This window comes from Falco cherrug, chromosome 1, assembly GCF_023634085.1.
Source record: "Falco cherrug isolate bFalChe1 chromosome 1, bFalChe1.pri, whole genome shotgun sequence".
NCBI classification, from domain to species: domain Eukaryota; kingdom Metazoa; phylum Chordata; class Aves; order Falconiformes; family Falconidae; genus Falco; species Falco cherrug.
In genome coordinates, this window is record NC_073697.1 from 120,248,572 (window position 1) to 120,376,940 (window position 128,369).

General features: G+C 51.4%; 8 protein-coding genes and 5 non-coding genes across 19 annotated transcripts; 7 read left to right on the forward strand and 6 right to left on the reverse strand.

Annotated features, from left to right (window-relative positions):
* Window positions 1-1,961: 1,961 nt before the first annotated feature.
* KCTD2 (potassium channel tetramerization domain containing 2) lies at window positions 1,962-12,268 on the reverse strand. The gene is made up of 6 exons (XM_055724974.1): window positions 11,899-12,268; window positions 10,418-10,526; window positions 9,666-9,757; window positions 8,874-8,969; window positions 5,982-6,107; window positions 1,962-5,395 (listed from the first exon to the last, which is right to left on the reverse strand). The coding sequence occupies exons 1-6, from the start codon at window positions 12,187-12,189 to the stop codon at window positions 5,366-5,368; spliced, it is 744 nt and encodes a 247-aa protein (XP_055580949.1). The 5' UTR covers window positions 12,190-12,268; the 3' UTR covers window positions 1,962-5,365.
* A 44-nt stretch (window positions 12,269-12,312) lies between these two features.
* ATP5PD (ATP synthase peripheral stalk subunit d) lies at window positions 12,313-15,397 on the forward strand. Of its 2 annotated transcripts, none has more exons than XM_055724979.1 (6): window positions 12,313-12,405; window positions 12,831-12,961; window positions 13,644-13,740; window positions 14,600-14,671; window positions 14,996-15,058; window positions 15,194-15,397. In XM_055724979.1, the coding sequence occupies exons 2-6, from the start codon at window positions 12,840-12,842 to the stop codon at window positions 15,323-15,325; spliced, it is 486 nt and encodes a 161-aa protein (XP_055580954.1). In that variant the 5' UTR covers window positions 12,313-12,405; window positions 12,831-12,839; the 3' UTR covers window positions 15,326-15,397. The 2 variants fall into 2 exon arrangements, with proteins under 2 accessions (XP_055580954.1, XP_055580961.1); XM_055724986.1 differs by having other exon boundaries at window positions 12,345-12,405; window positions 12,825-12,961.
* A 6,577-nt stretch (window positions 15,398-21,974) lies between these two features.
* Window positions 21,975-22,047, forward strand: TRNAR-UCG (transfer RNA arginine (anticodon UCG)). Its single transcript has one exon. It is a non-coding gene; the product is annotated as a tRNA-Arg (tRNA).
* A 186-nt stretch (window positions 22,048-22,233) lies between these two features.
* Window positions 22,234-22,306, forward strand: TRNAR-CCU (transfer RNA arginine (anticodon CCU)). Its single transcript has one exon. It is a non-coding gene; the product is annotated as a tRNA-Arg (tRNA).
* Window positions 22,307-26,040: 3,734 nt separating this feature from the next.
* TRNAR-UCG (transfer RNA arginine (anticodon UCG)) lies at window positions 26,041-26,113 on the forward strand. Its single transcript has one exon. It is a non-coding gene; the product is annotated as a tRNA-Arg (tRNA).
* An 854-nt stretch (window positions 26,114-26,967) lies between these two features.
* TRNAR-CCU (transfer RNA arginine (anticodon CCU)) lies at window positions 26,968-27,040 on the forward strand. Its single transcript has one exon. It is a non-coding gene; the product is annotated as a tRNA-Arg (tRNA).
* A 946-nt stretch (window positions 27,041-27,986) lies between these two features.
* Window positions 27,987-28,059, reverse strand: TRNAR-UCU (transfer RNA arginine (anticodon UCU)). The gene has a single exon. It is a non-coding gene; the product is annotated as a tRNA-Arg (tRNA).
* Window positions 28,060-28,645: 586 nt separating this feature from the next.
* On the reverse strand, window positions 28,646-31,240 carry MRPL58 (mitochondrial ribosomal protein L58). The gene is made up of 6 exons (XM_055700925.1): window positions 31,045-31,240; window positions 30,521-30,554; window positions 30,045-30,104; window positions 29,305-29,387; window positions 29,028-29,197; window positions 28,646-28,842 (listed from the first exon to the last, which is right to left on the reverse strand). The coding sequence occupies exons 1-6, from the start codon at window positions 31,201-31,203 to the stop codon at window positions 28,758-28,760; spliced, it is 591 nt and encodes a 196-aa protein (XP_055556900.1). The 5' UTR covers window positions 31,204-31,240; the 3' UTR covers window positions 28,646-28,757.
* Window positions 31,241-32,664: 1,424 nt separating this feature from the next.
* Window positions 32,665-55,349, reverse strand: CDR2L (cerebellar degeneration related protein 2 like). The gene is made up of 5 exons (XM_005447287.4): window positions 54,889-55,349; window positions 42,288-42,400; window positions 40,788-40,936; window positions 39,695-39,859; window positions 32,665-37,862 (listed from the first exon to the last, which is right to left on the reverse strand). The coding sequence occupies exons 1-5, from the start codon at window positions 54,965-54,967 to the stop codon at window positions 36,977-36,979; spliced, it is 1,392 nt and encodes a 463-aa protein (XP_005447344.2). The 5' UTR covers window positions 54,968-55,349; the 3' UTR covers window positions 32,665-36,976.
* Window positions 55,350-58,192: 2,843 nt separating this feature from the next.
* HID1 (HID1 domain containing) lies at window positions 58,193-89,966 on the forward strand. 3 transcript variants are annotated; one of them, XM_055724995.1, is made up of 20 exons: window positions 58,193-58,446; window positions 66,502-66,651; window positions 69,025-69,195; window positions 71,902-72,015; window positions 74,792-74,898; window positions 75,380-75,496; window positions 76,197-76,419; window positions 76,840-76,896; window positions 76,998-77,138; window positions 77,556-77,646; window positions 78,882-79,033; window positions 80,323-80,401; window positions 81,065-81,229; window positions 82,383-82,610; window positions 83,117-83,250; window positions 85,000-85,047; window positions 86,292-86,372; window positions 86,751-86,842; window positions 87,171-87,329; window positions 87,797-89,966. In XM_055724995.1, the coding sequence occupies exons 1-20, from the start codon at window positions 58,381-58,383 to the stop codon at window positions 87,858-87,860; spliced, it is 2,439 nt and encodes an 812-aa protein (XP_055580970.1). In that variant the 5' UTR covers window positions 58,193-58,380; the 3' UTR covers window positions 87,861-89,966. The 3 variants fall into 3 exon arrangements, with proteins under 3 accessions (XP_055580970.1, XP_055580976.1, XP_027672604.2); XM_027816803.2 differs by lacking the exon at window positions 58,193-58,446 and adding an exon at window positions 63,055-63,157; XM_055725001.1 differs by lacking the exon at window positions 85,000-85,047.
* A 2,515-nt stretch (window positions 89,967-92,481) lies between these two features.
* On the reverse strand, window positions 92,482-98,128 carry OTOP3 (otopetrin 3). Its single transcript, XM_005447286.3, has 6 exons — window positions 97,723-98,128; window positions 96,501-96,637; window positions 95,717-95,775; window positions 95,009-95,127; window positions 93,694-94,625; window positions 92,482-92,976 (listed from the first exon to the last, which is right to left on the reverse strand). Exons 1-6 carry the CDS (start codon window positions 98,111-98,113, stop codon window positions 92,806-92,808), a joined length of 1,809 nt encoding a protein of 602 aa, XP_005447343.1. The 5' UTR covers window positions 98,114-98,128; the 3' UTR covers window positions 92,482-92,805.
* Window positions 98,129-105,161: 7,033 nt separating this feature from the next.
* OTOP2 (otopetrin 2) lies at window positions 105,162-111,850 on the reverse strand. 2 transcript variants are annotated; one of them, XM_005447285.3, is made up of 7 exons: window positions 111,683-111,850; window positions 110,635-111,072; window positions 110,017-110,153; window positions 109,265-109,323; window positions 108,497-108,630; window positions 107,175-108,064; window positions 105,162-106,069 (listed from the first exon to the last, which is right to left on the reverse strand). In XM_005447285.3, exons 2-7 carry the CDS (start codon window positions 111,038-111,040, stop codon window positions 105,899-105,901), a joined length of 1,797 nt encoding a protein of 598 aa, XP_005447342.2. In that variant the 5' UTR covers window positions 111,041-111,072; window positions 111,683-111,850; the 3' UTR covers window positions 105,162-105,898. The 2 variants fall into 2 exon arrangements, with proteins under 2 accessions (XP_005447342.2, XP_027672660.2); XM_027816859.2 differs by having other exon boundaries at window positions 110,635-111,189.
* Window positions 111,851-114,592: 2,742 nt separating this feature from the next.
* USH1G (USH1 protein network component sans) lies at window positions 114,593-124,954 on the forward strand. 3 transcript variants are annotated; one of them, XM_027816863.2, is made up of 3 exons: window positions 114,593-115,054; window positions 122,607-123,848; window positions 124,548-124,954. In XM_027816863.2, the coding sequence occupies exons 1-3, from the start codon at window positions 114,891-114,893 to the stop codon at window positions 124,549-124,551; spliced, it is 1,410 nt and encodes a 469-aa protein (XP_027672664.1). In that variant the 5' UTR covers window positions 114,593-114,890; the 3' UTR covers window positions 124,552-124,954. The 3 variants fall into 3 exon arrangements, with proteins under 3 accessions (XP_027672664.1, XP_005447341.1, XP_027672665.1); XM_005447284.3 differs by having other exon boundaries at window positions 122,607-124,954; XM_027816864.2 differs by lacking the exon at window positions 114,593-115,054 and adding an exon at window positions 118,360-118,479 and having other exon boundaries at window positions 122,607-124,954.
* The last annotated feature ends 3,415 nt before the right edge of the window (window positions 124,955-128,369 follow it).

Sequence of the window (128,369 nt, forward strand, 5' to 3'; positions counted from 1 at the left end):
CCCGCCCCTGGCAACAGCAGGATCTGCTTAGGAAGAAGTGGTTTATAGGGTTCATTTTTGTTCTGGGTAAGTTAACACCTGCAGTGCTGCTGCCTATCCTGCACAGCCTCTTGCTGCTTGGTAATGCTGGGGCATCACTTGTGTTTCGCGCAGCGAGTAAAGCAATCCTTTTTAAAAGGTGTTAAGTGGGTTGTGTAGCCTGGAATGGGAAAGTGAGGGCTGGTGCAAAGGCTTGAAAGCTCCAGCTTGTGATTTCTGCAAACCACTGAATGACACTTGTGTCTTCTGCATGGTGATGTAGTGTTTTGGTAGAGGAACCTCCTGCCTGGCAGACCTGGAGCTGCTTAAAGGCTTTTCCAGCCTATGTGGCCTTATAGGACAGCCCCAAAATGGGAGAGCAGGGAGGTGATGGCTGCAGGCCTGAAATGCTGGCTGTAATTTGAATTTCTGCTGACAAGTCCTATCTTGTGAACGTGAACAAATACGTGTGTGGCGTCAGCAGCGCCAGCCCTGCAGTTTCCATCTCTGCCCAAGATGCTGCTGGCACTGGAGCATGGCTTGGCTTTGGGCAAGTTGACTGCAGGTCTGGGCTGCCAGTGAGGTTTGGCATGGAAATATGGGGAGGGGTCAAGGAGGTTTGCAAAGTACCATCTTAAATCGACCTGTGGTACGTGGTGACTTGGCTGAGCCGTGGTTTCTGCCCTCCATGCTGGTGAGCTGCCTCTAAGGGGACAGTCTCATCTCTTTCCACCATGTTGGCATCAAACCCTGGTCTGGGGATGCATCGACCCCCTCCCTGCTCCGTGGCTTGAGGCTGCTGTCGTGGGGGGATGGAGGCAGGTAGCGTGCCTGCAGGGCAGCCTTCAGAGTAGCTACAGTGGGCAACAGCCACTTGTAGTCAAAAGTAAGACTAAATTCAAGTTTTTCCATTCTTCACTTACGGCTTTGCTGCTCCTCCTTTTCCGTGTGTTGGCCTGAACTGTTGATGTTATCCCACTTCTGGCATCACCAAAGCTTGGCTATCTGGTGTGCCTCTTCGCTGCTCCGCTGCTCATCCATCCATCGGTACCTGTATTTCAAGCATTTCTGAGTTGCAATGCTTTGTAAACAGGAAAGAATCTAAATCTCGGCTAATCCACCCGTCTTGCTAAAGACACGGAGGCAGGGAAGGCTGGCAGCCTTGGCGGGAGTAGCGCAACTATTTAAAACAGCCCACAGGGTTTCTGGGCTGATGCCCGTGCCCAGGGCACTCCCACCCCACATCAGCTGCAGGCTCAGAACACCAGGGGAAGCCAGCTTTAAGAAACTGTAGTTACTTTTCCCATGTTCATTCCCTTTTGTCATGGTTCTGGCAAGAACCTTGTGTCTCTATCTTGCAGGGGAGGTGAAGAGCTGTTTGCAAGCTCCTGCAGAGGTTCAGCGTGGGTCTGTTGTGGCAGAGGAAGGGGCAAAGCTGTCTGAAAGAGTCTGACCTTTCTGCCACAATGTGCTGTTCCACAGTCGAGCAGGGGTTTAGCAAAGGCAAGTTGACAAAAAAAATCCTCTTTCCTTCTTAGCTACTCACACTTAACGCTTGTATTGCTGTTCTGCTTGCTTGTGGTTGTCAGTGGAAATGGTAAAGATAAGTGTGGAAGTTTGATTTTCTGTTCTACAAAAAGAATTTAGAAACAGGCTTCGGTTTGCCTCTTTCTCTGAAAGTAACATTAGAAGGACTCCAAAATCTAATTAAGAGTCTCCTCTTGGCAAATCATTTCTCTAACTGAACTTCGGGCCCATTTCTCTAACGGGCCCGAAGCAGGTACCCATTTTGCAGGTTCCTTTCCCCACAGTGCAGTGTTTGTGTGGGAAGGCTGGACATGGATGCCGAGAAAGCAGCAGGCTGTAGACCGTTTGTTCAAACTTGTCAAACCCATTTCAGAATCTTTATTGGAAAAAAAAATAATTAATCACAGAATCTCAACTGTTATTCAAACACATTTAATAAACAAAGAGAAACGGTAGCAAAGGGCACTGACATGTGACAAACTGTACAAAACCTCCAGGTTTGCAGGCAAACGCGAGGGGAGGAGCCCACAGCCCAGCTGCAGGACTGGGGAGCTGCTCCGTCCCATTGCCCTGCAGCAAAACATGCCCCCTTTGCCTCAGCCCACTCAGTCACCCCTGAGAAAAATCGATTTTTTTAAAAAAATGTGCAGAAACAAAGACACTTTTAAGAGGTTATTTCCAGTCATGCCACAATGGAACAATTTAGGCCACTGGGAAAGTTTAAAAAAAAAACCCAAAGTGTCATACTCTCCATTCCCAGGATTAATGCTTTAAAGTGAACCTTCCCAAGAGGCACAAACGCTCTTGGATATTCCAGTAGTTCTACCCCTGCTCACCTACCCTACTCACCACACCATGCTACCTTTTTGAGAGTGAATGGGATAAATTTCATCTTAATTCAGCACTAGTTTTGATATAGTTGTGACTGAGTGAAAGGCAATGGAAGGACAAGCCCTGTCTTGAGCACAGAAGGGATGCAACTGGTGCATGATGCCGAGACCTGCCTTGGTCTCAGGGTAAAGGTGACCTAGCAGTCAGGAAAGGAGAAATCCTCCACTGGGAATGTACCTGCTCGGGATGGACTTCATGCCTGGTCCTAAATATCACCCAAGAACTTGAGTGTCCAGTACCAATGATGGGTTTTCTACCATAAATTTGTTCTGTTGAACTTAGAAGACCCTGCAATTGAACCCAAATTGTCTTCGATCCCTTGGCGCGTCCTCGCTGCAGAAAGCAGCATGGAGGGGAAAACCAAGATGCAACTTTGATAGCCTTTTTAATGCATTTGAGTTAAACAGCTGTTCCGTTCAGACGGTAATTACTAGGCTCTCTGTGGCTCAGAGGGGAAAGTGATAGCATCACTCTCGCATCTGGCAGTCCTCCGGTGGGCTTCACCACGTACGGCATTTGTGGTGATACAAAAGAGCAAGGAGGTATCGCTTTTACCTACTTGAGCTGTACTGGACAGAAAGTCTCCCTTTGCAACTAGTGATGCTTTGAGCTTGATGGTTTGAACAGCAGGGTGCTCAGCTGGCATGGATGTGACAAAAACTGCTCGACCGGTTCCTGTTGCCTTTAGTTTGATATTTCTTGACCAGTTCCCAGAAACTCCCTTGTCTGAGGAAGGGAAAGAAGACAGATGAGAGTGTTAAAGGGCTTTTTAGCCTGCTAACTTGCATACACATGCTGCTTGATTTCTTAGCAGTGAGCACAGATGGACAATGACTGAGGCTACAAGATACCGACAGAGGAGATCTGTACACATCACAGTGTTATTTAGGCCCAGCCAAGGCGTACGGTCTAATCACACCAGTACCACCTCACCACGTTATCAGCAGGGAAGATGGAGGGAAGAAGAGCTGGGTTCTTCAGCGTGATGGCAAGCCGGCTGCATTTCAGCAGCCTGTAACTGACACAACGTGAATTCAAAGACATTTGGCACAGTCTGTTGTTACCGGGATTAAACTAGCACAGGTAATTAACCAGCTTTTCTTGAGAATGAGGCAAAGCTTCCACCGGAGGAGGTACGTTGGCAAAGCAAGATGGGAGAGGGCAGGCAAGAGTATGTACAGAACTGAAGAGAGGCAGACAGTGCAGCGGTGACAGCGTCTTTGCTGCGCGTCTTGCTGAACTGCTTGTTGGACTGTTGGTAATGGGGCTGCAAGGCCCTGCCAGCAACAAGCAAGAAGATGGGAAACCTGCCTAATTCTATCTCAAAACTATGAGATCACAGGTAGCTGAAGTCCTCCAGAAAGGAGCCCAACTCCTCAGCCCAGGTGAGGAATTTTCTGATACCTTCTTGAGAAGCATCTGCTCTGAGCTTAATGTCTGTGAATTCCGGCATCTCTGAAGCTTTGCGTTTAATGTCAGTTTGGGACTTGACTCAAAAAGACCCAAATGCCTGGACGCTTGGGCTACAAAGAACAAAGCCTGGATGAAAGGGGAAAAACATGCAGCAAATTCCTAAGAAATTCCATTTACCAGACTAGGAGGGACATGCCCTTGGTTAGGGATGGCACAGAGGGAACCAGTGACTGCAGTTTGGCTTAGATCAGAATTCAAGAGAGGCACAAACGAACATTTTGCACATCCATCCAAGGCATTCCAGAAAAATAAAACCCAAAGGAAAGAAAAGTCACAGAAGTCGACACTGAACCACTTTGGACAAGAAACGTTACAACAGTTTGGCAACTTTCCACCACCCCCCTGCCCCCTCCCCCCAATTCTGTGATGCCCCTCTGCAATTTGAGGTGATCTCTTAAAGGTGGGGATGTGAGGGGGCTGCAGATAAATCACTGCATGTAAATAGGGGATCTCCTCCGCAAAGGATCTCGTGGGTTAAAACTAAACCTACCTGCTTGCTACAGTACAAAAGAAATCCTGCCTGAAGTCCTCCCTGGGCGAGAAGAGAGGAGACGGGCAGCCCGTGCTGCTGGAGACAAACAAGGCAAAGCTGAACTTGGCAGCAACGAGTCCCTAACCTTGTGACTTTGCACCAGGCTGAGATATGGCCGTGGCAGGGTATGGGAGAGGAAGATGTCACCACTCTTCTGCCGTAGACAAGGGCTAAGGACAGAACTGTCACTATCCTGGGTGAACACAGGTCTCTTTGTTTATGCATGCGAAGTAATGGGCTTTGGAAAATGCCAGGAGCCCATACGTAATAGTGTTAACAGTGAGACCTGTGTCAGATGTACACACAGCTTCCCCTCCCCTTAGTATCTAAACTCAGCTCTTAGGAATTGAACAAGGAACAAATACAAAGCTAGAATGGAAAAGTCTGTGTGGGTTTTTTACGAGTGGTTGTTTCGTTTCTCCTTTTAAAGCCCCATTCTTCTGATTTGGGGGGGCTGGCTGATTAGGAGGGGAGCATTGCAAGGTCCCTGCACTTTTCTGGTGGCAGACCTGGGTGCAAGAAATGGCACAGCTCAAACACAGATCCGCCCACCTACACCAGCCTGTGGAAGGTGGGACCGGTTACAAGGGCATGTGGACCTGAGCAACCTTCACAAAGGCTCTGACTGGGAATCCGGCCCAGCCATTGTGGGAAAAATTCAATACAGCGCTGGCCAAGAAAATAAAACTAATACTTGTGGAAAGGATTATCCAACTGGAAGAGTCCTTTCCTTCCTTGGTTTCCAGGGTAAGAGGGGAGCCTTTGGTTATGACCAGAATTATTCGCCATTGGCAGGACAGGCTCGGCTTTGCTTTGCATTAGCTCGGTTACTGTACAAGGGCAAGGTTGCACTGCGGAGAGATGCTCTGCTCAGCTAGGCTGCCCTTTTGACATCTGGGAGTTTTAACGGGGTGGACTCTTGAATTACATCCGGGATCCTCGCTCTTGAAGAATCTGAAAAAGAAAAGAGTTTCTGTAAATACCTTGCACAAGTTTAGATGCAAAAGTTCATGTGCAGAGTCCTTGTTTTTGCAGAGAAAGGAAAGATGGACTAACGTGGGTAGTAGCTTGCTGGTTTTTAGGCTACGATAACAAATGACAGGCTGGTTAAAGCTGACTGAGCCCCTTTTCTAGAAATCCTGCTTAGCTGCCTGCCAGGAGTTAAGAATGTCGCCTTTTGTTGCTATCCTGGCTGGGGGAAGAGTGGACTGAAAGGGAAAAAACAACCTTATCTATCCCTGCACCATCCATCAACCACAAAATGTTACCGATCTCAAAGGTCCTTGCTATGGTGCCTTCGTCTTTCAATTCTATCTCTTTCCTCTAATTTTTTTGTCTTGATTTAAAATGTACAAAGAGCCTTAGCTCTTGTCCTACAGTAAAACATGAAATCTTCCAAGAGGGGAAGATCACACATACAGGAGGAAATGGGAAAGCTGGTACTGCAGAACTACTGCTACGAATTGTGGACCTGCTAGTGTAAGGAGCTTTTTCTTTGTACAGAGGAATGCAGGTCCATGCATGCGAGCAGATGCCTTACCTTTGCCTTCTCGCTCGGCTCCTTGACAATGCCATTGGTAGAATTGTTGAGCTCCCTGGACACAACACAGAGGAATTCTGCCTGGTCTTCATTTCCATAGTTATAGGAAGATCCAATGCTGATCAGCTGTGCAAAAGGAGAGAGCCAAGGTAACTATCAACAAGTCTTGACTTTTGTTTTATTCATACAACTGCTTTGTGAGATATGACTGGCCAGTGAGACCCATTTGGGACCCCAAGTGTCTCCCTGCAGCCTCCTGTGTCAGACACAGCTGAGCTCCAGAGCCCTCTTGTGGCACCTGGAGCCCCGGGAAGAAATTCCAGCCTGAAACTGCCGTGCTGAACATAACAGGACATTTGCCAATTACTGAGGGCGGAAAAAGGAAAAACACGTTAGATTTTGCAATATATAATATCCAGCTAATTCAGGTGTGGGGCAGGCAACACAGACTTTCTAGCCCAGACCATGCTGAACTTGGCTTCAACTTGCCTTGTGACTTTGATGTGTAAAAACTGGAAAGGAAACTCTACCAGAGACAGATGTTAGATTAACTGGGAAACATGTGGCAAACCGGCACCATTCCTTATGTAGATGCTGTCAAGATGGAGTTCGGTAGCTGCATAAATGGGATTATATTCTATTACTGTTGTGATGAGGGGTCTGGACTCGATCCAAGAAATCCCATCTGTCTCATTTATCTTTATTATATTAAAAGAACATCCTGGAGTGCAGAGCTGATTTGTCATTTACAACTCTGTTCTGCTTTCCAGACAATAAATCTAAGTAATCTGAAGAAAGCAATGTGAATCTTATCAACTGAGTATATCTAGGAAACCTTATTATGCAGCATGCACCCTAACTTCCATGTCCTAATGGATTTTAGAAGAGACACCTCTGTATTTATATATTAGACAGATGCAGTCCACAGCCCTCCTGGACTGATGACCACCTATGTGGTCACAGTGCAGCTGCAGGAAGACCTGGGGGGCTGTCACACTGACTGACCTCCAGTACTGTTTTAAATAGATTCTGATGTTTGTGCTGAGGGCAAAAGCTACACAGGATTAAAAAAAAAAAAAATTTCTTTTCCTTCCCTGCTCCCCATCTTGACTGTTTAAGCTTCTTAAAATAGCACATTTCTATTCCATCCTTGATTTAAGCAGGACTGAATGCTACAAAGCAGAGAACGTGAAAGGCTGTATGGTCCTCCAAGAACCCAAACCTGACAGACAATAAGGCTGCAACAGCTTTTACGCTTCTGGCTCCCCTGCAGGTTTCTGAGCCAGCCTTTTTGATGTTATGAAGTGACTGGATCAATTGATCCAGTGAAAGGATTGCCTGCTCTCTTCAGTCACTGGCATCCAGGCTAAGGTTTAGTAATAGGCTCTCTTTGTCCCCAGTATGGAGATCTGTCACCCTCTTTCCTAACATGCCTCAGCATGCCAAGCGGCACGATTTGGTGGAGGGTAGAAGCTGTGCCGGGCTGCACATCTGGGGAAAGACCTTGGCGATAGGCTGCAGCTACAATGTGCCTCCCAGCAGGGCCCGTCTCAGCATGGGACACATCCTGTGCTGCACCACTGCCACATTCCGGCCCTGTGACCCCGTCCGGACCATCTCACAGATGGAGAGAGGCTGTACTGCTGTGTGAGGTCTAGCCCTGACCAAAGCATTGTGTCAGTCTGCTCTGTTTAGGCTTGCTGCCCCCGGGGGTGTTTGAGCCTGAATGCAAGTCCTGGGGAGGGCAAGAACAGCTCCTGATGGTGGGAGTGTGCTGGAGTGGGGCGTGCAGGACATTCTGCTGCTGCCTGCAGTGCACAGGAAGGAAGCTGGTAGTGGTCTCAGTGGTTTGTGCAAAGGTGGTGGGTGGCAGAAGGACCATTTGCTTGGAACTAGTATCTTGATCCTGTCATTGTAGATTTGAAAAGCAAGACTGGGAAAGATGTAAGGGGTAGATTCCCATGCAGGGCATTGCAGATAGCCTTTTGATTTTGGGGGTGTATACATGCATGTGTGAAAGGCAAATTCTGTTAAGTAGATTTCTGAACAGCAAAACCTGTATGTTGCAGAACTGCCTTTCCATAAAGCTGCTGTGGCTCTTGGTTGCAAGATTTCACTACTGGCTCACAGGGGTGAGTTTTTGGCTGCCTCTCCACTATGCAACAGGAGTTTCCAGGCTTTACAGAACAGATACATATGAACAAGCGAAGTGCTGTTGCTTATCTTATGCCTCGCTTTGTATCAGCACATTTCCCACAACATCCACTTGTACTGAAGCTGGCCAAACTGGGAAGACAGCAGAGCTGTAATGCAGAGCCTATTCTGCACTTTCTTAATACAGCATTAGCACGTATGCTAGCTGGTTTCCAGTTCTCTGTCCTCCTAAGTAAGAGGACTGTATTTGATTCCAGAAACCAAATCTGGAACTAATGCCACGTGCAATTTCGGTGACATCTGGCCCCGAAACCAGCTGTGTTACAAAGGCATCTGCAGGCAGTGTACTTATGTCACTCAGTGAATCTTTAACAAATGCCAGAGTCACGGCTTTGAGCTTCCAGTAAAGCTGCGCCATGTTTTTTCTTGGTTCTATTAATCTTCCTGGATAAAGCTGTTGTACTGGGGCCTGGTATATGCAATGAAATGTGGGAAAAGGGCAGAATTGCTCTGGGATTTGACAAGGATACAAGAAGTCCTGACAGAAAATGAAATCTCTCTTGGCAGTTTGAGTGAATTCTGCCTTTTCCTGTCAGTTATTTCATGTCATTGGACTGCTGCTCAGCTCAGACTGCTTATTCAGAAGAAGACAGCAGTGTGAAGTGCAATTCAATAGCAAACTCTGCTTATTCCATATGCAGCTTTCAGAGGGATTCTGCCGTTCTTTGGTAATGGTACCTGTTCAAATTTCCACCCGTCAGACATGGTGGACACCATCTGTGTGAGCTCTTCCTCTTGGCACTGCAGGACTCTGTACACATGCTTGACAGGTCCCTAAAGCGTGGAGAATAAAAATAAGTGTGAGTTTAGTAATTGTTATACTAGTATAAAGCTAGAAAATTAATAAGCCTCTCCTGCTCTGCTCTTGTTATTTGAGGAAGCCTGAGCCCCACAGGCTTTATTTTCTTCATCCTTCTGACCATCCAACTGATTCTCAAACAGGTACATACAGCTGGCATACCTCTCAAAAGCCTTCTAGGCATCTAAAGGCCAGTGCAAGCAAAACTTCTTTGCCTTTCAAAGCCATTTACTGCTCATTTCTCTTCTGAAATTGTATCTACTGGGTATGTCAATATCAACTGAGCAGCAATGGGGAAAACTGCTAGAGAGAGACGGATATAAAGGGCAGAAAGTGGTTTAGCGAAGGAAGAGTTTGAGCTATTCTTTACCTACCAGAGCAGTGCATTTTGCTTTATAAGAACCCATCTTTGCTCCTGGCCCCTCTTGTCTAACTGTTCACTGCCCTTCTCTACAACGTTAACCAGATGACTTGGTGGTCTGTGCTTGCAAAACCATAAAGGATACTCTCTCCTAGCTGTGCCCTGGCTCTACCTAAAAGCACTTATTCCCCCTGTTAAAGATGACTGCTAAACCCAAGAGTGCTACTAGAAGTGTCTGCAGCCACACTCGTCCTCCTGCTGCACTACAGAAAATGACTGACTTCATACAACAAACGTTCCTGTGCATTACTTGAGAGGTTCTGTTCTCGTTATCCCGTATCCGCTCCTTCACCAGCCGCACAAGGGATGCAATATTGTAAAACTCCGCTTCTTCCAGTACCCCTAAGAAAGGAACCAAAAGCAGAGACACGTTCAGTTACTTTGAACAAGGTAGAATGAAGATGATTCCGCTACAAGGGTGCCACACCTGCTCCTGACTCCAAATCTAACCTAGATATAAGAAAATCCCCAGATGCTGAACAGACTGCCACCGATCGCGTGCTCTCAAGCTGGAAGAAGATGACCAGCTATCTGTCACCTCCTTTTGTGACTTAGAAGATCTTTAAGCAAGACTGTTCCCCTTTACCTGGGATTATCAGAAGCCTTGTGGTACAATCTCAATTTTGTTTGCACAGCCCCATCAGGGAGAAGTCACCAAAGCTGCCTGCTTGTAGAGACCTGCTGTCTGTGGAGGGAGAGGAGATGTGCTAATAGACCTTCTGCTCTGCTAACAGAAGCCTTTGAGCTAAGCAGAACTGTGACGGGTTGCAGGCCTCTGCTTTCAGGAAGATAGAGAATTATTTAATCCTGTTAATGAGCATCCTTCTGAGAAACTAATGGTACCAACTAACAGCACTACTGGGAAATGTGGCTTGCTCACACCCTTACGCATTGCCACGTCAGGAACCCCATGCACTCAGGCCCATTTCTGATGTGGGCTTTCGGATCCTGCTATCAAAAATCAAAAGCATTTGCAGTTCTTCCCCCGTATTCTTCTCTTACCTTCTTCTGCCAGCTCCTTGTTTATGATGAGCTTCCCATGTCGGAGGTAGTTCAGTATTGGACCAAAATATGTGGGGTCTCTATCGATGAGATACGCCCCTGTCTCATCCTGTGGAGTGTGTATAGGAATGAAGCAGGGATGGTTCAGTGGCACCAGGTAAAAAATAATTTCAGTTGAAAACAATAAATTGAACAGTTTCTCCTTGAGAACCTGGATTCATTTGCCTGTGAAAGGTGTTAGAATGACCCCATGTTTAAACCAACATATTTTTTTTTTCAGTATCTGAACTCAGCTACGAATGTTGCAGCTCAATAACGCTAGCAGATGCTTCAAATCAAGGACTTCTACAAACAGAGTTTATATACCTGGAGAGAAAAGCAGGGCTTAGCAGTTCTATTTCACTGCAATAGTAAGAGCCAAAAGCTGGCAGTTGTGTTCTGTCTACATTTGTTTTCCAGGCTAGTTTAACTAGGAGACTCTGGAGGAAAGCGGGATCTCCAGTTCTGGCTAACAGCCTAGGATATTTTCTCCCTTCTACTACTGAAAATGCACATGGCAATGCCCCAGCCACGTCTCTCGCAATACAGTAACTGTTGTCATTAAATAACAAACAATTCACAACCAAAAGCATCTCTTGAGCCAGCTTTGAAGCGCTGACAACTCCTGTGCAGAACTCTTTTCATATCACTCCCTTAAACTGCTTTAAAGCAACGTTTCTCCTGCCAATCAATCTGCTCTAAAGCAATAAAAACCTGCAAAAACATTCTGAAATGTCATCTCTGCTCACTGATATTTTGATTGCAACCAGGATTTATCTTTTGATCAAACTGGAGTTTAATCAAAACAGTGAGTGGCAAGAGACCTGACATTCTCAGTCTGACCTACCCACAAAACATTTACAAAACCCTGCGCAGCAGATCCTGCAGGAAACCTGCAGCTACAAGAACAACAGTTTGCAAAATCCTTACGGTAAACTGCAGTGCCTGCAAAAGTACACCCACGTAAAGAACATGCATGTAATGTTTTGGGGGAGTAAAGTGAAATGTATTAAAAAAAAAACCCAACGCAACCATGTCGGGGTGAGAAATTATTAAAATAACTGGTTCCAGGGGAAGTTTCCTTCCAGCTGCCTCCCTGCGGCTGGGGGAGCCGTGCCACCGCGGGCGGCGGGGCGCTGCAGGCCCGGGGTGGGCTCCAGGCCCCGCTCACGGAGGTGCGGCCACCCCTGGGACCGTGTCCTTAAGGAGACCCGAGGGATGCGGGGCCGGCGCCTGTCAGAGCGACACGGGGCCCGGGCACCGAGGGGCTGCCCTGCGGCTCGGCCCTGCCCGGCTGGGGGTGCCGGCCCTGGGGGCAGCGGCAGCTGTGGCTGTCACCCTGCCCCTGCAGCGAGTCGGGGCGCTGCCCCACGGTGCCACCGGCCGCCCGGGCCCCCGCCATCCCGGGGTTGTGGTGGGGGCCGGCCCCACCGCGGCCTCACCTTGTCGGAGCCGAGCTCGGGCCCGTCCTGGCAGCAGAGGCGGCACAGGAACGACTTGGGCTCCCGGCACAGCGTCTGCCGGGTGCTCACGAAGTACGTGCCGCCCACGTTCAGGCGCACCCACTTGGAGGCGGCGGGCGGCCGGGCCGCGCCGGGCGGAGACAGCGGCCCACCGGAGCCCGCCGCCGCTCCGGCCGCGCGGGGGCTGGGCGGTCCCGGCGCTCCCCCGGGGCCCGGACTGGGCGTGCGGCCCCGCGGCGGCCCCTCCGCTGCCGCCGCCAGCTCGGCCATGGCGGTGCCGCTCAGCGCCCCCGCGTCGCCATCACCGCCCGCTGCGCCGCCCGCCGCCGCTGCCCCGGAAGCGCTTTGCGCGCCGGAAGCGGCGGCCGTCACCGGGACGGATGGGGGCGGCGATCTCCGGTGAGGCTGCGCTCTGATTGGGCGGCGGGGGGGACTTCCGGCGCTGCTGGCGTCTGCGCCTGGGCACGGCGGTGGCGGTCAGTGAAGGTGAGCGCGGGGCGGCGGGGCCGCGGGGCTGGGGCGGCCGGAGCTGGGGGATTGGGGGGCTGGGCCGTCCGGGGGGCTGGGGCGTCCAGGGATCCAGGGGGCTGGGGACTCCGGGGGGCTGGGGGCTCTGGGGTTCCTGAGGTTCCTGAGGCTGGGGGCTCCAGGGTTCCCGGGGCTGAGGCAGGGAGCAGGCCGGGGCGGGCCTGGGTTACGGGGGGGGGGGTCGATGGAGCAGGTGGGAAGCCGCGGCGGGGTGGGGCTGGGCTGAGGAGGGGTCCCCCTGTCCAGGTCCCTCTTCGGCCCTACCCTGTGCCCCTCGGTGCTGGTGTTCCTGGGCCGGAGCCATCCTCCCAGCCCCGCTGTTGCTGGGCCCTGCCGCTCCCCACTCTGTGTGACCCACGCGGTCTCGTCTCTCCCAGGCACAGCCCGGAACCATGGCGGGCCGCAGAGCTGCCATCAAGGCCATTGACTGGGCGGCCTTCGCTGAGAGGGTGCCTCCCAACCAGAAGGCCATGTTCAACGCCCTGAAGACCCGCAGCGATGCACTGTCAGCCCGGTGAGTGTCTGCCCAGCTCCTGCACGTGGGGCAGCTCAGCACCACAGCTGAACTGTTCAGCCTCTGGTTGAACTGGCTGAGCCTGATGTCAGTAACTGGTCTCGCAGAAGTGCACATACAGGCATTAAAACAGGTCACCTTCAGCACAGCTGCTGGCTCTTTTTTTTGGCAAATCTTCTTTACTTAACCCTTCCCAGAGTAAAACAACAGCTGCAATGTAAAAAAGCAGTTTTGTGAAAACAGTTCGCTTTGGCACATTCAAAACATTTTGCAAACTTTGTTATTCTGTTCAATGCTGTACACATTCATCAGCCTTCTCAAATCCTCCAGCAGCTGCTGCTTGATACAAACATTGGCTATTGCAGGTAATAGCCTCTAGCTCAACAGTGTGAAGACTGCTTAATCCCTTCTTACAGGGCTGCACCCAGAGATGCTGTGTAGTAGTTTGAAGTGGAGCAGGACTGCAGGCTGAACTCTTCTTTTCTGTACAGAGAAGTCTGTTCCAAGGGCAGAAGGATTTGCAGAAAATGGTTCATCACTGCTTGTTTAATGATGGACCTGAAAATATTTAAACTCAACTTAGCAGACTGTTGACAGTCTGGAAAGTGACTGTGCATGGAGCAAATGATAGTGTGAGGTTAGTTCTGGTGCTGGTTGTGACTGCTCTGCTCCGTCTCTTTAGGTTGGCCACCCTGCCGGAGAAACCCCCGACCATCGACTGGGCTTACTACAAGGCTACTGTTGCTAAAGCTGGCATGGTGGACGAGTTTCAGAAGAAGGTCAGACTCTTTGTCAGCTGGGCATTGCTCTTTGGAGGTTTAAATGGGGGGTGTTTCTGGTGTTGAGAGGAAAATGCCAGAATTGGCAGAGGAGGTTGGTTTTAGTGAGCAGGTGCCCCAGCTTTACATCCTGCAGATCTGTGTCACTAACCTCGAGGAGGTCAGTTCAATGCCATCTTTCAGGAGGAAAGTGAGAAAGCTGGTGAAAGAAAACTTGCTAAATATTTTGGCTGCAGGAGTGTTTTCTGGTAGTGCCTCTCCTGAAGCAAATGTTCAAATATTTCTCTAACTTAAGAATAGAAGCAGGTGGCGAGCACGGCTCTGCATGCTGTGGAACATGTAAAACTAGTGGGTGCCTGCAGGATTGCCATCCTCTCTAAGTGGGAACTGAAAAGCCTGAGGGAGGCTTTTGCTGAAGGACACGTGGTGTCAGTGGCACTGTGAAATCTGGCTTCCAAGGACAGGGAGGACCCACTGACCTCAGGTGGATCTGGGAACTTTGTCTTACGGGGAATTAAGTCTGTGATATGATATGTCTTTGGTATTAGATGTTCTTGCTTGCTTACAGTGCAATGCTTTGCTCTTTACAGTGCTGTGATGAACGTGTGTGGTATTATTTGTCCTGGTAGTGCTATGCAGTACAGAGTAGATCGCTTTAAGCTCACAGGTGAGCAGTGCTGCTGGTGAAGGGCACAGTCAAGCAGCAATGATCGATTTTAGAAAGCTCATTAACTTAGATGGTTGTGAGCATATCCTAGGAAGAAAGGAGGGAATGCTCCCCTGCTGCTGGGGAGAATGACCTTGGTGTGAGGGATTATTTCAGTCAAACTATAAAGCAGTTTTCTGTTTTGATTTGCAGTTCAGTGCACTACAGGTTCCTGAGCCAAAGGATACACAAACTGCCAAAATTGATGCCCAAGAGCAGGAAGCTGTAAGTGTTTAAACTGTTCCCTAATGCCAGGGGTTTCTCTGACTTCTTTGGGGATGGGAGAGAGTGAGAGGGAAAGAATGTTCTGTGTGTGCTGCACGGGCAGGGCAGCCTGAGCTAGAGCATGGCTCTGGTCTTCATACGTGGCTTTTGGCTAAGGAAGAGGATCTCTGCACGTGGAAGGGTTTGGCTGATGGGTTTTGATCAAGATTCTATCCACTTGTCTGATGTGATGGTGCCAACTTAAAGCCAGCATGGGGTTGCAGGTTCACTCATCGTCACTGCCTTTTCCTGACCATATTTATCATGTTCTCTGCTTTCCTGCAGGCAAAGAGCACTGCTGAATACGTCCAGGCTTCCAAAGCTCGTGTTGTCCAGTATGAGCAGCAAGTAAGTCTGGACTTTGCTTGGTGAATATTCTTTTTAAGCCAGCCTGGCACACACCTTGTCTTTACTTGTATGTGTTTTGCTTTTTTCTTGCTGACGAGTGACTTGTAACGTGTTTGTCTCTGCTCCCACTTCAAGCTTCAGAAGCTCAGGAACATGATTCCCTTTGAACAGATGACGCTTGAAGACTTGCACGAAGCCTTCCCTGAAACGAAACTGGACAAGGAGAAATACCCGTACTGGCCCCACAAACCCATTGCTGATCTGTAAACTTGTCAGGAAGCAGTTTGTCTAACGACTGTCAGATGCTGTGATCTTCTAAATAAAGTAGTTTCCCTCCTGTCTGTGGCTTAGACCTTAGACGTGACGTTGCAAGGCTTTGAGAACATGGAACAATACACAGACCTGCAAACAGCCCACTTTTTCTGGATTTTCTTTTCTACCTGTGAGCTCGGTTTTGTAGAAAGGACCGAGATCCCAGCTAGACCTGCTGATCAAACTGAGCCCTATTGCATCTTCTGTAATGCGAATAAACCGCCTGTCCATCTGGGGTGTAGGGGATGTAGTTCTGCTGTGTCAGGCCAATAGAGAAGTTGAAGGTATGAAACCTGTTGAGATGCTGGAATGTATATTTAGTGGTGATGTGCGCTGTGGTGGGAGACACGTCTCGCCAGTTCTACAGGCAGAGGTCTAGGGCTGTTTTCTAGGTTGGCTGTGATGGTTTAGGTGCAGCCAACTGAAAAAAGTTGAAGGAGTGTAGATGTGCTGAGATGCATTTAAAAGAATTATTTTTTTTAAAGCATTCCAATGCTTTAAAATATATCACCCCTTTAATCCTGGTGATCCTGTTCTCTGTCCTGGGTTTCTGAATGATGTGGATCTCGCTGAAACTCAGAGAAACAAATGCTTCAGCCTTGCATTGTTTTATTTAATTATCTGAGATGGAATTCTTAAACACCTTTTCTCAAAACGGAAACAGCTACATAAGAGAAGAGCATCAGTTCCCTTTTCTGTTCGTCATGTTTGCGGTAAGAATTATAGACAGACAGAATGGAGGTATTATCCCCCGATTTCACAATTACTCTATTCGGATACCTTGCTAGCCCACAGAGTAAGAACATGCACAGTTCTACTGAACTAGAGGAGAAAGCACTAAGCATGCAGATCTCGGGGCCCTGCGGGTTTGCTTATTTTTATTTGGGCAACAGAAACAACTTTTATGAATCAAGCAGGAAAAAAATTACAGTGGAGAGGTTAGAAGCCATACAGTGGAGAGCAGCTGAACCAGTGCTGTGCAGAACTGGTCTCTAGCTGCTCCATTTCATAGAAATAATAGCAAAAAAAACCAAGGACAGGAAGAAGTGACTGTAGAGAAGCAGCTTCTCCAGAACTGGCAGAAATGGGTCCTGCTCCTGGAGTTGCCAGTGGGGCTGGGCTACCTGCCCTTTTCCCTGGGCCACCTTGGGAAGGCTCAGCAGCAGGGTGGCTCCCTCGCCGAGGTGTTTCGTGGTCGGCTTGTTTGTGGCTCTCATTGCTGGCTTGGTGTGTGCGTCTGCAAAGAGCAAATAGCATGTGTCAGTGTGAGGGGTCAGTGGGTGACTACCACACTGGTACTGCCAGAGGCGTTGGTTACCCTGAGGAAACCCAACCTCGCCCAAACAAACCTGCAGTAAAATGCAGCAAACCCAGCTTGTTTAAGAGGTTATGGGTGGTTTTACCTTGCTGGAAGCTTCCGAGAGCCTTGCCTGAGCATAGGGATTGGTGCTGCTGGTGTAAGAGGAAGAGGGTGTCTAACAGAGCCATGATCATGAGCAGGAAGGTGCCCAAGAAGAATACCACTGCAGAACAGAAAACCAAGCGAGCTTGTGATACTGGCATCATTTTCTTGAATGTAATCCTGCCTGCCTTCTCCTGCCTGGTGGGGAAGGGGGGAAATTTCCAACCCCAGCAAGCTGGTGCAGCTAAGCTGTTCGTGACTTCATTGTTCACAAGCGTGTCCTTAAATACCCAAAGACCTTCCCAAGGGCTGGTACCTGTGTGAAAATCGGTTAGTTTTTATTCGATAAAGATGGGTACCTATCACAGGTGGTCTGTTAGAGGAAGTTGGGAGGATGTTGTTGAGAATCACAGCTAACATGGAGCTGCCGAGGATGATGGCAATCTGGAAGCTGATTTTCTCCTCAAGAGAGCTGGGTCCAAACAACACTGCCATGTCCAGCAGATACAGCGCACACGTTGGGAGGATCAGGTTCAGGATATACAGAGTGGGTTGTCTCTCCATGGAAATCTGTTGAAGAAGATGGACAAAATTTAGGTGAGTGGGAGATAATGTGTTGGGTGAATGCTTGTTCCCTAGTGTAGAAAATTATCTTATTTCATACTTTTTTTTTTTTTTGGTGGCAAATCAGTGCAATATAATAGGAAAGTAGTGCTGTACCACATAGGTGAGCACAGAATATTCTTCATTATCCACCTCTTCCACGTATTCAATGATGCTGAGGTTGGTGAACTTCCATTCTCCATCAGTTAGGAGGTAACTCTGGCTTTCTTTCATCATCTCAGCTGGTGTCTGTCTTGTCTTCATGACAACGTCTGTTACTGTTTGGGCAGGAGGCAGAGCAGGAGGCAAATTGCAGAATTTAGGTATTTATTAGAGGTCAGTTATTTCCTCTCCCCTTCCCTCCCAACCAAGGGTGTGTGCAGATGGGGAAAGGCAACATTTCTTGCACTGCTGCGTTTTCTTAGCTCATCAGGGAGAAATTAAAAAGGACTCTGGTGAAGAGACTTGGCTGGACCTCTGGGAATGTGGATCAGAGGGAAAATCTCTGGTGAATCCCATTCTTTGCGGATGGGAGCTGGAGGATTGCATGTCACCTCTGCTTATTCTTCAAGCCTTCCTATTGGGATGAACTCTGGCTGCAGTTTGGCTCCCTGAAACTGTCCTGAATTTCCTCCTATTTTGATGACTTTCAGGTATGTTTAAAGATCAGTCCTGCAAAATTGAACGTGAACAAGTAGCCTTGTTGCAGGAAGCCTCCTAATCTCCTGGTTTGTCCCAAGGGCACTTACCACAGAACATCCAAATGCTTCCAGAGATGTTGCTGGGAAATGTGCCAAAACAGAATGGCAGTGGTTTAGCTCATTTTCCCTGGTGTTACACAGCCACAATCCCACTAACCCAGTGTGAGCACATGGTGCTGCTAAGGGAACCCAGGAGTTCGCCAGGGTCCTTCTCATCTGTTCCTCCTGAAAATTTAGCCCAGCTGTAGCAAAACTCCGCTTGCTGCTCTACCTGGGTAAAGGAATAAAGTGATGCTCAAGTTGCACATCTGGGTGTCAAAGGGAAACTTGAGGATCATCAGGCTGCACGTTAAGGTAACCTGGAAGGGCTGGGTGGAGGTGAAGCTGCCGTTGTGCTCGATGACCGTATAATCCAGGTTCAAGTTTTGTCCGTTCACTCTGGAGTAAACAAAAGTGGAGAGTGACCGAGCTCCACGGCGCTGTGGTGCCCCGCGGTCCCCCAGAGCCTGGGCTGTCAGCATCCCCTCCCGGGCAGCTCCGGCTGTGCCCAGCCTGGGGGAGACCTGGGGCTGGAAGGGCTGGTGAGTGCCTCTCACCAAGGGCTGTAGCAGCTCTGCACCTCCTAAGGAAGCTCTACTTCTCCCCCCTCCACGTTCCGCTCTCCCTGGGGACTCACTTCCGGCTCTGCTGCCTCCCCCTCACCGAAGAGCGGTGCCCACCCCTCTGTCAGACCCCCGGTGCTCCATCCCCTAACAGCAAACTGCGAAGGGTCATGCCATTCCAGGGCATTGCTGGTCTCTGCTGCTTCCCCAGCTCAAGCTACAGCCCAGGCATCTCTGGAGATGTCACAGTATTACAGAGCCACAAAGTGCTTTGTATAAACCGTGGTCACCGTTAATCTAAATGATGAGGTTCTTGGTTACAGAGAGTTCATGGGAATAACTTAACCAGAGGAGTTTACCCCATTTCCTACACCACCACCACCAGTTTACATTCGTTGTGTTTCGCTTAAGCCAGTGGATGAGTGGAAGGGGAACCTACTGCTCTAAAATGAAGATGCGGGGAGACCAGTACGTATCCGTGGGCAGAATGACTCTGGAAATGTTACAGAAATCCTGCGGGTCCCAGGTTACAAAAGTGTTTTCCCACTCCTGGGGGAAGAAATGGCAGGGGAGAAATGAGCATGGGGCTCGGCAGCAGCCGTCGCGCCAGGCATCACAGGAGAGGAACGCTCCCGAGGGACCTACCAGGTTCAACATGAAGTAAAATGTGACCGTCTGGAGCTTTTCTACCTGGAGGAACAAAAGGGAAGATACTGAGCTGATTTTCTTAGGTACATCCAATGCAGAACCCAGAAGCTCTCCTCGTTGCTTTTGTAGCATACAGGTTGTAGAAACTCAGGAAAAGAGCTCAAGGATCCTGATCCTGTGGCCGAAGAGAGGGAGCACACGGTCTAATGGTTTGCAGAAAAAAAAAAAATAAAGTTATTGCTAATATTTACACACCAGTGCCCTGCAAATGTGTTGCTCAGTTCGGGCACCCCACAGGTTGGTTGCAGAGCTTGCTGTAAAGCAGGCTGCTTGTCTGACCCTGCCTCTGAACTTTTTCCTGGAAGTAGGATGCTCTAGAAGATGACGGAGAAGATGCTCCAGATCTTCCAAAAATGCTTTCCAACAGCAGAAAGCCGAAGAAGTGGAAGGGACTGATGCTCATCCCCGTGGCTTTGCTGGCCCAGCCCTGCCTGGCAGAAGACTCAGACCCCAGCCCAGCCATCGCCCAGTTTTCTGCTCTAAAGCCCCAAATGGGAGTTTTGGGTCCTTACCACAGAGAGAATCGCCACCAGCATAAGATCCACCTTCACTTCCAAAGGCTCCTCCAAGCTTGTCTTGGGCAGGATGTGTGTGTGCAGCTTGCTGTGAGAGGAAACGTTCAGGTATTCAACCACATCGTAGTAGGTGCAGACGTACCTCGGAACAGCCCCTGCTAGAAAAAAAAAATATCCACTGGAATCAGAAAAGGATCAGGCAGGATCTCAGCCTGCGAGGGGTGTGCCAGAAGAGAAAGGGTACGGAGTTGGGGATGTGAAAAACATCGGTAACACGGGCAAATCCCTTCTCACATAGATGGGAACAGAATTCCTCAAAGCTTTTCCATGCCTCTTGTACTTACCTGTCCCAAGAGAAAAGGTGAGGATAGCTATAAAAGCTCGCTGCATCGTCTCCTGCTTCCAAATAAAGAGGAAAATAGCCCTGTGTGCCTTATGAACAGTTCCAGGACACGTCATTTGTTATGTAGAAGTTGATTTGATATTTATTAATGAGGGGTGGCTGTTTTGTAAACAGAAGCTAGACTTTTGATGTATCTATTTGCACTGGAAGGAAGACTTTGCTAATGGTGTGATGCACTCAAAGCTGCTCCCAAGAGCCAGTTTAGTTGTGGTAAAGGAAGAATAAGGTCATTAAAAAAAAAAAATCCAACAATTTGAGGGCAAGGAACACAACGAAAAGGCAAGGAGCCAGAGCTACTCAGAACCAAATCTTGTCTCATTTACAGGGCTGAGAGTTTACTGCAATGCCATTGAAATGGAATAGAAATTAAAATTAGTGCTTGTGTGATGTGAGGGGTGCCGGGGAGGCTGCTCTCCCTCGAGCCCAGCCCTGCTCCGTAGCAGCCCAGCCTGTGGGTGTTCGAGGATGTCCTCATTTCCCAAAGCACTGAGCCTCTCATGTGCCCACTGATTTTGTTTCTGCCTCCTTGCTGCTCTCCCGCGCTCTCGAGGTTCTTCTCCAAGCCCTCACAGCTAAGGTGAAAGGCTCAGAGACTTTTTTTTTTTTTTTTTCTCTACATCTCTGCCTGCCTTTCCCTCAGCCGCCCTCCTCTCCATCACTGCCTATTTTTTCCGTGGTGATTCCAGCGATGGTTCCCTTGCAGGGGAGCAGCTCCAATTCTTGTGTGCTTGGGAAGTCCCATCCTGCTGGGGCATTGCAGGTGGCACCTTATTTATTTGCCCTTTGGTTGTGTGGGAGGTAGGAAGTGTATGGGCCATAGGGCAGGGTTTGAACTGGAGGTAACTGGTGTGAAGAGAAGTAGAGGTGACCGCTGTGCTGGCCGTAGGAGTTTACGCTGGTGGGACGGTGTCGCTAGAGGTGGGACAATGTTGAGCCCCCAGAATGGAGCTAGAGGTGACCTGACCTCCAGCAATCCCTCACATCTGCCAGCAGCTGGTGTGATGTGAGCTGCTCCTCTGCCTCTGCCAACTTTTGGTACCCGCTGCGTCCTGTTGCAGTGAGGTCCTTGGCCCCACCGCACGCCCCGCGCAGCATCCCTCCCTCGGCAGCTCGTGGGGGGGCAGAGGAGGGAGGAAAGCCGGACCCGTGTGGCACTTCCAAGGCTGGGCGAGGCGATGGGATGACTTGGCTGCGCAGCGGGGGCCCATCCTGCGCAGCACCCTGCTTCTGCCTCTCCCAGCCACGTACCCAAGCCCTGGCTGCAGGGGTGTCCCCTGGCTCCAGCGCAGCGAGCGCAGCCGCCCTGTGCCATGCTCGACTTCCCCACAGCCTGGCCATGGTGACACAGTCCTACTCCCACCGTGTCTTCTGGTGGCCCACCATGACTTCTGGTGGCCCGCCATGTCTTCTGGTGGTCTGCCACATCTGCTGGCAGCCTGCTGTGTCTGCTGGTGGTCCGCCACATCTTCTGGTGGCCTGCCACGTCTGCTGGTGGCCCGCCGTGCACCCAGGGGCTCCAGGAATCTTGGGAGGGCCTGGGGGGCTTGGGGAGCTCAGGGGGCTCCAGGGGCTCAGGGAGGACTTGGGGGGTCTTGAGGGGTGGGGGTGGGCGTGATGCTGGGGGTTGGCAGGATCGCTGGGACGGGGGGGGGAGGGGCTGCACTATCAGTGACCGCGTGGCCTAATGGATAAGGCGTCTGACTTCGGATCAGAAGATTGAGGGTTCGAGTCCCTTCGTGGTCGGCCCCTTTTCCCCGCACTTTTAAACCCGCTCCAGTTTTTCCCGCTCCCCCCTTCGCGCCCCCTCCCCTCGGGGCTAGGGCCCGCCCGCGCGCCCCCCGCCCCGCCCCCCCGCCCCGCCCCCACACCGCCTGCTGGGCCCGCAGGGGTCGGGGCCGTTCTCCCGGGCCGGGGCGCGCGCCCTGCGCAGCCCCAGTGGCCTAATGGATAAGGCACTGGCCTCCTAAGCCAGGGATTGTGGGTTCGAGTCCCATCTGGGGTGAGCCGCCTTTTGCCGGTGCCAACCCCGGTTCCGTGCTCCTTCCCCCCGGGTCGGTGCCGCCAGCCCCGCGCAGCGCTGCCGGGCCGCCTCCCCCGCCTCCCGCTGCTGCCCGCAGGGTGCTGGCTGTGGCGGCTCGGTGGGAAGATGTTCCCCATCCCCAGTGGCAGATGTCAGTTGAGGAGGGTGATGCACCGGGAGGGTCCAGATGTGCGAAGGAAGCAGCGCTGCTGGGTTCATGTGTCTGGATGGCTTCTGCAGGCAGAGCTTGCGGAGGGGATGGCTGAAGAGGGAGGTCGAAGTGGTCCATGACATGTTTTGGGGCAGCCAGACCCCCATGGCAGCCCCAGGCTCACTCACCGGGACGATGCGGTGATCAGTTCCACGGCAGCCGCCCCAGCCTGCCTATCACAAGGGAACCCAGGAGGAGCAGCTACAAACTGCCCCGGATTTCCGTGCAGAGATGGATGCTCCATGGTCCCACACGCCCAGGTGAGGCTGTCACCGAGGGAAGAACCAGCAGCTTTTCCCTGGGTCCTGCTGATGAAAGGATGGGATTTGGAGAGTTGTGTCGTGGTTTAACCCCGGCCGGCAACCTAGCACCTCGCAGCCACCAGCTCACTGCCCCTCACCCAGAGGGATGGGGAGGAGGATCAGAAAGGAATGTAAAACTCAAGGGTTGAGATAAGAACAATTTAACAGGCAAAGCAAAAGCTGCACACGCAAGCAAAGCAAAGCAAGGAATTCATTCACCACTGCCCATGGGCAGGCAGGTGTCCGGCCATCCCCAGGGAAGCAGGGCTCCATCACCAAAAGGGTTACTTGGGATGACAAACGCCATAATGTCGGATGTTTACCCCCTTTCCTTCTTCTTCCCCCAGTTTATATACTCAGCGGGATGTTATATAGTATGGAATACCCCTTTGGCCAGTTTGGGTCACCTGTCCTGGCCGTGTCCCCTCCCAGCTTCCAGTGCCCCTCCAGCCCTCTCGCTGGCAGGGCCCAGGAAACTGAGAAGTCCTTGATTTAGTATAAACATCACCCAGCAACAACTAAAAACGTCAGTGTGCTATCAATGTTGTTCTCACATCATGGCCAAAACACAGCACTGCCCCAGCTACTCAGAATAAAATTAACTCTATCCCAGCTGAACCGAGAACAGGTGTTAATGAAAGGGTGTTTTTTGGAGAGCTGTTAATGCAAGAGCGGTTCTTTGGGGCATGGGCACCTCCCCAGGTGTCCCCAGCAGTGCAGAAGCAGGGTATTAAAGCTGTTTAATGAGCCTTGTCTGGGCAGAGCTGGGTCAGGGCTGAGTCAGGAATTTCTGCTGTATTTTGACCCCTTCCAGGTGCTCCCTGTATCATCAGCTACATCTGACTCCCAACAAAAAGGCTGGGGGATGACCACCTTGCAGTTGTCATGTAAAGCTCTTCCCGGAGCATGGCAAGCTTTAGTGGGAAGGAAGCTTTACTCTGCTGGATAACACATCTCTGCAAGGGCTGTTTGCTGGGACCACGCAGTCTGGCTGTGCTGCCCTGGGACCCTAGCCCTCCACGTACGTGCCTTTGGGATAACGCCCTCTCAGGTTCGTTGCATTAAAAAGCTGCTTGGAGGGTCTTTTCCTGTGGAGTTAATGGATTTTAAAAGGCAGCTGTGGTCAGGGTGATATCACACTAGTAAAACCTAAAGTCAAGTTTCTTTTTGAGTAATTTTTCTCTCTTAGGGGTGGGGGGAAATGACTCCACCGCCTGAAAGGCAGCAAACCTGGCAAAGCCCTGGGTGTTGGGCCACCGGCAGCCCCAGGCAGCCGAGCTGCAGGTCCCTGGGCTGCTCAGCAAACCCTGCCTGCTCTGGGGGATGGGGATGGGGCGAAAGGGGTGTCTCCAGGCTGGTGTTACCTGGGACCACTTGGCTTCCACCTCTTTGGTTGACCAGCTTCAAGGCTGTGATCGAAAGTGCAGCCAGAGAACGATTTTTGCATCCTTCTTACAAGACTGGATAGCATCAGGTGGCTCTTGGGGGTGTTTGATCGCTTGGGTTCCTCTGGGCAGCGTTTTCTCTGCATCCGCTGGAGATGCTGTACCCACAGTCCCACTGCGATGTCCTGGTGGCAGCACCACCAGGGGCCTGGGCTGGGTCACCGTGTGCTCAGAGGGACTTCCATCAGTCATGGCCTCGCTTGGGCAGTACCAAGTTTTGTTCCTGCTGGTTTTTGCTGCTCCTGGCTCCAGAGCGCTAAGGCTCAGGCAGCAGGAGGCTGGACCTGTGCTGCTCCTCATGAGCTGGAGTGACTGTGCCGGCTGATGGGTGAGGACCAGGGTGCAGAGCGGGGAGAAAACAGCCCTGGGGGAAATGCTGCAGGGACACGTGGCATTCCAAGGGCTTCGAATTCCCTGGTGCTGGGCAAAAGCGGGCAACTGCTGCCAGCACCAAGGAGCTTCCTGCACCCTGGGGCCAAGGGACACTCGGCCATGGGGGGCTCAGACCCTTGGCCCCCCAGTCTGCAGTCAGGCACCAGATCCACTTGACCGGGCTGTCACCACCACACATCTGGCTTAGTGCTGCCCCACCCCCTTGCATCTGACACGATCGGGATTTGCACCCTACACCCCTCTGTGCCCCCCACACCTTGGTGAGCTCTTGGGGGCACCAGGGGTGGATGGAGCTGGGGCAGCTGCTACGTGCTCTGGTCTGGCTGCTGCCACCCGCCGTACTGGGGGGGTCTGCACAGCCGCAGGGCACGAGAGCTCATCTCGCCCAGTCCTTCCTCTCCAGCACGTCTCTACTCAGCTTTCGTCCGATGGATGCATTGGAAAAGACACACAGCTGGAAGCTGAGCTGGACATACCCCGGGAACCAACATGTCCCCCAAACCACCCGTGGCAGTGGAAGAGGCTAAAATACCTTCCTGCCCTGTGGTGGGCTTTGGGAAGTTTTTCTAGGATTAGATGAGAAGCGCAGGTTTTTGGGGAGAAGCCAAGCCGTGCTGTGGAGGGTGCAGGAGGTGCGGTGGGTAAGGAGCAGGAGCCTGAGCCCCGCGGTGCTTCCTGCAGCGCACCGTCACGCTGTAGCGGTGCTGTGTTACTGCAGGTGCCATCACTGGTGGCTCGTAGACACTGTGGCCACCACACTGAATGCATGACTTGGCTCCAAGGTCCCAGCTGTCCCTGTCCTCCCTCCTTCCCCAGTGATGCCCGACCCTGGGAGTCAAATGGAAGGAATGTACAGCCTCGGCTGGGTGTGATGGTCTTGGCTTTGCCTTTCCATGGGGATGTGGCAGGGAAGGCCTGGACTCATGTACCCCTGGCAGCTGTAGGGTGAGGGTGGCAGTGACCCCAGCTGCTCTGTGTTGGGGGTGTCCCTGGCTGGTGTCTGCTCTTATTTGTGGGTTGTATTTGTGTTCGGAGTTGTTGGCATCCTCAGCAGCACGGCTGGAGCAGCGGGCAGCAGAGCCGGTGGCAGGAGGGGAACGTCGCTGCTCCAGCCCACAGGATTCCTGCACGGCACAGCCTCCATCAGCACGTATGGGGGAGGCTGTGGGGGTTCATGGTGACCTACGGGGTCCCATGGGAGGAGGGGCCCCCTGCCCGCTCACCCCACCACGGGGAGGAACAGCCACAATCCCAGGAGGGATGGGAGCGTGGGTGATGCACAAGGGGTGGCAGGAGACCCCCCCCCCACCCCCCCCCGGACCCCCCCCCGGTGTGTGTTGCTGTCCCCAAAGCAGAGTTATGGGGGACCACGTGGCCTAATGGATAAGGCGTCTGACTTCGGATCAGAAGATTGAGGGTTCGAGTCCCTTCGTGGTTGTTTTAAAGCCACGAGTCGTTTAATTTCCCCACACCCCTGGAAGGTGGGGGGGGCGGCGGTCGGTGGTCGGTCCCTGCCCCGTGGGGTGAGAGCAGCCGTGGGTGTCGGTGCTGGGGGGTGCCTTAGGGCCGGCTCTGCCCCGCAAGGCCCCGGGGCTCTGCCCCACGGCGGGGCCGCAGCGCGGGGGTGGGGGCGAAGCGGAGCCCGGCCCCTGCGGCCGGTTTTTGGGAGGTGGGAATAAAAGGGTGGGGGCAGCCGGGGCTGGGGCTTGGCGCCGCTGCGGGGAGCGCCCGGTGAGGCACGGGGGCCGGGGTGGGGGTGTGTGTCTGGGGGGGGTGTCTGTGTGTTCTGGGGGGGTGTCCCCCCGACCTCGCCCCTCCCTGCGGGGTAGGGCTGGGGGGGTAAAAAAAAAAAAAAAATAGTGGCTGCCACCCCAGGTGGGAACTCGAACCCTCAGGCCCTGGCTTAAGCGGCCGGTGCCTCATCCATTAGGCCGCTGGGGCCGCGCAGGGGCCGCCACTTCCGGGGGGTCCGGGGCAAACTGGGGGGGCTCGGGGGGGAGCCCGGGTGAGCGGGCTCGGGCGGGGCGGAGCGGGCTGGGCTCCTCGCAGGGGTCTCCAGCCCCCCGCGCCGGCAGCGCCCTGCACAGAGCCGGACCGAGCTGGGCGGTTTTACCGGGGGGGGGAGTGGGCTGCGTGGCTTGGCGGGCACGGGGCTGCCCTGCGCTGGGGGACGTTCAGTCCCGGGGGGGCCTCCCGGGGCTGTGCGGGACCCCCCTGCCCACTCGCCGTGGCCACGTTCCCCTCCGGCCACCAGAGAGTTAAGTGAAGGCGCCAAAATAGACTCCGTAGGCGGCCCCAGTGGCCTAATGGATAAGGCACTGGCCTCCTAAGCCAGGGATTGTGGGTTCGAGTCCCACCTGGGGTGACTCTTTTCCCCCTGCGGGGTGACCAGGCTTGGTGGGGGGCGATGCTCCCCCAGCAGCCCCGGGTGTGGGCTCACGGCCCACACAGCAGCCACACGCGTGGGGCGTGTTTTTAATGACGTGTCCAGCCGCCACGGGCCGGCTCCAAGGCTTAAGACAAAATTTTTTCAATCTTCCTGTAAAATCTGGGGCAGGAGAGCTGGGCGGCAGGTGATGGTGGCGGTGGGGTCATGGGAGGTCCCGACTGATGGTCCTGTGACAACTTTCAGTGTCACAAACACCCCTGAAGCAGTGACACCTGCCTTGGGTACCGACACCTGAAGCAATGACACCTGCTTTGGGTACCGCACGGGGCTGCAGGCTCCTTTGCCAGTGAGGGGGGGCCGGCAGCCTCCCCCCCACCCCACCCCTGCATAAAAGCTTCAGGCAGGAGAAAAATTGAAATCTTTGCTGCCCTTGCTGGCGAACAGAGGGGTGAGGGCGGCCGGGCCATGGCAGGGTTTCCTGGCAGGGATGGTGGGATGCACCCGTGTTTGGGGGAGGATGGGGGGGGTAAATGCTGATGCAGGTGGTGCAAGGGCAAAGCTGAAGAGCCCCTCTTCCAAAGGGGACTGGGCACTGGCTGGCGTGGAGCCATGAGTGTCCAGAGGGGACCCCACACATCCCTCGCCGTGGCCCCCCAGTTAGGGACCCCACACCCCTTTGCCATGCCCCAGTTAGGGACCCCACACCCCCTCACCACGCCCCCCCAGTTAGGGATCCCGCACCCCTCACCATGCCCCAGTCCATGCCCCAGTTAGGGACCCTGCACCCCTCGCCATGCCCCAGTTAGGGACCCCGCACACCCAGTTAGGGACCCCCGCACCTCGCGGTGCCCCAGTTAAGCTCCCACAACCAGCACTTTCCCCTCTTCTTTGGGTTGTTGCCTAAAACAGAACCCCCTCTGCTCACCCCAGGTGGGACTCGAACCCACAATCCCTGACTTAGAAGGCCAGTGCCTTGTCCATTAGGCCACTGGGGCCTGCGGAAACATGAAAAAAAGGGTCATTTCAGGATCTTGGAGCCCCCCACTGTACCCCAGGCTGGCGGGGCTGAAATCCATCCTGCACCACAGAACCTGGTGCTGTTCAAACAGGGCTGGGTGCTGAGTGACTCCTGAGGGAGCTCAGCCCGAGGTCTTGGCATTCCACAGGGTGGTTCCTACCTTGTAGCATCGATGGAGAGCAATCACCTCCTGCCAAATCCCTGCCGTGGCTTTCAGTTCTTTCAATGCAGTGACAGGCGTGGTTTTTGGTTAGGAAAAAAAAACCAACAACTAAAGTGGAAGGAAAGCGCTTGAAGCAGTGAATAGTCCTATTTGCTACTTGGATACGCGGTTAAGACTGCTCTTACTCCCCTTTCTTCTCCCCCAAATCTACCTTTGCTTTTATGTTCAGCAGCAGAGGGTGTTCCCACAGAGCAGAGGGCTGGACAAAGGGCATAAAGGATTCAAAAAACCCCAAAAAGTACCTGTCAAAAATACGGCATTTTAGTTTCTCTCAAACATGGACAATATTTTCTCTGCAAAATGATTGACAGGCTATCACAGCGTTTCACTAGGTTCAAAATGAGGTGTTCAATATTTTTATTTACACTTTTAGACCATTTTTATTTCATACAGCTCACGCGTTTAGCATCACCTACACCTGCCAACGGCATTTATTTAAGAAGACTGAGGATCTAGTCAAAGTCTGCCCTCCTGCTCTGTTTTATGTTTGAGTGTATCTTTTTCTGACGTAGTCGTTCACGGTTCATTTTTTCCACCCTAAAACAAAATGGGAAGATCCTTTAGCGTACAAAGCAAGCATTGAAACATCCACCTTTGAGCACAGTTATAATGTAGAGCTGAAAATGTTATAACGAGCTGAAAAACATCCACAGGGAGAAAAAACCACTCTCTGTTCTTGGGATGCTACCCAGGAAAGTCATTAAAACCTTCAATTAAGGTACCTCTCTATGAGTTTCTGTGTGGTCTCCTTAGACACCACCTTGGGCACCTCGGTAGCCTCCGTGACCATGGTCCTGATCTTTTCTAAACAGATCGCCAGATTCCTCATTTGGTAGCGACTCTCGTCAGAGTTCACGATCAGCTCACCGGCTCGGTTTATCTTATTCCTGTGCTAGAGAGGGGAAAAGGGGATGTGACCATGGAAACCTCCTCAGAGTGGTCCCGTTCGGGCTGGAAGTATGATGCTTCAGCCCTGGCTGGCGGAGGGGGAATAGTTACCATCGATGCCATTTTTTGTCTCACAGCTTCTGGAATCCAGTCTGCTGATGCCAGGTGGAACCGAACTTCTGCCTTGCTATTCACTGCGAGGAAAAAAACAATTATTTTTTTCCATGGAACAGCTCGCCTGCCTAAGCTTTGTGAGATAATTCAGTCTGTTCACTGCTGGCTTTGAACACACAGCGATTCCAGTATTAATTTCCTGAAAAATCACAACTTCTTTCTTGCTGTATTTTTGCATATCACTCTACAAGGCAAACTCTGATTTTTTATGGAGGGTCTGTCACACTATCTGCCTTTACACACACTACAAGTTTTATCATTATCACCAGTCACTATCTTATTTTCAATGGCAATGGCAGAACAGGAAGGGTTACAAGTTTATTTGAATTAGCTGAGAATTTATTGTGCTGTGATGTTTCCAACATGTTTGATCAATGATGAATTGATCATCTGATCAATGAGACCAGATGAGGTGGAGGCGGAGGTGGTGTTTGCCCCGGCGCGTGTAGCAGCAATGACCCCAGTAAGAGCGTTTGTGGGAGAATCGCATGTAACGACTGGTCTCGAGCACTATGAAGACTCAGAAGTTGCGTTAATAGGGTGACGATAATGAGAAATTAGCATCGGCTGGCACAAAGATGCTGTTTAACTTCAAGTTGTCAATATTTTACCGCAACGGACAGAGAACCACCTGCAGGCTGTGGTTGTTCCCTCGGAGCGGGAGAACCTCTCCTCACCTTTGTTGACGTGCTGCCCACCGGGGCCGCAGCTGCGGCAGTAGGACACGGTCAGGCGAGCTGGAAGGGAAGAGCAGCAGGCGGTGACCCGCAGCCATGGTCCCGCTCTGACCACGGGCAGCAGGGCATGGGGACGGTCCCAGTGGGAGGACGGCTGGGACTTGGTGGTGCTGGCACCCCCAGTTCAGCTCCAGGCCTGGAGCTCAGCCCCCAGCCCACTGCTGGGCATGCAGCCCGGGAACAGCCCGGCTCCATCCGCGGGGACAGTCGCCCAGGGGAAGGGGGACGCTCGCCCTGGTGGACAGGGATGCTTCCTCAGGGGAACACTCGCCCCAGGGGGAGGGGGATGCTCACCTGGGGGGAGGGGAACGCTTGCCCGGAGGGTAGGGGATGCTTGCCCCGGGGGGGGGTGTGGGTGGGTGGGATGCGGACGCTCGCCCAAGGGGACACACACACAGGGGGAGGGGGACACTCACCCATGGGGATGTCGAGAGCAGGCGGCTGTGTCTCCTGGAACACACGGCAGGGTGCCCGCATCAGCCCCCCACACCCCGTGGTGGCACCGCCCCTTCCATAAGCCCCGCCCACCCACCGATAACCTTATAAGCCCCGCCCACCCTCATTGGCACCACCCCTTCGGCTAAGTCCCGCCCCTGAGACGGCTCCGCCCCTCCTGCTAAGCCCCCGTTAATCTTCCGACAATTTACTGTGCTAAACCCCATCCACTAGCGGAGGCACCGCCCCTTCGTTAAGCCCCGCCCACCCATCCTCAATCCCTCGGGCTAAGCCCCACTCATCCATAGTCAACGTTGTGCTAAGCCCCGCCCACCCGCAGTGGCACCGCCCCTTGCGGTCAGCCCCGCCCACCCACAGTCAACACTTGCTAAGCCCCGCCCACCCTCGGTGGCACCGGCCCCACATAAACCCCGCCCACCCGCCTTCGTCACTCAGACGCTAAGCCCCGCCCCTTGCCGCCCCCCCCCCGCCCCTGGGCACTCACCGGGGCGCTGGCGGCGGCGCCGTCCTGCCGCGGCGGGTACAGCTTGTCCAGGCTGTACGCGCTCCGGTACTCGGCCCCGGCGGCAGCCCGCTGCGAGAACCGAGCGGCGAGAAGCCTCAGCCGCGGCCGGCCCAGGCCCCGCAGCGTGTGCGCCGCCATCTTGGCTCTCGCGGTGCGGCTGCGCCACGGCGTCCCCACGGAAACGGCGGCCGCACGCCGCGTTCCGGGGTGGGACCTGCGCGGGGAGGGGGGGTCTCTGGGATGGGTGAGGTGGGGGCGTGTGAGTGGGGGTGTACGTGGGGTGTGTGGGGATGCATGGGATCCCTGAGGAGTGTCCTGTCCGTCAGGCCTGGGGTGGTGTGTGTCGGAGGAGGTCTGGGGGACACCTTGGGGGCCATGTGGGGGGTCTGGGAGGGTATATGAGGCCTGTAGGCCACTGGGGTGGGGGGAATGTAGGAGGTCCGTAGTGGTGGTGGTGTTTTGGGGTCTGTGGGGCAACATGAGGGGTGTAGGAGGTCTGTGGGGTGTTACAGGGTCTGTAGAAGGGGGTGTAGGTCTGTGAGGAGTTATGGGGTCTGTGGGAGGGGGTGTAGGAGGTCTGTGGGGTGTTATGGGGTCTGTGGGAGGGGGTGTAGGAGGTCTGTGGGGTGTTATGGGGTCTGTGGGAGGGGGTGTAGGAGGTCTGTGGGGTGTTATGGGGTCTGTGGGGCACCGTGGGGGGTCTGAGAGGGGTGTTATGGGGTCTGTGGGGCACTATGGTGAGGTGTAGGAGGTCTGGGTGGGTTATGGAGTCTGGGGGGGGGGGATGTAGGAGGTTGTGGGGGGTTGTGGGGTCTGGGGAGGGGTCTGAGAGGGGGGTTATGGGGTCTCTGGGGCCCCATGGGAAGGTGTAGGAGGTCTGTGGGAGGTTATGGGGTCTATGGGGCACTGTAGAGGAGGATGTAGGAGGTCTTTGGGGTGTTATGGGGTCTGTGGGGGGGATATAGGAGGTCTGGGGGAGGTTATGGGATCTGTGACAGGGGATGTCGGAGGTCTGGGGGGGGTTATGGGGTCTGGGGGGGCACTGAGGCAGGCCCTGCTGCAGCAGGTGGTGGGGTAGCTGGGGACATGGATGCTGGGGTGAGGTGGGTGTGCAGTGCCCCGGTGTGACCAGGGTGGGGGGCACAGCATGGGGTGTGGGCGGCCCTGGGGTGGGTACTGGGGGTGGGTTTGGGCAGGTGGTTTCCAGCTCCGTGGGGCAGAGGTAGTGGTGGGGCGCAGTGTGCTCTCGCCTGCACCCCACACCTTGGCAAGCATTGACAGCCAGCAGTGAAAGTGAAAATACATCCAGCATTTTTTATATACTGCCTAGTTTTTGCACCTGGGATGCTTCAGCTTTCAGATTTTTATCTGCTCAAGTGTGCTAAAAAGTTGTAGGTACGTGTATATATATATATAAAAAATTATTTTTTTTTTGAAAGCCGATACAGCAGCACGTACGTGTTTCCAGGTCTGTCTGTAAGAGAGACGCAGAGGTGGATGGGGGATGCAGGGGCCTGAAGCACTTGTGGAAATCCTTCAGCTCTTGGTCCTGTTGGAGCTCTCAGGTTGGCTTGACGAGAAGGGTGTGCATGTGAGAGCGGCAAGGATTGCTATTTCTGGCAGCAGGAAAACGCACAGGCAGGGACAGGGCTGTCATTTGCTCTGGTGTTTTGACAGGAGCTGACAATCTTTTGTTTAAAACTGTGGGTGAAGTCAAAATGGGTGTTTTGAAGCTGGTAGAAAGGCAGCATGTGATTTGAGTATCTGAGCTGGGTCCCATCAGCACAAAATCAGGAAACTCTGTCCTCGGGAACGGAGCAAGTCCTGAACATCGATGGTCAGTCTGCCCTGCCTGCGGCTGAGCAGAGCTGGGGGGCCAAGGGGGGCTCCACGCTTTGTTTTAATCAGATCTCTGTGTCCTGGGGTTCTTCTGCTCTGCTTCCCCCATCCAAACTTGGCTGAAAGCAGAATGCTTTAAGGAAAAAACCCAGAACTGTCAAAGACAAACCGTGCCATCTGGTGACCTTAATTTCTTACAGGGAACAGGTAAATGTTTGTGGTTTGTAGCCAGAGGGATGGGTAAAATATCCAAAGCAGGATGACTCATTTTACCAACTGTTGTCAAATATGTCGGCATTGTTACTGCGCTGGTCACCCACACCAAGGACGGTGTTGTCATGTGGTGCACAGAGGGGCTGGGATTGAACCTTGAAGGTCACGCGGTTGAAGCCAGGCCCATCTAAAAGGACATTTCTCTGGTTTTGCTTCGTTCCCACACTGCGCTGCTGGGTGCAGGTGTCCAGACAGTCTTGGTAAAAAGCAGAATGGTCTCTGCTGGGGTGGTTGGAAGCAGCTCTCCCTGGCAGCAGGGCTTGGCGTGACAAGGACTTGCTTTGGTGTGTCCCAAGAGAGCCAAGCTTTTGACATTTAAGCTGGAGAAATGAAAAGCCTCGGGAGCGATGCTGGCAAGCTCACCCCCTTGGGTGATGGTGGTCACTGGTGAGCAAGAGCTGTAAAGAGCCATCCCTGAACCATGATGCACAAGCTGATGTGTCCAAGGAGCTGGTCACTCCTCGTGGGAATGAGGGCACAAGCCATGAACGTAGGAGCAAGCTGGGACTTTGAGGGGACCTTGCAGAAGGTCTCAGCTCCTGTAAGAGAGAGAAGACTGCTGAATCGGGAAGTCTTCCCCATGAGAATTCTGTAAACCCCTTGAATCTGTGCTTCAAGTGGTCCATCCCTATTTGTAATGGGCACTTTCCTGAAGGGTTATTCAAACTGGTGGTAAAGTAAGAAACCAGACTGGATCTGGTGGAATTGCACTTGTCTAAATGTCATCTTTCAAATCCAGCATAAAACTGAACTCTGGACAAGCTGTGCCCTTACTGATCTTGATGCTGTGAGCTGAACAGGGTCACTGGTTTTGCCAAATTCTGAAATGAATCACTGTTTCCTATTACATTGTACTTTTTCTCGTCCATTTTAATTGCATGCAGTATTTTTCTTCCTGTCTTGAATCACGGGGGTGTGCTATTAAATAACTGCTGCCACCTATTTGACCAGTTTCTGTGGTGTGGTTGCTTAATACTCTCTTCTTACCTCATAGTGGAGTTGTGTAGTTTTCCTTCGTGTTTTCAAAGCAAATTTGAAAAGTTTAGATCGAGGGTGGGATAAAAGGCCAGAAGATACTTATTTTTTCCTCCTTTGATTGCTGGAAGCCTCACTTAAGAAAAAATCAAGTGACTCTGACTCGCACAGTCATCAGGACATATATATATGGCCACTAATATTTTTGGATGCAGAAAAAAATGCTGTCAGCACTTTGGTGAACAAACTGCTGATATACGGCAGCTGTTCCTTTGTTAAGCCAAATACTAACATTGTGTTACTTACATCAGTCATTTTTGGATATGTGGTTTTCAAGAAAGACCGAAATGAAAATAGCATTTGAATTGCAAGCTTGGAAATTGTACGGTTTTACAGAGACTTTGGAGTGGACAGAAGAAGGGGGTTTATCATGTGGCAAATGTTCGTAGTCCAAGTGCATAAAATGTACGTTATATAAATAATGCAGCAGTATAGTTCAGCATATTCTCTCTGCTTTCTTCAGAGAAGCCTGAAGCATTTTCTTGACCCAAATTGAACATGAAAATCAAAGAAATTACTTTTAAGAATAGCAGAAAAGTTAAAAGAGCTGTAAAGAAAGTCTCGGCTTTGAGAATAGTGGTGTTTCTTTTTATTTGAGAAAAGAATAAAGTATTTGAAAATATATTTAATCTGCTGTACACTTAACTGTGATGCTGATTCACATGGGATTGTTTAAAATGGAAAGTGAAGGCGATCCTCTTCCCACACCTCTGCAGCAGCCAGATGACTCCAGGGTAAACACTGGCTGACTTAAACCAACATCGCTTCAGCTATCCCCTGCTACACATGTTGAATTAACAGGGTGGCGAATGCTCTGAGAAAATCAACAAGGCTGCTTTTTTTGCTGCTGTTGTTCATTTTTATTTAATTTTATTAGACAACTGCTTTCCATTATAAATAAATAAGGCATGAAGGTTCTCCATACTGTTACAGAGCTGGTAGCCACAGTCGTGCGTATGGCTCCTAATATTTCTTGAGTTTGGGGCCATAGGGCACCTGAAGATGCAGCGCGTGGAAGAGCGGAGTGGTTGGTGGTGGGTGGCTTGAGGAGGAGACCTCTGGAGCAGGTGGGGTTTGGGCATCGCACTCCTGCCAACTTACCGCCGTGGTACTCAGCTTAACAAAAGAAGGTATTTTGGGGGGTATTTTTTGGATTAATCCCATGTAGAGTGAAAGAAAGGTGGCTCCTCGTAACATCGAGGACCAAGACTCAGAGCATAATTACCTTTTAAACAGTCTTCCCCCTCCAACGCCACCTTCTCATTTATTTTCTCGATGTTGCAAAAATCCCAACCGTTTACCCAAGATTTTGGGATGTAAGCTGGTGAAAATAGAATCCAAATCTGGCCTAAAGTTTCTCCAGGCAGGTACAGGATAGGTAGCTTACACTGAACTGCTTGATTTTTGTGGCTCAATGCTCAGGGTGTTGCCTAAGCTGTAATGAAATGCTGCTTCTCTGCCTAAAACAAGTGTCTGACCATTCAAGGTCAACATCTAGTCTGCAAAAAATGGAAACTGGTGATTCCTGAGACTGCAGTGGCCTTTTGGCTGTGTGTTCGCATGTCTGTGGAAGCAAAAGTGAGGAGATTGCAGTGCTGGCAAGTGAACTGGAACGTGAGAGGTGACAACCTTTGGAGACAGTGTCTCAGCCAAGAAAGCTTATTTTCAGCAGAAATCTGAAATCTGTCCTCTCGACTGGGGAGATGTTCAGAGCAAAAGTGTGGGGCAATGTGTGATCAGTGCTACTGCCGGCACCAAAGCTCCTGGCGCCGTAAGATGCTTTATCCCGCTTGCATGCGAGTCACTGGGAGTCAGTTTTGCAAGCCCATGCAAGCTGCATTTGAGGAGTTTGCTACAATGGGGCAATGACAACCTCTGGAAGAGCACAGCCCGGCGGGCTGGTACCCAGACTGTGAGATGAAAGCATGTCTCTGACACTGTAAAAGCACTTCTTCCCTAGCTTATGGGAAAGCCTTGGTCATTAAATTCCTACCAGGCACAATGCTTCACCTGGGCTGAAATACTGGGGCAGCTTTGAAGTGAGGAAATCCCAGATGCCTACGAAGTCTGGAGAGCATGGACTGGAATACTAAGTGATGCTGATGAAGACAGAACAATCAGTTTTATGTTTCTCTTCAAGTTTTTCCAGTTGCAATGAGCTTGCATTGTAAATAGCTGAAAAACCTGACTCATAAGAGAATGGCTTAAATAGCAAGAACGTACTGCCCTTTGGGGAAGGGGAAGGCGTAGACAGAAGTCTTTTGGGTACAAGCGTAGGTTCTTAGCCATAAAACCGAGGTGGAGGGCTGGACTGGTGTGCTGGAGCAGCCCCTGAAGTTCCGATGGCTTTTTGTTCTACTCTGAAACACTGCGCTCCAGCTGTGGCAGGATGCTGGAGGACATCCAGGCTTTTGCTTGCAGATAATCGGGCTGTAACACAAGCTGAAAAGGGTGGAGGAGGTGATCGCTTTTCTCTTTTTTTTTCTTTGTGCTGTGGTTTACGTTGCTGTTGTGATGTCTGGCAGCGGCAGTAACTCATGCAGAGATCCGTCATACAGTTTCTGAAATCCTCTAACTACAATGTACAATTGTCCCAACGAGTTGTCCAGAGCCCAAGCTTAAAAAAGTGAATTGAGTCTCTGTGACGTTTTCTTGCTCGTAGACCTCTCAAACCTTCAAAGCAGAGGGGCCACGTGGCGTTTTTGGGGCTGAAGAGAAGACTGGGCTTTCGGAATTGCACGCGGGAGTTGCGGAGAGGCAGGGCTCATTTGCTGCTCTTGTTTTTCACCTTTGTGGCATTGATGTCTGCTTTTGTTTTCTGGATGCGGGAGAAGATCTCTTTAAAAAGAGCCTTGTACTCGGGCTGGCTCTGCTCCAGCCGCTTGTCCACGGCCTCCACGTGTTTGCTGATGGTCTTCTCCATGGTTTTCCGCTCTTCCAACTCGTGTCCCTCACCTCGGAAGTCTCTGAAGGAGCTGTCACGAGAGATGGGCCGGGACGTTTGGACCCCTGTGTGGCGCACACTGTCCTTGTGCTGCCGGCATTTGCTCAGGAGTTCTTCGTACTTCTCCAGCAAGGCATGATACTGCTCGTCCACCTCCCTCAGGATGGACATGCCCCGTTTGCGCACGTTGTTAGCGTGCAGCGTGTAATTGCCCTCGTGCCGGCTCACAGCATCCTTGGTCACGATGGCATTGAGGGCTGTGTCACTGCAACTTTTCCGGACAGGGTGGTTTGGGGAAGGTGTCATGGATGGCCCGTGACTTTTTCCTCCCTCCTCCTCGGAGAGGTCAATGTAGTCTGCTTCTGGGGCGTTATTCAGTGGCTCAAGGAGGGCCTCAGACAGGTTGTCTTCCCTGCTGAGCAAATACTTCTTGACCTGTTTCATCTGTTGTAGCTCTAGGAGCTCTGCTTCCAGTTCCTTGATGCGCAGTTTGCAGTTCTCCATCTCACACACCCGCTGCTCGAGGTCTGAGTACTCCTGAATAACAGAGGTATACTCCCGCTCAACCCTCTCCTTCCGCTGCTTCTCCTGGTTGACTTGGGACCTCAGGGAGTTCACCATGGCTTGGAGGCGCTCATTTTCCCTCTCCAGTGGCTTCTGGTTGAACTCTGTGGAAGAGCTGTGGACCTGGAATGCATCCTCATACCTGAAAGAGAAGAAAGACCCTTGAGAGAGTCTGACCAAGTGACAGTCCGTGAGGGACCTGTGTCGTCTTGGCATGTAAGTAATTCCACTGATGCCCAGAAAGGAGGAAACATGAGCTCATGGAGTGAGATACATCTGCTCCTGTGTGCCAGGAGACCACAAGGTGTGGCTGGGGCTCTTCTGGACCCTGTTCCAGAGAACCTGCACCCTCATTTGGTAACAGTGGTGAAAGACAGGAGGGAAATGAAACCCTAACAGGTAAAAGACTCATCTGGTTAATGACAAGCCATCAACATCGCTGTGAAGCAAGGATGAACGGTCAAGTGCTAGCAGTCTGAGCTGAAAGTAGAAGGCTTCGAGTTTTTCTTGCTAGAGGTCATAAGCTACTCACTGCATCACAGACTTCACCAGCTACTCACTGCATCTGCCAGCAACCCCAAACCCCATCCAGCCAAAAACCAGAAGCACAGGCTCTGCTGTCCTGTGTCTGGGAGATGCTCCAGAGAGGGTGGGGGAAGATTTATACAGCAAAGGAGGCACACAGAGACTTTTGACAGCGTTGTCTCTTCTTCGCTGCCTGGGAAGTGATAATAAGCACTTCCCCCTTCCCTGACGTTGCTGTCAGGGAAATCAGATTTTCCTCCTCCTCAATGAAGTGCCCATGGCATCCTATCTGGGTAGAACAGATTGGAAGAGAGCAAGCACCGTGGCCTCCCCTGGAAGGCATGGCTGCTGGTGGTGGGTATTGAACAGATTTCCAAGTTACTGAAGGGCAGCCTGACCTTCAGAGCCAACTGCAGAGCTGCAAGCTGAACGGAGGTCCCGAGGCACCAGGGGGAGAGTGGGGCTGGGGGGAAAAGAACCACAGAGACATTAAGTGGATTTTGCTGGGGGTTAGATTATGGCCTCATAAACATCCCCGTTGCTGCTGCAGTAAAAGTGTCTTTTGTTCGTATCCTCTGGTAGAGGATGCTTTCAGTGACAAAGTTTATCGACCGCTTATCTATTTAAAGAAGCCTCTATTATGGACAAAGCTGAGCAAGAAATGCCCTCGCGAGGTCAGTGAATTAACACAGTGGCTGGGTTTTAAGGAGGATCAAGTGTGCAATAGTGCTGAAGGTGTTTGTACAGCATTCGGCAGCACGTGGCATACCTCAGTGTGTGACTGGTGCTCTGGGGGGGGGGAGGGGTGGTGGTACTGGAGTCATACAGGACAAAATGCACCATCTCAACTGGTTTCAGGAAGCCGGAGATGCTGGGAGGGAGCTGCAAAGGGAAAATGGGCTGTGCTGGATCAGGAAGGGAAGCTGCGTGGGCAGCTTGAGGTAAGGGTCCTCTTCACATGATGTGTTACTGGGTGGGCTGTACTGGGAGAGGCTGGTTTGAACTATCTAGAGCTCAAGCAATGCGTCCTGTCTGGCATGTGTTCCTGCACAGCTCCCTGCCAACGTGCCAGGAGAGTCCCAGCCCCTCCAGACAGCATCTCTCCCCTGCAGCCTGGTGCAGTGCAGCTGCGTGAGGCGCCCACGTTCTCCTGGGGGGCTATTCTTGCCCTCTGAAAAAAGAGCTTATGCCTCCCCATTCGAGGGGGGAGGCTCTGCCCCGTGAAGGCTCTGCTTTGCCAACGCCACCTGATTAGGCAGGCGGGCAGGAGGTCCTCCCTCCACCTCCAGCACCGAGTTTCAGGCTCTGATGCAGAGCCTAGATCCCTATGGGGGTGGGGGTGGGGCTTTTGCGCACACCCAGAGGGCATCACCCCCCCGCATCCCCTGTTCACGGGCAGAGGAGGCGGCGGCGAAGGTTGGAGGGGTTGCTGAAGGCAAGGCTGTGTACCTGGGGCTGGAGCAGAGCTCCTTAAGGCAGGGGAAGGTGTGGATGGTTCGGCGCCGTTCCCTCTTCTCCCGCCGAATGCGGAGCTGCTCCAAGCTCCGCATTTCCTCCACCTGCTTCTGCAGCTCTTCCACTTGGTTCTGCAGCCCCTCGATCGTTTCCGTCAAGCTGCAGAGAGAGGAGGGAGCACGGATGGGGAGTCAGGCACTACAAGGCCTTTAAAGGTGCTTTTTCCCTACAGAGAAAGCCAGTCTACGGGATGTGCTTCCACTTCCTAGCACGTGCCCTGGGAGTATGACAGTGCTTTTCAGGGCAGCGGTGGCTCTTTCTCTGCGTGGTTGCTCTTGAATGGGGGCGTTTGTAGAAAAGGGTGGGGGATTGAAACAGTGGCGAGGGATCGTACTAATTTGAGACCCTCTGTCCTCAAATTGGTTGGCTGAAACAGTCACCTCTGGGACATAAGCACTACCCTGGAATATTTCTGCACTAAAGGCAAGCAGGTGAGCTATTTACTCTCTTGTTTCTCCCGTAGAGATAAACACAGAGAGACCAGGCAGAGATTTTGTTTTGTTCTAGCTGTGAATGCAGTTTGTAAAACTTTCTGCTCTGAAACTCCACTGCACGGTCATTTGCAGAAGGTGCTGCATTGCAAGGTCTGTTGTTTCCAGACATGACCTTAATCATAGGCTTGTTTTAGGAAAGAAATACTATGGATAAACTGGTGTTTCAGTGTGGACTAGCCAGGGTTTCATTAGATGCTGGATCTGTGCCTAGTGTTGCTGCTGGGCTGCGTGCTGGGGGCCTCCCTGATATGATTATGTGTCTCTTCTTCAAGGAAACACATCCGAGGAGAGGCTGCCATGCCTCTCTCCTGGCAGCTTCAGACATTCTTTTATCCAGCCCTCGTCCCAGGGGTGTCTGTGCTGTGGCTGACCTCTGCTAACCAGCATCGGTGCAAAACGCTCGTGTTGTAAGTAGCTGCAAAACCCGACTGATAAGAGAATGGCTTAAATAGCAAGGACATGCTGCGCTTTGGGGCAGGGGAAAGGTGAGATGAAGATCTCTTTATCTGCAGTGGGAGGAGGGGAGGCCGTACCATTGGATCTTCTGTTGAGATGTTTTGCTTTCAAGCACAAGCTTCTGGTTAGCTAGCTCCAGGTCCCGTGCTGTCAGGTCCAGCTGCTCGTAGACTTTTGCGTGCTGCTCGTTCATCTGCCGCAACATCTCTAGTTGCTTGGTCAGGTACTGCAAGAACAAGTGAAACAGAAACACTCCACATCCAACATCCAGGTTGTTTCACAGGTTGTTTCTACAGCTTTTGCTTCCTCTGAGAACATGTTTTGTGGCTGATTTATCCTCTGCCCGGTTGAAGCTTCTTCCACAGTTGAAATATTCATACCCCTGCCCACTCTATATAGGTTTGTGTCTAAAATATGATTGAGCTTCCCCTGCCCTCTGTGAAGGGCAGTAACCTCAGTCTCTCTCTATTCAGCTGGTTTTTTATCCCCAGTACCCAAAGAAAGTTGATATCCCTGGGACTGCAACCCTTCACCAAAGCTGACTGAAATTGGCCAGTTGGTTACTGGATCGGCTGACAGATCGATTGCAGAAGCTGCGTTTCCTTGGGAATTCAGGCTAAAACTCTGAGTCTGTGAAATGTGAGGAGACCTGCCATTTCTGTGTGTTCACAGACCCCTTTCTGTGAGCCTGTCATCACAAGATTTTATCCTGCAAAGACTGGGAGAGGGGCATCTACCCAGATGATCACTCTTAGCTGGGACCAGACCCAAATCCTATAGCAGCCTTGCTTCTGAAGGGCTGCTGTAGGGGGTGGCTAAATCCATCCACCAGATTCCTTGGACATCTGCTGTCAGATCCCTGCAGCCATCACATCTCGCTCTTGTGAACTTGCAGCCCTCCTCTGCCCTGCATCCTTTTAAATCAGGGGGGGTCCAATCTTTTTTAATTCACAGATCTCTAGAAGTTTTCCAGTGGATGAAAACCCTCCTGGCACAGCAGGTTTAAGCTTTTAAGATCAGTTCTGTGGGCTCTTAGAAATAACTGCCCTGATCCCAAAGGGTGCCTGAAACAGTGGTTTAGATTGCAGCCCTTGGAGAAAGAGCTATTTGATGCCTCTAACAAAGGGGGCTGTGTTATGGGGGTGCCGAGGGGCCAGCTGGGAACAAACGCGATTATAAATAACTGGAATCAAGGGAAAGCAGAGCAGAGCAATGAGCGTGAAGGCTGGCGGATGGGCAGGGAAAGTCCAAATGTGACCCAGATGCAACCTGGTGCCAAAATCTGGTGTGCACAGCTGAGTGGAGTGCAGGGATGTGAGAAGAGGGGAAAATACCAGTTAGTGGGGGAAAGGGACCCTCTCCGGGGCTGGTATGATCTTGACCAGACCTTACCCCATCCCGCTTCAGGCACATCCAGAAGATACTGTAACTCCTGTGCCCCATGGCACATCCCTTCCTCTCTGCTGGCATCTGAGCTGTTGGCACTGGTGGAAGCGCCCCTTCCCCATCATTGCCCTTAGGTGACAGTGGTGGCCGAGCAGCTCCCATCCCCACCCCTGGCCCCGCCGTGTCCCTACCTCGATTTCCTGCACTTGCTCCTCGTTGGTGGCGTACATCTGCTGCAGGGAGTCCTCCAGCTCTTTGTTGCGCTCCAGCAGCGTCTTCCCCAGCTCTGCGGCCAAATGCAAGTCTGAAAAGCAGACGGGAAAAAGCTGCTGCAGTTCCCGCAGCCCCACGGGTGGGTGCGGTGGGGTCCCCAAATGCCACCGTGCCACACAGCAGCACATTTTGCATGGCACTGGTTGTATTGACAAGCTTTGACATGGATGTACGCTTATGGGATATACAGGATCTGGCCTCTTTTCTTTTGCCAGGCTGCAGGAGCCAGGGGAGGCCAGGCTTGGGTTATCTGCAGCTCCTCCACGCAATGAGGATTTGGTGCCTACCTGACTGCATAACCCTTCTGCACCGCACTGCACACTGCATAGCCAGAATCAGGCCCATGAGGTTTGGCTGTGGCAGGTGCTCAGCATCTCCATCCCCTATCACCAAGACCTGTTGGGCTGAAAGGGGCTCAGCATCCATCGGAACAAGAGCAAGGCAAAGCCCCGTGGGACCCTGGGGATGCTGTGTAAATTATATTATTATCTCTAACGAAGGTTGTGCCTTGCCTCCCCTGTCAGCCTCCATCCATCACCCGCTAATAGACTGACACGAGTAATAAAACCATGCGTGGCCCGAGGGGGCTGGAAGCACCTTGCACATCTGCCATCCGGGCAGCACCGCGTCGCCGGGTCTGTGGCTTTTTCCTTGGGGCTGCTCCAAGGTGAGGAGAAACCGCTTTGTGTTGACTCTCTGCCACCTCTAAACGCCCTTAGGAAGCTACTGAAGTAGTTGGACTTTAGGAGAACTGCGGGGAAAATCGACATTGACAGTGTAGTTGGTTTAAAATACTGGGGCTGCCTCCTGGGTAAGGAAAAAGCCCCAGGACCCTGTGAGTCCTGCACTGGCCAAAGCCTGAGCACATCAGGTGTTGCTGCTTGTGGGCCTGGGGTGGTACAGCCGGCTCTGATAACAGCCCTTGGCTTTCCTAGGAATGGGCTGTCATCTTAAAGCCTGACCTCCTATGAACATGAGGGTTTCTGGTTTTCCTGGTGCTTTTAGAGATGAGTTTCTAGCCCTTACAGGGGCAGACTGAAAATCTGGCCTTAAACCTTCAAAAAGATAAGAACACGCATCAGGACCTGTTTCATTTCTCTTTCTCTCTCTGGTATGGTTCTCATGCAGGTTTAGATAATTAAGGAGTGCCGATCCTGTAGTGTGCGAGGCGACCTGGGTCTCCTGCCCTGGCATTTTCTCAGCTCGTTGTAATGCTCCTCTCCAGTCTGCCACTAAGGATGTGTTTTGCAAAGGCTCTGCCGGGGCTGAGATCAGCTATAATTTCTTCCAGTGACTGATTTGGCCATACAGTTGATTGGGAAAGAGGGATATCTGGTCACTAAGACCAGAAGAAGGGGTGCCAGGTTGCTTACGGTGTATTCTGGCCCTGGGAAAATCACTGATCTCTCACACTTTAGCTGGCACATCACAACACTAGGCTCCCATTGACCTCTCGGACACCAGTGCTCGCTGGGAGGAGCGCTATTCCTGCTGTCAGTGCTTGGGATGGGGCTTTCCTGATGGATAACGCTGCACTGTGGGAAGTGCCGCTGTGTTACTAGTTTGTGGGTGATGGCCGTGTTTCTTTCTGTGTGGCTCCAGGGATGCTGGAAGGCTGGCTCCCCAGATGTCCAGCCAGCAGCTGCTCAGTGTGTCCTCAAATCTCCCCTTTACCATGGAAATGTTCTCTCCAGCTGTGGCCTGCATTGCAGGGTGTTATTCTAGGCTGTGACCTTTTTAATTACAATCCTTATCATTGCACAGTGACCTGGTCTGAGGGCTACGATTGCAGCTATCAGTGTAATCAAGATATTGGCACGTTTCCCTATGGACAGACTTCCTCCACCTATTTATTTATTTTTTCTTTTTTTTCCAAGCACCCAATTTCCCCAGTTTCCAAAGTGCCCTTGGGAGACCGAGCGTTTGCTACGCCAGTTGGGGACAGGGGAACAGCCAGATGCCAGCAGAGAGGGAGGACAATTTGTGCCTTTAAGCAGCTTGGGGCTGTATTTAATGGCATCGTCACCTTGCCAGAGCCTTGCTGGAGACCGGCACCCTGTAAATCGCATCCCTTGCAGTAAGCAGGACCCCGGCACAGAGGCGTGTAGCGAGAGGGCTCCATGCCGTGCTCCAGGTAATGAGGCAAGTGTGTCCCCGTCCCTGCGGATTACACCAGTGCTCTCCCACCATATGGCATCCAATTTAATCAGCTGGGGTTGAGTTAAGTGGATTAGCCAGTGCAAGATCCTGCATTGTAATTTAAGGGGCTCTGTCAGCAATAATTTAATGGGGGAAATGAGCAGCGTTTGGGGACAAGTGGGAAAGAGGAAAGAATGGGGCTGAGCTCTGAGGAGGAAATTGATTCTTCGTTTCCATTTTGAGCATAAGGTCCTGAGAGACTCCAGGCTTGAAGGACATGGGGGAATTGATTCTTTCAGTGTCTTTTAACTGCCTCAGCCATCGTCATGCACACACTCACTCACTTTCTGCCCGCCAGCCAGCCAAAGCATCCTCGGTAATCCTGTCTCATCCACCTGCCTTGTGCCCGAGTCCTCTTCCCCACCTGTTGGTCTCTCCCAGGCTGTGGGACTGCGGGGCGGGAGGGGATGCTGTATGGAAGTGCATTAATGTTGTCTTTAAACCAGATCTCTCTCAATCGTTGCACTAATTGTGGCTCTGCATGGGCTGGGGGAGCACACGGCTCCCCTCCTTGGAGACCTCAGAAACCTGAGGCTGAATGTGAAATTTCAGTAAGTTGTTTGGGGAGAAAAGGAACTACTTGGGAATTTGGGGATTCCCCCTGCATAGCACTCTGGTTTCCCTACAATTTTTTGTATTCCTCTTTGCTTCTCCACTATCAGATCAGCCAGCCAGTGCTGTATGACTTGCCCTAATTTAGCAGATATGCTGATCCCTCCCTTCCCCCTCCCCTCTCGATGCAGAAAGAGAAATAAAGTGGAGGGGAGCGGCTGTGCTTCGTGTCCTCTCAATGTGCCCGATCCCTCTGCAGCATGCCTGCGCCAAGAGCACCACCGAGAAAAGGCCAACATTCAGCTTTAAAAAATGGATGTCTTGGTGTTGCCCAAATCCGATTTGGGAGGGGATTGCAGATGCAAACTCTCCTGGGCAGCACCAGCTCGGTGCCCTCTGGCTCCCAGCACTGCAAGCGCTGACGTGACCCTTCTAATTAACGCCGGCCAAGGAGACACCCTGTGTCCCCAAACAAAGAGCTGTGCATGGAGCAAAGCAGAGGGAGGGATGGAGGCTGCATCTCCCTGCAAGCTTCTGTGGGAAAGGCGCCTGAGCAAAGAGGGAGGAGAGGAGAAGAGAGACCATATGGTGGGAAGGGAGCGAGAGTTGAACACGAGCAGTGCTTGGTACAGGGGAGCATCGCTGGGCAGCTCATCAAGGAGGCAGCTGTCTGGAGCTGCGGAGATCATCTCCATTAGCCCAGCGCTAATTCTGCTAGCTCTGTGTCACTGAGGAAACTTGAAAAAAAAAATAATCCTCATGCAAAAGCTATAGCAGGTTGTCTTTGACTGAAAGAGGCTGATGAACAACCTGCAGGGTATTGCCCTGCTGCAGCATCTTGTGGAAATGCTGGCACAGGCAGATGTGCTCTGCTTGGAGCTGCTGTGGAGCTGGGCGCTTCCCCAGCCAGCTCAGCCTTCGCAGCAGCTTGCAATGAGGTCCAAAGAGGGTTCGGAGCTGTTTCTGCCTTCTCAGTGCTGGCCTGCATCTGTCTGGGCAGAGCACTTTTTGTCATAGCTGCTCTCTGAAGGGTTTTTTTCCCCCCAGCATCGCCTGGTTGTGCCTTTGGGGGAGTGTAAGCCTAATGTCAAGCAGAGGAGTTTTCGGCTGCTCTCGGCACGATGGTGATCCAGTAGCTGTTCGGTTGGTCCTCATAAATACGGCTTTCTGGAAGAAGCCACCATCTGGAGCAGCTGCTATGGGCTTTCCCCTGTCGTCCCTCTTGGATAGCGGGATTCATGCGTTTAGGCTGTGAGAGAACGTGCCCGCTGCTCCGAGTGCAGGTGAGGGATGCTGTCCTTTGCTCCTCACCTTTAAATACACCAGCCCTGTCCCCATCCTGCAAGACAGGCAGGCTTGCAGGGGGTGACAGAAGTCCTTTGGCTTGTTGTGCCAAAAGGCAGGGGTTTATGGCACATGTATCCGCAGGTCCTTTTCAGCTAAGCAGCCACGAAGGAATTACTTGTGGTCCCTTCCTAAAGGTGGGGCTGTGGAAAGGGCTGCTCCTCTCCTGCTGCTGCAGATGGTGAATTCACCTGCTAAAGGGCGGAGAGGAGCAGCTATCAGAGCTCTGGTGTGGAGGTCTCTGGAGGAACTCCAGTGTGCTTGTTAGCTGATGGATGGGGTAGGTTGAGAGTTAAGAACTGATGTTTAATGCTGTTGACGTTTAATTTAATTGCATTTGCTGTCTGCTCCATTACACATGGGTATTTAGAGTCAAGGGTAGGTGCAATTATTCCTTTCAAAATCTAAATAAATGATGTTATGCTGGTTTACTGGAGGGTAGGGTGTACTTGCTCCTCATTTATTTTTCTTCTTATTGCAGGAGATTGTGTTATCTGGGTATATTATAATGAATATTGGCTTTAGTATATCACTTACTGCTGCTCTGTGGTGGGTGGTGGAGGCAATCTATGTACTTAGCCCTTGTAAGCCTTTGCAATGGAAAGTGCTGGGATGCAGAGAAGCAACTGCCATCTGACAGCATCTCACAAGCAACCTGGAAAAGCCTTTTCAACATGCCCATTCCACAGATGATAGTGTTTCCCATGGCTAGGCAGAGTTTTCGGAGAGCCACCAGTGTTACTGCTGAGGCGTGGATTCTCCATCCCTTTTACACTGGCATAACTCGAACATTGCTACCCAGTTCAGCTTTGCACTTGACGTTCTGTCTATTTTTCGTGGAGACCTGCCATTTTGGTGGAATCGGGTATACCACAAAGGCAGGGCTCGCTCTGTGGAGCAGCCTAATGTGGCAAGGGGGGGAAGATGCCTCTGGCAGGGCTGGGTGAGAGCAGGCAAAGGGGGTGTGTGAAGCCCCTGGCAGCACAGCCACCTCCTCCCTCTTCCTCTCCTCATTTCAAACTGGTTCTAGCTGGGCTGACGTTGGTCACACAGGCATTTCTGTTAGCCTAATGAGATTTGCTGGATTTCTTGCTTGCTTTTTTCTTTTCTTTCTCTTGTGTAATCTGTTATGTATCCCTGGGCTGCCTTTGGCTTTGCAAGTGTCCCTGGTAGGGTGGGAGCTCAGGTGGTGGCAGAGAGAGGTGGTTTGCGGGGGGTCGAGGCAAGCACAGTGCAACGAGAGCAGCTCCCTCTGTGCTGTCTCTGGTCCCCTGAGCAAAATTGGCACCACCAAGGAGTGGAAAACTCCGACAAGGGGCTGAGGGCTGCAATGTCTGTAATGTGCTGTGCTGCAGGGAAACCCTCCAGCCTCCTCAGCCCCTGCTGCTCCCTTCCTTGCCTTCTGTATTTTTCAGTCCTATGCAGCATTTCCTTTCTATCAGCTCTTCTTTCATTCTTCTCTGATGCTCGTCAGGCTTTTTTGACTTAATTGATACTCGCCTTTTCTTTCTGCTCTCTTACCGTTCCGTGCCCCAAAGCCTCCCCTGTATGTTGACGTTTGAGACCTAGGATGGTTACCTCTGCTTAGAAGCTGTATGTGCCTATTCAAACACATACAAGCAGTCCCGTCCCTGTGCCCACAGCAATCAATGTGCATTTTGCCAAGTTGTTAGAGCATGATAACACAAAGTATGTTATTAGACCATGGTTGGGGCCCCATCTGCGTCTTTCCCTGATGTTCTCTTATCTAAACAGCCTCAGTGCCTGTGTTTGCCTTGTAGGCTAAAACAGTTTCAAAGAGCTCGGTGACTGGTGGCTTGGAGGCTTTCCTAGTGCACCTGGATCAGAAAGCGTCCTAAATAAACACATACAAGTGGAGTTCTTGAGGAGAAGCAGTGAGGAAAAAGGAGGGAGAAAGGAAGCCAGTGCTTTCCTGTGTGCACTCCTCCTCCGGGCAGCAAAGCTCTGACTAATTAATTATGTTGGGATGCAGAGAACCGTGAATAGAGGCTTTTACTCTTTTAAAGGTAAAGACACAGAAACGTGGATTGCTGCCATGTGGCAATCTCATCTCCCCTGTGTGTTTTTGGGCAGGAGGTTGTTAACTGACCCGGGATGAACAAGGAGGATGAGCATCAGGGAGACTTTACATGTCTGCTGCTGCTGCACCACAGTACTGTGCATGTGCAGAGCCCCAAGCAAAGGCAACCTGTGAAGGAGAGGTCATGTGTCAGGGAACAGTGCCCACAGCAATGGGCTGCCCCAACCATGTCAGCTCTCCAGCCCTGCTCATGCTCATACAATGTATTCTCCTACCCTGAGCCGTTGCCAGCCAGCCCTGCTGTCCTTGCTGCCTTCTTGCTGGGGGGGGTGTGTGTGCAGACAGGACCCCTGATCCTGAGTGGTGTGGTCTCTCAGGGAGCAACCAAGTTCCAGCACAACTGTCACCTGCAGCTGCAGCATCCCCCAACATCACTGCCAGCACTGCGGCTGCTGGTTACTCCTGTCTGCTACCTCTCATGGGCCAGAGGCATGTAGGTACAGAGAATATCCATCTTCCACAGTCATGTGTTAAAGCTAAATGCAAAAAACAGCCTGACCCCCTGCAGCAACACTAAAAACCCACACACCTCTTTTCTGGCACCCCCTCTGCTTGGCTTTAAAGTGTATCATCTTGCACGCTGCTGCCCTGTTACTGCTCCCTTCCCATCCACTGCTGGGAAGTGCTCTGAAGCCCTGTGCCTCGAGGAGCACCTCACACACAGCCCAGCTGCCTTGTGCCTGACTCTTGGTACTGGCTGGAGATGCTGCCCATGTAGCAAGAGATCCTGACCTCAGGTGAGTGATCAGTGCCACTTGTGGAGCTATGCAGGAAGAACACAGTGCTGTAGCCTTCCAGTCTGAGTTTGCAAGGAGAGGGAGTGATGAAATACTTGATGTACTCTCAACATGGTGTTATTTATGTCCATCACTAGTCCTGGGCAGGGTGCAGGGCAATGCCTCTTTCAGGAGCCCAACACCAAAACCAGTGCTCCTGAAGCAGCTCTGCTGCAGAGACTGATGCTCAGGGGGATGCACTGCACTGCTCCTTGCTCTGCCTCTTCCTGCAGAGACCAGTGCTCAGCCACCGCCTCCCAGTCTAGCACGTCTTCCCAAAACTCAACACTTGCTTGCAGGCCAAGAAAACTTGGAGGACAGCATAATAATGTCCTAGCTCCCACTGCCATCGCTGCAGCTGCGTAATTGGAAGAGGTCATCAGGAATCTGGATACCACACGCTTGAAGGACTGAGTTCTTCAGGGAGGAGACCAGTTAACTGAGTGGTGCCAGGGCAGCTGTGCTGCACATGGGATAAACTAGAGTGGCTTCCCAGAAGGCTGCAGAGGAACAGGCTGTTTAAACCATGAAAAGAACTGTCACCTTTTGGAGAGAAGGTCTACAACTGTTTGTTAAATGCGCATGGAAGAAAAGACAAAAGTACAAACTCTAACATACAATCATTTTAAAATTCCCAGCTGTGCAAAGACTGGCAGTTGTGTAACATCTGGTCTCACTCCTTCAGGGTATTTTGTATTGGGGATACTTTCCTAAATTCTTGGCCCACATAAGTATGTTTGAGCACCTTAAGCAGAAACTTTGGAAGCCCTAGTGATGCGTTTGGTGTGAGCACACAGATCTATTGGAGTTAGGTGAGGTGGGAATATACCACCATGCTGCTCTGGGAAAAGCCTTTTAGTAAAGGTGGAGTGTGTGCGGGAGTGAGCAAGCCATGCGTGAGCAGGAGCAGGAGCAGACTCTGGTGCTGTCACAGCTCTGAGCGGTTCCTGACTGTCACACTGAGTCAACGCATCTGCTCGGTCACCATCCAGCGCTGGCTGGCACAGGAGAAAAGGAAGAGGATTGGGAAAGGGTGGGGGTGGGGGGCCAGGCTCCCTGTGCAGGGTGTTAGCGGCTGGTGCCTTGGCTCCCGGTCCCTGGGCGCAGGGCTGCGGTGGGGGAAAGTCCTTCAGGGCTCAGACTGTAAATCCTTTGCACATGGCCTTGCCAAGGAGAAATGCCACTGTTAGCTGATTGTTTCAGGATGGGAGATATGGAAAACTCTGATTTATTTTGCCAGTTTTCCTTTTGCCTCTCCTTTTCTTCGCCCAGCAGCTCCTCTGATTCCGCTCCCTCCCACAGCTGGAAGTATGTGCCTGGGGGTTGGCAGATACAGAAAGGAGCTTCTGGAACAGACTAGGAGGGAGATCCTGGAAGTTGCTGTGTGGGGCTCTCTTATGCCCCTTTTTCTTGCTGTCTTCACATAACAGGGGAAATATTATTCTAGGAAAATACATATATTATTTTTTTCCTTCCCCCCGCCCCAGTTTGGTGGCTCTCATCCCTTCCTCAGACTAACCTAAATGTCATCTTATTTCCTTGTCTCCTGTGACTTTTCTAGTCCCTCTTACCATTCCCAAGCAGCTCAGCAATTAGTCGCTGAAAACTTTCCACTGCCATAGGTGACCTGCTGTACTGCACTGCTAAATAAGTAAGTGGCTCAGCTACTGCAGGCAAAACTCTGTCCTCCTGGCTTGCCGCTGGGGAGGAAGGACAGCGAGTTAACCACTGCACTCTGAAGGACAGGCAGGCTGCGTGGCTTCTCCCCGGAGCTGGATGCTGGGATAACTGCATCATGAGGGACAGAATTCACGGTACCACCTGCTCCCCAGTGCAGTGAATCCTTCGGGCAAAGCCCATCGTGAGTTGCAGTTCCATGGGCCACCCCACACAGGCTGGGTGATGCAGAAATCCCAGCACTGATCCCCTGGGTTTACCTCAAAGTCAGGAGCCGGTCACTGGAGCACTGGTGACCCTGTGTCTTAACGGATGAGTTTGGAGTGGTGCAAGCTCAGCACCTTGTGTCGTTTTCCTTCTTAGCATGCAAGAGATCAGATGCTTGGCAGGAAAAGGAGGAATTAAAATAAGATCCTTAAATCTGGAGACCTTTAGAGGTTACAGCCGTAAAGTCCTAAGCCTGCATTGCAGATGGGTTGGCCCAAAAGTTTCTATGGCTGCCCAGGAGGAAAGGACTACCAGTCCTGCAGTGGCAATGAGATGATGTGCTGGTTCTTGTACTACTTTTGCTGCTGCCTAACTCAGAGCAGTGCAAGGCCGTTTTATTTACACCGCAAGAATCACCCCAGCACTTAGGCTGTATTTAGGCTCCAGATTGCAAGGGTGGCTTTGAGAGCTCTCCTCTTCAACTGCACCCTGCTCTTTGGCTTAGACCTGAATGCTGGCAGGGAGGCTGGGAGGCTGGGAAGATCAGGGAATGCAGCGGAGTGATTGCAAGGAGGACTTGCCTTGGGAGATCGCTGTGGGGGAGGTGAAGGCTGGAAGTGGCTGGCAGAGATAGCTGCTGGGTTTGCTCCCTGCTCTGTTTGGATCCAGATGTGATTAAGCTGGCATGCAGCCGTTCTGAACACAAATGCTTCTGATGAACAGAAAAGGTGTCCCCACTTATCCCCAGCTCAGAGTCTCTAATTTTAGTTCATTCATTCTCTCAGGGTCTGGCTGGATGTACACCCTGCGCACAGGGGATGATGCAACTCTGGCCACATCATCAGTTCTCAATGGCTGGAAAAAGGTTCACTATCACTGTACTCTGGTTTTAACACTTAGGGGCACAGATTCCCCAGCCCATGGAAGGTGAGGCTGTGGCTTGAACCAAAGCAGCGCTGACATGTACTCGTGCTTAGGAAGCCTGGCCATAAGCAAAGCCATGCTACCAAGCAATCAGAGCTCCATTTTTAACACCTTCAAATCAGAAAGCCTTCTCAGAGGGAATATCATAAGAATGAAACACCTCAGAGGACACCACTACTGTTTCCATGTCACTGCTAAGTATGCCGGCTGGGATTTGAGTCTCTGCTTCTGTATACTAAGGCATCTTGGTTCAATGTCTGGAGGTACAATGTCTTGGTACAAAGCCACGGAGGCTTACAGCATGCTAGGAAACAGGTAAAGGAGTCTGAAAGGCATCAGCTTCATTTGAATGAGGCTGGAAGGGGCGCTTCAGGGGAAAAAAGAGCAATTGGGGTTTTATCTTCTTGAAAAAATTAGTTAACTTCAGCAAGTTCACCCCCTGTGGGGGGGTGAGGAGGAAAGTAACAGGTGCTCAGAGTGGAGCTGGAGGCATGGTTTCCTCTGTGGTGCTAAAATGGTTAATTAACATAATCATCACAGAGCTCCCAGTTAAGCCATCTGTTGCTTAGCAAACAGTTTTGGATGTAAATGTAATAAATATTTGATGATGCTGTGAAATGACGACAAAGGCCCAGCAACCAGAAGAACCTTCTCTGCTCTCCTAGCTTGGGTTGTTTCTTGCTTCTCCCACCCCTCACTCCTAAGGAACAGTCTTTAAGCCTATGGTTTTGTCCTCCGCCTTCCTGGTGCTGCTGCCAGGCGTGGGTTTCTGTGCGACCCTGGCCTGTTGGCATGCCGATCCTCTTAGTAATGCTGGCCCACAACCGCCTCACAATCGTGCTACACTGGATGTCTTGCACTGTGCCTCCACCCCTCATTTCTAAACCAACAGCTTCACAGCTATTGCTGTCACCAAAGACCTCCAGATACTGCCACACTGTAATGCAAAGGAGCAGTGTATGTGGACAAAGTCTAGCACTGTCCTTCACGATGCTTTGTGCATCATGCAAATTAATTACGGTTGTAATTACCCCGTAGGACCTTTCCAGTTGGCTGATTTTAGTTAAAGCCTTCCCCATCTCTCCTTCTGAGTTCGTGCGAGCTGGTGCAGCCCCCATTCATACAGGAGGCTGCAAACCCCGCAGCTGGGCTTTGTTTTGGGTCTGTGTCCTGCATGTGCTCAGAGGTGGAGTCCATCCCCAACATCAATCCATTATCTGAAGGCAGTTATTCTGCATTTACGCTGCCGGGACAGAGCTAGGAGCCTGGCCTGCAGTGGGAAGGTGGTTTTATTGCTGCGAGCCAGTTGTACGGTGCCAGTGCTGACTCATGAACCTGACACCAGGGACAGCGTTAGGCTAAAAATCAATTGGTCCCACGTTGTTCAACACTCCTTATATTCATCTGTAGTTCTGCTGTTCCTCAGCCTGTGTCCTGCCCCTGGACCAGTGCCCAGGCCCCTTGTGAGCCATGGGAAGACGTCACCCAGAAATGTGAATTTCTGAGCATTCAAAGGCTGCACTGTTTATTCGGCTGATAGCTCCATCTCCATGCTCTGCCCCGGGTTAATTTGAGCGTTGTGTTTCAAAGAACCGGGGCCAGTACCCTGCGGTCGATACTTCCTGTTAACTGAGAAATTGGGGTTAAAACCCAGCTGCAACAATCCCTTGGGGGGCTGGTTATCATTCCTTGCTGGGCCTCTGCCCTGCAGCTGAAGTTGTGTAAACTTTAAATCATGACATAATGTGCTGGAACTACGGTGGGTAGAGGCGCTGCAGCTGGACCATACGTCCCTGCTGACAGTCAGCTGGCTATATAACTGTTCCGTACCTATAGTGCGAGGCGGCCGAGGGGTACTGTATTTAGGTAGGAATGATTTTTCCGCTACGCGTTGACAAAGTTCAGTTCATTCCTGGGCCACTGGCTGAAACAGAACTTCTTCCAATTATTTACTTACTGCGTGTTAACTCAAAATATTAAGATAAGCAAAATAAAATAAAAAAGAAGCCACAAATACCCACAGCTGCCAACTGTCCAGCCTTAGGATAAACATTACATAGAACTAGTGCAAATACAGGTACAGATACTTCAAAACAAACTACACAAATGTGTGTTTATATTCCAACAAGGTTATTTTTGCTCTTTGAAACTTGGCCTTGATTTTTTTTTTTCCCTCCTTCTCAATTTCTCCTGCTCTCATGGCTGATTGGTAAAATCTCCAGAAATAATTAGGTGACTTAGAAACTGAAGGTCCCTTTGGATTTGGGCTTGGACAGCAAAAGCTTTTGAGAGACACTTTCAGCATCCTCAGCGACACATTATTTCCAATGTATTGATTTCTAACTAGTGTGCCTGCTAACTCTACCTGCAACTGCTCTGAGAAGAAAGCAATGTCATAACTACCCCTGTGTGATTCTGCCTGCAGTAAGTTTTCTGGGGAACCAGCTTCCTTGTGGATCACCGAATTTTTGACCCCGCTGATGCTCAGGATAAATCTGGGCTTCCCTGCCTCTAGCCATCGGGTTTAAACTTCCCACCGCCAGGACAGCGGCTTGGAGCAGCATAGCTGAGATTTCCACGGAGGTGCTGCTGCAGGATGAGGCGGTGGCTTTGCCAAGGAAATATGAGTCTTGAGAGAAGGTATCCCACCCTCCCGTACCTGGGATTTACCCCTTTTCCTGCCCCCTCATCCCCCTGGCCCACCATCCCTGGCAGCTTGCTGGGTGCTCCCATCCTTACCCTGCTCCAGGTCCTGCTGGTCGTACCAGGGCTCCTCTTCCTCGCTCTGAAACTCCTCCATCCTGTCGGCGCTCAGCATTTAGCACCAGCGGCCCGGGGAGACGCGCAGCATCCGCCACAGGGGACCCCGCCGCCGCCGAAAATGCGGAGCGGGGATGGATGCGGGGATGCGGGCGGGGATGTGGGCGGGGATGCGGCCTCGATGCCCCGGCCGGGCCGGGAAGGGGGGTGGCACGACGTGGCACCCAGCGCCTCGCCGCTGCCCGGGCTCTGCCTGCCCGGGGGGGAGGCTTCCTCCTGCCGCCAGGGCCGGGGGAGGCTCGGGAGGGGGGATGCAGCGGGGACGTGGCGGCCGGGGCGGGGGGGCACGGCTTGCACGGTGCGGGGGGATGCACAAAGGAAGGAAGAGGGCCCGGCGCAGCCAGACAGATCCTCAATCCGCAGCTCGGTGGAGACCTCTAGCATGGAAATGCTGCAAGGAAACCCGGCGAGAGGGAAGGGGGAGGCGAGAAGAGGCCGGCCGCCTCCGCCTCCTCCTCCTCCTCCTCCTCCTCCTCCGCTTCGCCCAGCCCTGCCGCGGGCAGCGGGGCGGGCAGGGGGCTACAGGCAGCGGGGTTTGGGGTGGGCAAGGTGGGGATGACCTGCAGCCCCCCTGCCGTGATGCCTCCAGCTGGGTCCAAGCACCCCTGGGGAGGTCAGCCAGGAGCAGGGCTCGCTCCAGCGCTGGCTGGGATGCAGAGGGTGTCCTGGCCTTGCCATGGGCTTCTGGGTGACCTTGGGCAAGTCTCAGGACCCTTCAGTGGGGATGTCGGTGCCTTCTCTGCCCTGGTGGGTTTGGATGGGTTGCTCTTCAAGATGAGGGTGTTTCCAAGCTCTCTAGCTGGGGCTGTGGAGGGGGAAACCCCACACCAACAGCCCCATAGCATCACCTCAGTGCTGTGTCTTCCTTAGCTCTGCCTCCAATTCTGTTCTCTCTGATTTGCCCCTTGATGAGAAATTGGTGCTTCTGATGCTCTCTTACTTTTGAGGACAAACTCTCATGTCTTTCTGAAGAGTGGAAGGAGCTTAAAATTGAGGGAAATGAGGATTTGTAGAGTCCTGAGGAGATGTCTGTGACATACAAGTTCAGAAAAGACTTGGGATTCTGGTACTCGCTTTGCAGCTTAAGGGAATGAGGGTTAGAGAAGGTCATCTTTCTCCTACTTGCTAGAGTGGAGATTGGTCCAAGGGGGTTTATTTATCCTTGTCAGCCCTGGAATCCATCAGAGAATCAAAGGTCCAAATTAAGTCATGTGACAGTGGGTTTAGATGGTGGGTTGAGGTTTTTTTGCCTTCTGCGTGATGAAACTCCCTGGATTTATGCTTGATTGCATTACCTTGCAGTGGTGCCTACAGAAAAGGCAATATAAGACGTTTACGCAAGAGCAGCAGACTGTGCATCCAGAAAAGATGGGATCTGTGTCAGAAAACTCTATCCAATCCAGCAGTGACAGGCAGCTGAGAGCCCCTGGGTGATTAAAGCAATGGCTGGTGCTCAGCTCTCACATACAGCAGTAGAGGAGAGAGATAAAGCAGGGAATAAGAGAAACGTAGACTGTTCCTCTCCTCTTCTCTCCTCATAGACCTCTCTATAACCATCTACATATTTCCGAAATTCAGTGCCTGCCTGGAAAGCCTTCTGCCTTAATGTCATTGCAGACCAGGATGGAGGAGTCTCCTAGAAGAGCATGGTGTTTATAACTCAGCAAAGATAATCAAGCACTTTTGGTATATCTGGAAGAAAGCCATGTCTGACTGGCTCCTAGATCTTTTTCTGAGCAGTTTTATTATAGAAATGGGGGCAGGGAAGAACCTTAATTTTCTCATGCCTGTCAGTGTTGGCAGAGACATTTGTCCATAATAACATGCTTTAACTTTTGGTCAGCCCTGAAGTGGTCAGGCAGTTGGGCTAGATGATCACTGTAGGTTTCTTCCAGCTGAGCTATTCTATTAATCGTGAAAAAGAATTCCCTGTGAAAGGTATTCTGTTCCTAACATAAATTATTATCATTTATCTGTGTAGTGTAGCCACAGTGAGTGAGTGATTAGATGCAAAGCCCTAGCCTGTTTGGCAGCAGCAACCTGGTGACATGATTTTGTGAAAATATTTTTTTCCTGTAGATTTTACAAGAATGTCTCAGATCTGACCTGTCACTCGATATAATCAAACATTGGTGATTTCTGTAGAGGTTATATGCGAACAAATGAGAATTCCCACAGCCTGCCCCAGCTGGGGAGTCAGCACATTGCTTTTCTTTGGCAAAATGATCAGGATTACCTCATTTCCTCTGAAGAAAGGAGGTTTGCAGAGCTGAGCATGTGGAATGCAACTCAACACCACCAAAAAGACCTGCTTGCGTTTCACAGAGCTGCTCAGCGCAGGAAAACAGTGAGACAGCTTCAAAGGCAACACTGAATTGCCTCAAACAGCTGCTTTGAGGTGCTTAGTGAAGGCCAAATCCTGAATTCTCAGTCCCCAGAGTTATAAAACATCCTCTCCTCACAGGTGGGTAGAGTTTCGTTAGGGTTAATGGGCCACCACATGCAAGGAGCTTGTTACCAGGTGCTTGCACAGAGTACTGGTTAAATCCTGCTGGCTCCTGGCCCTTGGGCTGACCTAGGAGTAGGGAGAGGCCAGAGCTGGCTGTGTCCCACCACCCCTCCGGGCTACCTGGGCTCAGGGCCAGGTGGCCGAGCTCTCCAGCGGTGGCTACATGGAGCTGTCATGGGGCTTGTGCTGGAGAGTAGCCGAGCGAAGGGGCTTCAGGGGACGCAGGCTGTGGGCAGAGCGGGGGAAAAGGGGGCAAGATGGTGGCAGGGGAAGGTGATGGGGGGAGAAGGCAAAGGTCAGGGGAGCACAGGAGGGGGCTGTCAGGGAAGGCGAGAGGGAGCCCAGGCCAGAGGAGAGAGCGAAGGGCTGGAGGAGGGCAACCTGAGGGAAGCCATGCTCTGCGGTGGGCCCTCGGGGAGAGGGGTGACAAGGAAGGGTGCAGGGGGAGCATGGCCATGGGGGAGTGAGGTGTGGGCAGAGTGAGGGGGAAGGGGCGGCAGGCGGGGATGGGGATGGAGGAGGAAGGTGGCGGTGGAGTGGGGAGGGCAGGGGCTGCCTGGCGGAAGGTGAGAGGGAAGGGGCGAGGTGGGGAAGGGGCGGCAGGTAGAGATGGGGATGGAGGAGGAGGAGGAAGGTGGTGGTGGGGCGGGATGGAGGGCGGGCGGCGGGGCCGGCGGAGGAGGAGCAGCGGCCGTGGGCGGAGGAAGGGCCGCGGCAGGAGGAGGAGGAGGGCCGGGGCCGGCGAGGCCGCGTTTGACAGGAGGGAGGCAGGCAGGGAGAGCCGCCGGCGCGGGGAAGGGGCATGGCGACGCCGGCGGCCCGAGGAGGGGAGGCGGCAGCGGTGGCGTGAGGGGACAGCTCTGCCCGGCGCTTGGCGGGCCGCAGCCCCGCCGGGCCGCACCATGGGCAGCGCCGACTCCAAGCTCAACTTCAGGAAGGCGGTGATCCAGCTCACCACCAAGACCCAGGTGAGGGCCGCCATGTCGGGCGGTGGGTGAGCTGAGGGGGGGCCGCCATGTCGGGAGCCGCCCGCCCGCCCTCAGGCGCGGCCTGTCCCGGCTCTGTGGGGGCCGGGGACGCTGAGGGGCAGCCGGGGCGGGCTGGCAGGCCCCTCTCCGCCGGGCCCTGCCCCGAGACACCCCCGGTGCTGAGGGAAGGGGGCGGCCGGGCCGCTGTCCCCGCAGCCCGGCTCTGGGGAGGGGGCCGGCGGGTGCTCGGGGCGGCGGTGGCGGCCCCGCCGGGGGCTTCAGCCATGGCCGGCTGTGGTCCGCAGGGCGTGAGGCCGTGCCCCGAGGCTGGGGAGGCGGCGGGGTCTGGGCCAGCCGGTGCCATCGGCCGTGCCGCCGGTGTGCCGAGGGGCTCCGGTGCCCCCTCGGGCCGCAGCCGGTGCGGGGGCAGCCGCCAGCCCTGGCAGCGCCCGGCCGGTGTCACGGCGCCGCCGCCTCTGACATCTTGCGCTTTGCTAAGCAGAGCGAGACGCTGCTGCCTTGAGGGATGTCCGCGGCTCCCAGCGGTTTCAGCTGCAGCTTTACATCACCGCAAGGTTTGCCAGTGCCTCCTTTCCTGTATCTCTTCCCCACCCCCCGAACAACTGGTGGAGAACCTTGCCATCTTTTGGGGTATTAGAGGATTGAAAGGGTTGTTGGCCAGCCAGGCTGTTGGGAGAGCTCTTTGCAGCAGAAGCAGCTTCCATCTGTGACCTGTGAGGTAGTGCTTGATTTCTGCAGGCTGTACAGGAGGAGGAATTACGTGTGTCAGGACTGTGGATAGGAGGGGTGGTTGCCTGGAGGTCTACAGATGTTGCGCATGTCCTGGGAGCAATTAAATTGAGAGCCCAGTAGCAGCAGCGTGCTGGCAGAAAATCGGTTGACTGTTCTTCTAAGGAGCAGAGGGATTTTGTTCAGTTGAGAAATCACATCAGGTTCTTCTGAGCTGCAATGGAGAATTGCTGTTAATGATCCACCTTTGGTGGTGAGGCAGTAACTAGCTGCTGAGAAAACCTGGGGATGATGGCAGAAAGATGTTTAATGGTGGGGAATGAATTCAGAAAAGGGTGTGGATGCAAAGGGGTAAAGGGTAATAGGGGAAAAACTGCGAAAACTCAAGAGCCGAAGGCTAGGACTGGGAAATAAATCATAGACAGTAACGCTGGAAGAGCCTTTGAGAAACAGTGCTTATACTTTCTAAAGCAGTATCACTTCTATCTGCATTGCTCGGGAATGACTTTTGTGAACGTGTTCTTAAAAACCTCAGATGGTGGATGTGCTGCAACATCCCTAGGCAAAAAGAGAAGCAGATGAAGTAATGTTTTAAGGGATTCTTCCAAAGTCTTTTCTGGATCCCACATAGTTCAGAGTGCTTTCAGCTTTGGGCTGCCCTTCTTCCACTGGGAAACATGCTTATAAAGGGAGATTGCGGGGGGGAAATCAAGCCTATAGGGATCTTCTTAGTCTGCTGTTCACAAAGAAAATCCTGTCTGAGGCAATCCTTGGTATCACCAGCCAAGAAGAGAGCAGTCCCCTCCCCTGGTTTATTGATGTGTGCAATGAAAGAACGTTCGCTGGGGCCCCGAGTAAAGGAAGCAGAAAAAGCTTCATTCTCGGCTGGATTAATTTCATGTCTTTGTGGCCTAGGTGAGACTAACTGCCATGTGGAAAAAGGGTGGGGTGTTGGCGCTCCCATATTTACATACTGTAGAAGGGCACTGGTGTTTGCTTGTGCAGGATGCGTGACTGGATTCTCCTGGAGCCTTCTGAGCTCATACCAGCAGCAACCTCCACGTAACCTCCTAGTCCGTGAGGCTTTAAATTCAAAACCAGGCTGCAATAATGGACAGAGTCAAATCCTTTGAAGCTATTAGCTCAAAATATGTTTTGTGTCTTCAGCAGTGTATCTCCTTTTTTGCAGCCATCTCCTCTGGTATTAGGTAGCTGGACAAATAGATTTCCATCAAATGATCTGTAACAGGAAACAGTGAGCTTAGTAATGCACTGTGTGGTGTTTCCTAAGGCTCTGATGGAAGGAAGCAGTTGAGCAGAAAGCACTACTCGCTCACTGGTGAAGGTTCAGAGCTGTCGCTAAAGTTAAATTTGTCTCAAAAATAAGTTCTTATAATCCCCAGGCTTTTGTTAATTAAAAATATGAGCATTCCTGTATGAACATTTAAAGAAATGTTAGATAAACAGCATTTGAATGCTTGTACACGTGGAGCCCAGAACTTGAAAGATGAACTGAGCCTGGACACAAATGAAATTGACTTAATTGATTTTTTTTTTTAATTGCCAAGAGAAGCTCTGAAGGTGTTAGAGCATTAAAAAAGAAAAATTACTTCAGAATGACTTCAGTAGTTAAGAAAGGGCAGTAATACCAGAAGGAAGGAATTAGCTTATTCTACAGGTGTATATTTGTAATCATACATGGAGAAATGGGCTTGGGGATTTTTATATAATACATAGATACTACATTACAGTGCACGCCTTTAAATTGATAGGGTACATTCTTTTAATAATTAAACAGGTGTGTTTTATTTGAATGTGTGAGCCCTCCTGAGTTACCCATAAAAACACTGTGCATTTAACACGTGAAGGGAAACATAGATTGTGAGTATGACAACTGATCAGTGGCAGAGCCAGGGAACTGAAGCTGGGAGTCTTAACTGCTGGTGAAACTGGTTTTCTTTACTCAACCAGTTTGTGATTAAATGGTTCCTGCAAGCAACTGACTGGAAGATAAGAAATTTTGATCTTGGGAACCAGTTTGTCAGATTTTAGTGCTAGCTATGCCTCTGCTTTTAAAGAGACAGGAAGGATCAAACAAGGGACAAACTTCTGTCCTTCCTTTATCCCTGATGTGGCAATGCAGCAGTACAACAGGCTGTTAATTTGAGCCCAATACAAGTACATCTTGCACTTGGAGAGAGGGAGAGATGTCTGTTTCAGGTAGTCTCTCTCTGACAGTGGTCAAACTTGACTCGAGTGTCTGGGTGTCTCGGGCTGATGAAAAGCAAAGTTGTCTTAAAAGCAAAGCTGTAACTAATACTGCACACAGCTGACTGTTGTCCTAGGCTTTCCCTGCCAGACTTCTACAAATCCCATTTTCCAGTTTCCTTTGCAACACTCTCTTTGCTGTGGGAGTGGAGAACTGGTATCAGACTCCTGGAGTTTCTCCTTGATTTGTGCACTGCTGACTGCAAAGTTCCTATAGAAAAATTTACTATTGCTCTGAAATCTGTGTGGAGCTGTTGTCCTTGGCAGCAGAGATGAAATCTTGCTAGTAACTAATGTTTTGAATAAAATTGTCCTCAGACTTTCCGTTTGCACAGTGGCTCACAAACAGGTGGTAGAAAGGTGTGTGAGTTGCCTCAAAGTAATCTGCTAGCTCTGCAGGGTTGCCTGATCTCCTAGAGGTCAATCAAGTGCTGCATGAATGGTGCTCTGGTGACTACACTCTGTAGTTTTGCCTCATTTGGGGTGGAAAGGAGCATGCTGCTGTTACATATTCTCTGAGCTTGTGTAGTGCTGCCTAGAAACCCTGGTCAGGGACAAGGGACCTGCTTTGCTGTAGAGTCCCAGAAAAAGGAGAATCCCTGCCCCAAACACCTTGCCACCTTGCCTGGTGGGATGCTCAGTTGGTGTGTTGGCAAGAAGCAAACAGAGAATACAGTGAGTGAGACTAGTGGCTGCTTGCCCCCTTGATTCTTTGCTGATGGTTTGCAGCAACCTTGGAATTGGTTTGACAGCCCTCCAGTAGGGACCTGTTAGAGGAATTGTTGAGAATGGGCATTTGATACAAAGGTGTAAGTGCGGAGAGCTCTTAGTTGGGAGGAGGATGCAAACACTCACCTGCCAGGGTTTGTGGGGGATTGTATCTGAAAGAGAAAGTGAAGGTGGTGCTAAGTGTCAGGCTGGGGACAGTAACAAATGGGGGGAGGCTGTGCCTTGGGACCTTTTCCTGTTTATAGGACACGGTCAGCTCCACTGTTTTCCTGTTTCCTGTGAGGTATCCTGTTTGCCTGGGGATTGCCTGTTCAGGGCTGTGATTCTCTGATCGGTAACTGGCAAGATGTTTGCAATCCAAGCATCTTCCTTTTCTGACTCTTACAGTGTGTGGTTTTCTTTACAGAACCCGAAACCCAGCATTTATAACTATTGGGGAATGAAGGCTGGAGGTGTCCAGTAGGACTGGTTCCACCTTTGCGTGGCCAACATGCAGGTGGGAGGTCTTTACATCTTGTTCAGGTGAACTGAAAGGCAAAAGTCTCCCTCCTTGCCCACTCTGAGATGTCACATCACCTCGGCTCTGCCTGCTGTGGTCTTAGCAGCCACTCTGTGCTACAGTCATCCTTTTGGTGTGGAGGGCTTGGAGCAGGCAGCAGCATCTCTTCCTGCCAGCTCTATAACTTCAGCAGCCTCTGTGCTGGGGTGCATGGAGGGTCAGGAGCTCCCTTTGCACTCCAGATGTGTTTCCAGAGTAGAACTGAACTACTGATCCCTTGATTCTTCCAGCAACAAGGTTCTCATTCTCATTGCACTACTGGTGCAGTGCTGGTTGTCTGCACTGTGCTGGAGGAACATCAGGATTATTTTTTTTTTTAACCTGTGCTGCAGCTTCCTCCCTAAAAGTAGAGACATTTGTGCAGATCTGGAGAATCTGAAGTGGCCCCAGATGACAGCATTGCTGGTGAGGATTCAGCTCCTTGTGAGCTCTTCTGGTTAAAGCACTGTCAAGGCTAGCTGTGGTGCTGTGGGATTTGTACTGCAGCATGTGCAGTACCAACGCTTGTAACTAAATCTTGACGTTTCCAAATGAAGATATGCGGTGCTGGTGAACAGGACTGTTCTAGGTCTATGTATTTCCCTTCTCTGTGAGCTAGATACAGGCTGTTGGGTGAGCTCAGTGTGAGGAAATGGATATTTAGATCCCTAGAGATGATGCCGTTTGCAGAATACGGTCAGTTTAAAAACATCCAGTAATGTTCTGTCAAGGAGATGAGTATTATGTGGATCAAGTAGTTTCCTGATGCCAGACTGTTAATTAAAACAGGGGGGCTGCAGGGACGTGACTCAGTACTGAATCCATGTCCCAGGATTGTACGTGGGATGCCATCTGTTGAAGAGGAGCCCACTTGCTGCAGCTATTAAAAATGAAAAAAATGGTGGTTTAGTGTAATCTGCTTGCCAAGATGGCAGCCGTAACATTATATGGCTGCAGCATCCAACGTTGCAGCTTGGGTAATTGCTGCTATGCTTTTCAACCTGCATGTAATTTTAGTCAGGAGACAGTGTTCTTCAATTCATCTTGGCTGTTGTGTTACCATCTGTAAAATAGCGGCTGTGTTCAACCTCTGAGGAGGCCTCAGGCTAGTGGGAGGTAAAAGGATCTGTGCCTGCTGGAGGGAAATGGTTTTCTGCTTCCCCTCTACAGGAGAGTGAAGCCATTATTTATGCATGATGTCCAATTAGCAGCAATTGCTGCTCGCTGTTGTCAGTGGGAGTGGCTGTGGCAGGGAGCCAGTAGGTACATGTGGCAATTATACATGCAGTTGTGGTACGTGGCTTGAAAGGGGCTGTAAAAAGTGTAGGATGTTTCATGTGTTACATAGATTGGATTTCCAAGGACTTGGCTCTTTTTGAGGAGCATAATTAGAGATGAGATTTGCAAAATAGCTCTGCTTTCCATTTAAGCATTTCATGCCCAGGTCACAAAGAGCACATCTCCTTCACACACTTGGGAAGCTGAAAGTTAAGCTGTAAACACTTGGCTGTTCCTACAGATCTCCTCTGAGGAGCTGTGATTTTTGAACCATTTGGGAAAAGTTGTCCTTCCCTTGGGAAGAAGTTTGGTGGAAACTTGCTTTGGTGGCCAGGTGATAAAACAAAGAAGGTTTCAGCACTACAGCAGAGTTTAAGAAGATGCCTGAATACCTGTGGTTTTGTGTGGGGTTTTTTTTCTGGTTTTGTTTTTAAAGACTGGAGAGTTGCTTGGGCTGATTTGTTGCATGGCTGGAAGGCCCAGGACAAGCGATAGGCAGCCTCTACAGCCCTGGAGCGGTAAGGCAGAGAGCTGCAAGGCAGTAACCTGCTGTACCAGTTTGGAGGTGGCCTGCCTGCCCCTCTCGCTTTTTGGCCTTTGTGTGGTAGTGCCACACCACCTGCTCAGACTGTGGCTGTTAATGAAGGAGGTGATAGCAAAAGGTGTCAGAGCTGTGAATGAGCTGTTCTCTCCGGAGTTGCATCTTAGCTGCATTTAGAAACAGTATAGAGCTGGGCAAGTTTTCTGCCTACTACAGCAGAGCTGGGAGTGGGCAGGAATTGTTTAAGTTAAACACACATTCATATTTTTGCCCCTTTCCCACCTGATGTGGTAGACCTGCCCACGGTGCTGATTATTGCAGCTGGTGAGAGCTGCTTTGCTTTAGAGCCGGTGCACAGTGTATGCAGGAGGCTCCCCCTTGCCCCAAGCCCAGGGCTGGGGTTGCTCAGGCAGATGGCTCTTCTGACCTACCGAGCATGCTACTGTGCCTCTGCGTGGCTGAGGATCAGGAAGAGCTTCTGTCTTCCTCTTCAGACTGAAATCATGGGTCCATCTTTTCATGCTGCTTGGCATAAACAAACATGTATTTATCTCACGCCTAGTAGGTGGACCCTTGGGCTGAACGGGCACTCCCAACCTTGTTTGGGTGATGCTATCTTTTGGCAAGTGTGTTTAGATGGGAGGAGCTGTGCTCAGTTTTAGACTGGCTGAAAAGTTAAGTCTTTCCTGATTATCCAGAGCTCCAGGCTCTGGATGCCTGAGATGTTGTGTAATGGAGAAGTCCTCTTGTTGAGCGCTGGCATTTTCACCTTTTGGGTAGTGGCAGGTCACGCCGTGCTTCTGCAGGGTTGGAGGCACAGCTGGCTCTGTGTGTCTGAGCCTCTGCTTCACCTTGAATGGCTGGCGCTGCTCTCTGGCTCTACAAAGCCATAAAGTGCAAAGCAAGGCCCAGGCTGCTTTGTTCAGCCACATATAACCTGACACCCAGGTTGTCATCGTTGTTTTGATTTCTAAGCAGATGCCATGCTGTCAGGAAGAAGCTGGGGGAAATAACATGGGGACTGTGCAGCCGGCTGTACAGAGCTCTTTCCAGCTGCAGTCTGGCAAACAGACTGTCGTTATGGTCAGCATCCCTGGCAGTGGGGTTTCAGGGTGGGCTCAAGGAGAATATTTGCTCCCTCGCTGTGAAAAGGGGACAGCAGCGCTGGTAGAAGAGGAGGTTGTCTGCACCTGCAGAGCCAGAAGAGATAATGGGAAGAGGTGTATTCCCAGGTGTGGGGCAGGGTAGTGATGGGCTTCTCAGACCACAGGTCTGAAATGGATTGCTTTTTTTGGTATATCAGTTTCGTCCTTCCATCTTCCTCTTTGCATTGCAGACTTAGTGCTTTTTAAGAGGAAAGTCTTGGCAGCGACCGGCTGCACTGAGTCCAGTTGCGTATAAATACTTGATTCAGAAAAATCAATTCTGTTGTGTCCATAAGTGCTTTGAGGTGGGTCTGTGAGTTCTGTGGGTCTGTTCATGCCATGTTCATGACATGTCCCTGATTGCTTCCTCGAGACTTTGGTTACAATTGAAGTAATTCCAGTGCACACTCAGGGCATCCTTGGCTTGTTCTGAAGGTGATAGAGTGCATGAGAGCAGTCTGGCCCATGCGTGTTGGGAAAGATCTTGTAACACATGCCCTAGGCTGCAGACAAGCAGGTGGCCTCATGTATGTTGTGACTCCATGAAAGACTTGGGGAGTCCCAGCCTGATGCAGTTGGTCACGTAGATGTCTTGCTGCTCACCCTCTTCCTGAGGGAATGCTCTGTTTGGGAGATCAAATCAGCCAAAGCCCTGATAACAGAGGGTGAGGTACAAAACCAGTGCCAGTGTGTTTTATTGAACCTCTTCTGTGCCTGGTTCCATCCTCAGGCTGGGCACAATCGCTAATGTTTGGACCTCATAGAACGGTAGTTCTGCATCTGTAACCATGTTTGTCTTTCCACAGCCTGTGGAGGCAACGGATGACGCTTTTTGGGACCAGTTCTGGGCAGACACAGCCACTTCAGTGCAGGATGTCTTTGCCCTTGTACCAGCTGCAGAGATCCGAGCAGTGAGAGAAGAATCACCTTCAAACTTGGCAACTTTGTGCTATAAGGTAAGGGTGGTGCTGTCTTACTCCTTGGTGCTTGCTAGTAGGGGTGTGTTCCGGGATCACTAGTCCTGTGGCTCCCAAGGGAAGGCAGGTACCATATTACTTCCTTGTGCCACATGGTGTGCTTGCTTGTCCCTGTCTCTTCCTGATGGTAGCTCTCAGCCCTTACTCTCCTGGTTTAGCACAGACCACAGCTGGCATTTGCTTACTTGAGAGCTTTTTTCCTCTCGTCCCCTTCCTATGTTTCACTGCCTCTTGGGTCTTGCCTGCTACATAAACTGCTTCTTGCTTAGAAGACTTGTACCAAGGCTGCATATTTGTGATGAGGCTGGTATATCTGATTCCTTGTCTGCATCTAAATGCTCCTCACCACGCATCAGTCTGGCTTCAAGCTGATAGATCCCAGAGGGATATGGAGATTGTCACTGTAAAAGTGCCTGGATGTTCGATGAAAATCATAAGACTTTTTTTCTTTTCTTTTTTTTTTTTTTTTGTGACATCAGAACATCCCTGATGCTGCTTCTGGTGTTGCCACATCCTTGTGTGGATCACAAGGGACATTGACTCACATTTCGTACCCTGCCAGGTTTGGCAAATCATCAAGCTGGTGAGCAACAGCCTGAAACTTACTCTGCCTGGGAAAGCACAGGTGTTAATAATGCTCCTGATCTGAGCTGTGCAGAGTAGCCTTGAATTTGTATATCAGAAACATTTAAAATTGGGAAAATGCCAATTCCAAATGGTTGCTGCCATCCTGTTTTCCTTTCCTGCTCTACAAAATGTGCCTGAGACCTACGGAATCATACTGAAGGTACCTCTGACTGGGAATCATGCCTCAGACAGATACCTGTAGTGGGTACTTGATAAAGAATACAAAAATGAGGAAAAGTAGAACAGTTCTTCCCCAGTGCTGGCTTCTGGCAATCAGCAGCTTGGGAATCAAGAAGGGCTGAGGAGACCTGTACTGACTATATAACCCCTTTGACTCTGTGTTCTTTTTCCCCCCAAACCCAAGACTAAAATATGGGCTGTTCTTCCTACTGGAAACAGATGTGTTGGGATACCTGGTGACTGCAGGGCTGTTTATCCAGGAGCCCTAGATCTTCAGATACCAGGGTCAGAGGAGTCTGCAGACTCCTGCAGTGCTTTTGCCAGGCTGGGGCCCTGACCTGTGCCTTGTGCAGCATGCCGCTGGAGTTGGCAGTGCTGCGTGTTCATGGAGAGTGCAACAGCGTGGCTGAAATGTCATTTGCAGTCATGGCTAGAGACTCAAACTGTAGAGAGTCATAAATGTGCCTGAAAAATAGTTAAGCTTGGTCACAGAGTAGTGTGCAGACAGGCTGAAACTACACAAACAGCATTTAAATACCCATTAAGGCAATGACGCAAGCTAGCAGAATCAGTGACCCAGACAGTCTACTATGAAACTAAGCAGAGACACATGACTTCATGAATTAAAAAGCAGCAAGGTGAATCCTTGGCAGATATTTTGGCTTTCATTTCCCCTTGGGATCAGGGAGTAAGAGCAAGTGGGTGCAACTGCTGGGGGAAGGAGCTGCCTCTTTCTGTCTGTGAGTAAAACCTCTTGCCACTGCATCCTAGGGCTGTGGTTGCTGCCTGGCAAGACCCACATCCTATTCTGAAAAACACAGTGAGTGTCTCCATTGGCAGTTTCGGCAGCAATTGGATGGACTGCAGCTTCTCAGCCCAGAAGCTCTTTCCAGAGCAGCAGTTCTGTTCACAGGGTCGGGGGGGCGGCGGGGAAACCTGGACTATCACCCTCCTCTGCAGCAGGACCTTGACAGGCTCTGCTGGAGGCTGTATCTGTATACTTAATAGTCACAGGCAGCAGCTTTAGCTCTCACCTCCTGAGTCATGAGAGGTCCCTACTGTAATCACAACAGCACATACAGCTCTGTCAGACTTTATGTATTTCTGTGCAATCTTCCTCTGCCAGTGCCTCATGCCATGCAGCAAAGCGCTGCTGCCTTGGCTCTGCCTGCGTCTTGTGTACCTGATGCGGCTGATTAATCTGCTCTGCGCTGTGCCGTGTCATGGAGCAGTGCTGGAAGGAGCCTTCTGGTGCTGTGGCTGTCTGGCTCACATGGCACGACTGTGTGCTGCATGGATTAGCCCTGGTATGTGGGGTCTCTTGCAGTGGCACAGTAGACATTCAGAAAGGTCTGTTTAAGATCATTAACCCTATTTCTGCAGTTTCAAACAGCAACAGCACCTGTGCAATTCAACTGGGAGAAAATGGGCTCTAAGAACTGTTTATAACTTTATGTTAGGGTGTCACCAGCAGGACAGACCTGCCCAGCTCTTGCTATCTTGTGTCCAGGCTAATGCTACCTGCCTTGGTTTTGTTTCCTTCAGGCTGTGGAGAAGCTGGTGCAGGGAGCAGAGAGTGGCTGCCACACAGAGAAGGAGAGGCAAATCGTCTTGAATTGCTGCCGGCTCCTTACCCGTATCCTGCCTTACATCTTCGAGGACCCAGACTGGAGAGGTTTCTTCTGGTCAACTGTCCCTGGGGCTGGCCGAGGAGGGGTCTGTCTCTTGGCACTTATTCTTCTTTCTGGAGGATGAAGGGAAGGCTGCAGCAAGGAGACTCTGTGTACATTTGGGGGCAATTTTTCCAGTTATTTCTATTCAGTCAGAAATTAGGTGTCACCTTCTAAATTCTTTTTCTTCCTTTGATTCTTGCTGTTCTTCCTCTTGCCCTCAACCGCTTTGTTTAGCGCAGGTTGCTGCATCATCTGAATATTTCACTTGGGCGTGTAGCTGTAGGAGAGCACTGGTACGTGAGAGAAGGTTGTCCATTATAACTGAAGGTGTGAATCAAAATGAACACGAGTGCAGTGCTAAAGGCTGTATGACTTCCTTAAACTGAAATGACCTTGTTCCATTAACTAAAGTTCATGTAAGGTTGGAATCAAATAGAACAGGTTGGCATTTCCACTGATTTTACAAGGTCACATTTAAAGCAAACAGTGCCAGAGAAGCACTCAGCATTGTGATTAAATACCCCGCTTATGAGTGGAGTGATACAGGGGCCTGGCCTGATGGGTGAAACCCACAACTGAGTAAGAGTGATTAAAGAATTGGGTACTGTATCTTGCTCTGTCAGTGACATGTATAACCTCCGGGGAGTCTCTGAACCTCCCCACATTTCTCTGTCTGGAGAGCAGGCACAGTAGTGCTCTTCTGTGCCTCAGGACGAAAGTGCTTTAGGATCTCCTGCAAATAGGAGAAAGTGTTGAAAACACAGCTGAGTTAGGCCAGGAATACTTATTTGCCAGCTTGCTCCCTCAGCAGCTGCCTGCTCTGCACACAGAGCCCTCTTCAATGAATTTCTGAATCTGCAGGTCTGCATGGCTGTACTGAAGAGCGTGGTTTCCCCCAAGTGTTAAGTGTATTTCAGTGTCTCTGGCGATGATTATAAAGGGTCAGCAGTGGTTGGTACCATGCAGCTTTCTCTGTCTCTGCCTGTCACTTCTAATCTGTTTCACCTGAGGCCAATTCAAGGGAAGTTCTGGATAGTGGAAAGGGAAGTCTTTGCTAGCCCTGCTCTGTTATGTGATCTGTGCGATTGGGAGGGTGGTGGTTGTCCATCCTTTCATCCCTGCAGGGGGCCAGGGAGTGCTGGAGAGGCTGAACAATGGAAGAGCTTGTTTTGGGAAGGAACACGTGGGGTGCCTGGTGCTCTGATCCAGCTAGGCTGCTGTTACTACTGTTTTTCCACCTTCTTCAGCACCTAGAAGAGACAGTTTCTCAGCCTTAGAGTGGTGGGGTCACCCCAGGGCAGTCCAGCTCAGTTCATGTGTGCTGGGTTGGGGAGCCCTCCTGCTGGGATGTGCCTGCTGAATGTCAGTGGAGCTGTTGTGGTTCAGTGTGCTCCATCATTTAACCGTGTGCAGAAACAGCTATAAGGCTGGCTGAGCTGCCTGGCAGGGGATAACAAATAAGCCCTGAGATGTTAGGGAAGCAGGGGTCACTACTAATCTAGGGGCAACAGCTTTGCTGTCTGACAGCTGGTTTCTCTCTGGGAACTGAAGGAGTAGATGATGGTATGCCTGGACCATTAGTAAATATCTCTGCAATTATCCTTCGCCTGCTTCATGATGGAGTGATGGATGACAGAGCTCCTGGAGAATGGGTGCCTCCCTCCTGTAAGGGAGTCTGCGTTGTGTACAGATCTGATGGTTTGTTGTATGTCACCCCATTCTGGATGTAGTGGTACCCAGAGCCTATAGGGACTTTTTTCTGGCAGCCAAGGTGATCTTAGCAAAGATCATTATTGGAAAAGAAATCCGCTTGGACTGTAATGCTTGTCATTTTTTTCTCTGACTATGAGTCCAAGTGAAAGCATCTTGCTCTCTGGGCCTCTCCTTACATCCGGGATCTGTTTGACGGTAGTCATCTTGCTGTCACAGAGACAGAAGTCGGAGCCACACAGGCTATTATCTCCGTTGGCTGCCTGTTAACAGAGCCATATGTTGTGCACAGGCTGAGAGAGGCCTGGCTGAGGTAGATAAGCTCCTGCTATTCCTGCTCCATGCCTTTCCCTCCAGCACCAGTGTGTGGTGGGGAAGGCTGCCCATCCAGGATGTTATTTGACAGGCAGGATCTGGCAAGGTTTCCCGTGGCAACAGCTGCAGAAGAGTAGCCATGCATGATTTGAATGATTGCTTTGAATGCTGGAGATGGCAAAATCCTCTCTGCTGTCATGCTTGCTCTGCCATGACAGGCTGAGGTGGCCCCTTGCACGATGCATGCAGCCTCTCCCATTCTGTTGCCTCCGGTTCTGGGCAAACCACACAGGACTTTGGAGATTTTACACCTTATTGTTGCTGGCTGCCTTCTTCCTATTGCTGTGCACCATCCAAATCACCTCCGTGACTATAAAGCTCTCTTCTCTGTAAATGGTTCCCTTTCCTTTTGTCTTCAGTGAGACAAGCATCTCAGCATGGCAAGCTCCAGTGCTACTCTTCTGTTTCCCTACCATCTCTAGGCCTTTGTCTGCTCAGTTTGGTGACATTAAACAGCTTGTTCCTGCTTAGTCATCACCTTCCAGGGGAGAATTATTTCCTGTACTGAATGGGGTTTGTGTGGTTTTCCCTCTTGTTCCTTTGTAACATCTTGTTTCCTTGTGTGTTCCTGGGGAGCTATCTTCTCTTGCTGTGTTACACTATTGTTACTGTGTGCTGGTTGTTAACCCTGGGCTGACAATATTCTTCCATGTTTCTCGCTTAGGGAGATGAAGAGGATGAAAATGCCCGGCCATTGGCCGAGTCGTTGCTCCTTGCTGTCGCAGATCTGCTGTTCTGTCCAGATTTCACTGTGCAGAGCCACCGGAGGAGCACGGTGGTAAGTTGAATCATAAGATTATCTGCATAGAGGTAGATTAGCTGCATGGTAGGGGGTACCCTGGAAAACCCCAGCAGCTTTTCTGCAAACCTGCAGGCAGGAAAATAGGGAGTCACTGAGCATGAACCCATAGTCACTAATACTGATCAACATTTTGGGTTCACTCTGTGATGTTTGTGCCTTCCAAAACAGATGTTCTGTGACAGCTGTGTGAGTCTCAGATGGAGTGGCTGGCTCTTATCCCTGCACTACAGCTCACCCCTCAGGAAAAGGTGGTTGTGCTGGCAAACAACTGCTCTTCTGTTGTTGCCAGTGGAGCAGAGACCTTTAGCACCTTGTTCCTTCCACTGGCAATTTCGTGCAGCCCGGGGCAGGAAGCAGTTTGCCTAATTGCAGGTGCTGTGATCTGAATGAGTGGATGGTCTGCTGTGTCCATCTCCTCTCGCTCTTTGTATCGTTGCAGCAAAGACAAATGTGTTCTGATCCTTGTAGTGACCATCCTTACTTCAGAGGAGTTCCCTGAAGCAGGGAGCCCCTACCAGGTGGGCTGAGGACAGATTCTGGTGCATCTCCTTCCCTCCCTCTCTCTCTCCCCCCTCACCAATGACTCTCTGGTGTTTCTAGTAGGTCCAGTCTATAAAAAAAAGTGGGCAGCCCTCCTTTTTGATATAGCTGTGAAGTAAATTAAAAATGAACATGCTAAACCGTGGTGTATTTGATGGCTGCAAAATTCCCTGAAAAATCTGAGTAATAAGTTGCTTGCTTGAGGTGTCTGAGTAGCAGAAACAGTTGAAATCTGCGACCTGGGAATGAAGGGGCAAGGCTGGAGCAGAGCTACCCATGTGCTGAGACTAATGGGAGTGAGGCTGAAACAGATGGACTTGCTGTCTGGTGCTGTCACTTGGCATGGATTGCACAAGTTGTAGTGACAACAGTTTTTCCTGGGAGAGCACCCCTCATCGCCCCTGTGATTTCACCCTTGGCAGCAGCCAGCCTAGCTTTCCAGGGCTCTGGGCAACTTTGAATTAGACACTGAGATTGTGAATGCTTTGTTCCTTGCTGTTAGCTGCCTGTCTACTGCCTCCAGCCTCTGTAGTCTTTGCCTGGTTGTCTTCCCTCTCTGGATCTGGTTTGACCTGCACTCTTGGGCCTGACTGCAGGGTAGGAGCAGAGAGATGAATACAGCCACCTCATGCTCATGGTAGAATGACATGTAGCCCCAGAGATACAGATGGTGGTGGATATTTGCTGAAGCAGAATTGGGTAAAGAGGAAGAGTAAGAACTGGGAGGGAATGGGCAGAGGAGACCTGGGACTGTTTGCCCTCCTACTGAAGTCAGCCCTGGAATTACAGCTAGAAACTGACTCCCTTTGTCATGTGCAGTGCCCGTGTCTCTGTGTTTTAGCATTTACTTGTGAGCTCTTTGAAGGCATCAGCACCTGGTTTTTTAGGCCTGGGGAGCTGCTGTAATGGCAGCTATTAACATGCTGTCTCCTCCTGGTGTTCCTGCTTAGTCACACATGGTAGAAGCAGGTTTGTGGATGTAATCGCATTTCTTTCCATGAAGCCTGTGCCTGGCAGGAGATGTTAAAGATTTGATCGTGGAGGGAGGTCTTGGGCACTCCAGTCTCAGCGAGTGTTGTTCTGAGGAGCTTGGTAAGAAACTTGACAGTAGGTGAGCTCTGGCCTATCTGTAGGAAGTGAGTAGCAAGGAAGGAAAAGCTCAGGCTGAGGAGAAAGCTGTGGTTGCTTCCATGTCAGCAGTAGCTGCTGACAGCATGCTGCTTTTGTGGTAGTCGTGGTTAGGGTGGTAAGTGCATCTTGGTTGCCCTCAAGCCCTGCTGAGATCAGTGCCTTTGTGGGAGGGAGGTTATGCAAAGGGAACCCAGAGCAATGAGGAACAGTCCTTTGATCTGCTTTCCCCAAGTGCAGGGAGGAAAAAGGGCAGGTGGTAGAATTTGCTTATTTAAACCCCAGAAGAGAGACAGCCAAAGTGTGCCAAGTGCCCTTGATGCAAACATATTCATCTGGACTCTTGCTCCTGGTCATTTTTGGAGGGTCAGCAGGTGATTTTCAATGGCTGCTTGTCTCTGCAAAGCTGTTTTAACTCTGCCTTAACTGACCACGACAAAGAAGGGCAAATTGCTGCAGTTCATATCCTCAGGTTGCAAAGCAAGAGTTTGGGAGTCATGCCAACAACTGTCAAGGGACTGGGAGTGTTCTGGCTAAGGGAAATAACATTTTTTGGAGCCACTTTCTTGCTTTCCCTCTGAAAAGCAAGTTGCAGCCATATCCACTTTTGTTATAAACAAGGGTTAATTTGCTGCTCTCCCTGAGGCAGGGTGGAGGTGTTGAGCAGGGCTGAACCCCTGTGCGGTGAGTTTGATCTGCAAAGGAAGAGCCCTGACCTGAGCTGTGTTTCATGAGATGTGGAGGAAAGGACAGGCGATGGTGATGCATCCAGTAATGAGAACAGAATGTATTTTGGATCCTTTGGCATTGGGTGACCCTTCCCAGTGGAGGTGGCTAGCACTGCACCTTAGCATGCTCGAGTAATGGTCTTGCTCTGCATGGTCCTCAGTACCTGTTGAAGATGAAAGGCCCTCTGTCAGGGGTGCTCCCGGGGGGGGCTGGTATGCACTGTCTGAGTGTCTGGATGCTTCTCTGCTGGTTTCTTTGCTACTGCTAGAGATAGGGGCTGAACTGTCTGGGATACCAGTAGTGCTGACAGCTCTGACTCTTGCCTTCTGTGGCCCAACCTCCTATTCTCCCACAGGACACAGCAGAAGATATCCACTCCATTGACAGCTGTGAGTACATCTGGGAGGCAGGAGTGGGCTTTGCTCATTCTCCACAGCCTAACTACATCCACGACTTGAATAGGTAAGAGGGTCTGCAAAGGCAGAATGGAAGGAAACTGGGCTCAGGAGAGAAGGATCTGGGGGAGATAGGCTCTCCTTGCCTCCTCGGGGATCAGATTCCCAGGGAGCTTTCTACTTGCTCCTTTCTGAGCTAACAGGACTGGCAACAATAACAAAAAAACCAGCTGACCTTTTGAATAGCTTTTTGTAGTATGATATGGGAGTCAGAGTGTCTGTGACAGGAACTGGCAAAGCATTGCTGCTTTGAAAATGCCCAGGAGCTCTACTGTATTTCTTTTTCATAAAGCAGCAATTCTGCTGAGCTTTGTGCCAGTGACGTCAGTATTGCTTATGAAATGAAATGGGCTTAGCTCTGTGTGGGGAGGTCTTTCTAGATGGGACTGAGCATTCCTTATGTGTTTGTTGTGGTAAGTGATTGTGCCTCCTGTGCCCAGTTCCTGCTCCTGAATGGCTCCAGGCCTTGGCTTCTTCCCTTCTTTCAGGACAGAGCTGCTTAAGCTGCTGCTGACCTGTTTCTCTGAGGCCATGTATCTGCCTCCCTCCTCAGAGAGCAGCAACGCCAACCCCTGGGTTCAGTTCTTCTGTTCTGCGGAGAACAGGTGAGGGTGTGAAGGGTGGGGGACTGGGTGTTAGGGGAGAAATACCTTCAGATCTCTTCCACGGACTGCGTTGGTAACGGGGGACCATAGGACTTACTCCTCCAACGTCTAGGAGCTTTACCCTTTTTCTTTGTCCCTGTCTTACGTGCTCCCCATTAGCATCTCTGCTTAGTAGGAGTTATTCCTCAGCAGCAAAAGGAGAGGTTGAGCATGGTGCTCACTGGAGTTTGCTGCAGGACTGATCCCTGTCCCCTGGGAAATGGCAGATCCTGTTCCCTGCTGTAGACCCTGTTCCCTCGTGGGGGTGGTGGCATGGCACTGCAGTGGGTGGCTTGTGGCGTTGGTGGCGGCTGGGTGCTGCCCTCTGGTGACGTCTCCTCTGGGACTTTCAGCTCCTCTGGTGACAGTTGGAAAGACAGTTTTGTCTTTCTAGAGCCTAGAGAGCTTTGAGGTTCTTTCCCCTTTGGATTCCTCTGGGAGGCCACACAGCCTTTTTCACCTCCCCTTCCCTCTCAGCTGTAGTTCAGGAGACTGGAGCATCGGTTCTTGTTTCTGGGCTGCTCAGTCGTGGGCCATTGCCATAGGTTAGAGAGGATGATTATTTTTTGTCATGACCCCAAACACTTGGAGAGAGATGTATGTCCCTCCCCAAGGCCGAGCCTTTTGCTTCCTGCTTCTGAGAATGTTTTCTCCTCCTCAGACATGCACTTCCACTCTTCACCTCGCTCCTGAACGTCGTCTGTGCCTACGACCCGGTGGGTTATGGGATTCCTTACAATCATCTGCTTTTCTCTGACTACCGTGAGCCGCTGGTGGAGGAGGCAGCCCAGGTGCTGATTGTCACTTTGGACTATGACAGCTCCACCAGCTCAAGTCCCACTGTGGATGGCACAACCACTGGCACAGCCATGGATGATGTGGATGTGAGTGACGCTGGGATCTGTATTTGCTGCTCTCCTGAACTCCCTGTGGTGCCCTTATACCAGCTTGTATTGAATGCTGACCTGTAGGGCCCAGCACCACTCCTCCTTGTAGGCCGTTATCTCTGGTCCAGTCCTGCTTCTTTTCCTATAGGTCACTAAAGAGCTGTACATAACCAAACCACTAGGTTTTGGTCACTGACTTAAATCGGGAGTGTGTAAGTGAAAAGCCTTAAATCAGGAGTGTGTAAGTGAAAAGCCCTTGACTTTACTGTTCCCTGAGGTGCGCTCTCTCCTAGCATATAAAACTGCGTCGTTCAGAGCAGAAAGCTGAAATGGGAGATGTTAGCCAGCGGTTACCCTTTGACTTCCTGAGCATGCCTTGCTGCCAGTAAGTATTTCACTCATTTTCTTTGAATGCAGCCTCCTGGACCAGACAATCTGTTTGTGAATTACCTCTCAAGAATACACCGAGAGGAGGTAACGTACTCCTGTCCTGAACTTTTTTCCTGCCTGATTTCATGCTGATTGATTGTGTTAGTCCTTGGCCCACCACAGTCTCTTTCCTGGTCCGTTGGCAGGATTTCCAGTTCATCCTGAAAGGAGTGGCTCGCTTGTTATCAAACCCGCTGGTCCAGACCTACCTGCCAAACTCTGCCAAGAAGATCCAGTTCCATCAGGAACTCCTTGTCCTCTTCTGGAAACTCTGTGACTTCAACAAGGTGTGGATCTGCTTCTTTTTGAGCTTTGCCCCACCCTGCCCGTTGCCCAGAGCTTGGAGTGGCTCTGGCTGGACTGAGCCCCGGTGAAGGGATGTGGGCAGGTAGTTAGCAATGATGCTGTGGTACTCTGGTCAGCAGCACTGCTCCTTGCTGCATGGGCTGGGGAGGGGTCTGGCTGTAGGGGCAGCATGGGAGGGAGGCTGCAGCTCCTGAGGGTCAGGGTTTGAGGCAAATGCTGGAGCAGGTATTATAATAACTCTGCAAATAACACTGGAGTTGAAGAGCTGGTGCATACTCTAGTCTTTCTAACATTCTTGAGAGACTTAATTGGCTGGAGGCTGTCTGTCCTGAGTTCTGCAGATGGGAGATAAACACAAATATGCTTGTGATTGTCTGAAATACTCTCATTTCTTCCAGAAATTCCTCTTCTTTGTGCTGAAGAGCAGTGATGTTCTGGACATCCTTGTCCCAATCTTGTATTTTCTCAATGATGCCAGAGCAGACCAGTGTAAGTAGGTTATTTTCAATATTTGGGATGATCTGGGCTTGACAGTTGAGCTAGAATGCTTTTAAGATGCTTCCTTCCTACCACTTAGCTGCAATAGCATCTTGAGTGCGTGTTTGTGGCATTCTACAGGCATGGAGTGGTTCAGTTAGCTGGGGTTTAATGTTTGTAGCATATGAAAAGCAGGACATGATCACAACACAGGGAAGGGAGATCCTTAGCATGTGTGAACTCGTTTTGAGTCCTTACGTTGAAAACTGTGTCCCTGATCCCATGGAGTGGGAGAAATGAGCATTGTCCTCTTGCCTTAGGAGTAAATTGGGCATAACTCCATCACTGCATAGTAGAAAGTAGTCAGACCTTTCCTACTGTGGTGATGGGTGTGCATCAAGAACATAATGAAAAGTGTGATCTGTCCACGATTTAACGTTGTACTGGGCCCACAGATGTGCTTGGGAAGGATACTGGTACTGGCAACAGAGGGAGCTCTCTGTGGGTGTCATGGTTTAACGCCAGGTGGCAACTAAGTACCACACAGCTACTCACTCGCTCACCCTGTGCCCAAAGGGGGTGGGGAGGAGAACTGGGGGAAAAGGTACAACTCGAGGGTTGAGATAAGAACCATTTAATAACTGAAACAAAATAATAACCATTGTAACGAAAAGAGGAATGAAGGGGAGAGGAATAAAATCCAAAGAGAAAGGAAATAAAAAAAATGTGCAATACAGTTCTTACCACCCACTGACTGATGCCTAGCCGGTCCCTGAGCAGTGATCGGCAGGCCCTGGCTAACTCCCCTTGGTTTATATACTGAACATGACGTTCTGTGGTATGGAATATCTGTTCGGTTAGGTCGAGTCAAGTGTCCTGGCTGTGTCCCCTCCTAATTTCTTGTGCCCCTCCAGCTTTCTCACTGGCAGGGCCTAAGAAACTGAAAAGTCCTTGACTTGGTATGAGCATTACTTAGCACACTGATGTTTTTAGTTGTTGCTATCAACGTTATTCTCCTACTAAATCCAAAACACAGCATTGTACCAGCTACTGATAAGAAAATGAACTCTATCCCAGCTAAAACAAGGTAGCGGGATGTCCTTTATCAGGATGTTCTGGTCTGTGCATTTTTTCTTTTGGTCCCATAGTGTTCCTTCTCTCTCCTTGACTGCCCTTCTGTCTTCAGGACCCCACCAGCCTCACTGTGATGTGTGAGGTTTTTTGTTGTCTTTTTTTTTTTCCTGCAGCGCGAGTGGGCTTGATGCACATTGGGGTCTTTATCCTCCTGCTTCTCAGTGGGGAGCGTAACTTTGGGGTTCGACTCAACAAGCCGTATTCTGTACGAGTGCCTATGGACATCCCTGTCTTCACGGGGACACATGCAGATCTACTCATCATAGTGAGTATAGCTCCAGCAGTTCTTTTCTGTCTCTCCTAACTGTTTCATACCTCCACAAATAATTGTCCTCCTTCAATATACTTGTCCTTCCTACTCAGCCCCACTGAGTAGCCAGAAAGTGCATGGGATGCATCCAAGCACCGGTGGGGTCTTTGTACACTGTTAACATGAAGTGATGTGTCTGGTAGGGCGCGTGTGTATGAGATGCAATTCCATCTACATGAGGTGATCCTAAATAACAGGATCCTGGATGATGCTGGACTGGTGTCTAAAGGACTCTGGGACTGGCTTGAGTGGGATGGGTGCATGGCCTCTATCAGACTTGATTGCAGGTGGGGAAGGCAGGAGGTCTGACTGCATTGCTGGCTCTGTCCCAGGTAACCAGAACTGTGTGGGACACTTCTGTCAGAATGGGAGCAACAGTGATACCAAGCTCAACCCTTCAGCTTTGGGTTGCTGCAAGGTTTCATTCACCTTTCAGTCTGTAGTGCCGAGGGCCACGATGCTGCCTACAAACAGCTGTGTGTTTTGCAGTACCAGCCTCAGGTGGTACCCTCCTGTCATGTTAGTGCTAGTTTACCAGAGAAGAATCTCTCAGCAGCTTCTGATAAACCTCCAAATGGAGATTCCCATTAGAAGGAGTAGGAAGAAATGTGCCCACCAGAACTATTCTTGACACTGTGTTTTGCTGTTACATTCCATTAATCTTGGACCATCCCTGTATTTTCATTATGCTGCAGGCTTTCTCTACAGGCATGCCAGTTAGAGGTGGGAAGGCCAAGACTGGGAATGTCTGAACTGGTTGTGAGGCAGTTGAATCTTCCTGTGTCTGAGGGTATAGCTAAGAAAAATAGGACAAACATTTGAATTAGAAGTTTGCACTAAAATCAAATGTGAAATGATTAGTTTTGTGGCATTTCAAGCAGCTATCATTAGGGTTCAGAGTCAAAATCAATGGAGGTGAAGATGTTTCTTATTTCTTGGCGGTTTATTTTTGTCTCAGGTTGCCTGTGCGTTTTGGAACAGCTCACAGTCAGTTTCTGTTTGTAGTGTTGTAGAACCCTAATCATGTCCCCAAAGGATTCCTTGTAAATGAAAGCTTGTACTCCTGGAGCTCAACTCTACAGTGAGAGCAGCCTTCCCCACCTGTGTAATTGTGGAGTGTGCAGGGCCCTGCCTAGGAAGGAATGGTGTCAGGAAGCGATTACTGTGGGGGTGGCACTGGTTTTGGTTGAGAGGGTGCTTTCAGTACGGTACTACCTTGCTCAAGAACTCCTTCCTTACCGTAGGTCTTTCACAAGATCATAACTAGCGGGCACCAGCGGCTGCAGCCTCTCTTTGACTGCCTGCTCACCATCGTTGTGAACGGTAAGCACTGTGCATGGTGTGGAATCACAGCCCACAGAGGCGACAGCTCTGGCTGCTCTTGCTCCCCTCTCCCTGCGCTCCTACTTGTGCCCCTTAAGACGGACCAGTGTCAGTGGCTGCTGCTGGAAACTGATCCTTTCGAGTCTGGAGCTGGAGGTGCCAGCTGCAGATCAGACCTGCCTGCGGGGTTATTGCCTGGGCTCAGTCAGGTGGGGCAGAGGGTGGGATGGCAGAGTCCCTAGAGCCCCTCTGGGGTGGCAGAAGGGCATTTGCCAGAAGGCCCGCTGAGGGTGGTTGGTAGTGCTGTTCCTTTCCAGCAGGGAGTGCCACCTTCCCGCAGTGGTGTCCCTTGGGCTTAGTGAGTGTCCAGGTGGCTCCAGTTGTGTGAGCTTTTCAGGAGGCACACCAGAGATGATGTTACTAGTATAAAACTACGCAAGACTCTCCAAAGGCAGAAATGCCTGCTTTTACTAGGCCATTTCTCAGTTTCACTTTTATATTTGGAAGTGTTTCTGGGGGACCCTGTTGGGCTTATCTATTCCATGAGGCTTTCCCAGAGGTGCAGGGTGAGAAGGTGGTAAGAGCAACATTTTTAGTGGTGTACTTATGTGAATAAATAAACCTTGGTTCTTTCTTCAGTTCTAATTTCTTTTACTTCCACAGTGTCTCCGTACCTGAAATCTCTCTCCATGGTGGCTGCTAACAAGCTACTGCATCTCCTGGAGGCTTTTTCCACCACCTGGTTCCTGTTCTCCGCTGTCCAGAATCACCATCTTGTTTTCTTCTTGCTGGAAGTTTTCAACAACATAATTCAGTACCAGTTTGATGGTAAGAGACTGCTGTATTTATTTGGTTTGCATTTGTTTAGTCCAAGAGAACATGAGATGAAAGTTCAGATGAGAGAAGGGGAGAAGTGTAGAAATAAGTTACGTGGAGACTTGCCGAAGATCGACAGGTTAGTAGGTAATCAGTGTTGGCTCCTGACCCAGACAGATTGGGTTAGAGCAAAATGAGATGGCAGCTAATTAGCATAGCCTCAGCCTTCTGCAGACCAAAAGATGAGGTGGGCAGAGGAGAAGAAGTAAGGAAAGTGTGTGTAACGCTGAAGTTGTGCCTGGCTGGATGCTGCTGTGAAACGGCTCATGTTGCTCAGCAATGTAGGTGGGAGGACAGAAGAATTTCCATCTCATTAAGTGTTTAAAAGTGCCTCCCAATTCTGCTGTGGCAGGTCACTGGAGCTGAAGACCAAACAGCCTCATCCAAACCAAGTTTGGCACTTGCTGCCTTTCTGGGAAATGCCTTATGCTTTCCCTCTTAAAAGCATGATAGTCTTTTAGTCTTTTACCTTTAAGGGGCTCAAAGGCCCCTTAACCCGCTCAAAACTTACTTGCTTTAAAAGTGCAAATCGGGAGTGGCCATTCTGCTTCCCTAATGGAAACCTTGCAAGTGGTGGTTGCCAGATCCTCAACCAGCCTTTGTGGCTGTGACCTTGTGTTTTATGTTAGAGGATGGTTTAATTCTGTTCTCTGCCACCTTGCAGACAGTAAGAATTCGGACGTTTTGGCTCTGGTATTTCAAGCCTGTTTCTCCTCAAATGGAATGCCTCCAGTTTGTTTTGTGAAGTCTTTTGGAGATGGAGAAATGTTGAATCTTGGCTAACAACCTTTTCTTCCATATAGGTGCTAGTATGTGGTTTAAACTGTTCTTTTTCTTCTCCGTTGTTTGAATGTCAGTTTCTAAGCCGTTTCTTGTCGGCCTTCTAGCCTAGGAAGGATTTCACTGAATGTCCTGCACTGCTTTGTAATGGATAAGACTATATCGTTCTGCTCTTTTTTTCTTGTGCCATTGCCTTTATGGGTGGAAGCATGGTTCTCTGAGCTCGTGGGGTCTCCACAGTCACGCTTCGTGTGCCCAGTGAGCTGTGCTGTATTGACAGAGCTCTTTGAGTCTTTTCTCCTCATTTTGTTGCTGTGATTCCCAGGGAACTCAAACTTGGTCTACGCTGTTATCCGCAAGCGGAATGTATTTCACCAGCTCGCCAACTTACCCACAGACTCGCAGTCCATCCAGAAAGGTCTGCAGCGCAAGAAGAAAACTCCTGAGCCTATTTCTCGCACTAACTCCCAGGATGGGGTCTCCATGGAAGGGTCACGTCCTGCTGCCCCTGCTGAACCAGGGACACTAAAGACAAGTTTGGTGGCTACACCAGGTGAGCTTTAGTTTACCTTTGTAACAGGAGAGAGGTTTGTTTTCTCTGTGAGATACTGTGTGGACTCACCCTTTCACTGGGTGTGGAAGAGATTAAGAGTTTACATCTCCAAATGACTTACTGCCTTTCAGTCTCAGTTTCAGATCAGTTTGCCCAAGCTGATCACAAGTTGAAGTAAACTGTCTTGAGTTTCTCTTGTCTCAGGCTTAGTGTCCACATGGCCATTTGTCCTAATCGTGATGTTTTGCCTCAGTTTAATTATATCAGTGTGAACCTGTGTTTCTCTTGCACCAGGGAGTGTTTTCCTAGAGGCAAACAAACTCCTTTGGGGTGGTGAAATCAAGGCTAGATCTTGCTTTACCTGTTGAAAGGAGAGAGTTTCAGATGTCAGCAGAGGTATAGGGTGTCTCTGCATGGTAGGGCAGAGAAGAATCCCCTGCTTTTGAGAGTATTTAAATCACTTGTGGTTTTGAGGTGTTTTTGTTTCTTGCCCCTTTTGAACACAGGCATTGACAAGCTCACGGAGAAGTCACAGGTGTCGGAGGATGGGACCATGCGTTCACTGGAGCCTGAGCCTTCACAGCTTCCACTAGAGGGTACCCCACCCTCAGCTGTCAGTGATGGGGAGCCCTGGAGTGGGGTAAGGGCAGATACTCTGGTGTGTAGGGAAGGTCTAGGTTGTGAAATGAACCAAAAGGGGGACTTAGAAGGAGAGACCTGGTTGGGCCACTGAAGAAAGGCATCATATTAGAGGCAGTATGCCCACATGCACTGCACTGGAAAACACCATGGTTCAGAAGTACTCTTGCATCATCTTGGGTGTTTCATGTTTGTGCTAGTGACACAAGAGCTAGGACAGTAAAGGAGTGAGCTTTCTCCACGGTGGAAGCAACTGAGCAGCAAGTGCATAATTGCAAAGGGATGTGTTCCTGATCTGGAGGCTTTCAACTGGGGTTCTGACTGCTGCTTCTTTTTCCTCGCCCTTCTTTCTGGGATGGAAAGCTCTACCAGAATCTTCTGGCTGGCTGGTGTTGTGAACAGTGCCCTCAGAGTGGTGGCTGCTTGGCCATGTAGACAAGATGGAGGCTTTGTGGTCTGTGAATCAAGGCTGTGCTGATCTCCTAGGCTCTGGTGGCAATGTCAGCCTTCTGATATTTGCTAATTTTCCTCATCAAGAGCTATTAAACTGCTCTCTTCCAGTTTCAGCGGAGCAGTAGTCTTTTATTCCTCTCTGTCAGCTCCTCAGTTCGTGTCCTTTCCTGGCCAGTATCAAAAACCTCTAGGCTGTCTTGTAGGAAATTGAAGGCTGCCCTGCATGTCCTCTCCTCCTTCAGCAAGTCCACATTTATACACCTAGTGCTACCTCATGCTCTGCCTGAGCATTTGATGTCCGGTGAGTTTCAGTGAGAATGTTGCATCCACTTGCACATGGGAGGCATGGCTGCCCTGTGGTGGAAGGCATAACTTCCCCAGCTTTTCACCTCTTAGTTTTCTCTGGGATGGCCAAATTGATGCACCAGCTCTCACTGGGTGCAGAGCAAACTGGGCAGGAGTAGATGAGCTGGGCTGGGGATGGTGCATTTTATCGTGGGCTGCTATGGACCAGTGGTGCTACAAGAATCTTCTGGTCTGTTTTGCTGTCGACATGCTTTTGGCTGGGACAGTACTGTAGAATCAGGGTCCCAAGAGGGGGTGTTTGCAAAGGCACTGCAATCTAGCAGAGCAGGCTGAAGACTCCTACATTCTACCCTTATGTCCTGATCCGTTCTGCTTGCGTGTGAGCACATGTGGGCCTTTAGTCTCAGACAGACAGTTGCCCAGTAGCTGCCCTGCCTGGCTCCAGCAGTGCTGTTTACATATCTGAACATTTGTGGGCTGGTGGCCAAGAAGGAACCAGGAGGTGGAGGGCAGTGAAGCAGCGGGTGTGGGACATGCTCTGGGGAGAATCATCACTCCTGTTACATGGCACTTCAGGTAGCACACCTGTCTCCAGGGGCTGTGGTGTTTCATACTATCTGAACATTGTCTTTGTTCTGTGCTCCAACATGTGTCCAACCTACTGAGCTGAGATAAATTAATAAGAGATGCTGGATAAAACTTTAGGATACCCACCCTTACGACTGATGTAATTTCCTTCCTTTATCTGTTGAAATGTTCTCCCCTTATCAGTCATAAACGTTTCAAAAGTGTCTCATAAAATGTTCAACAGTCTCCGCATTTCAGTGTAATTCCATTGTACCTTTCATAAACGTGTCAGCTGGCTGCCAGCATTTGGATGGCAGCTGTGAAGGGGGCAAGGGCTGTGGGAGAGTGAGGAGAAAAGAGGAAGAGGGTGGGGTCATCTGAAGGAAGTCAGAGTTCTTTATGTTTTTATGAATTTTATTTTTAGAAGCTTGATGAGGACACGGCACTGAAGCAGAACAGGCTGAACGATAAGGTTGTACCTGCAAACATAGCAAAATAATATTGCTGTTCAGATTTTTAATGAACTGGAATGAACGGAATTCCCAAATATCCCAGAGCCAGTTTTACTTACCCTTCCTGGCCTTTCCTGGTACTAGATGAAGGCCCCCGGTCAGCAAGATGTCTTAAGCACACAATTATGTTGTCATTAAGTGAGATCTTGGCTGAGAACTTGCAGAAGGAAGATTTTTCTTCTTCCAGCAGCCCATGAAACATAATCACGGGTCATTACATCACTGTGTCCAGCAGCTGGCTTGAGCTGTTCCCCAGTCAGAAAAGTACTGGTATAGCACTGTCAGCTTCCAGTGGATTGCAGCACAGCTCTGCCCCGAGCCTGCTGTTTCTAGTTGCGAAGGTGACGTGTGAATGAAGCCATGGATGCAGAGGTGCAGGGTGGCTGCTGGAAGGAAGTGCTCTTCCCATTTGTTTCGTAGAAAAGTCAGCTCTAGGCTGTAGTAATGAATGGTCAGGGTGCATTGCAAAATCCATTTTTACCTTGGGCAGAGATTGATAGTGATTTTAAAGGGTTATTTCTTTCCTTCCCGCCATGAATATGGAAAGCCAGGATGCTGCTAGTGTCTTCTGTATAAGAGAAATGAAAACAGAGTGATGGTGAGAATAATAAGAGAGAATTGGGCATTTGACTTTTGACCAGAGCTTTTAAAAAAGTGTCTAGTGATGGTGTTTGTGTTTGAGGGTTTGAGTGTGTTATTCCTGAAGGGGAAGGGATTGTTAGGTAAGAGTTTCTGAGACCCCACCCTTGGAAAAAATCTGTTTTAAGATATTCTAGGATGGACACCAAAATTCCTAGAGATAGTACACAGAGGTCTGAAAAGCCTTTAGCTGTTTAATCGCCATATTAAAAGAAAGCAGCATGCCTAAACAGTCTTTTTATCGGTCCCATTTTAACTCTCCTGCTGTGGATTGTTCCAACAGTGTGTCAGTAGTGGTGACTGGAGTTGTGACCTTGCTGCGTGGTCCTACAGCTTAACTCCATCAAATATTGCTAATCACTGAGTCGAAGCATGTGGTTTCAGTGAATGAATGTCTGGTGGGTTTGATCTGTTCTAGGGACAGGCTGAGCTGTCTTTCCCAGCAATGCTCTGGAAAAGCTGCAGGGAGAGTCAGCAGAAAATGAGTTGTATTTCTTGTTCTTGTGTGATTTGCTTTTGTTTTTGGTTTTTTGTCATGTTTTTTAAAAATAATATTTATTGATAGGAGGCATCACATCCCCGACGGGATCGAAGGCGTCTCTCTAGTGCATCCTCCAGTGGACAGTGGGCCCCAACTCCTGACTGGGTAAGAGAATCTGGACAGAGAAAATAAGTAATGAGGCAAAGAGTTGTGGCAGAAATGCCACACACACCTTTCCTGTGCCAGCAGAGACTCCCGTAGAGGAGCATTTCCTCATGGGAAATGTATTTGACGTATGGTCAAAGCTCCAGAAACTTACTGCCATCTGCGAAGAAGTATTTTGTTTTACCTGTTTTAAACCAATGCCCTGCTAGCTTCATTGAGTGGCTCATAATTCTAGTGCTCCAGGATTTATTGTGTTGCTGTTGTGCACTCAGATCCTCCACCACCTTTTGTGACACTTTATAAACCTCGTTTGTTGTAGATATAGTGGAGATAATTGTAGAAAAACTCCTAAGGCCCTGTGGGCTTTTTGACTTACAGGTGATGTCTTGGAAGTCGAAGCTTCCTCTGCAGACAATCATGCGGCTCTTACAGGTGCTGGTCCCTCAGGTGGAGAAGATCTGCATTGACAAGTACGTACATTTGCGGAGGGAAAGGGCTGTGCAGTGTGTGAAGAGTTCTGTGAGGTTGGCAGAGTTTGAATTGGGAGGGCCTGCAGGCGAAACCTTGTAAAGTATAATTGAAAGCGCCACAGTCTCAGCAGAGGTGATGTTACTTTCCTTGCCAAGCTTCTTGTTTGTCTGATCCCTTCTCCACTCTTTTTACAGTGGAGAGTACATGTGTTCTTGGTGGCTGTGGTTGCCAGCTCTGTGTCTGTTTTAGACTGGTACTTTGTGCTGCAGCAGTTTTGGGGGTGACTGTGTGACATGCTAAGGATGTTCCTGATCTGTCTCTTTGCAGGGGTCTCACTGATGAATCGGAGATCCTCAAGTTCTTGCAGCATGGCACACTGGTGGGGCTGCTACCTGTACCTCACCCCATCCTCATTCGCAAGTACCAGGCTAACTCGGGCACTGCCATGTGGTTCCGGACCTACATGTGGGGAGTTATTTACTTGAGGTAAACCAGCTGGGTGTGATCTTACTTGGTCTTTTCCAGACTTTGCAGGGGGTGGCTGTAGAGAGAATTGCATGCACTTGGCCAGCTCTGGGTTGTGTCATATTTACAGGATAGAAAGATGGTGTTCCCTTGGAAAAGACTAGGATGAATCAGCTGCTCCAAAACTTCGAGCAGGTGACGTGAAGGGAGTTATTCTGGGAGTACTGCTTGTTTGGGAACTGGCAGCAGCAGGGAATAGAAAAGCTGCCTAGAGGGGATGGTGCAGGGATTTCATGCAAAGCTGTGGCTTTGTGGGTTGTTGTAGGTACTGTCATCTCTTTAATGTGCATAGTCTCTCAGCTAGTGATTTCCTCTTTTGCAAAGTTGAAGTTGTTCTGTGTAGTCAGCTCCTGTAATCTTGGCTGGGAGATCAGAGTTCTGTGTACCTGGCCACAGAAAGTAAAGTGGCTCTTGTCTTTCTCTCTCAGGAATGTGGATCCTCCTATCTGGTATGACACAGATGTGAAGCTGTTTGAAATTCAACGGGTCTAAGAGAGCACTTACCTCTACTGAGAGAAATACACTGGATCTAAGGACTGCTGTGTGCTGCTTCATCACAGCTATTCCTGCATTTCACATCCAGCTGAGAGACCAAAAGGACAATCACTTCATTTACCTCCCTGTCATTTAAAGCTTTAATTGGGACCTGCTTGGACATCCCTCCCCCAGCTCACTTCTTTTCCCTTACCCTTCACCATGAACCTTGAGTGAAAGATGTCTAAGGGATTGTCCATTGTTGTGGTTGCACTAGAAATCAGACTGTCCTTAGCTCTTCTGTTACTCTTTTGCTCCTGGATGTGGTTTGGAAACCAATCTGACCCTGTCCTTGCCCTGGTCAGAGTCAACATTGAATTGAAAAGATCTAGCTGTAAATTGAGTGCAAGGGAGAAGCTGCTATTCCTGCAGGAGATGGGGTTTGGAAACTGCAGTTACTTTCCTGTGGCTCCATAAAGTTTCCAGGGCATCCCTTCTGGCTGCAGGTGTCTCCCTGGTGTCTCAGTTGCATATTGGTAGGGAAGTCTTTCCCATCCAAATGATGGGAGAAGGTGCTGAAGGAAAAATTGGTGTCTCGGTTCTGACTCCCTCTACTCCTTTCCTGGAAAGCTGCTTAAGAAGTTTTGTAGTAGCCGGTGCTTTAGTGTGGCATGAGAAGCTTTTCCTTGGCTTCCAGGCCCAGCAGCTTGTCCTTCATGGTGGGCTGTTGCAGTGCGGTGTGTGTCACTTCGGAAAGCCCTGCTTACGCCACGTGAGCGCACAGGGAGGAAGGGACTGGCTCAGTGAGAACAAGGAGAAGAGACGTGACTGTTAAAAGTCTTCTCCCGTTGACTGAAAGGACAGTGTCACTTGGGTTTGAAAGGAACCATATCCTTCTGTCTTTGCCTGGCAGGCTGATGCAGTGCAGGGAGTGGAAGGGTCTTTTGCACACTACTGTCTAAGGCAGGGGATTGAGGGAGGCACTCAGGGAAGCTGGAGGAATTTGGAAGTTGTAGGAGGAAGAGCATGTCCATGTCAGTAGGGAGTGGAGAGTGCTGAGGCAAAGTTCAGTTCTTCAGAGCATTTTGCTAGCGACTAAGCAGATCTTGAATGTATTGGGTCCCAAGCATGTGCAGTCTAGGAATCCGGAATTAAGTTGGTGGGAGACCCGCTGTTGCTGGCTTGGTTCAGCAGCCTGGGGTTGCACATTGGTAGGCAGACACATCTTGGGGTTTGAGTCAAATTTTATATTATGCTGGGAGGAGCTGCTGTCTTAGACCCGTGTGGTCTGCAGGCAATGAAATGTGAGGGGTCCTGTCATGAACTGAGACCTTTCCCTCTCCACCAAAGTTTAGTCCTTGGTGCTCTGATGTTCAGGCTCCTGGGAGGATCACTGGCTGTGAGCTGCTTGCCACAGCTTAGAACCAGTGACATCTCCATGGAAACTGGTCCTCACACCTTAAAGTAGGGGGACAGGTGTGGCACACACTTCTGTGTCTTGTAACCCTTGCCTAAATTGTGAAGCTAGAGTGATAGCAACATGACCATCCTCTCCTAGAGAGTGCTGCTCTAGTGTACTGCTGGCTCCTGCTGGCTTATAGTAGGTGGTTTCCTCCTTAGTGGACTGTAGTCCCAGGCCAGTAGAAAGCTGAAATAAAACCTGAATGGTTTTCTGAAGGATAGGAAATGTATGAAAGAGAGAGAAGTTACTCCCCCACCCACCTCCCATCTCCAACCCACTTTGCCATCTAGCACTACTCCCATCCTGACCCCATCTCTGCTCAGATGTGAACAGGGTGAGGTCTCTGTTTTACTTGGAATCTCTCATATGTAAGAATGTGACTTGGTGGGGCCAGCCTCTGATTGTATGGCACTTGCAGCTCCCAGCTGGAACGGGGCATCCTGTGTCCCACGTGCTTGCCTCTTGCCTCCCGTGGATCTGCTGGTTCTCACAATCTCTTCTGTCCTCTCTTTTCTGCTTTGTTTCTTTGTGAGTTCCTCTGGAAACCTTTTTGTTTGTTTCTTGGTGTTTGGAGTCTGATCTTTGTTCTGTGGAAATCAACTTGCACTGTAAACTATTTGCTTACTTACAGAGAGAAAGATAAAGATTATCTGAAACATGTAGTTGGTTGCTTACTTTTTCCCAGAGAGAGGTTTATAATCTTGTTTGTCTTATGCTGGGGTGTTTTGTGCTACTAGGAGACCATGTGCTGGCTTCTTGTGCAGTCTGGATTTTTGCTTTTTGTAATCAGAAATGAAGATAAGACTCCTGAAAATGAACCTGAACTTTGTGGTTTGGGCCACTTCATCATCAAAGGGAGCTGCCTCAAAGGGTACAAAAAAGGAACTAGATCAAACAGGATCAAGTTTCCTGACTTTGGACTGTGCGCTAAAACCTTTATGCATTTGAGACCTGTGAAACGGGCACCCTGGGCCTGGGAGGGCTCTGGAAGTGCTTGTGGGTGGCAGATGACAAAAAATGGTGGAGCAGGTTAAGAGTCACGTCATGGCTGTGTTGGATCCAGGAGTCACAGCTAGCTCGCTTCTCGCTAGGCTTTCAGATGACTGTGCCTAGCCCCGCTGTCAGCCTTGGAAAGGAGCTGAAGGCAGTTTTAATTGCATGCAAACTGTGTGTTCATGGTTTTAGCCCTCCTGGGCGTAGACACAAATCAGTCCAGAGGTAGAACCTGCTTAAGTGAAAGGGCTGAAACCTTGGACCCTACACTTCTCTTTGGCCTGGAAGAGTGCTTTTGCTGTTGCCTGTTGTGGGATTTCTTACCTTCTGCTGTGTTAGAACTGGGTTGTGTTAGGAAAGGACATAGAGGACCTTGACCACTTACCTGATCTAGGGTGTCTGCGGGTAAGAGTTGGAGCTGGTGGGCTTCATTCTTGTTTTCTGCTGATCACGTGTTCAGGTAGTCCATCTGATTGCCAGCAAGAAATCACAAACCAACTTCTTTTTCAGCCCATACTTGTACATAGTACCTGCAGGACTCAGTATTTATATTTCAGTGGGAGACCTCCAAAGTAATTTTCTCAGTGGAGGCTCAGTAACATAAACAGTTTTATCTGTTACACTGCAGATAAAATCCAGGACATAGGTTTGCCCATGAAGTACATCATTGCTTGCCTCCAGACTGTCAGTAACTGGGAAGAAGGTTTGAGATCATGTTTATCATTTGAAAGGGCCAGGCCTTGGCATCTATCTCCTGTAGATCCCTTGGTACAAATGGTGACATGAGAATAATAATTAACTTTATTGAAGCCTAATTTATCCAGCTGTTATTTCTCATGACATATTTCTGTTGACACAGGCCTAAGGAAAAACACTTATTGGGCAAAGTTCATGCTCGTGCGATCATTCTCACTTATAGTTTCACAGAAAGGTGGTAGCGTTGCCTGAGTGCTGAATCCGGAGGGGAGTGGGATATGCGGGGTCAGGAGTTCCTGGCTCTCATCACTGTTACTGTCTTAGAGATTTTGCTTTTCTAGGGGATCACAAAAAAACCACCCCTAAATAGGCCCTGATCCTAAACCCACACTGCTTCTGAGATTGTTTTATAGAGAAAAGAAACAATAACGTGGGTGGGTTTTGTACCGTGCCACTTTGGCCATGGTTAAGAGTCATGAAAGATTTTGATTGATAGTAAAACAGGGCCTGCCCTTTCAATCTCATATAACCTCTGAATGCAAGAATGGTCAGTGTCAGTTGACATTGAGTCTGGTCTCAGAGTGCAGGGCGGACCCAGAGATTTCACAAGATACATGTGAGATTTCAATCTATTTCCATTCATCAGGCTCTGTTTTTGGGACCCATAGTCGCAAGCCCCCTTGCTCTCCCGTGTGCTTTCAAAGCAAGTGTCTCCTATGGAAAGGTACTAACGGGTCTTTGATCAGGCACCGTGCTGTGCAGGTGTGTTCCTGATGCACAGTGCACCTTGCAAAATGTTTGTGGATGTGCAAAGCAGCAGGGAGGATTGGAGTGTTGGGGTAGGGAGGGATCCGCAGTGGATTTGGCAGTAGCTCTTTCCTGAACGAGCTCTGCATGCAAGGGTGAGGCCTTTGCTAGTGCACGCTGGTAATAACATCGTGCACGGGTAGCATCAAGTAAAGATTGGCCATAGTATTTCTCTAGTGTTTCTCACTTGGGGCTCTGTGAGTGCCTGTGAGGAAAAATAGTGTTTATTGTCGGTTAAGGCAAGATAATGCCTTATATCTATCTAGTTTTGATAGTGGGGAAATCCGCACTGAACTGGTGCGGGTCCAAAGACCTGTCATGCCCTTCGGTACTGAGAGCTGCAAGAGCTGGGCACTAAATGGGACTGGGTCCTGTGGGACTCGCACAAGTTGGTGTGCCAGATGTCAGCACCAGGAGCAAACAGAAATAGTTCCTGTTCTGGCCATCAAAGTAGCTACCAACATCTCTTTGAAAAATTATACATACAAAGTGTACGTTTGGTTCATTTCTGAATGACTGTGGCTGTATCTGCTTCTGGTGCAGCTGGTACTGATAGGTTTCTTCTGTGGTGGAGGGTGGCAGGCTGGTGGTCCTTGACTCTGGATATTTGAAGCGCTGTAGAGTGTAGATCAGTCTTTGTTGCTTTTGTTGACGGCTGCTCTTGCATTCTTTTATCTGGAAGATTTGAATAGGAGCTGGTAAAGTCCCGCTTGCTACCGTACAGCATCCACTGGCAGACTCCTGTTAAGTACCAGCGTGCATGCTTCCTTAGAGCAGTAAGGCAGTTTGTTTATGGGCTGTGAGTCTGTTCTCTAATGGAGAAAAAAACGGATAAACCAACCTCTTTTTCTTCTGAAACTCACAGACATGTTGTGCAAGGAGAAGTCAAAGCAGAAGCCAGAGGGAAAAAGCTCAAAAGCTTCCGTGTGCATATCCACTGCTTACTGCATCTTTGTTCAGCGTCACTGTTTCACCCCAGCCTCTGGGGTGGGGAGTCAGCTCTGTTCAGGCTGTGATGTAGACCTCCAGGAGTCCCCCGACGGAGTGCATTCGGTAGAACACACCCAGTGGGAGGCCAAAGTTCACGATGGCGAACCAGGTGGAGTAGCCGTAAAATGACTTTTCCAGTCCATTCTCGAAGACGGGGTGAGCCCCAAATGTGGGCATGACCCACAGCTTAAGAGGTGTAAGGAAAAAAGAGCAGAAGTCAGAGGATGACACTGTCTCCTACCTGCACTCTAATCTCAGCACTGGCTCAAGCTGTTGTAGGAATATTTCAGGAGTATCGGGGGAGTCTCCCTGCCAGGGAAGAGAAGGAAAATCCCCTAGTTAAGTGGCTGACTCCTTGCTGTAAGTCACATCCTGCTGAATTCCTGGAAACCTAATGATAAGCCTTTTCTGCCCCAGCTGGCTTAATTTTTCTACAGGATTTCACTGTTTCCTTGGCCAGTTTATTTTCCCTGGATTAAGGCTGCAGTGAAGATCCACGTTGATTCAAGATCCTGGAGCACAGTGTACTTTTATCGGGTGAGTTTCAATTCTGGAGACTCACGTTTACACAGACTCCCTGCTGGTTTCTCCACCTACCTCCTGAAACACCCTTAATGAGTTTAACTTTTCCAGAGGCTAAAATGTTGGCGTCTATGGATTTATTGGCTGTCTCCTTCCTGCACCCAGAAAGCCTAGCCGTATTTGACTCTAAGGTTAAAAGGGAGACCTTATAGTTGAGAGAGTATTAATAGTAAAAATGATCTTGACTTGCCTCACTAGAAACTTGTTGGGCAAGAGTTGTCTGGAATTAGCAGCCCAAGAGAGAGACAGGGGGAGCATGTCTGTATGGCAGGTCGTCATGGCTCAGCCAAGCTGCGATACAGCAGAGCGCGCAATACTTACTATGATGTTGCACAAAACTAAGAAGAACGAGATCTCCCTTAATGCTCTTCTCTTCCAGCTCAGGTGGGAGTAGCTATGGATATAGGACAGCGAAGCTTTCCGGATCTCCTGTCCCAGCTCCAGCATGCTCACTCGTCTCTGGTTGTAGGCTTCATGATTCTGCTCTTCTTTCATTTCTTCCTCTTTGCTGGGAGACACCTCTGTGTGCCTCCGTTGGCTGCTTGTCATGGTGTCCTCTTCACGAGGTGGCTCTGAAGGCACTGCGTGCTGCCCAGCATGCTCTGGGTGTCTGGCCTCAGCTGCTGCCCCAGAGGGCTGCCGGTGAAGCCCATCGATGATGAAGACATTTTGGGTGATGTTCTGAAAGATGAGGAGGACAGAATAGGACAGGATGAGGCTGTTCAACAGGTCCCTGGGGTCAGTGGCCACAAGGGCAACAATGGAGAAGTAGGACATGCCAATTTGGCCAAGGGCTGCCCCCATCAACAGAATCACGTCCAGGCTGCGGGTTGGGTTCTTCAGCGTGTCCAGCTCCCTTTTTTCCAAGGCGTGGATGATTGTCCCAATCACTGCGCCCACACTCATCAGAGGCAGGAGCGCAATGTAGTAAGAATAATACATCACGAAGACCTGGCGGTTGGGGGCTGAGCCGGTGGCCTGGATCTGGTACATCATGAAGACGCAGATCCCGATGATTACAGCAGCGGCGCCCAGCAATGGCCCGAAAACCACCCCCTGGAGCTTGAACTTGGGCTTGCTGTGAGGGACGTGGTGGTGGCTGATGCGTCTCCCCACGTTCTTCCACATGACGTACAGCACAGAGCAGCAGACGAGGCAGAACTCGGTGTTGAAGGGGTAGAGCAGGATGTAGCCCTTCTGGAAGATTTTGCAGATGGTTGTGTTTGGGCATGTGCATGAGGCAGTCTCGTTGCCTGGAGCATGAGAAGAGGAAGGCAACAATTAAGAGGGAGATGGCCTGGATTTCATGGCTGTCTTTGGGAGTTTCTTGCATGCAGCGACAATTCCGTATCTCAGAAACAAGGATCAATAGGAAGTTAAGTGATTACTACTCTGTGCTCAAGGCTGTGAGGATTCAGAGTAACAGGGTTTAGCAAATGTTTTCTCCCCCCCACACCCCCCCTTGAAGGTTTTTTCCACTTGCAGCCCATCTCGAGACAGCTTCCAACAACAGGGAAGTTGCAGCATTTGGGGAACCGGTTGTGATACCCGAGTGCCTGAGATCAAGAGCTGCTGTCTCCCTAGAAGTTGTCTGTGTCAGCCTGATCGAAACACAGATGTGGAAAAGGAGCCTTGCCTGCAAATCGCTGCTCCACCTCCCGCAGCTGAGACTCTATCTCCATGTGAATGGTGTCGTTGGTCACGGCCAAGAGCCAGAGAAGGAGGTTAGTGGCTATGGTCAGCATCAGCCCACACCTGGGAGAAGAGAAAGGTCAGTGTGTTGCCTGTGGAGACTGTGTCCACCTGCCACGTGGTGCTGCCATTTGCTTCTCACTTACCCATGCACAAATGCATGCAAATACAGTCTATTTGTGCCTGTTCTGCATATGGGCATCGGTGCGTGACTTTGCACACACAAACACAGCTGAGTTACCTTCCCGTCTGGCTGTTTGCAAAGGAGCAGGGCAGGCAATGTCCCTCACTTAGGGGAGGGAAGCCTGAGACATCTCCCAGTGATGGGAATGGGGAGGCCACCCCCGCCACCACCTCCAGTCAGCGAGCTGGTCCCCGAGCCATGCAGCAGGAAGGTGTTTGGGGTTAGGAGGGAGCAGCAAGCTTTGCAGCAATCCGAGGCACAAATGAAAACCGAAGGGAGCTGGTGAGCCCAGGTCAGTGGGAGGAGGATGGGTCTGGTCAAGTCATAGCTTGGCTCTTGTGTGATGCAGAATATAGAGAGTCTGTGTGACAGCAGATGAAGACAGTTCTAGCAGGAATAACGAGATCATAAGCAGACAGAAGAGTTTCTTTAGAGGAGCACAAGGGAGTTGCTTCCCCCTGTCTGTACCTGGTGAAGTTGTGCTGGACTTGGATGCAGTCCTTAGAGTGATGCCACAGAAAAAAGGCCTGCAAATCAATAACGACAACACCGTGAGCGGGGTGGCGCTGGCAGCCTGCTACATGCCTGGTGGAAAGGGACTGGCAGGCAAGAAGGTACATGCCCGAGTGGGAGTAAACCTGCTGCCATGCAAGAGGCACAGGGACATGTGTGCACCCGCATCTCGGCGTGTGCTGGCATCCTTAGGTGACAGCAGCGTGTGGGTGCCTGCCCCTAACGCAGATCTAGATCTGCTTTTCTCTGTCTTGTATGTACGTGGGTATTTGCTTCTGAGATGGGAACTACTTCACTTCTCAAATATGGCTTTGGGCCTGCAAAGAAGAGGGTTGGTACGAGAGTAACAAGTTGCAAAGGGTGTGAGAGATCGTTGCACACAAAGGGTTTTGTTGGGGGATGTGCAAATGGAGAGAGGGGCTGGGTCTCAGACTGGTGCGCAAAGACACCCCTGGCAAAATCTGAAATTTCATCTCCTCTCGCCCTACTTGGCTTCAAAATAAACTCCTTTGGATCCTACAGTACAGCAGGTATTGCCAGAGCGATTTCTTTCTAATCTTACTACTTTGTCTCTGTCTGGCATATGAGCGGTGTGGGTGGTAGTTAAAATGGCATGTGATGCTTTAGTGCCTTTTAATACTCATGAGAGTGCCTCATGTGCACCCACTTTCCACCCCTTGGACTCTTGGGAATGGGGCAGAGAGAATAAGCAAGCTTCCAGAAGGGTAAGGTGCAGTACCTGGGTGCAGATAAAAAGGATTTCAATGGTGGGGAACACTATTTCCACTCCGGATTTGCACTGGATGAGAATTGCGCTGTAGCCAATCTGAAACACGTTCAGGAGGATGCTGAAACTGCCAAACAGCAGCACTGACCCTGGGCAAACAGCAAAAGCACCAGTAAATAAAGACATGCCGGTGGAGCATCTGAGCCTGGCTGGGGACTGGAGACCTTGTGCATCGTGGATCTGGGTGGAGCTGGAGGCTTTTCTGCCTGGAAGTTTCATGATTTTGAGATAAGGGGACAAAGGGGAGCCTGATCCCTGAACCTGGTTGTGTGCTTTGGCTTGTTTAAGGTGTTGAGACAACACAAGGTATCTTTTTGTGCTTGGATACAAGGTGGGAACAGGGTTTTGGTCTTTTCTGTGCAATCTGGGGTAACAGAGGTAAGGTAATGGCCGGTGACGGTTTCCGCCTTGCAGAGAAACTGTGGGATGAATGCAGCTCTAAGGCTTTTGGCAGCACCAGTCTGCAGAAGTTACGACCCTTTGATTGTTTCTGTCCTTTGCCTTGGACACCTCTCTACAGCTTTAGATGCTCCTGTACCTTGCAGCTTTCCTCCCTTTTCCATGCTTAGTTAACAAGACTGTGTGCTAATTAAAAACTCCATAACAGACCTGGGCTGCTTTGAGAAGTGTCATTTCACAAAGTGGAGCAACTACTGATGGGATATCTCCCAAGAAAGCCTGGGTGTCACTGGGGTGTGACTCGCTGGGCAGGAATCTTCCCCTGGAAACAAGGCTGCTGTGATGTTAAACAGGGATAATGGTGGCGTGGGGCTGCTGACACCCTTGGAGGGTAAATGTGGGCAAATCTCACTTTGCAGAGTGGCTGTGCCTAAAACCTTTCCTGCGTGTCTCCCCCTGTGCTCATTTGCTGGGCTGCAGGTGGGAGATGCCTGGGTTCTGCTTTGGGAAGGGACCACAGCAAAGCTGGTCTGGAGGCTGAAGGGAAGCCAAGCTCAAGACTGTCCTGGCTGCTCTGGTCCTTCTCTGTGGCATCCACTGTGCCCCTGTCTCCCCCAGCATCACACCACAAGCTGACAGGGCACTGGGAGCTTCCCAATGCCCTAAATACATCTTCTATGGCTCCTAGCTCCTTTAGTAGTGGGGGAAGAATTTCTTTATCTTCCAAGTACTGAGAAGAAAGGAAAAGGCAAGAGAAGATAAAGGAAGAACTTACCCCTAATCCAAATCGGCCCAGCATGGGAATCCCGGTACAGCACCGCGTGCGGCTGCCGACTGGTGCCCAGCAGGTAGTAGATAATCCAGCACAGGCACAAGACCTTGAGGATGGAGAGCAGGATCCAGACGTCCGCCAGCGTGATGGCCACGTGGTTGAAAATCATACTGCTGATGAAGGCGCTGCCCAGAAACACCACGTTCATGGCCAGCAGCCCTGAGAAGAGCTGCCCAGCTTTCTGAGCTTGCCTGTCCCTCTGCTGCACTGACGAGCAGTGACGGTACAGCCAGAACTTCTCGTAGTGGATTGTGGAGGTGTCTGGTGGGGTTGACGCTGACCTGCTCTTGCAGTGATGGCAGGGTTTTTGCCTTGAGACTCTCTTGTCCGACATGGCTCATCTGCCTGGAGGTCACCTGTTGCGTTGAATAAAGAGGTTTAAAGTAGGAAAGGTGGTGGCACATATACTGAGATGAGAGGTTGTGTGCTCTGCTGTAAAAGCCACTTGTGTGGCGACCTCCCTTCCTTGCTTTGCAGCGTTCCCTTCCCTCCCCAGAAGCTGGGTGAGGGGGGAAAAGAGATTAGTGTTTAGCCCAGTTTAGGCATTACAAATTTCCTGGCAGACAGAGTTGTTGCAGGGCACTGAGGAAAAGGCCCTTTTGCCGAAAGCTGGCCAGAGACACCTATATTAAAATGGGTATTTGATGTCTCTGCCCTGCCCCACCAGTACTTGGAGCTGTGGGCACCAGAGATGCCCAAACAGTTCCCATCCTCACCTTTCACACCTTCTCTGCGTACAGCCCTGGATTCAAGTCCCCTCCTTGCTCTTTGTTGCTGTAAGGTTTGGGTGGAAATACAGAGCGAGCTCAGACCTGCTCTAAAATTCAGAGCTGTTTGATTTTGGTTGCTGGGTCCAGCCTCTTCTTTGTGTTTTTGGGCTGTGAGAGTTATGCCACACTCCTTGTGTGGGTCACACAAACTGTGGCGGAGCTGGAGAGAATAAAAAGAGGGTCTGTAAGATTTGGTCTAAGCTGCTGGGAAAAGACCAACCTCCTGCCCAAGCAGGCTGAGGCTGGGGCAAAGCTAATATCTGGTTTTCTTTCTTTTTCTACTTGTAGCACAGAGCTGTGAGCACAGGATGCAGAGGAGTTTGAGAGATTGACCCAGGTAGATGGAGCCTGGGAGCTTTTCCATCTAGCTTTTGGAAAAATCTTGGTAGGACCGTATTGGCCATGAGAAAGAACTCGTAACACAGCGATCGGGCATGATCAGCATCTCTATGAATGTGCATTTGGAAAGGGGCTTTCGCTCCAGGGAGTGACTCTGGCTGTGGCAGGGGGGTGGCTGGAGCGAAAGCAGCCCCCCCGAGATGTGTTTGTGGGCGAGCGGGAATTACATGTAGTTGTTTGCCAAAGGGTTGAAATTCAGTGTTTCCCCGCTTTTGCATGTGCACTGAGGTGCTCTGTCTCCCTTGGGTCTCTGGGGACTCGGTGCACTTCTGTTAGTGGAGGTTGATCCTAAACTCTTCCCCATTTGGCTCCAGAACTCTCCTAACTTAGTAGTGCAGGAGCAAACGCCTTCTCCTCTCCTAGGGCTGTAGCTCCTCTGCTTTGGGGTCCAGGGAGGGAGGGGAGAGGCTGTGAAATCAGACGGCTCAGATGGAACCCCCCCCCACCCCGCGCTGCACTGGGAGGTACCCGTGTGTCCCCGACCCCTGGAGCAGGGAGCAGCCGAGCCCCAGCCCTTACCTCCCTGCAGTCTCCTGCCCGCTGGGTGGGAGCAGCCGCTGGCACAGCCTGGGATACAGCCGATGTTAAAACCGCTGGCTGGAGCGCCGCCGGGATGCATGTGAGTCTCTCCAATGGACCAAGGTGTAGGCAGAAGCCGTCAGGACTGCTCCCAGCTGAATGCGGCCTCTGCTCCCAGCCCATTGATTTTTATTTTTTTTTTTCCCCTACCTTGTTTACTTTGGGTCTATTATTGTCATTACATTAATTACTCAGTCAGAAGCTCTTGGCTCTGCCAAGGGCAGCCAATGGGGTTCGGCTCCTTTCTACACCTGCTGGGTTGCCCCATGTCGGTGGCCTCGGCACAGGATGTGCCAACTGGTAAAACCACAAGCTGCGGTGACTAATGTGTGCCAGGGCTCGGGCGAGTGTAGAGCTAATCTCCTGGCATAGACTTGTGCTGGGAGTGCTTAGCCACACTGCTTTGGCTAAAATCCACTTGACTCCCCCTTTCCCTTTTTTGTTAGGTAGATCCTAAGATAATTATTTTTTTCTCAAGCATACCATTGTTTCGTACCTTTATCCACGGCGCAGATACCCAAACTGATGCAAAAGGCAAAACTCACAGTCCAGCCTCAGTGCAGGGATGACAGCAATTTGATGTGCTGCTGGCAGAAAGGTTGCTTCTTTTGGGGATGATGGATACAACCTATTAATGGTGACTTCAGAGCTGGGCCCCCATGTGCAAACACCACAGCCTCAGCCACGCGGCACTGAGGATGCTTCAGGTCCAAGCTGTGCTGTTCCTCTTCCCACCCCTGTTGCAGGGCAAACTGATTTCTCTGTTGGGTCTCTGTGCTGAGCTGATCCCCCTCATTTTGTGGCTAGCTATGGGGATTTGGCATTCCTGGCTGAGTTGGTGAGCCTAGGAGATCCATCAGGAGAGGACCGACCTCCGTGAAAGGAGAGGAGTTGCTTGTGTGTCCCGAGATGAACTTCCAGTCCCTGGGGTTCTAGCAGCTGGCAAACATGTGATTTGGGAGTTTGAAGCCATGAAACACTTCCCAAGAAGCTGATTAGGGGTAGGAGCGGGTAGGGGAGCACAGGTTATCGTGCCTTGGGGATATGACGAAAGGGACGGGAAACAAGAGTGAAAGGGCCCCATTGCTCCTGGGTGAGAACACCCGGTGTGTGTGCTGCTGCAGCCGTTGCATTTAATGTCTGCCAGCAAAACAGTCATATTTAATGTCTGAGCAAACCCTCGCCCTGCTGTGGTGGCGCCTGGAAGCTTTGATCTGGGCAGGTTTTCACGTGTACCCATGGCTAGCTTTGTTCTGCCTTCCCCCAAATCATCAGCATCTCCAGCCCGCTTGGATGACCGCGTCCTTGCTTTGATGCTCTGGGATCCCCTCAGTGCAATTGGGCTCTCCTTTGGGCACCTGGCTCTTCTCCAGGCTGATTCTAGAGCTTAGCAGGGAACTGGGCTCTCTCAAGAGCTGTTGAACAAAACCAATGATTTCCATGCAAAACCTTAACCAACCTGGCTGTTTTTCGGTGCAGTGGTCCTCAATTGGAGTGACCGTGCAGAACTGGGAAACGGAGGCTGGGAATCTGACTGTGTCCTGGGGAAAAGAAGTTTGGGTGAAACTGGAGGTTTTTCCTTTAAAGATGGGGGCCTGAAATAAAATGTTGGGGCCCGTTGTGCCCCAGTGATTTTGCCAATAGGACTGCGCATCTGGGATGCAAAGAGGAGGCATCCTTCCTAGCCTGACTGGCCCTCTCCTGGCTTTGGAGCTGAGGTTGAACCCAGAGGAGCCATAAAGCCTTGGGAGAGTGGTTAATCCTCCTAATTCGGTCTTTATGTTGAAGAAGAGTAGCTGTTTAACTTGAACATATTGACACAAGTTTAACCAAGTCATTAAGTAAGCAAGTGTGCAGGAGAGGGGCGGGAAGGGAGGGGATGAGTTGGACTAACTGGATCGATCGCATAAATCACTGCCCTTTTCTGCCCTGGAGAAGCTGCCTTTACTCAGAGGCTGGGAGAAAGCTGCTAAATGGTAGAAGGGACGTTTCCCCCTCCGCTATCAGCAGTGTGCTTATTAATGACGTTATCTGTGCACTTAGCAGTAATAACACCCAGGCTGGGCCAGGCGGATCTGTAAACAGGACCCGGGGAGGAAGGAGGTTCATGCCCAGCCGCCGTGTTTGCCCAAAGGCCGCCTGAGGAACGCTGCACGCCTTGCAACTCCCCGGCTGGCCCACACCCTTCCTTCTCCATCGATAACCGCGCCGTGACGTCTCCCGTGGGGCTGGTGGGTGAGCACCTGTAGTGGTGGCTGCGGAAAGCAGCCTCAGCCAGCACGGGTGAGGTGAGCCCGGCTGCACCACCCCGGCTCCATCCCTCGCTGCCGGAGCAGGTGGGATCTGCAGGTGACGTGCTGGCTCTGCTTCCCTCGGTGCAGGTTGCTTTGACCTCCTGCCGGCGTTGGGTTGCTCCTTGCCGGTAAGGCCTACTGCCTCGCTCCCTGGGAAATGCCTTTTCTGCCCCCATCTCCAGCCCTGGCTCCCAGCACATCCCGGAGCTGGTCCTGCTCGCGGGCTGCACCTTGCTGCAACCTGTCCCTCATCTCCAGCCTTGTGACCTCAATGCACCCACTTCCCAGCTGCTGCACTGACAGATTAACCTGGATTCCTCCCCTGCCCGTGACATACCTCCGAGCAAACCACCCAGATAAAAAGCTTTTTTTTTTTTTTTTTTTTTTCCCCTAATAAAACAAGACTCATTCTCAAATAACAGATCCTTCAGAAGCCGAGGAAGCGATGTGAAACACTGGTAGCAGGATGATGACTCAGTTCTGGCCTTGGCTATGAACTTCCCTGCTTTTATTTGAGCAGTGGTTTCTGATCTCCTGCTCTTTGTCTCTTCCCCTTCTTGCTGCCCTCCCTTGTTGGATCCAGCACCACGTCTCAGACCAGGGTCTGAATCTGGCCCTTTTTGGCACTCACACAGTGGCTTGAGTTCTGGGGCTGGATCTGCAGGGCTGGTGCTCCCTGAGCTCGGCCAGAGCTGGGCATTTAACCCTGGCATCCCTTGAGGAGTGATTTTTTATTTTTTTTTTTTTATTGGTGGGGTCCAGTTCTCCCAGTAGGTGCTCAGATCCCTGGGAGGCCAAGGTGGCTTTTGTATCAAAGCAAGTGAGACTGGAAGGGTCTGGCAAGATGTGAGAGCCCCAGGGCAGCCCTTTGCTTTCCTGTAGCTCTTCATTTGCAGCAGCTGCTGTTTAAAGAGTCACCCCGAGGCACATAGTTGTCCCCGTTCCCCATCTCCTAAGGCAAATCTGATCTCTGCTCCATAATTGAGGCACCAGCAGGATGCTGCTGGTGGCCCCAGGGCTCAGCCTCATTCTCTGCTCTGACACAGGCTCTCTGTTCACCCAGCTCCCGTGCCTCAGTTTCCCTCCTTCCAGGTGTGGAAGATGGAGCTAACGGCAGTGCTTTTCTGCAGGGATCTGTCATGAGGCCACGTACAAAGGACCGAGTGGGACCCCTTTGTGTTACTCAGGTACTCTGCGCTTGGGATGTTCTCCCCTTTCATAAAACTCTCCATCAGGGAGCGACATGCCCCTCTGACTGAGCTGTGAGGAGGTGCCCCGGGTCCATAGTGCAGGGGGCAGTGATGGAGCAGCCAGCATCAGTCAGCTGTGGTGCCTGGCACCACAGAGTCCCAGGGAAGGACATAGATCTGTGTAAGTAGGGTGAGGCAGCACCTGCTCCGGGGGTGCACCTGGCTTGGGGTGACATGCCTGGGATGCTGGCTGCACCGAGGGGTTGCCCAGAGACGTTTGGCTGATTCTCCGTCAGCCTTGGAGGTCACCCCTTTGCACAGGAACTGGCCATGAGCTGAGACCTTCTCGTAGGCAATCCCTGAGCTTCAGCAGGGCCCGTGTTTACAGTTGAGTTTCTTAGGGTTTGGGGTTTTGGATTTTGGGGCGGTTTCACTTTTTGGACTCGTGGGTGCTCACTTTCCCTCTGTCCCCTTTCTCAGATATATAGATGGGGTTTGCTGCTGGCTGTTTCCCTGTCTGCTGCCTCCCCCGAGATCCATGCACGTGGCTGGAGGGCAGAAGAGCCGCACAGCCTTCAGCTGGCATCCCCTGCCCCCTGCGCTTGCAGCCGGGAGATGCCCCAGCTCAGCAAGGGGTCCTTGCAGAGCCTGTGATGTCCCAGAGGGTTTTGGTTTATCTCGATATGATGGCTTGTGGTTCCTTGCTGAGCTGCCACCCTTGAGCAGTTGATTTGTGATTATTGCCTGTATCAGTGTTCTTTGGGGTTCCCCTTATGCCCATCCTGAGTTTGCTTAGCCCCAGGAGCACCTCTACAGTTCCTGTCCAGAGCAAAAGAGCACTTCAAACCCTGCCCTGCCTGGCTCAGTGCACCCAGCCCTGGGAAACTGGGACCAGGTACCGGCAAGACCACGTAGGAGGAAAACCTGGTGTGCCCCCCAGGAACAGAGTAGGTGATTACAAGTGTTTTCTGCCCCGTCAGAGCTCAGCAGCTTGGGCTAAAACAATGTGTAGGGATGTACGTAAGACTGACGTCTGTGCACTGTTTACGACGCTTTTCTGACTTAATCTGTGGCTCCTGCAGTTGAAATTAATAAGGCTTTTGTTTTATGAAAGGTGAAGTTTCTAGGGAGAGATTGTATCTTTACCTGATCAGTGGAAAAAGTAGAGCCAGGACTCTCTGCAGGGTTGGTGGGAGTGGGAGAGGCTGCCTGCCTGCTCCCAGGCTCACCAAGGGAGGGACTGACCCACCCCAGGGATGCTGGATCAGTGCGCTCCTCCCAGAGCAGGGGAAATCAGGGTTTACCCCATCTTCTGCCTGCCTTGGAGCAAGGCTGCTGGTAGGCAGGCTGGTGTCAGACCAGCCAGAGGCACTGGTGCCTTCTGGTTTGGTGATCTAGGCTTGGAGGGGAGAGGTGGTTTGAAATACGTGAGCCTGGGCTGGCAGTCTGGGCCATCAGGTGGAAAATTACATCACTCCAAGTACCGTGACTTCCATATTATTATTTTTTTTCCCTTTGGCGGATGCACACACGTCCGTAGGAAAAAGCTTGATTTCTGCCACCTCTGCAGTGTTCTTTATTGGAATGATAAACGCTGATGGAACAATAAACCCTTTATTGGAACAGGAAACCCTGATGTCTCAGGGTACAGACAAAGCTCAGCTGTGCCATTCTGGCATGCACCCCCCCGACCTGGTGGCATGGGTTTTCTGAGGCTCCTCTTGGACTTTGGGTACAGCAGAGGGGCCCATTTCTACCTCCTGCAGCCCAGGAGTCCTGCTCTGAAAGCCCCCTCAATCATACAGCAGTTCATGGAGAGCTGCAGGCACCCAGAAACCTGTGCCGGGGTCCCACTGCTGTGTGTGCTGGGGCTGTGCTCACATCCCCAAGGCACCCACAGGCTTGAGGGTGCAGCTCAAGCATCCCTTCAGGGCATGGGAGATCAAATTAGCCATGGCATTGGGTTGATTTCTGTGTCACAGGGCACAGAAGGTCCCTTCAGGAGTTCAGCGTTACAGTGAAAATCAATAAATAACTTCGCGTACAAAAAAGTTCATATATTAAAAAAATCATTATCTATTAAAAAAAAAAATAAATCTCTTTATCATTGCCAGGCTGTATTGCCCATATGATCTTTTAAGGTTCTGGAGCCCAAATTCAGGAAAACTAGGGAAAAAAGTGTGCTTAGAGCAATCCTGTATCAGGGCCAGCCCAGAGCCCGTGCATGGCTTGGGGAGAGGGGGCTGCGGTGGGCAAACCCACTCGGCAGCGGTGCCTCCCTGGAGAGAAAGGAAACCAGCAGGGGCTGATATACATGAGCAATACAGAGAGGGAAGATTAAAATGATTCCCAAAGCCTCTGGTGGTCACCGGTTTGTTTTTCACATCTCTGCAGGGGAGTGATTTCTGACTGGCCGTACCAGGAGTCGAAGTCGTTTCCCTTTCTTCGCCTTCCATCCCTGCGCCCGTGTCAGCCCCACGTGCCCACCGGCTCTGTACGTCAGACGGGGACTGACTGTCCAAGGGCGCCAGGCACCCACCGGAGCGAACACCGGTGGTGTGGAGCGAACAGGCTTTTAAGAAAGAAGGTGAGTCTCTGCACGAACCGAGAGTAATTACCATGATCCTGCTCTGGATCCCTTCCTTGTTTATCTTTTTCTTTTAAGCTTTAAGAAGTTCAGACATGCACGTGCACATCCACACGCAAGTAGCAAAATAAAATCTGGGCTATGTTTGGATGATCTTCACTAACTGTTCATAAACGCCCCGACACTGCAAGGGGACGTGATTCAGGCAGTGCTGGGGACCCCTGGGGACGCCTGGGAAGTCTCCCAGCCCTGGGGTAGGGTCGGTCGAGGAGGATCCCATCTTCCTTGCTGGCGAGTTCTTTAGGACATGATGTAGACCTCCAGCAAACTAGCCACTGCATGCATTCGGTAGAAGATCCCAAAGGGCAGGCAAATGTCCACGATGGCCGGCCACATGGAATCGCCATAGAAGTTCAGTTCTGTGTCATTGTCAAACTGTGGCCGGGCACCAAACGCTGGCATGATCCAGAGCTGTTTGAGGAAACGGGAGAAGAACATTGCGGTGAGAAAGGCGTGCGGTACAGCGAGCCCCTGCAGTCACAGCTCCCAGGAGATGGGAACAGAGCGACCTTCTGAGCACGGGAGCTGTGCCAGGAGCCTGTGTTTACATTAAGATCAAACGCGATCTAGTATTGTGCCCTGAGCCTGGGTTTGATTCATGCTCAGAGACAGATTTGGACAAAGCTCTGAAGCGCTCAGCAGGGGCAGATCCTGAGCGTGCCGTCCGTTAGGATGAACCTGGCGTGTTCCACCTCTGGATGGAGCAAGCGTGGGCAGGGCTGAGCTGGCAGCATCTGTGTCTCCCCAGGCTCGGCTGCCTGTGTTTTGCCCAGCAGCGTGGCTGGTTGCATGGGGGTTGTCAGCTCCTTTTCTGTGAGCTTTTGTGTCAAATCAGCCTGAGGCCATGACGTGGCTGCCTAGCTGCGGGTCTGGGGATTCTCTAGAGAGGTAACTTGTGCTTGGCTGCTCCAGAGGTGCAGCTGTGGTCCCACGTTTCTTTCGCAGGGAACTGCGGTCCCCTGGCTGCTCATGAAAGTGGGACCCTTCAGGGAAGTTGTCAGTGACCAGTTTCTCCTCATAGCAACTGGGACCAGTGCTTGGGCTCCTAAGCCATGGGTTTTGACAGGAGACATGCTGCCATCTCTCAAGAAACCCCAGACTTCACCCTGGGTGTTTTTCACCTTATAGCCTTTCATTGGGAATGTAAGGGAAGGGTTTATGTGTTTTTATTGCTTTTAATAAGCTGTCCTACATATCCGCTCATAGCCAATAAAAATACTGAAACTGATTCTTCTCTCACACCCACTATTTTTATTGTCTGATATTCTGCTGATAAGTGACAGGTTTGTCGGCATAACCTAAAATGCCTGAACTCCAGGGCAGCTGCTCATGACTGTGGGTGACAAGGGGGTCACAGCTCCGCACGCACACACATGTAAGTGAGCTCTCCGTGTAGTGGAGGCGCAGGAAGGGCTGGTATCGCACGGGCCCCATCCTTTCCTTCACAGACACTTCTCCCTCGTGTTTGCTTCCCTCTCCCCCACCCTGCCAAACTCTTCTCTTCACGTGTACTCACTATGATATTGCTCAGCAGGAGGAACATGGAGATCTCCCTTAAGAACTTCCTCCTCCAGTTCATCTTCTTGGGGGTGGTGAGGGACCGCACGAGCTCGGAAGGATGGATGGGTTCAGCGCCAGAGGCAGTGCCAGGGGCCAGGGTGCTGCCACTGTCGGGCACACGGAGGGATACTGCGTTGATGTTGACAAAAGTGAGTCCGTAGAGATCCTTCTGGTGAGAATCGTGCTTGTGGTCTTCCTTGGGGGGTTGCCTATGAAGACCTTCGATAATGAAGATGTTCTGGAAGGTGTGCTGAGCAATCATGAGGAGGGCGTAGGTGAGGTTGAGCGCGCTGATAGCATCCCTTGGTGTGCTGGCTACGATGGCCACAATGGAGTAGTAAGAAATGGCATATTGCCCCAAGGCTGCACCCATCAGCAGGGCCACGTCCAGGGTCCTGGTTGGGTTCTTGTGCCGATCCATGTCTCTCTTGTCAAACCGGTAGATGACAGAGCCACCAATGCAGACAAGAGACATCAGGCCCAGACAAACAATGTTGAAGATGTAGTACATGCTGAGTGCTTGGCTCTTCTTGCTAGATTCAGTGCTGGAATTTACCTGCACCTCATAAAGAATAAGGACTCCCAAACCACTCACCAGAATGATGAGGCCCAACACGATGCCTACGAAGAAGGTCCTTCGGAAAAGCCTGAACTTCAAGCGGTGAACGTGGTGGGACTGGTGATCTATGAAGCGTCCGACGTTCTTCCACATGACGTAGACCATGGCAGAGGCGAAGAGGCTGTACTCGATGTTGAAGGGGTACAGCCAGAAGTAGCCGTTCTTAAAGATCTGGCAGATTTGGCTGTTGCAGTTGCATTCTTCGGCTGAGCTACTTCTCATTCCCGCTGAAACAAGATAAAAACATGTAGATGTGGCGATATTAAACCAACGAGCCAGCACTTCCTAGCAGCCCTGAAGACCTGGATGCTTAGGGTCAGGGAAAAAGAAGACCAAGGACAGAAGAATACGTGATCACTTTGAAAACAAGGACATACTTCCACGCCAGCTTTCTGGTGCTCGCGTTCTTTCTGAAGTTAGGTGGCCGATTACATCCCTCTCTTTCCTTCCCTCCTTCATTCCCACCCCCTTTGTCCAGGGCCTTCCACCTTTCTGACTCCTCTGTGACACAGGTTATGAAATGAATGTTAAGACCTGACTTCTGTTAAAGGAACCTTCTAGATAAGCCTTCTGAAAAGGGATCGAACCTGGTTTGCAGAACAATTTCTACATCATGGGCTTCCTCCCTGGACCAGAGGGTTCACAAACGGGCAGATTACCTTTCAGGAGCCACCTGAAGATTTCCTCTGTCACATTCTTCTTCAGCTTGGAATGGGCTTTGTGAACGGACTCGTCCGTCACCGCTGACATCCACACCGCTAAGTTTGTAGTCAGCGTTAGCATCAAGCCACACCTGCGGAAGGAAGAGAAGGTTAATGAGATTAAAGCAGTGGCTCTAGGCAATGTTGCTCCCATCCATGTTAGAGATGCGTAAGCACTCAGAGGGACTGTGGGAGCTGTCTGAAGTGACGCAAGGACTCTAGTGGTCCAGCCTGGAAATCCTGACCCTTGCTTTGCTGCTCTCGCTCTCTTCCTATTTTTTGTCCATGCCCATCAGAATTAGCAAGGCCTGACTCCCCTTGGTAGCTTTGGAAATGCTCAATAGTGAGTACATTAATAGGTCTGGATTGTCTCCAGTAGATTCAGTCTTGCAAAAGTGGACAAGATCATTTTTTAGCCTGAGGCTTGCCCACTGCGTCGTCGTCTTTCCCATGGAAGCAAAAGTCAGCTATGAATCATAATCTGCTTTGAGTAATGTTTGTGTTCTTTAATTGAATCCCAGCCTTGCTAGATCCACAGGTCACGAACCTCAGCTGTCTGAGCTGGGATCTAAGGCCAGCTGGAGACTAAGCAGGTTTCGTTGTGACCAGCATTAGGGGAGATGGGATGATGCTCTTGTTGCATCTTAGCTGTGTGAGGGTGTGCAGCGGGTTTGCGGTGGCCCAGGTCTTCTGGGCCAGTGGCCCTCCAAGAGCCGTGGTGCTCACCTGGTAACGTTCAGGTGGACGTGGACACAGTCTTTGGCAGAGATCCACAGGAAGTACGTCTGGCAGGGGCAAGAAAAGGTAATATTATTATTATATATGTTACTTTGTATATATATAATATTATGTATTTTTATTATTATATATTATTAAGCAAGAAGTTAAATCACATCGTGCTGAAGCAGGGATGTCCCTGCTCAGCAGAGCGCAAGCTGGAACCTCTTTTGCTCGGCTCCATCTGTGCCCAGCCTACGAGCCCATAATCCTGGCCGTTTGCTGGATGTGGTCTGTTCTTTCTTTGTTCTCCTGCCCTGTCCCACTGCCATTGCTCTGACCATGGCCAGCCCCTGTTCCCATCTGGCCTCTTCGCTCCTTGGTGCCACCCCAGAGCAGGTGGTCCTCTGGGCAGCACATCATACTGGAAGGCTGTCCCTGCCCTGACTGTCCTGCTCCCTGTGTTCTTCACAGGGAAAGGAGACCTGGCTGGCTGGGAGCTGCCTGGAGTCTGTGACAAGCCATCCTCGCATAAGCCAAGTTGTCACAGGATGGGGACACGTTTAAATCAATGCCTTGAAGCGAGTTGCCACAGCTTACAGTTGTGGTGGCTGGATGGAGAAGTTGTGGGCTGGGTGGGGGCTCAGGTAAGCCACCTGCATTCTCTGCAGGAGGAGCCGAACTATCCATGAGATCAGAGCTCCTTCTGCTGGTGGCTCTGTCTCTCTACCCCTCCCCAAGACAGAGCCCCACCATCTCACCTGGACGGCCACGAATATGGCTTGCACAATGGGGTAGATGATTTTGATGGCAGACAGGCAGCTGTAGAAGCTCGAGTAATATCCTATCTTGAACACATCCATGACAAGGCTGAAAATGGCGAACAGGATCAGGCCTCCTGTGGAGGAACCAAAATATCTGTGGTTGGACAGCCGTATGCACGTGTGGGCTAATGCAGGTAGGTGAGAGGAAGAAGAGGAACTATTGCCATGGAGACGCTTTGCTTCTACCCCTGTTTTTCCTCTCCCAGCACCCAAATTATCTTGGCACCAACAGAATCATACAATAATTTTGGCTGGAAGGGATTTTCAGTCAACCCCGGACCACGAGTGGGGCTGACGGCTCTTGCAAGAGCAATGGCAAGGCTGGGAAGGAACCTGGTGTGAAGTCCCAAGAGCCCTCGCAGATAAAGGAGACCTGGCAGTGAAACGAGTGGAGGGACTGGGAGCTAACGTGAAGCAAGACATGGTGCCGTGCTCCAGCACAAGAGGAGGAGGCTGTGCCCCAGATGGTTGCCGTTTCCCTTGTAATACCTGATGCCCCCATGAACTGCCCACCCTGCACCTCACCTCCAACCCTAGCCCCCCCCGAGCTCCTACCTCTCAGCCAGATGGGCCCAGCGTGGGAGTCTTTGCAGAGGATGGCATCTGGGCACCGGGAGGTGCCAACGAGGTAGAAGATGATCCATATGATGACTATCAGCATCATGACAGTCAGCAGGAAGAAGACGTCGTAATCGTGCACGGCGATCTTCTCAAAAGCCCCGCTGCTCACCAGCGTGCAGGCCAGCAGGGCCAAGTGCACAGCCAGCAGGATGGAGAACATGCGGCCGCCCTTTTTCCACACTTCCTTGGAGACAGGAGTGGAGTGGGGCTGGTGAGGCTGGTGGCTGAAAGATGCTGTGTGGCTCGAAGCCAGGCTGGCTTTGTCATCCTTGTGTCCGCAGCCCATGCTGGAGTTGGGGCGTCTGATCTCACTGTCCTTCCGCAGAGGCTCTTCAGTCATGGTTCAGCTGATGCTTTAGCTGCGGGTGAGCGCTGTTGGGAGGAGAGCCCCATGAATGAGAGGCGTCACTTCATTTTGAACAGTCCAGGGCTGGACCAAAGCAGGACATGTGATGAGGAGGAGAGGACGTATCAGAGGAACGGGGAAGGCTGAGACAGGGAGCGCAAAAAGAGGGATGAGCTCAGGTTCAACCTTTTTCTTCCTGGTTCCCTGAAGCCTGCGTACTTGCTTAAGATGCTTTCGCCTGGGGAGATTCCAGGTCAGTTTAACAAAGCATGCCTAATTTGTCACACAATGTTTAAGTGTTTATTGATGCAAGATATTGGAAAAGCACCAGAAAAGCACAGGACCAAATATCCTGGGGCAAACGGCCAATGTGGTTTGATTTCTAAATGTCAACCACTAAACATTCTGGGAAAATGTCATACTTCCTTGGCTGCAGAACAGGCCACTGAAAGGTAAGAAAACCCTGGGAGTGTTTGGAACTCCACATCATGGTTTATACCGGTTCCTGCAAGAAGGGCGTGAGCTATTTCTGCTGTCACTCCCTCTAAAGCCCTTTGCTGTGCCAAGCTGGGGACTTCTTTGACTCTCAGTCAATGCAAAGCAAATTAACCACTCAAACAAAACCATTCCACCAACCTGTTCTGCTGCCTGGGCTCCAAGTCGCCGCTCTCGCCAGACTGAGAAGCTTCCCCGTTGCTGCAGCTTGGTCAGCCCAAGAATTTATACCCGTTGGGATGTCTCTGTGATTTATACCATGTCTGGAGCTGACAGCGGTGCTTCGTGGGCTTCTCAGAGAAACTCATGTGATCCATTTTGTGCAATAGCTGATTTTGGAGAAGCAAGAGAGGGAGATATGAGATAAGGCTTATTTACCCGGGGAGAGCATGAGGTGACAACACTGCTAAGCATGGCACAAGCCGCTCGGTCACAGGTTCACGGTCACCACAGAGCAAAGCTAACCCATCAAAGCCATCTCCCCGCATGTATGAGATGATCCCTTGAGAGAAGATGGTTTAGGTGATGAATTTATCTTTGCTGGTGATTTTGGGCTTGGCTTTCTGCTTAACTGAGCACAATAAATATTGTGCCTCACCCTGTATTATTCCCAGTAGTATGCTCTATGCCTGGAATGCTTTTGAGGAAAAGGAAGAAATTTGTGTTTGTATCTATTCAGTGCCAGAAGCAGCTCAACCTTTTCCTGCCCAGGGTGGCAACAATGAGGAAGGTTTAACACCAGAGCAGGGCAGGATTTGGGGGGGCTGAAATCCACATTCCCCTTTGAGGCACTGCCTTTGACTTTTCAGGGTGGGATCACCTTTCTCTGGCCCTCAGGAGCTTAACTTCTCTCCTTGCAAAGAGGAAGAAGTCATGTTACAAACCACAGTGCAGATGGGAGTCGAGCATTTGCCAGGTGAAGGGAGAGCTTTTGCTCAAGAGGTCTTTTACCGGAGTGGCTGTATTTCCGTGGAGGACATAGGGGGACCTGGGGCAGTTCTGAGTGGATGGGGACAACTTTTATTCCTTCGTGAAAATGCCTCTTTTGGAGATGTCGCTGCTGCTTGCCTCCTCTCGGCAAGCGCAGAGATGCAGCCGTTTGCTGTGCATTTTCTCTGTCCCGTTCCTGCCTGCACACGACTGTGCTCCTTCTTGCAGCGCTACAGGGACAACATCCAGCTGAACTACGTGGGACAGTGAAGGAGAGAGCTCAGGACCTACCGCACAGCCCAGGGACACCTTCACGTGCCTCCCCGTGCTGCCACCAGCCGGCTGCCACCAGCAGCACTGGGGCTGCCCTGCCTGGCCTCTGCAGAACCTTGGGGTTCCTCTTTGGGCTGGGTGGTTGATGTTTGCTCGGTCCGTAGCCTTTCCCAGGAGAAGCCCAGACCCCCACGCAGTGAATCTGAGCTGACGAGGGTGATGTTTCGCAGTGAGCAGAGGTTCAAGGGTCCCCGTGGACTAAACACACTGATTTATCCTCCCTCTTTTGTCCTAAGAGCCAGCAACAGAAGAAGGTGCATTTGCTGCCTTGGGTGCTGCTCCCAGTGTCCCCAAGAGCCACCGTACAGCATAAGAAGCTTAATTAAATTAAGTTGGGACTCATTAAATAACCTCGGCAATGAATTGTGGATGTTGCTATGCTGCTTTTCACCTGGATGGATCCCAGCAGCAAACACCTCCACGTCTACTACATCCCATCAGGACTCACCCAAGGATGTTGAGCGGGTGAGTATGAATCCACCGATGCGAGCAAGCTGTGCTGGGAGCAGATGCTCTCTCTGGGGCATTTACAGGGGTCCAGAGCAGCCAGGATGGTGACTCCGTGTCGGTCACCCAGGGGTTAATCACAGCAGCTTCTGTGGGACTGCTTTAGGGCCACCCTTCGGTCTGGGGGCATTTCTTTTTTGCTTACAAACATAAGCTGCGTTCCTCCTCTCCACTCGTCGCTGCTGCCTGTCAGTCTTCCCCCATTTTTCCACTATTCCCCCCCTCCTCACCTGGCTGCTGGGGTTGCCTTAGCCCTCTCCAAACCCCATGCACTGTCTGCCCCAGGGCCACGGTGGCAGGCACAGGCTCCAGCCCTGGCAATGTCCATCCCAGAGCCAGGATGTGTTAGGCAAAAGGCACGAGAGAGGAGCAGGAAATTCCTCCTCAATGACAACATGTCCCAGAGGATACGATTCACTCTTGGGAAAAAGGTGCTGCGACGTGCTTTAGTCAGCATCCAGACTTGGTTTTAGTCAGCATCCAGGCTTGGCTCCAGCAGGGGGTGCCCAGGGCCCAGGAATCCTGCCTGGAGGCATTGCTGGGGTGTCCAGCCCCTCTCGGGGCTCCCTGCTGCCAGAAATTCTGCGTCGGCATAAAAACCCCTGGGGGCCAGACACTGCACCCCAGGCACGCATGCTGGGTGCTGGGCTACAGGCTCTGGGGAGACTTTTTGGTCTCCAAAGAGAGCAAGGGGGTGAGGAAGGGAATTTTTCCAGCCTGTCGGAGTTACTTTGGGTTACAGTTGATTCCTGCTGTGCACATTGTTGTGCAACTGCCTGGAAAGCAGAGTCCTGTGGGCACGGGCAGGGTGGCTGGAGGACATGGGTGGTGACTGGGTCTGCTGTTGCCTTCCTAGCGACCCTAGGGAGATACATATACACATACATACATTTATCTCTCTCTCTCTTTCTTCTTCTTTTTTAATTATTTTTTTCTTTTCTCTCTCTCTTTTTTTAATTATTTTTTTCCTTTTTTTTCCCCACCCCTGGAAAAAGTTAACAGCTTTGAAATCAAGGGAAGTCACCAAACTGCTCTTGGCTGTCTCAGCACAGGGCAGGAGCATCCACCCAGGTCCCAGCTGCTGCCCTGCTCTAACGGGGCTGTGAGTGGGGGCTCATGCTCCATCAGCCCACCCTTCCTCCCCTGGCTGCTGCTGACCCCATGAGATGGTGTAGCTACAGCGGGGGGCACACGGGGGGGTTGGGCAGGACACAGCCCATGAGCCTTTCTGGCAGCCTGCTTCGTTTAGGGACACGCAGACCTGGCAGCTGTCACCCCGTGAGCCCGATGCAGTGATGCTTAATTGGAGCTTTTAATGTGCGGTTGAGCTGGTGATGGAAGGTTTGTTGTGAGGAGCTGTCAGGTCAGGGCCGGAGGATGCTTAGGACCCAGGGAAGCGCTGGGGAGCCTGGCTGGCTGGGCTTGGAGGAGCTCCTGCCTCCCAGCCAGGACTTCTCAGGTGTCCTGTCGGAGCTGTGCCCGGCTGGCCCTCCTGGCAGCTCCCCCTTCCCCACATCCATGCCCACCCTCTAAGCCCCCCTGGGCACCCATGCGCTCGCCCGGGTGACCGCTCCGCACCATGAATGACCAGTACCACCGAGCAGCCCGGGATGGCTACCTGGACCTGCTGAAGGAAGCCACCAAGAAGGACCTGAACTCGCCGGACGAGGATGGCATGACCCCCACCCTATGGGCTGCCTACCACGGCAACCTGGACGCCCTGCGCCTCATCGTCAGCAGAGGGTGAGCACTGGCGAGCACCCAGCATGGGTCTGGGGACAGGGTGGCTGGGACCCCTCTGTCCCCCTTCCCCGCTCACAGCCCAGCGTGGGTGCAGGTCCCCCTCAGGATGATGGCTTCTGCCTGTAACACCCCCGCTCATACCCTTCCCTCTGCTATTTTTCTCTCCTTGCAGTGCTTTGAGTCTCACCCAAGGCTCCCGATGACCACTCTCTTTTCCCAGCTCCTCTGACCCTATAACCACTCCTGCCCCAAGCCCTGCCTGCCGGTCCCCAGGTGGGGCTGGGTCCCCCCACAAATGCTTTCAGGTCCTGTGAGGACAGGCAGAGCTGAAGCGCAAGCACATTGGGTTGCTGCCATGAAAAAAAACCCTTTTAAATGATGGGGCAGAAAGAATAACAGCTCCTTCTGTCCCAAGAAACACACGCGTCGAGAGATGTGTGCGGTGCCAGCTGGTAGTAGGGTGACACTTGTCTGTTTTACTCAAGTGAGGTCTCAGTATGTGACCCTCTGGGCAGCTTGGAGCCCAGGAAATTCAGGAGCAGGTTCCCCAAGATTTCTTTAAGCCCAGTCTCCCCCACTGGGGCTGCTCGATGCTGCTATGTCTCTCGGTACCTCATCTTGGGCTGCCAAATCTGAGGGTCTCTGGCTCCATCAGCGCGGATGTGGCGGAGAGAAGGGCAGGGGACTGAAGGGGGCTTGTCGGGCCGTCGGGCTTTACATCTTGGTGCTGGGGGAACCTCACAAGAAGGTCTGTGCTGAGGCCAGGTCTGCCATACCTAGCTCGCTCTTAAGCAGTACGTGGCTCTCCTGTTCTTACCAGCCTCCCAAGGGAGCGTGTGCTGCGGTAGCTTTTCTAAGCGCGTCATCTAAGGGCATCCGAGATGGGGTGGCCTCTGCCTTGTGCTGAGAGATTGGTGGTGGTACTGGTTTTGATTTATTTGTTTCTAATATTGAGGAATAGTGCTGAGGCCGGCAGCTTGGGTGTACGTCGTGCCTCCTTGGAAGAGCTTTGCTTCTGCATGTTGGGTCAGGGCTCGGTGGGGCCGCCAGGTCCCAAGCAGGGATTTTCTGTGTCCACCCTGGGCTGTGTTTGCAGCCCTGGGACCTGGCCAGCCGCATCTCCACTGTGCCAGTTCCTGGGCTCTCGGCATCTCCTGATACTCTGGTCTGCTTGTGCAAAACCTTCAGCCATCTCCCCTGGCCCCAGCCAGCTGTACTTACAGGCAGAGCTCACACACACATTGCTGTCTTTCCATTGTACATTATATTCTTTTCACATCCTGGGATCAGAAAGTCTGTGTCCGCAGTCACTCTGAGAAGTCCTGGAATGCCTGATGCAGTAGGAGTGTGGGCAGGAAAAGATTATTTGAGTCCAGAGAGGAGAGAGCAAGACATTGTTTTGAGTGGTGCATCCTGTGATGCTTCCCTGGATGAGGGCTGTGACCTGCTGCGTACTTTCCAGGAGAGGCTGTGCCCAGCAGAAACCTGCTCTGAGCTCCTTCTGGGACAGGGATTGCCACCCAGGGCCAGAGAGTCAAGGACAGGAGCTTTGGGGATGGGACCCCAAAGTTAGAAATGGTTCCAAAGATTCTTTGATGGCCAAAAGGCCAATCTGAAAGGCCCGTGCCATGGATGAATGCCCCTCCAGAAAGGTGAGGGGCATTCATCTGTGGCATGAGCCTTTCAGGATGACTTTATATCTCTTTATATCATTATATCTCCTTATATTGTTCATCTCCATCACAGGACACCCTGCAGCACCACTGCCTGCCCTGCCAACCCATGTGTCCAAGCCAACAGTTTCTGCCTCTCCACGAAGCCCAAGAGCTGCTTTTCCACGGAGGGGCTTCTTTATAAATTCACATTGATTTTAAAGGTCCTTGTGGGCTCAGTCATGCCCGAGTGCAGCTTGGCTGCTGTTTAATTAACAACCTAATATACATTTGTTCCTGTCAGGGAAAATAGCCTGGCAAACGCCCAGTGCCCTTTATGTGATAGATGGTGGAGCAAAGTGTGCGTGTCTGTGGGGCTGCAGGATGCTTTTACATCCGTGCATCCATCTCCATGTGTCAGATCCTCGGCCAGGACCATGCAGAGAGCAGTGAAGCCTCCTTGCCCTGCCGCTTAGCTCGGGGCAGGGGCAGGCACACCTCTGCTCCCTGGAGCTGGCTGTGGGTCTGCGGGAGGCAGGAAAGCCCCAGCCTGGGGACAGCGGTGCCAGAGAGGGGGAATCATGCAGGACCCGGGACAGCCCGTGGGTAGACCCTGTAATTTTCTGCTGGTGCTTAGGACGACGTGCAGTGGTATTTAAGTCTTGTTCAGAGATGAAACTTAATTCCGTGTTGGGTATGTTACTATTACACCTGCACTATAACAATTGGGATGCAAGAGGGAGGACCCCTGGGTGTCCCAAAATGTCAGGGTATTTCTTCTGGGGCTCTGCTGTCAAAATTTTCCTCATTTGGCATGGAGAGCCCTGCACCGTGAGGCAGGAGAGTGTGGGACCGCAGCGTGGAGTGGTGCCTGGGGGAGCAGAAGCTTTGGGGCTGGGCTGGCTCCATGCAGGGATGGGGTGGGAGGCAGCTCCACGGACTGCTTAGCCCCTGACTGGGTTGCAGGGGGATGCTGAGGTACAGGGGGTGATGGGGGAGTATAGGGGCAGCAAGAAACACCGAATCCTCCTTGCCAGCGGTACTGGTGGCCAGACAAGCCTGGAGACTGTGTGCTGGGGCCAGGCTGTTGTGGAATGTCTTAGTGAGGCTGGCCAGAGGCACCCTGAGCAAGCAGGGCTGTGGGAGGGGGGCTGCTGGGGGGAGGGGGGGAGCAGCTGGGGGCAGGAATTGTGGCGCTGGTTGTTGTGCCCCACTGCAGGCCAGGCTGATGGACACCTGGGGTTATCTAGGCTCTGTCACCAGTGAAGGAGCCTTGCTCATACGCCTGGTGGTCAGCAAAGCATGGTGTAGAGCTGGCGTGAGGAGGGGGAAAGAAAGTGTAATAGATCCGTTAGTGGATCCTTGAGGAAAGTTTATCGTCTCAACCCATGCAGAAGGGGTAATGAAGCAGGCTTATTGCTCTGTCCATAACGGCTGGTGATGTGTCTGTGCCTCCGTGCCAACAGAGAGACGGTTTGGGATGCAGGGATCGTTGGTGGCTCATCCTTCTTGTTTGCAACACAAAAAGCCTTTTTCTTCCTGGTGGCTAGACTCCATGAGGGGAAGAAAACTCAATTAACATGATGGCTGGGAAAAGACAGGCCAGCTGGCATTTGGTATTGCAGCTTTTCAGAGGCAGTAATTGTTCAGCGTGGTTTGTTATGAACTGCTGCGGCAGTGCGGGCATCAGTGCAGCTCCAGTTAACCACAGGTCTGGGGGCCTCAGCTGGGAACGGCCAGGACTTTCTTGCCTTGGAGTGGACCACAGGGGAGGTGAGGATGTGTCTTGCTGTTAGACAGGTCCGCAGTCAGCTCTGTCATCCAACGTTCCTTTGCAGAGGCGTGCCTCAGTTTCCCTTCTTACAAAAACTGGGGTCACGGATTCTCTGGGTGTTAACGGTGGAGGGGTGCGAGTGGCTTTGGAGTAGCTGGGGGGACACGAGATGGCTCCTGACATCAGCCAGGCTGCTGGAGGGAGTCACATTGCCCTGGCTGGGGCAGGGCTGCAGCGGAGGTTGCAGCAAGGCACGTGAGGGTGATGTGCATCCTCTGCACGCCACAGGGCTGATGGCCCCGCGTGGGAGCAGCGTGGCCGTGTCGGTGGGACCTGCCCCTGGGTGCTGCCGTGACGAGAAGGTGAAGGAGCCGGGTGGAGGCACCTGAGCTGGCTGCTTGGAGTCAGCGTGGCATCTGGGCATGGCGAAGTGCTGAGCCAGTAGACGTGCCCCTAGGCGCTGTCAGCGTGCAGCCGGCATTAATAACCACCAGCAGCAATGACTGCTAGCCCAGCTTTCTGCTGGTACGGGGGACAGAGCGCCTGGAGATGAACCTCACCTACAGCGTCTGTGCTTGGGGGATCTGAACTTGGGGAAAAGCCGGATCCTTAACCTACCACCACCTGGATAAAGCTTGGGATATAGGACCCAAAGCTCTGCTCTGGATGCAAAACCCCAACTTACCTAGTCTTTGCTTGGGTCATTGCCCCGACTGACTGCGCTGAAGCTGGTGGGCATTTTTCCTCAAGCCATAAATGATTTTTTTTCCCTCTTCCTATATCCAAAAATGTTTTATGGGCACCAGAGACACTGCACCCAGCTGGCTCCTGGTCTGAGGGCCCGACCCTTTGTGCACAGCCGTGAGCCAGGGGGTGAGCCAGCCCATTGCTATCAGAGGAACTTCACACGTGCAGCCAGGGAAGGACGTATGTAGGTGCCGCTGGCTGGATTCCCTGGCTAATTGGGATCCTATGGGAGAAGTGGAGGGGAAAAACCGGCAGGAAGGGAGTGAGTGTGCGTGTCACAGTGCAAACACGATGACTCAGGAGATGCACATGTCCACCTAAGGGGCCCAATTAACAGTGTTTTTAATAATGATTATTACAGGAGTTGACTCAGCACTTGAAAACGCTTTGAAGCTGAGAAGTGCTGCACTTTACACCTGTCATTAAAATATGTTCCCACTTAGTGGACCCTGCAGTCAGCATCTCCTCGTGTGCAGCGCCCTGGAGGTGAAATTTTGCTCAGACAGATACCTGCCAGTGGGAGGGCCTCATGTTTATTATCTGTGCTGGATCAAACACCTCTGCTTTGCAGGTCACCATTCTTCTTTCCTTCTGATGCATTTTTAGCGCCTGCGGCAGACATTTATAGGGCGAAAGGACCTAGGGATCTAATTTTGCTTGAATACTCTTGTTTCTAGACAGCGGCAATGTCCAGGGAAAGCTGGGTTTGATGCTCTTTCCCCTCACTTACTCTCTGAGGTAGTAAGAAGCGTGAGGAAAGTAGACCCTTAAATATGAATCCTGCAAGACCTCTCTGGCTCTGCCCTTTGCCACCTGAACCAGAAAAACGTGAGGACGGGCCCTGGGATGTACTTCATGGGTCGAGCATCCATACACTTGGCTTGGGGAGCAGGATAATTTCTAGTCAGTCTGCTGGTAAGTCACTGCCCACATCATGAGTCCATATACGTGTTGGGACCCTCACGGTGCTCATCTGCCCACATGCTGGGCACACATGTGCCATTCAGAGCGCACATAAACAAACAAACAACCCTTCACGCGCTGGAGTCCCACCGCTAGCACCGGCAGTTCCAGTTTCACTGGCTCTTTAATCCAGCTCCATCAATAATTTAATCCTCTCTTGCAATTCATCAAATATTTATCCCCCCATGAATTTCCCAGCCTGGACATGTCACTACGAGGGTAGAGGCGAGGGCTGGGGAGTTACCACTCCTGGAAACTCGGCTTTACCACAATACTGGCAGCTCCCTCCTCTCCTGCTGGCTTCATGGCTCCTCAGCCCTGTGATCTCCTGCCCTTCTCCTCCCTAGCACCCACCTTTGAAACCTTCTCTGCTGCTATGAGAGATGTCAAAGGCTCTGGATACGAAAGTCCTGCAGGGTTTGTGGGTGTTTCGGCCCTTACACAGTTTTGAACCTTTTGACTAACTTGCTGAATTAGCCAGCAGGCTTAAGGTTGTACTTACTAGGTTTCTACAAATTTTGTGTAGATACACACATGGTGGAGCTACTGGTGATGCTCCCAGGAGGGGAAAGCTGAGTGCACTTCATGGCAGCTCTCGGGGAATACAGCCAGGAAGCTCAAGCTCTGGGTCCAAGTATTCTCCAGCTTAACCTTTGTCTGTGTTGCTTCTGCCTTTTGCAGCATCATTTCCCTTCAGTATTACATAGCTGAGATGGTGGCAAAGTCAGGATTGCAAACTACTCACAGCAGCAGCCGGGTGGCTCTGCTTCGGCTCCACTGTTCCTGGGAACATTGTGCCCAGAGCGAGAAGGTGGGAGCCCACCTGCCGCATGGGAGGAGGGCGAATGTGCTGGGCAAGGCTGTTACTGGGTCTCGTGCATGGGCACTGGTGATGGAGATGCAAAGCGTCGAGGGAAAGAAGCCCCTCAGCTCCTGGGGTCTCTGTGCTCCTTCTCTGAAGTAGTTTTCAGACTCTTTCAGGTGAGACGGGCTGTAGCATGGAGCACGTGGGGTTGGGGAGAGGCTTCTGAGCTCTGCTGCTCCCAGGTGTTGTTGACGCGGGTCCTAAAGCAGCAAGGAGCAAAGCAAGACAGGCTGGAGGGCTCAAGTGTGCCTTTGCCTTCCAGGCTCCTGGTGCCACCAGGGTTTGGATCTGAGGTCTTCATGGTGGAGGAGCAGTGCCCGGTTCCTCTAGAGCTCCTTGAGATGGTGGTGTGGGAACGGGCAGGAGCTGCGCAGAGCCAGAGCTCTGCCAGAGCCCTGCTGCCCACGAGGAGCTGCTCTGGAGGGTGGTGGAGCTGCGCAGCCTTAATAAAAGGCTTTGCCTGATCCATCTGTGTGGAGGGAGAGCGCCTTGTTGACAGATACCGCTGCTGGCTGCATATCATTAGCACACGCGCTCAGGCGAAGGCTGGTGCCAGCAGGGGTGTGAACTAGCTCCTGTTTCAGCAGATCGCAAATACAGAGGAATGTCGGGAGAACAGACTTCCCTTGGATCCTAGGTTTGTGTTCGCCCCGTCACGGGAGGTAGGAAGCATGGGCAAGCGGTGGTGCCGCGTCAGCAGCTTGCTGGAGAAGAGGCCGGCACGGCGTGAGAGGAGATGCTAATGGCAGTAGTGGAGTGCCTAGCTCTTGAGGAGTGCAGAAACCTAATCTCCACTTTCTCTGAAACTGGATTCTCAGGATGTGCTAATACCAACGCGCTTCAAGCCATGCAATCGAGACCCAGCGTGCTACAGCAAAAAACCCCACAAAAGCCCAATGCCAGCAACTTTGCTCTTGTTCTCCCCTGATGACTTGCCCTCTTGTGCCCTGAATTTCCCCATGTGCCAATGAACAGGAGGGGGGGGAGGGTGCAGCAGCTGCTGGGTTTCAGAACCATTGCTGAGGATGGCCGTTTCATGGTGGTGCTACCATCGTGGTGTGACCCCATGGTGCCCCACACAGTATGTGGTGTATAGGGAGGTATTTGGGGATGTCTCTCCGTGGAATCTGAATGAAGCCAAGATTTGAAGATAGTATCTGAATTTAATGGGATGCTTGAGATTTGAAATTTTATAACAAGCTTAAGGTCTTAGCTGGAATCAGCCCCGTATCTCATTTCTGGGCTATTCAAAAACTGGCTTGCCTTCCACCAAGAGTTGGTTTGATGCAAGAACGTATGTCTCCTGAGAGTTAAATTCTTGTCATGGAAATTACTGCAGACTTGCTTGTCAGGCATGTGATTTCGTGTCAGTGGTATAGCCCTCCAGAAGACCCCCTTAAAATTAAGCTGTGGGCGGCAGAGGAGTGTAGGTTTACATTTCAAGGAGGCAACAGCTGGTGGTGCTGATTTGCCCCTGCACAACTGGGAATACCTCGGCAGAGTCTGACAGTCATGCCTGCATACTAACCCGCTGTTTTTCTTGTTGTTTAGGGGTGATCCGGACAAATGTGACATCTGGGGGAACACCCCTCTCCACCTGGCAGCAGCCAATGGCCACCTGAACTGCCTCTCCTTCCTCATCTCTTTTGGGGCCAACATCTGGTGCCTGGACAATGACTACCACACCCCGCTGGACATGGCAGCCATGAAGGGGCACATGGAGTGTGTGCGGTACCTGGACTCCATCGCTGCCAAGCAGAGCAGCCTCAACCCCAAGCTGGTGAGCAAACTGAAGGACAAGGCTTTTCGGGATGCAGAGCGGAGAATTAAGGACTGTGTGAAGCTGCAGAAGAAGCACCACGAAAGGATGGAGAAACGGTACAGAAAGGAGATGTCGGATAATTCGGATACCATGAGCTTCTCCAGCTATTCAAGTAGCACCTTAAGCAAGAAGTTCCAACACATGTCTATGGTGACTTCCCTGCCATACTCACAAGCCACCATCCATGGCACAGCCAAGGGAAAGACGAAAATACAAAAGAAGCTAGAGAAGAAGAAGCAGGTGGACGGGACGTTCAAGATCTATGAGGATGGGAGGAAAAGCGTGCGGTCGCTGTCTGGCCTGCAGCTGGGGAATGATGTCATGTTTGTGAAGCAGGGCACATATGCCAGCCCCAAGGAGTGGACTCGGCGTAATATCAGAGACATGTTCCTCACGGATGAAGACACTGTTTCCCGTGCCATAAGCGACCCGGGTTTGCACATGGACTCAGCCCACTCGGAGGTCAGCACCGACTCTGGCCACGACTCCTTATTCAACCGCCCCGGGCTGGGCACCATGGTGTTCCGGCGCAACTACGTCAGCAGCGGGCTCTTTGGGATTGGCCGGGAGGATGCTGGCACGCTGGGTGAAGACAACACAGATGGGATGGGTGTCAAACTGCGGAGTCGCCTGCAGCGCTCGCCAAGTCTCAACGATAGCATTGGCAGTGCCAACAGCCTGCAGGAGAGGAACGCGGAGGAGCTCCCCTGGGATGAGGTGGAGCTGGGCTTAGATGATGATGACGAACCAGACACCAGCCCTTTGGAGACTTTTCTGGCTTCCCTGCACATGTTTGAGTTCATCTCCATCTTGAAGAAGGAAAAGATTGACCTGGAGGCCCTCATGCTGTGTTCAGACAACGATCTGAAGAGCATCAATATCCCATTGGGCCCCAGGAAAAAGATTGTGGATGCCGTCCAGAGGAGACGACAAACTCTGGAGAAGCCAGATGTCATTGTAGACACTGAACTGTAAGTAGAAGAATTAAACCCTTGAGCAGGTGGAGATGTGGATAATGTAAAGTCTTGTTTTCAGCCCAGTTGGAAGAGTAGGAGTCCAGGTAACCTCAGGGCTTCTGTGTGTGGGCAAATTCCTGCTTGTGTGGAAACGATGAGAGTTCGAAGAGGTGGCAATAGTGTTAGTTTGTTACTCAACAGCCCTAATGTGGCTGGGCAGGACGTGAAGCTCTTGTTTTGTTTCATAACCTATATGAATGCAGCCTGCTCTTGTGGTCTGGTTCTTCTGAGTCCCCGTAGCTGGGATTTTCAGCCACACTCAGGCTTGTCTTGACTCTTCGCCTTTTGAAAGCATTAGGAAATCAACCACAGCTCCCAGTGGGAGCGGGCTGACAGCAGTGCTCAGCGGCATTGGGAATCCTTCCCCAAATGCTTGAGATCTTACTCAGACCTTTGGAGATTGCATGTCTGGGTTGGAGTTGTTGCTGTTTTATGGCATTTCCAGGGTTTGGTTGGTTCGGTTCGAAGGACCGTCTGCTTGCCATTAGTGTGGGTCTCCCCACTGTCATATCCACTGACACCCCAACCCGCTGCGCTGCTTGGGCTTCCTAGCCTTCAAATACCTGTGTGCTTCTTGCTGGTTTTGCAGGCTTTCATTACAGCTCAGGCTTGGATCCTCTGGGTGCTGATGGATTTTTCTCTTTCCCTTTGCAGATAGCAGCATCATCTTTTTTTTATTATTATTTTTTTTTTTTAATGATCGAGAAGTAAACCCAGTTCTAAGTTGCCAGAAAACATAAGCCAGACTCCCTTCCTGGGGCAGCTGAAAGCTACAGCCATCCCCACCAGTCCCTCTGGACTGCTCTCCTGCTCCCTCACTCTGCTCCTTGTCTGTGCAATGCTCCCGGGCGGTGGCTGGTACGGAGGGATGAGTGCTGAGATCGGATCAGGCAGCTCCAACCTGCCAACCTTGAGGGGATGATGGTTGCCTGCTCACTGGAGGAAGAAGTGTGCTGCACAGCTGCCTAGGACACTGTGCCAGCACAGGCTGCGAGACCACACGAAGCCATGAACAGAAGGAGATACATGATGGTATTTTCAAAGGGACCCAAAATAAATCATTACAATCCATTCTTTCTTGAGAAAGTGGTTGATTTGGGGTTTGGGCTGGAGGGGCAGAGGGATGGAGAGTCCTGGTCTCTCTCCTGGTTCTCAGTTGCATTGTTTGATGCTGTGTTTTTGGAAGGGAGTTTTGATTACAGTGGCTTGGGGCTGTTCAGCTTCAGACGAGCCAGCCCTGAATTTAGTCAGCACGTTTGTGAGTCCAGCCTGTGCTGCCTTGAGGACAGCAATCCAAAATGAAGCTGGGGGTTTGAACATGTCAGTAGTTGCCTTCCAGGGGTCAAATGGCTGTCCCATGGAGGCAGTGCTTCTGTCCCATCTCTCTAGGGCACTGAGCTGCATCAGCACTTTGTGTGTGGAGCACTTCGACTTTCACCTCCAGGATCTTCCCAGGACTGAACTGGGCTGCAGCCCAGAGCCTCTTCCAAGCACCCCTGATGCATCGGTGCTCAAAATGCAGCTCTGCACCCTGATGTTAGGTGTTCTGCACAGACCCATTGCAACTCTCGCCGACCACTGCGCTCTTTCTGAGCCCTCAGCTCCACTGCACCGTTTTACATACATGATCTAGGGCTGGCTCCTGGGTGGCAGGAGTGTTTCTGGCGTGCAGCAGTGGGATGGGGACCTGGGCAGTGACATATCATGATGGGAGAGAGTCAACAGCCCCTTGCCACGGAGTGCTGGTAATGTGCCTGTTCAGGCTGTGATACAAACTACCAGATCAGAGAAATGCTGCGTGTTGTTACTGGTACTGCTTATCCAGCCTTATCTCAGGGTTGCAAATGATAAGGAATGACCTGAGCACAATGACTCCTGGCAGTCTGTAGGTGCTTACCCCAGGTCTGCCTCGGATCTGGACCATGCTTGTCCCTCCCTTTGGAGCTGCGGAGGCTGTGGTTTTGTTGTTTGGAGGATGGGGGTTGGTTTGGTGTGAAGCTGTGCTGCTCCCTTCCTATGCATGCCCCGGGGGGGTACGGACGTGGTGGGGACGGGACTCGGGAAATACTCTTTGCAAGCAAGAAATACTCTTTGCAAGGTGAATGTTTGTTGTGCTGCCCCTCAAGCAGCTGGAGCCCCACCAGAAGAGGTGTGGGGTCCCAGCCTCAAGCCACTGCGCACAGATGCTCCAACGGCAGCCAAAACACACGGCTGCACTGAAGGCTCAAGGTCTTTCTGCACAGATGCAAACTGAGAAAGAGGTTTTTGAAGTGACTTTTAGAGCTGAAAGTGCTTTTATATTTGAAATGACAAGTTCTGCATAACTCTTGGCTTGATTTCCAGGCAAAAGGGCAAGCACTCAGATGTGCTGAGTCGGCGAGTTCTCCTGAAGGCTGCACGGCGCCAGGGCCCCAGCACTGTTCTCTTTGGTCCCTCTCCAAAGCCCGGGGCTGCCACCCCAGCAGGGAGAGCGGTGGCTCAGCTCGCTAATGTCACAGCTCCCTCTGCCGGGACTGGGCCTGGGAGAGCAGGATGGTACCCACAGCCCACTGGGGCTGCGAGGCAGCGGGGATGCCACGCGGCAGAAGGACGGCTGCCGAGTCCTGCTGTGAGTGTGAGCAGGACCTAAAGCCAATTCTCAGGTGAGGTTATGGTGGCGACATTCACCTCCTTCCTCGTGCACGTGTGTGACCTCATCCAAGCCCTCTGCTCTTGCTCTGGATAACCAGCAGAGCACTGGCTGCTCGCCACAGACCAGCTCCCAGCTCCAGTTCCCCCGGGGATGAATTGAGCCTTTGGGTTTGTGCCTGACACAGGAGTGATTTGCCCTGGCTTGCATCGCTGTCACTCCAGTACGATAGGGACCAGCTTATCCCAGTGGATGACAGGGAGAAGTGGATCTATTGGCTTTACACCTACTGGAGCCTTTTGCAGCAGGTAATTGGGGTATCTGCTGGGCAGCTGGGGTTTGCACCTCCCTGACTTTGCCTTTTTGTTTAGGAGCACCCAAGCAGTTGCTGATGTTGGGCTGATGCTGACCTGACAGATCCCTTCTCTCAACTTGTCTTTTCTCCAAAGAGCCAGTGAAAAGGTTTGGTGATGTGATGGTACCCAAGTGCCACGGGACACATCTCTGCACAGCTAAGACCAAGCCCAGAAATGCGGCTTGAGATTGCTGAGCCCCAAGCCCAACACGGTCACTCCCACGACTGTAGGGAGGGACCAGAACTGAGCTGTGGCACCAACACAGTGTTGTAGAGCCCAAGAGATAGGCTTAAGCCCACAGCTGACCCAGGGATGGATGAGGAGGATGGTCTGTGGGCATGGGGGTGGCCGTCAGAGGCACCTGCAGCCCCAGAGCAAGTGCCTGCTCTTTGGGCTCATGCCTCTTGCTTGGCTTTAGGTTTGGTCCTTGGTTTCCACCCAGGTTGTCTCCCACAAAGCATAAGCATACAGCTGCTGCAGGACAGGGTGTTCAAATGCCCCAGCCCAGGAGATATCCCCTGATGTCCAACTCCCCCTGGCCACCTGGGCTGTTGCATCCCACCAGGCTCATGATGGAGTCGGTGCCACTTGGCCTGGGCATGGGGAGGGGACACGGCTGTCCCCGGGTCCTCGGCTGTGCCAGGTCCTCAGCACAGATGGGCCCCATCACTGGATGGATCATCACATCAGATGGAGCCTGGCCTCTGCGGGGGAACCTCGATGGTGCTAATTGCGTCTGCTCCGTAGCTGAGAACAACAAGCTCCTTTCGGAGAGCGTGCTTGTGAAAGCAGGGTGGAGGCCGGGGCTGGCACACCCTGGAGAACACCCTTAACTATCCTCCCAAACAGAAACCGAGCCAGGCAGCAGGTTTCCCCGACCTGGTGCCGTCAGTGAGCAAACACCGGCCGTCATACTGCCCGTGGTGCCTGGGCGCTTGGACACGGCGCAGATCCCGCGGGCACCGCGGCAGTGGATGGCAGCATCTCCCTGGCAGGCACCAGGGATCTTGGGGATGGGCATCCCTTAACACGCCAAGCCGCAAACACCAAAATGCCCCGTGCCTGTGCTAAATCGGGCTTCCCAGCAAAACCAGTCCCCTGGGTTCAGGTTGGACATGTATTTCCCTGTCTCTGGTGGTGCGGGATGTGGTGTGTAGGGAGCGGAGAGAGGCCAAGGGGCTGTGCCAGCAGTCCAGCCGTGGCATGGACACCCCAGCCTTGAGTCAGACAGCCCCAACTCCTCAACTGGAGGAGCATCGCTCACAAAAGTGATGTCGATGCACAGGCCCTGCCTTTATCCCCATGCGGCTGCTGCGAGGGGGATGTGTTGGCACTCACTGTCACTCGGGTCCTTTTGCCTCCCTGTTTTTAGGCTGGGCCCCCCAGACCATGGTCTGCAGGAGGGAGAAGGCAGGGGAGACTTTTGGGGATGACGGAGGGTGTGCAGCAGCGCTTTTGGAGATGTGGGTTTGCAGGCACCGAGTGAGTGTT

What these genes read in the sequence shown, in the direction of transcription:
- ATP5PD (XM_055724979.1), top strand. Translation starts at nt 12,840, where the DNA reads ATGGCGGGCCGCAGAGCTGCCATCAAGGCCATTGACTGGGCGGCCTTC. An exon ending in TGGACGAGTTTCAGAAGAAG is followed by an intron (nt 13,741 to 14,599) that starts GTCAGACTCTTT and finishes TTTGATTTGCAG; the next exon opens with TTCAGTGCACTACAGGTTCC. An exon ending in ATGCCCAAGAGCAGGAAGCT is followed by an intron (nt 14,672 to 14,995) that starts GTAAGTGTTTAA and finishes GCTTTCCTGCAG; the next exon opens with GCAAAGAGCACTGCTGAATA.
- OTOP3 (XM_005447286.3), bottom strand. Translation starts at nt 98,113, where the DNA reads ATGTCGGACAAGAGAGTCTCAAGGCAAAAACCCTGCCATCACTGCAAG. An exon ending in TCCTTTTTATCTGCACCCAG is followed by an intron (nt 95,776 to 96,500) that starts GTACTGCACCTT and finishes ATTGATTTGCAG; the next exon opens with GCCTTTTTTCTGTGGCATCA. An exon ending in TAGTTTTGTGCAACATCATA is followed by an intron (nt 92,977 to 93,693) that starts GTAAGTATTGCG and finishes ACACCTCTTAAG; the next exon opens with CTGTGGGTCATGCCCACATT.
- OTOP2 (XM_005447285.3), bottom strand. Translation starts at nt 111,040, where the DNA reads ATGACTGAAGAGCCTCTGCGGAAGGACAGTGAGATCAGACGCCCCAAC. An exon ending in CTTCAGGTGGCTCCTGAAAG is followed by an intron (nt 108,065 to 108,496) that starts GTAATCTGCCCG and finishes ATCTTGTTTCAG; the next exon opens with CGGGAATGAGAAGTAGCTCA. An exon ending in TCCTGCTGAGCAATATCATA is followed by an intron (nt 106,070 to 107,174) that starts GTGAGTACACGT and finishes TTCCTCAAACAG; the next exon opens with CTCTGGATCATGCCAGCGTT.
- USH1G (XM_005447284.3), top strand. Translation starts at nt 114,891, where the DNA reads ATGAATGACCAGTACCACCGAGCAGCCCGGGATGGCTACCTGGACCTG. An exon ending in CGCCTCATCGTCAGCAGAGG is followed by an intron (nt 115,055 to 122,606) that starts GTGAGCACTGGC and finishes CTTGTTGTTTAG; the next exon opens with GGGTGATCCGGACAAATGTG.
- CDR2L (XM_005447287.4), bottom strand. Translation starts at nt 54,967, where the DNA reads ATGCTGAGCGCCGACAGGATGGAGGAGTTTCAGAGCGAGGAAGAGGAG. An exon ending in CCAGCAGGACCTGGAGCAGG is followed by an intron (nt 42,401 to 54,888) that starts GTAAGGATGGGA and finishes TCTGCTTTTCAG; the next exon opens with ACTTGCATTTGGCCGCAGAG. An exon ending in TCTCAACAGAAGATCCAATG is followed by an intron (nt 39,860 to 40,787) that starts GTACGGCCTCCC and finishes CTCTCTCTGCAG; the next exon opens with CTTGACGGAAACGATCGAGG.
- MRPL58 (XM_055700925.1), bottom strand. Translation starts at nt 31,203, where the DNA reads ATGGCGGCGCACACGCTGCGGGGCCTGGGCCGGCCGCGGCTGAGGCTT. An exon ending in TGCTCTCGACATCCCCATGG is followed by an intron (nt 30,105 to 30,520) that starts GTGAGTGTCCCC and finishes CTTCCCTTCCAG; the next exon opens with CTCGCCTGACCGTGTCCTAC. An exon ending in TGGGCAGCACGTCAACAAAG is followed by an intron (nt 29,388 to 30,044) that starts GTGAGGAGAGGT and finishes TTTTCCTCGCAG; the next exon opens with TGAATAGCAAGGCAGAAGTT.
- HID1 (XM_055724995.1), top strand. Translation starts at nt 58,381, where the DNA reads ATGGGCAGCGCCGACTCCAAGCTCAACTTCAGGAAGGCGGTGATCCAG. An exon ending in AGCTCACCACCAAGACCCAG is followed by an intron (nt 58,447 to 66,501) that starts GTGAGGGCCGCC and finishes GTCTTTCCACAG; the next exon opens with CCTGTGGAGGCAACGGATGA. An exon ending in CAGCCATGGATGATGTGGAT is followed by an intron (nt 76,420 to 76,839) that starts GTGAGTGACGCT and finishes CTTTGAATGCAG; the next exon opens with CCTCCTGGACCAGACAATCT.
- KCTD2 (XM_055724974.1), bottom strand. Translation starts at nt 12,189, where the DNA reads ATGGCCGAGCTGGCGGCGGCAGCGGAGGGGCCGCCGCGGGGCCGCACG. An exon ending in ACGAGAACAGAACCTCTCAA is followed by an intron (nt 8,970 to 9,665) that starts GTAATGCACAGG and finishes TCCACGCTTTAG; the next exon opens with GGACCTGTCAAGCATGTGTA. An exon ending in AGCCGAGCGAGAAGGCAAAG is followed by an intron (nt 5,396 to 5,981) that starts GTAAGGCATCTG and finishes TTTCTTTTTCAG; the next exon opens with ATTCTTCAAGAGCGAGGATC.